Here is a 144,179-nt window from a genome sequence, read left to right on the forward strand (position 1 = left end):
AGCATCATAACTTAGTGCCATTTTCCTGCCTTCCCCACCAGCTCCCCTACACTGCACACTTTCTGTCCAAATGATAATCTAATGCCCTCTTGAATGCCTCAACTGAACTTGCCTCCACCTCACTTCCTGGCAGCGCATTCCAAATCCCAACCACTCACTGTATGGAAAATCTTTTTTCACATTTGGTTCTTTAGCAAGTCACTTTTTATATCTGTGCCCTCTCATTCTCAGTCCTCTTACAAACTGTTTCTCCCTGTCTACCCTGTCCAGTCCCCTTCTGGATGTGAACATCTCTATCAATCTCCTTTTAGCTTTCTCTCTGAGAAAACATGTCCCAACCTCTCCAATCTATCATTCACAGGCTTACAACTGTATTGAATACAGGAGTTGGGATGTCTTGTTGAAGTTGTACAAGACATTGGTAAGATCACACTTGAAAGACTGTGTGTAATTCTGGTCACCCTATTATTATAGAAATGATATTATTAAACTAGAAAAAGTGCAGAAAAGATTTACTAGGATGCTACCAGGACTTGATGGATTGCGTTATAAGGAAAGACTGAATAGACTGGGACTTTTTTCTCTGGAGTGTAGGAGGCTGAGGAGTGACCTTATTAGAGGTCTATAAAATAATGAGGGCATAGACAAGGTAGATAGTCAATATCTTTTCCCAAAGGTAGGGTGTCTAAAACTAGAGGGCATAGGTTTAAGGTGAGAGGGGAAAGGTACAAAAGTGTCCAGAGGGGCAACTTTTTCACACAAAGGGTGGTGAGTGTCTGGAACAAGCTGCTGGAGGTAGTAGTAGAGCCAGGTACAATTTTATGTTTTAAAAAGCATTTAGGTAGTTACATGGGTACAATGGATATAGAAGGATATGGGCCAAATGTGGGCAATTGGGATTAGTTTAGGGGTTTAAAAAAAAGGGTGGCATGGACAAGTTGGGCCGAAGGGCCTGCTTCCATGCTGTAAACCTCCATGACTCGATTCCTATCTCATGGTGGGCAATGCCACCGCAAGGAAAGAGGGTGCGGAGGGAGATGTAAGAAAACTCCAGATTGTCTTTGATCCTTTAAAGATCTTTCAAAGTTCTTTACACAAGAATAAATACCTGTCGAAATCCAGCAATTCCTGTCGTGTCCAAGCTTCAAAAGATTTCCATTTCTTTTTCTATTGTATCATCTTCCACATAGCTGATTGTAATTGTGCCAGCATTGGTGAATGTGCCTTTAGCTGCCTGGGCCCTAGGCTCTGCGATTCTCATCCTAAACCCCTCTGCGCCCCTCCATCTCTCCCTCTCCTCCTCCTTTTAAACATTTCTTATAATCTATTTCTCTTGGGTAAGGTATTTCTGATCTGTCTTGATATTTCCAACAACTTCAGAGCACAAACTCTCTCCTCCACCTTCAGCGCATTTCCATTTATTATGTGGTTTATCTAATAGGCAATATCTAGAAAGTCAAAATGGGGGCGGCACGTTGGCACAGTGATTAGCACTGCTGCCTCACAGCGCCAGGGACCCAGGTTCAATTCCCAGCTAGGGTCACTGTGCGGAGTCTGCACGTTCTCCCTGTGTCTGCGTCGGTTTCCTCTGGGGGTTGTGGGGGGGGGGTGGTCTTTCGGGTTGAGTTTCCTCCAGGTGCTGCAGTTTCCTCCCACGGTCCAAAGATGTACAAGTTAACTGGATTGGCCATGTTAAATTGCCCCTAAATTGTCAGGGGGGCTAGCAGGGTAAATATGTGTGGTTATAAGAACAAAATCAGCCCAGGAAACAGGCCCTTCGGCCCAACGAGCCCGCGCCGCCATCTCAACACCACCAGTCCACCTCTCTACCCATGACCCCTATCTAATGTTTTATGGCCATCCAGATTGAGGGAAACTGATTTAGGGACAATTTATTCCTGCCAATCAGCCTAACAGCACACCTTTGGGGTGTGGGAGGAAACCGGAGCACCCCGAGCAAACCCACGCAAGCATGGGGAGAATGCGCAAACTCCCACAGACACCGGCCCAAATCCATGTGTCTGCACAGCAATCAGTGATAGTCACTGAGCTGTCGTCTTGCCCAGTATCTGGTCCAGTTTAGACACACACTAACGACATGAAGCACTAGGCCAATCTCGAACAACCAAGAGCAGCCCCGGTACGACCCATCGCGTGTATGCCCCTCGTTGGACACGAGGTGGACCGACTTAAAACCTGTGAATGAAAAGAGAAAAAACATTATGATCATACTATACCCATTTACATTACCAGGGACGCCCCAATGCTAATGACCCTTATTTAAAAGGTTCTCCTATATCCACCCATCTCCAACTCAGTCATGGGGATGGGGCCAGGGTGGGATTGCTGTCGGTGCAGACTCGATGGGCCGAATGGCCTTCTGCGCTGTAGGGATTCTGTGATCTCATTTCTTCTTATTTATCCATTTCTATTGCTTCACATTTTTATTTTTCCACTTCTGAAATCTTACTTTCCATCTTGTCTTCTCCCCGCCACGTACACATACACACACCCCACACACATACACCTCCCCCCCCCACACACACACACACACACACACACACACATCCCACACACACACATCCCACATACACCCCCCTCCCACACACACACACACACATCCCACACACACACACATCCCACATACACCCCCCTCCCACACACACACACACATCCCACATACACCCCCCTCCCACACACACACACACATCCCACACACACACCCCACACACATCCCTCCCACACACACACACACACACACAGGGGCAACTGCTACATTCCTCAGGTTGTTCTCTGACAATCTACACGTTTGCTTTGCTATTCACACATTCCAATCCCTGAATGGATGCTCTTAGCACCTTTCTCAGCCTTTATCATCACTGTACACATTCCCTTTGTCCAATTGCAGCTTCCCCTTCCCTTCCCTCAGAATAAATCTCTCCTGATTTTCTTTGCCCTTAGCACTGACAAAGGGTCATCTAGACTCTCAATATTGGCTCGCTCCACAGATCTGCTTAGATTTTCCAGCATTTTCTTTTTTTGTTTCAGACTCCAGCATCGACAGTATTTTGCCTTTATCTTAATAGTTTCATATATAGTTCAGCAGCAGGTTTTGCTTAATAACATTTCAGCACCTTGGGGCATTCTGCTAGATTAAAGATGCTGTGCAAATACAACTTGTTCCTGGAGATGAATAGGACCTAAACCCCCTCTGCTGGTTGGCAGCTGCAAATTCAATTTTTTTAGTCACATAAAGAGGCTGGGGTTCTCTGACCTTGTCCGTGGTCTGGATTCTCCAGTCCGGATGCTGTGAATGGAGATTTGGCCGAACGTCAAATCCTCTGTTCTCGCTGCTGGTGGGGTGTACAAGATTGGTGAATTCTGGCCATATTGTCTTTCACTCAAGTACGTCACACCCAATGGAGTCCTTTTTGAAGCTTGGTCGCGATTGTAATGTAGGATTTGTGACTGCCAACATGTGTACAGCAAGATCCCAGAGCCAGCAACGTGATTATGACCACTGTTCAAATAATTGTTATGGGCGGCACAGTGCTCAGCACTGCTGCCACACAGCGCCAGGGACCTGGGTTTGATTCCCGGCTTTGTGCCACTGTCTGTGTGAAGTCGGCATGTTCACCCCATGTCTGTGTGGGTTTCCTCTGGGTGCTCTGGTTTCCTCCCACAGTCCAAAGATGTGTGGGTTAGGTGGATTGGCCATGTTAAATTGCCCCTTAGTCCTGGGTTAGAGGGATTAGCAGGGTAAATATGTGGGGTTTCAGGGATAGGGCCTGGGTGGGATTGTGGATGCAGACTCAATGGGCCAAATGGCCTCCTTACTGTAGGATTTCTAAAATTAATATTGCCTATGATACTGAGGTCAACATTAGATCACAAGATGTGAACCCATTGAGTCCACTCCACCGTTCAATAAGATCACGGCTGATCTTTTTATCCATTTGTGGGACACGGGCATCGCTGGCTCGGCCAGTATTTATTGCCCATCTCTAATGGCCCTTGGAGGGCAGTTGAGAGTCAACCACATTGCTGTGGCTCTGGAGTCACATGTAGGCCAGACCAGGGTAAGGACAGCAGATTTCTTTCCCTAAAGGGACATTAGTGAACCAGATGGGATTTTCCAACAATGGTTTCATGGTCATCAGTAGATTCGTAATTCCAGATACTTTTTATTGAATTAAAATTCAAAGAACAAAAACAGCCAGGGAAACAGGCCCTTCGGCCCAACGAGTCCGCGCCACCATTTTAACATTATGAGTCCCCCCTCCACCCATGACCCTTACCTATGCTTATGGCATTCCATATTGAGGGAAAACTAATTTAGGGACAATTTATTACCTCCAATCAGCCTAATAGCACATCTTTGGGGCGTGGGAGGAAACCGGAGCACCCAGAGAAAACCCACGCAAGAACAGGGAGAATGCGCAAACTCCCACAGACACTGGCCCAAATCCATGTGTCTGCACAGCAAACAGTGATAGTCACTGAGCTGTCGTGTTGCCCAGCATCTGGTCCAGTTTAAGCGTACACCAACAACATGAAGTACTACTTCCTACGTCTTTCTCTCCTATGTTTAATTACATCAGCCTGGGTCCCTTCGCCCTTCAAAATTCCCTTCACCCTCCCCGACACATCCTGTACCCCTGCTCCAGGGAGGCAGACTACCATCCTGGAGTCCCACTTTTGCCCACAGAACCGCCTATCAATTCCTTTGACCCTCCCCTCCCCCACCACTATCTCACATCCAGCCCCCTTCCTTCTCTCTGAGGCTTTCTGCTCTTCCTCTCTTGCCCTTTCTACCCCAGTTGTTGCCTTACCCCTGATATTTTGGGACACTACCTCTGGGGTGGTCTTATTACCATGACTCCTCTTCTTTTTCCCCTTCCTAACAGTAACCCACCCATCCCCCCCCTAGGCTCTGGGATCTCCACATGACCGTGGTTCCTATTCATTATTGTCTCGTTCTCCCTGACTAAAAATAAATCTTCCAGACGCAGCTCTAATTGCCTAACCCAGGCCCTCAAACGCTGCAACTCCAGACACTTGGTGCAGATGTGGACTTTCAGGACACGCGTTGTCTCCAGGAATTCCCACATATTGCACCTGACGCAGCTGACGCGTCTCTCCAAGGAGACTGCCATTTACCTGAACACCCTTAGAGTTATGGACACATCTGCCATGGCGGGATTCGAACCCGGGTCCCCAGAGTATTAGCTGAGTTTCTGGATTAATAGTCTAGCGATAATACTACTAGACCATCACCTCCCTCTGATTGTGACTGTAACAGCACCTTCATAGGTCACAGAATCCCTATAGTGCAGAAAGAGGCCTTTTGGCCCATCAAGTCTGCACTGACCACAATCCCACCCAGGCCCTACCCCCATATCCCTACATATTTTACCCACTAATCCATGCATCTCAGGACACTAAGGAGCAACTTTAGCATGGCCAATCAACCTAACCCGCACATCTTTGGACTGTGGGAGGAAACCAGAGCACCCGGAGAAAACCCACGGAGACATTAGGAGAATGTGTGAACTCCACTCAGACAGTGACCCAAGCCGGGAATTGAACCCAGGTCCCTGGAGCTGTGAAGCAGCAGTGCTACCGTGCTGGCCCATTCTTGTCTGACCCTTATCAATCAAAAGTCTTTCGAACTCAGCCCTGAATGTAATCAATGGTCCAGCCTCCACTGTTCTGTGGAAGTGAATTCCAAAGACTAACCATGCTTTTGAGGGTAGAAATTCCTCTCCATCTTAGAATTAAATTGGAGACCCTTTATCCTTAAACTGCAATGCTCCCGTTCCAGCTAGCAAGGCCATCCTTCCTCAGATAAGGACACCAAAACTGCACACAATACTCCAGATCCTATACTGCAATATTCTACAGTTTATTTAAATAGTACATTGCTGCTTTTCTTCACTTTTTCCTGCATTATGCTCTATCTGCTGACTTCTTGCCCACTCACTTAACCTATAGAACATAGAACCATAGAACATTACAGCACAGAAACAGGCCTTTTGGCCTTCTTGGTATTTTTCTCCCCTAGCCTCAGTGGAAAAAGCCCGCTTGCATTCACTCTATCTATACCCATCATAATTTTATACACCTCTATCAAATGTCTCCTCATTCTTCTACGCTCCAGGGAATAAAGTTCTGACCTATTCAACCTTTCTCTGTAACTCAGTTTCTCAAGTCCCAGCAACATCCTTGTAAATTTTCTCTGCACTCTTTCAAAGTTATTAATATTCTTCCCGTAATTAGGTGATCAAAACTGCACACAATACTCTAAATTCGGCTTCACCAATGTCTGATACAACCTCACCATAATATTCCAACTCTTATACTCAATACTTTGATTTATAAAGGCCAATGTACCAAAAGCACTCTTTATGACCCTATCTGCCTGTGACGCTGCCTGAGGTGCTGCCTCATCCACAAAGGCTGTCAAGCTCACGAAGCAAGGTGTATTGCTGAAGCACAACTTAAGCACGAGCTGTGCAAGTCCAGAGCCACCAGCGCAACAACTACAGTGTCTACACAAGTCTGTCCAATATGTGCCAGGACATTCCGTGCCCGAATTGGCCTGATCAGTCATCTTTGGACACACTGCAGCCAGCTTTAAAATGACTAATGGTGTCGAGGTCCTCATCGATGACGATGGACGAACAACAACTACCTGTGACGCCACTTTTAGGGAATTATGTATCTGTATTCCCAGATCCCTCTGTCCTACTACATTCTTCAGTGCCCTACCACTTACCTTGTATGTTCTACCTTGGTTTGTCCTTCCAAAATGCGATACCTCACACTCGTCTGCATTAAACTCTATCTTTCTCCCTTTACAGACTTTGTATCGTCCTTGCAACTTCCTCTCCTACCTATCTTTGAATCATCTGCAAATTTAGCTACAATACAGGCAGCCCCTTCATCCAAGTTATTGGTATAGAGCGTAACTAGTTGAGCCCTCAGTACTGATTCTTGTGGTACTTCACTATCACTGTCTGCAAACCTAACCACCCCCCTCTACCCGTTCCTCAAACTAATGCCTTCACATCCACCTGCGTAATCACTTAGGACCTTGTTTTAATGCTACCTCTGTCAGCACAGCGTTCTGTCAGCACTGCATTCTCTCAGCACTGCGCTGGGAGCGTCAGCCTAGCTCATATGCTCCAACCTTTAGAATGGAACTTGAACCTACAACCTTCTTGCTCAAGAGGTGAGGGTGCCATCCACCAAACCACAAAGGAAGACTTAAGGAAACTGAAAATGCTGGAAAAGCTTGGCAGGTCAGGCAGCATCTGTGGGGAGAGAAACAGATTGCGAGTCTGGATGACTAGACTTGAAATGTTAGCCCCGTTTCTCTCACCACAGACGCTGCCTGACCCGCTGAGATTTTCCACCATTTTCTGTTTTTATTTCTGATTTCCAGCATCCACAGTATTTTGCTTTTATACAAAGGAAGACTTGTATTTTTATAGAACCTTTCAGGACCCACAAGGCACTTTACAACCAAGCAAGTGCTTTTTGAGGTGTCGTCACAAAGGTTAGGTGGATTGGCCATGCCAAATTGCTCCTTAGTGTCCAAAGATGTGTAGGTTAGGTGGATTGGCCATGCTAAATTGCCCCTTAGTGTCCAAAGATGTGCGGGTTAGGTGAATTGGCCAAGCTAAATTATCCCTCAGTGTCCAAAGAAGCGTGGCTTAGTTGGATTAGCCACAGTAAGTGTGTGGGGTTACAGGGGAGTGCCCGGGTGGGATGCTCTTTGGAGACTGGTGCAGGCTTCCTTCTGCACTGTAGGGATTGTATGGTCACTGTTCTGCAATGCTGGAATATGTTAAGAAAAAGCCCCCCGTCCTATCCTGTCGAATGGATTGTTCCCTTGAAGAGGTCATGAGCTTACTGTCATCCATAATGCCAGGGTGGCCCAGTTCAATCTGTGAGCTCATCCAGATGGAACAGCTTATCTGAGGAAGGAAAGGGGGGACCATTCTCTTTAGTTTTGGGGTCTGCAACCTGGGATTCTGAGAGAGAAGCTGCTAGCGGGGTGGGGATTGGCAAATGATGGAGCAAAATCAACTTTAAAATCTGTTTGCATCACAGATGTTTGTGCCTGTCCCAGTTCATATCCATACATCTGATGCAAAAGGGACTGGAACTAATGGGACAGTTCTTTGAAAGGGTCAGCACAGACAGGAAGGGCCGAAGACCCTCTTAAATTGCTATCATTTATTCTTTGTTTCTGTGTCTGTGTGTTTCTCCCTTCCATTTCGCTGTGGGAGTCATAGCTGATCCTGAAATAGGTTCAGTGTGAAGCTCCCTAGTGAGATATATTTATATCTTTAATATTTGTGTGTCAGTTTATTAGCCTTCCGATCATTCCTGCTTGTTGAGCAGCGGGCAGATCAGCTTGCAGCAAAACACATTGCTCCTGGCTGGAACAGCAGTGCAAAATTAGTCACTGTTTTCATCCAAAGGCCCTCTTCTGGGCAGCCCATTGCTGAGGCCTTTTAAAAATAAACATTTCACAATGAACTTCTTTCAGTCTGCACCCTGTGTGCTGGCCTGCAATTCATTACTGCAATTTAACAAACATTGGAACTTCCCTCTCCCCCACACCAGAATTATTCTCTTTGCCAATGATGCTTACGCCCAGTGCCCTCTCCTGAAGGTGCTGACTCTTGCTGGGGTACACATTCCATGGGCGCTCACCCTCTTGGATATGGGTCCTATAAACATTTGTTATTGCCAGGGTACAGCTTCCACAAATGCCTCAGCAAGTGACCTTTCTTCACAGAATTCTTATAGTACAGAAGGAGGCCATTCAGCCCATCGCGTCTGCACTGACTCTCCAGCAGAACATCTTACCCAGGCCACCCCTGCCCTATCTCCATAAACCCACTTATTTACACTACTAACCCCCCCTAATCTACACAACTTGGGACATGAAGGGGCAACTTAGCATAGCCAATCCACCTAACCATTGGATACTAAGGGGCAATTTCGTATGGCCAATCCATCTAGCTTTTGGATACTAAGGGGCAATTTGGCCTAGCCAATCCACCTAACCTTTGGACACCAAGGGGTAATTTAGCATGGCAAATTCATCTAAACTACACATCTTTGGACTGTGAGAGTAAACTGGAGCATGTGGAAGAAACCCACTCAGACACAGGAAGTTACAGTTCATTTATTAGTCACAAGTAAGGCTTACATTAACGCTGCCATGAAGTTACTGTGAAATTCCCTTAGTCGCCACACTTCAGCATCTGTTCTGGTTAATGCACCTAACCAGTACGTCTTTCAGATTGTAGGAGGAAACTGGAGAACCCGGAGGAAACCCACGCAGACGCGGGGAGAATGTGCAAACTCCAGTGACTCAAGCCAGGAATTGAACCCGGGTTCCTGGCGCTGTGAGGCAGCAGTGCTAACCACTGTGCTGTCCTATTCAGACATGTTGGGGGAAGGGGCTTCACAGCTGCACCCAATCCCTGCCCCACCCAATGCCCAAATATCACGTGATTTTGAGGAATGGGTACCCTAATCAATTCCACCCCCCCTCACCACCAGCCCGCAGTGCTGAGGCCAGTTGTTGCACTCCCAATTGCTGCACTGACTAGGAACAGTTAACTCAGCATGGTTAAGAGATTGAACTATAGCCTGGACTGTATTGGCATCGAGGCAGTAGAATTACCAACTGACCCATGAGAGGTGCTGGGTTATTTTGTAAAGTGTAATCTCCTCCACCGATCTGTCTTGAGGTTCCACCCCATCACCCTCCTCGCTGCCGTGATAGGGCTGGTTTAATTTGGTTTGCAAACAAGCGTCACTGAGTTGGCAAGTTGTGACTAGTAAAGTTCCACAAGGATCAGGGGCTGGTGCCTCAGCTATTTACATTCTATATTAATTACTTTGATGGAAAGGCAGGGTAACAAATCTAAGTTTGCCGACAACACAAAGCTAGAGGGGAATGCAAGCTGTGAGGAAGACACAAAGGCCGCAAAGAGATATGGAGAGATTAAAGGAATGGGCAACAAGATGGCAAATGGAATATGATGTGGGAAAATGTGAAGTCATTATCTTTGGCTGTAAGAGTAGAAAAATAGAATTTCTTTGAAAGGTGTAAAGCTTGTAAGTGCTGGTGTCCAAAAAATGTGCTCGTACAAGGAATGCAGAAAGTCAGCATGCGGGTATAGCAAGCAATTCAGAAGGCAATGACCTAGTGGTATTATCACTGGACTATTAATCCAGAAACTCAGCTAATGTTTTGGGGGACTCGGGTTCGAATCTCACCAAGGCAGATGGTGGAATTTGAATTCAATAAAAAAAATCTGGAATTAAGAACCTACTGATGGCCATGAAATCATGTTAGAAAAACCCATCTGGTTCACTAATGTCCTTTAGGGATGGAAATCTGCCGTCCTTACCCGGTCTGGCCGAAATGTGACTCCAGAGCCACAGCGATGTGGTTGACTCTCAACAATTAGGGATGGATAATAAATGCTGGCCAGCCAGCAACGCCCATGTCCTACAAAATGAGTTTTAAAAAAAGTGACATATTGACCTTTATTCCAAGAGAATTGGTGTAGAGGAATAAAGTCTTACTCCAGTTGGACAGGTGGCAATTGGAGTATTGTATGCAATTCTGGTCTCCATGTTTAAGGAAGGATTTAGTCACCTTGGAGGCAGCACAGCTTCGGTTCACAAGATTGGCCCCTGAGATGATGTGCGAGTTAGGTTGATTGGCCATGTTATTTTGCCCTTAATGTTGGGAGGACGAGCTGGGTAAATACATGGAGTTATGGAGATATAGGGCCTGGGTGGGATTGTTGTCAGTGCAGGCTCAAAGGGCAGAATGGCCTCCTTCTACTCTATAGGAATCCTCCGAGGGGCTGAGTAAATTGGGCCTATATTTTCTGGAGTTTAGAAGATTAAGAGGCGATCTGATTGAAATCTACTAGTTTCTGAAGGGGTTCGACAGGACAGATTGTTTCCGCTGGTTGGGGACTGTTGTCACAGTCTCAGGATGATGGGACCAAACATTTAGGACTGAGATTGGGAGCAATTTCTTCACTGAAAGGGTTCTGATTCTCTGAAATTCTCTAGCCTAGAGGGGTGTGAGTTTACTCCATCTGCTTTTCCCAGGCACGAGGCCCTAGATTGAGTGAACCTCCTGAAAGGGAAGTCGCAATTTCAACTTATTTCCTTCCTCACCATCTTCTTCCCTCCTCTTCTGCAGATTCCGCCTCTTGCTGGGGCTACAAGTCCACAGGGGTTTGCATCTTACCCATTACCTGTGAGTTTTAGAATCACTGAATCCCTACAGTACAGAATGTGGCCATTCAGCCCATCAAGTCTGCACCGACCACATTCCCACTCAGGCCCTATCCCTATGACACTGTGTATTTACCCTAGCTAGTTCCCTTGACAGTAAAGGGCAATTTAGCACGGCCAATCCACCTAACCCGTACACCTTTGGACTGCAGGAGGAAACCAGAGCAGAGGGGAGGGGGGAAACCCACGCAGGCACAGGGAGAATGTACAGACTCCGTAAAGACAGTGACCCAAGCCAGGAATCGAACCTGGGTCCCTGACGCTGTGAGGCAGCAGCGCTAACATCATTGCACCGTTAAGGTAAGCCTACTTGTGACAGTAATAAATAAACTTCAACCACTGCGCCACCAAGCAGAAAAAATATCTTTGTCAATCTCTCCTGGGGATTCCACACAGGTTAAGTCAAGACCAAATGCAGGTTTCAGGTGAACACAGGTTTGAGGGTCTGGGATATTGGGACCAGGAAGCACAGAGGTAAATTCAGAATCCATTTTTAAGTTTTATCTTCCCAATGTCCCATTCTAAATCCCAATGTCTATTCTTGGATTGGAAACTGCTTGTGGAACTTGGCTTCGGTTGTAAATACCTCCAGGGACGGCATGTCCACTGGCAGACTAACACAAGATGGGAGTGAAAGCTTCCTCAGTCACATTTATAGTAGGTTGGGAGATAGGAATAGACACATGCAGGTTTAAGATTTTTAATATATTAATGGCGATAGAGATAATATAAAATTACAAAATATAAAGCGCTTTTCATTATCACTGGTTTCCTCAAAGCACAATACAGCCAGTTAGGTGGGTTCTGGACATGAAGTGTAACTTTAAATTGTGAAGTGTGCGTGTAAAATATTTCTCCGTTCAGTGGAGTGAGTTCGCTGGGAGTTAAGCACCTTGTGTGTTTTTGGTTTTATAATTTGCTTTGTTAAACTTTTGCTGTGAGACAATGTAACATTAAACATGTATTCATTCAGTCAAGTGAAAAGGCCATGCACAAGCAGTAAAAAATTAATTAAAATACAATTTATCTGAGAGTTAAGCTTGCATGTGTTTTTAATGGAGGATAACTTGTTAAGAACATTCCTTTGTTATAGTTCAGTGGGTAGGACTCTCGTCACTGAGTCAGCAGATGTGAGTTCAAGTCCTGCTCTGGAAACTTTAACACATTATCCACGCTGACTCTGCCAGTGCTGGGTCTGTGGGAGTGCTGCACGGGTGGAGGTGCCCTCGATAAACCTAGACCCCCTCAGATGGATGTAAAGATTATTTATTAGTCACAAGTCAGCTTAAATTAACACTGTAATGAAGTTACTGTGAAAATCCCCTAGTTGCCACACTCCGGCGCCTGTTCGGGTATACTGAGGAAGAATTTAGCATGGCCAATGCACCAAACCAGCACATCTTTTGGACTGTGGGAGGAAAGTGGAGACCCCAGAGGAATCCAACGCAGACACAGGGGAAAACCTGCAAACTGCACACAGATAAGCCGGGAATCGAACCCAGGTCTCTGGCGCTGTGAGGCAACAGTGCTAACCACTGTGTCACTGTGCCACCCATAGCATAAAAGATTCCATAGCAGTCCTTGGATGAAAAGCAAGAGCATTCGGTCCTGCATTCCTGGCTAATAATTATCCCTCAACATAGTTGTCTATTCATTTATTTTGATGCATTTTCTGGGAACTGGCTTTGAACAAATTCATAGACCATGGGATCAGTGCAGAAAGAGGCCCTTTGGCCCATCAAGTCTGCATCAAACACAATCCCATCCAAGCCCTACCCCCATATCCCTACATATTATACCCACTAATCCCTCTAACCTATACATCCGTGGACACTAAGGGGCAATTTCTTCGCATGGCCAATTAACCTAACCCGCACATCTTTGGACTGTGGGAGGAAACCGGAGTACCCGGAGGAAACCCATGCAAACACAAGGAGAATGTGCAAACTCCACAAGACAGTGACCTGAGCCAGGAATCGAACCCAGGATCCTGGAGCTGTGAAGCAGCAGTGCTAACCGCTGCGCTACCGTGCCTCCCAGCCAAATTGGCTGCTGGGTCTCTTTCCCCTCAATTTCCCTGACCCAAGATAATATTTTTGTCCTCTTTTACCTGAAGAAGAGGGCAGCATGGTGGCACAGTAGATAGCGCTGCTGCTTCACAGCGCCAGGGACCCAGGTTCAATTCCTGGCCTTGGGTGACTGTGTGGAGTCTGCATGTTCTCCCCATGTCTGCGCTGGTTTCCTCCCACATTCCAAGATGTGCAGGTTAGGGTGACTAGCCATGCTAAATTGCCCCTTAGTGTCAGGAGGACCACCAGGGTAAATATGTGGGGTTACGGGATAGGGTCTGGGTGGGATTGGTGTAAGTGCAGGCATGATGGATTGAATTGTAGGGATTCTATGAAGATGTTGATTTCCTGGGGTAGGGTCATTAGACGCCTTGACAAAACGGGTATCACTTTATATACATCATCAGATTGTCTCACTGAGTCTCATCCAGTCCACACTTCTCTTTATTCTTTCATGGGATGTGAGCGACGCTGGCAGTGCCAGCATTTATTGCCCATCTCTAATTGTCCTTGAGAAAGTGGTGGTGAGCCTTCTTTGTGAACCCCTCCAACCCATGTGGAGTATTACATATAACAGTGTTAGGAAGGGAGTTCCAGGCTTATGACCCATAAGATGTAGGAGCAGAAGTAGGCCATTAACCCATCGAGTCTACTCCGCCATTCAATGAGATCGTGATTGATCTGATATGATAATATTCAATTCCACTTTCCTGCCTTAATTTTCAATTCCCTTGCTGATTAAAAATATGTCTATCTCAACCTTGAATATACTTAACGACGCAGCCCCTACAGCCCTTTGTGGGATAGAATTCCACAGAGGTAATACCCTCTGAGAGAAGAAATTCCTCCTCATCTCTATCTTACTGTAAGATTATGTCCTCTGTTCCTAGACTCTCCCACAACAAAGAGAGCAAAGAAAAGTACAGCATGGAAACAGGCCCTTTGGTCCTCCAAGTCTGTGCCAATCATGATGCCTGAACTAAACTAAAAAAAACCTTCTGCCCTTACGTGATCCGTATCCCTCTATTCACTCCCTATTCATGTACCTATCCAGATGCCTCTTAAGTGTTGCTAATGTGCCTGCTTCCATCACCACCTCTGGTAGCGCTTTCTAGGCACCCACCACTCTCTGTGTGAAAAACTTCCCCCGCACTTCTCCCTTAAACTTTCCCCTTCTCGCCTTGAACCTGTGCCCCCTTGTAATTGACACTTCCTTCCTTGGAAAAAGCCTCTGATTATCCACCCTGTCTGTAACCATCATAATTTTGTAGACCCCTATCAGGTATCCCCTCAGCCTCTGTCTTTCCAGTGAAAACAATCCGAGTTTATTCAACCTCTTCTCATAGCCAACACCCTCGAGGCCAGGCAACATCCTGGTAAACCTTCCTTGCACTCTTTCCAAAGCTTTCCCCAACTTCTCAGCATCTACCCTGTCAAGCCCCTGAAAGTCCTATATTTCTCAATAAAGTCATCATTGAATCCCTACAGTGCAGAAGGAGGCCATTTGGCCTATCGAGTCTGCACTGACTCTCTAAGAAAACATTCCATCCAGGCCCTATCCCTATGACCCCATGTATTTTCTCCTCTAATCCACCTAACTTACAGATCTTGTGAAAGAACAAAGAACAACCCAGCACGGGAAACAGGCCCTTCGGCCCAACGAGCCCTAAGGGGCAATTTAGCACGGACAAGCCACCCAACCTGCACATCTTCGGACATTAAGGGGCAATTTAGCATGGCCAATCCACCTAACCTGCACATCTTTGGATTGTGTGGGGAAACCAGAGCACCTGGAAGAAACCCATGCAGACATGGGGAGAAGGTACAAAACTTCACAGAGTCAGCTGGAATTGAACCTGAGTTCCTGGAGCTGTGAGGCAGCAGTGCTTGCCACTGTGCCACTTCTCATTCTTCTAAACTCCAATAAGTACAGCCCCAACTACTCAACATTTCCTCATAAGAAAACCCCTCCGTACACAGGATCAACCTCGTGAACTTTCTCTGGACTGCCTCCAATGCCATTTTGGCTTTCCTTAGATAAATGGACCAAAACTACCCACAGTATTCCAGGTGTGGTCTAACTAGTAACAAAAACAGAAAATGTTGGATAAACTCAGTAGGTCTGGCAGCCACGGTGGAGAGAAGCAGACTTAATGTTCTGAGTCTAAATAACCCTTCTACAGAACTGAAGAAAAGTGGAGATGAAAATAATTATATACTTGGAAAGGGTGCGGAGGAGCTGGGACCAGAATAAAACAGTTGAACAGATGTTCCCCCTTGTGGGACTGTCTAGAAAAAGAGCTTAGTGAGAGGAGGTAGATTAAAACTAAGAAGAGGAGAAACTACTTCTCTCAGAGGGTTGTGAATCTGCCCCAGAGTGCAGTGGAGTCAGAATCAATCAAAAGATTCAAGAAGGAGATAGATAGATATATTCCTGACGAAAAGTGGGATAAAGGGCTATGGGAGCAGACAGAAAAGTGGAGTTGAGACCAGGATAAGATCAGCCATGATCATGTGGAGCAGACTTGATGGCCTGAATTGCCCACTCCCGCTCCTAATTCCCATGTTCCTAATAGGGAATGATCAGGACAAAGGGGAAATTGACAAATGCGTCACAGACATAAGCCAAAGACGGGCGTGTTAATGGTGTCATTGAGGGATGTAGAGAGCCAAGAGAGGAAAAAGTTAAGATGGCAGGGGTAGCACAGTGGTTAGCCCTGCTGCCTTACAGTCCAGGGATCCGGGTTCAATTCTGGCCTCGGGTGACTGTCCTTGTGGAGTTTGCACATTCTCCTGGTGTCTGTGTGGGTTTCCACCGGGTGCTCCAGTTTCCTCCCACAGTCCAAAGATGTGCGGGTTAGGTTAATTGACTAAATTGACCCTAGTGTCAGGGGATTAGCAAGGTTAATATGTGGGTTTACGGAGATAGAGCCTGCGTGGGAATGGGGTCGGTGCAGATTCAATGGGCCGAAGGCCTCCTTCTGCACTGCAAGGATTCTATGATTCTAGAACATGTAAATGGGAGCTACTGAACAGCCAGGGAAAGGTGGCCATATGCCATATACCCGCCAAAAGCCAACTCCACAGGGTGAATAACATCAAAGGGAAAGAAATAGTATAAATGTGAAACAGTATGCAAGGAGATACAGCTAACAGCAGAATTGCAGCAGTTGCAGATATAGTCTCTGGAAAAAAGTCACCATTTTCCGCCTTTGCTGAACCAGACGACTGTTTCCCAGATGTAGCCACATTAACCCTGTATGTGGTAATTGTTTTTGCTGGATTTAACTCATAGAATTACTTAATATAGATGTTGTTTAGGAAAAGGGGAGTCTCAGAGTGTTAGGTAACGGAGAGTGTTGGGGACCAAGGAATAGTTTCATGTGAAATGATGTGTGTATAGTCATCAGTGTACTTAGGTCCTCACATTGTATTATGGTGCTTCTTATCGTGTGTGTTTTAAGTTTGTTTCTTTTAAGTTAATAAATATTCTTCATTAATTGTTCACACAATGACTGTACTGTTTCCTCACTGGATTGTACATCGTTCCTCACATTATGCCAAAATCATATATACCACTAAGAACTGGTGTTCCAAGTTACCCTTCTGGGTTTTGGGACACCCTCACATGAAAGTGGGATTCGTAACAGATAACTTATCAAATGTTTATCAAGTACATTACATCTACTGGTTCCCTTTTATCTATTCTGCTCCAATACCAGCTCAAAGAATTCTAATAAATTTATCTGGCATGATTTCCCCTTCATGAAGCCATGCTGACTCTGTTTGATTATATTATGTATTTCTAAACACTCTGCTATTAAATCCTTTAATATGGGTGGCACAGTGGTTAGCACTGCTGTCTCACAGCGCCAGGGATCCTAGTTCGAATCCCGGCTTGGGTCACTGTCTGTGTGTAGTCTGTACCTTCTCCCTGTGTCTGCGTGCGTTTCTTGCCAGTGCTCCAGTTTCCTCCCATAGTCTGAAACGTATGCTGGTTAGGTGCATTGGTTGTGCTAAATTCTCGCTCAGTGGGGAGGCGATAGCCTAGTGGTATTATCACTAGACTATTAATCTAGAAACTCAGCTAATGTTCTGAGGACCTGGGTTTGAGTCCTGCCACGGCAGATGGAGGAATTTGAATTCAATTTAAAAAAATCTGGAATTAAGAATCTATTGGTGACCATGAAACCATTGTCGGAAAAACCCATCTGGTTCACTAATGTCCTTTTAGGGAAGGAAATCTGCCGTCTTTACCCCGTCTGGCCTACATGGGACTCCAGAGCCACAGCAATGTAGTTGACTCTCAACTGCCCTCCAAGGGTAACTAGGGATGGTAATAAATGCTGGCCCAGCCAGAGACACCATGTCCCACAAATGAATTTTAAAAAACCCCGAACAGGCGCAGGAGTGTGGGGATTTTCACAGTAACTTCATTGCAGTGTTAATGTAAGCCTACTTGTGACATTAATAAATGAACTTAAAACTTAAGCTTTATCGTGGATTTCCCCTATGACCCAAGGTCAGTGAAGGAACGGTGATATAGTTCCAAGACAGATTGGGGCCTACCTTGAAGGGGAAGATGCAGGTGCTGGTGTTCCCATGCGTCAGCGCAGTAAATTATTTGATTGGTCTCTGACTAATATTGGTAATGAGACGTCTAATCAAGAGCATTGACAAGGTCGAATGTGGTAACGGGGTTTATGGACATTAACTGTGGTTAAATTATAACCTATCATTCAACCAGCTTGTTTTTTGTTATAATGTGGATTCGAATAAACTTCACATCAATTCCTGGAATTCCGTTCTTCTTGATGAAGCTGCTCTGTTCAGTTAACAGATTAACCATAATGTGTTATGAGCTGACTATTACATTCCATCCTTGCAAAATCTCTTTGTCAGCCTTTACCTTGGCATACACTTCAAATCATTCCGTGGTCTTGTTGTGACTTGACCATGGCGCCTCTACTGGTTGGATGTCCACTGACGTCTCTGGAAACCACAACAACCAACACCACCCCCTGCCCACCACCCCAGCTACTTTGTATATTCTCCCAAATCAAAATACCATGAAAGAAAACTCCTCCCTTTCCTTTAACAAACAAACCTTTGAATGCACTATACAAAGCATTCTTTCTGGTTGTGTCACAGCTTGATGTGGTTCCTGCTCTGCCCAAGACTGCAAGGAACTACAAAAGGTCGTGAATGGTAGCCTAATCCATCATGCAAACCAGCCTCCCATCCATTGACTGTCTTTGCCTCGGCAAAGCAGCCAGTATAATTAAGGACCCCACGCAATCCGGATGTTTCCATTGGGAAAAAGGTACAAAAGTCTGACATCACGTACCAACTGACTCAAGAACAGCTTCTTCCCTGCTGCTGCCAGACTTTTGAATGGACCTACCTCGCATTAAGTTGATCTTTCTCCACACCCTAGCCATGACTGTAACTCTACATTCTGCACTCTCTCCTTTCCTTCTCTATGAACAGTGTGTTTTGTCTGTATGGCATGCAAGGAACAAGGCTTTTCACTGTATGTTAATACATGTGGCAATAATAAATCAAATCAAAATCAATCCATCCATAGAGGTGCCAGTCCCGTCCAACACAATTGCCAACAATGCTCCCCCCCTTGGCCTGAGGCCTTACTGATGTAGAAGAGCCTGGGGCCCAGCAAGCACCTCACTTCCCCTCACCCATCAACTCGTACTGCTATCACAGTGGAAGTACTAATGACATTCCACTCAGTCATTAAAAGGTAGTGTTATTGATGACTAAAAATATGTGGATTTTCCCTTACTGAAACAGCGGTCCTTTTGTGAAGTGCCTAGAAATACCAATTACATAGGGTTATGTAGAATTTACAGCGCATAAACAGGCCATTCATGGGGTGGCACAGTGGTTAGCACTGCTGCCTCACAGCGCCAGGGACCTGGGTTCAATTCCAGCCTTGTGTGATTGTCTGTGTGGAGTTTGCATGTTCTGCCCGTGTCTACATCTGTTTCCTCTGGGTGCCCCGGTTTCCTCCTACACTCCATACATGTGCAAGTTAGGTGGATTGACCATGCTAAATTGCCCCTTGGTGTCTCAAGATGTGAAAGTTAGGGGGAGTGTTGAGGTAAATATGTGGGCTTATGGGGATAGGGCCTGTCAGAGAGTAGGTGGAGATGCAATCGGCCGAATGGCCTCCTGTTGCACTGTAAGGATTGGATGAAATAATTTATGTTTCACATGACCGCCTCCCCCCGCCAACCACTTTATTTCTTTCTTGGACACTATTTTCTATTCATCCTCATTTACTTACCAAGCTTCTCCTTAAATGCATCTATGCAATTTGCCTCAACTACTCACTGTGGTAGCAAGGGTCTCATCAGGCAGTTCTCACGTTGTCACCAGTCTCTGGACAAAGTAGAATCTCTTGAGGTACCTATTGGATACGTTTTTAAAAAAATATTCAATCGTTGAAAGTCAGAGGCTCAGCCAGTATTCATTGCCTGTCCTTAATTGCCCGTGAGAAGGTGAACAGTCATCTTGAACCTGCTGCAGTCTCTGTAGTGTAGGTACATCCACAGTACTATTAGAGAGGGAGTTCCAGGATTTTGACCCAGTGACAGTGAAAGAACAGCAATATATTTCCAAGTCAGGATGGTGAGTGGCCTGGAGAGAGACTTGCAGATGGTAGCTTTCCAATATGCCTGCTGCCCTTGTTCTAGTAGATGGTAGCAGTTGTAGGTTTGGAAGGTGCTATTGAAACAGTGAGTTGCTGCAGTGCATTTTGTAGATGGTGCACACTGCTGCCACTGTGTGACAGTGGTGGAGGGAATGAATGTTTGTGGATGGATGATGGTGACTACCCTAAATATATAGCTCACAGTAGCAAAATAGTGACCGATGCTAAACAGAAGGCTCACAAAAGGTTGCTTCAGAAGGTTAGGGTGGACGGAGTTGGGGGTAAGGAATTAGCGTGGATAGAGGATTGGTTGCCTAATAGGAGGCAGAGAGTTGGTATCAATGGGTGCTATTCTGATTGGCGGTTGGTGACTAGTGGAGTGCCGCAGGGATCGGTGCTGGGGCCTCAGCTATTTACCATTTATATAGATGATCTGGAGGAGGGGGCTGAGTGTAGGGTAACGAAATTTGCTGATGACACGAAGGTGAGTGGAAAAGCAAATTGTGCAGAGGGTGTGGAAAGTCTACAGAGGGATCTGGATAGGCTGAGCGAGTGGGCGAGGACCTGGCAGATGGAGTACAATGTTAGCAAGTGTGAGGTTATCCACTTTGGCAGAAATAATAGTAGGAGGGATTACTATTTAAAGGGCGAAAAGCTGCAGCATGCTACGGTGCAGAGGGACCTGGGGGTCCTTGCGCATGAGTCGCAAAAACTCAGTCTGCGGGTGCAGCAGGTGATCAAGAAGGCAAATGGAATGCTGGCCTTTATAGCGAGGGGGATAGAATATAAAAGCAGGGAGGTCTTGCTGCAACTGTACAGGGCACTGGTGAGGCCACAGCTGGAGTACTGTGTGCAGTTTTGGTGGCCGCACTTGCGCAAGGATATTTTGGCCTTGGAGGGAGTGCAGAGGAGGTTCACTAGGCTGATACCGGAGATGAGGGGGTTGGACTATGAAGAGAGACTAAATAGACTGGATCTGTACTCGTTGGAGTTTAGAAGGATGAGGGGGGGATCTTATAGAGACGTATAAGATAATGAAACGGATGGACAGGGTAGAGGTAGAGAGATTCTTCCCGCTCAGAAAGGATAGCAGGACTAGAGGGCACAGCCTCAAGATAAGGGGGGGGGGGGCAGTTTAGAATGGAGTTGAGGAGGTACTTCTTCACTCAAAGGGTGGTGAATCTCTGGAATTCTCTGCCTGTTGAAGTGGTGGAGGATACCTCGCTGAATATATTTAAGTCACGGGTAGATAGGTTTCTGACAGACAAGGGAATTAAGGGTTATGGGGAGAAAGCAGGAAAGTGGAACAGATCCACTTCAGATCAGCCATGATCTTATTGAACGGCAGGGCAGGCTAGATGGCCTACTCCTGCTCCTATTCCTTATGTTCTAGAACACACTGGGTGATGCTCAGGCTAGATGAATAATCACAGAGAAGAAAATCATATGATAAACCTTGGGTGGGATTTCCCAGTCACATTCGCCCCAAGACCCGCCTGAGGTCAACTGACCTTTGCATGACACATATCCTGCCCGCTACAATTCCAGTGGTGGGAGGGATGGGAAAATACTGCCCCTTGCGTAAAAAGGCTTAATACACTCCAACATTTCCCTGTGTGCTATGCTTTCACAAATCAATAGATTCATAGAATCAGAGAAATTTACTGCACAGAAGGCAGCAATTCAGCCTGTGCTGAAAGAGCAGGAATGCCTAGTCCCACATCTCTGGGCTTGATCTTACGGGCTCACTGCACTGCTTGATCAGTGTGGGCAGCTGGGAAGATGGCGGGTGAGGATAAAAAAGTGATTTGCACCCATCTCCCGGCCCTGTTTTGTGGGCTGGGTGCGAAGCCTATTTACATAAAAGTTAATCTATGTTAAAACCACTCACTTACTCCCACATGGCATCTTCTGTACCCCCCCCACCGACTTATTGCTCTTGCCAGCAAGACGTCATTCTGGTGAGAATCACTACTGTTCTGCAGTAGCATAGGACAAGGTGCCATGGCCATGCCGGGGTGAATCGGAGGCCACTGAAGTCACTGGGTGGTTGTGGGAGTGACCATGCCCCTGTTGGGCACTGCTAGGATGGCACCCTGACAGTGCCAGGTTGAGCACCATAAAAGTGTTAGGGGCAGTTTCCAGGGGATGGGACCTGAGTTTTTTTTTCTGTATACATTCATGGGACATGGACATTGCTGGCTGGCCAGTATTTATTGCCTGTCCTTAAGTTGCCTAAGGGCAGTTCAGAGTCAATCACATTGCTGTGAATTTGAAGTCATGTGTAGGCCAGGCTGGGTAAGGATGGCAGATTTCCTTCCCTGAAGGACGTTAGTGAACCAGATGGTTTTTTCCAACAATCAATAATTGTTTCATGGTCATCAGTAGATTTAATTCCAGGTATTTTTTATTGCAGGACTCTATCCTGCTGACCACCCACCTTGGAGAGCTCCCATCTGCATAAGCCTCTGCCCCCCGCCCGTCACTGTGCATACACCCATGTCATAGCCCCACACCCCCACTGGGGGAGCTATCATTGCTAGTCTATTAATCCAGAAACTCAGCTAACGTTCTGAGGACCTAGGTTCGAATCCTATCATGACAGATGATGGAATTTGAATTCAAAAAAATCTGGAACTAAGAATCTATGGATGACCATGAAACCATTGTCGATTGTTGGAAAACCCATCTGGTTCACGAATGACTTTTAAGGAAGGGAATCTGCTGTCTTTCCCGGTCTGGTTTACATGTAACTCCAGAGCGTGGTTGATTCTTAAACTCATTCAGTTCAAAGGCAATTAGGGATAGGCACAAATCTCTGATCTTACCAGTGTCGCCCACATCCCATGAAAGAATAAAACAAAATTCCAGGTCCTGACAACTCTTTGAATGAAAAGAATTCTTATTGTCCCAGTAGACGGTTCGTCTACGATTCTGAATCTGCGCTTTCCGGTTATTAACTAAGAGTGACTACATTTTTCCTGCTGACTCAATCAAAACATCGCAACATCTGGAAAACCTTTATTAGGTCACCTCTTAACCTTCTGTGTTCCAAGAATAGTTATAATCTTTCCAATCTCTCCTAATAACCAAACTCCATCATCTCTGGTAATGCTCTGATAACCATCTCTGTACCCTTTCCAGTCCATTTTATTCCTGAAATGTGGGACAGAATTTTCCGCAAAACACACACATACGCCCCCGCCCCATTCCCACCACCTCCCCGATGTATTTTTCACAGTGGAGGTAGCTTGCCTATGGTCATTGGCAGGATTTTCCGGTTGCGCCACTGTCAAAGGCATTTTGCGTGGCTCACGTGTCTTCGGGAACCTGACGTAGGGGGCCGCCTTCGGTTGGACTGGATGATCCTGCTGGCAAGAAGGACTGGAAAATCCCACCCATCGTGTCCAGAATTGTCCACTGCACTCTAGCTGAAGTCTAACCAGTTCAAGCCTGATCTCTTTGCCTTTATATTCTATATTGCGGTAAAAAAAGTCATGTTGTCAAAGTTTTTCATCTGGCACTCATCAAGACAAATACAAGAAAGCCAAATTTCAGAAGATCACAATAATTCATACTACAGAAGAATAAAGGGAATTGCATATATTCAAAAAGCATAAAGGAGAACAATGTTTCTGTCTACATCAATGGGGACAAAGTAGAAAAGGACGAGAGCTTCAAGCTTTTAGGTGCCCAGATCACCAACAACCTGTCTTGGTCCCCCCATGCCGACACTATAGTTAAGAAAGCCCACCAATACCTCAACTTTCTCAGAAGACTAAGGAAATTTGGCATGTCAGCTACGACTCTCACCAACTTTACAGGTGCATCAAACAAAGCATTCTTTCTGGTTGTATCACACCTTGGTACGACTCCTGTTCTGCCCAAGACCACAACGAACCACAAAAGGTTGTGAATGTAGCCCATCACACAAACCTGCCTCCCATCCATTGACTCTGTTTACACTTGCTACTGCCTTGGCAAAGCAGCCAGCATAATTAAGGACCTCATGCATCCTATACATTCTCCCTTCCACCTTCTTCCATTGGGAAAAGGATACAAAAGTCTGAGGTCATGTACCAACAGCTTTTTCCCTGCTGCTGCCAGATTTTTGGTGAACTTACCTTGTATTAAGTTAATCTTTCACTACACCCTAGCTATGACTATAACACTACATCCCGCACTCTCTCCTTTCCTCCCTATGGAAGGTATGCTTTGTCTGTATAGCATGCAAGAAACAATACTTTTCATTATAATAAATCAAATTTAATATTCCCAATAAGCCTCCTTGTGGCTTTTTGTCAAATATCTCCCAAAAGTTCATCTACTACACTGTATTAAGTTTATTTATTAGTCACAAGTCAGCTTACATTAACACTGCAATGAAGTTATTGTGAAAATCCCCTAGTCGCCACACTCTGGCGCCTGTTCGCGTACACTGAGGGAGAATTTAGAACAGCAAGTGCACCTAATCTGTGCATTTTTGGACTGTGGGAGGAAACTGGAGCACCCGGAGGAAACCCACGCAGACACAGAGTCAACATGCAAACTCCACACAAACAGTGACCCAAGCCAGGAATCGGACCCGGGTCCCTGACACTGTGACACAGTTGTGCTAACCACCGTGCTACCTTGTGAGGAATTGAGTCCACTCACTGGCTAAATATATCTAACCTGGTCACATATTTTCCATTTACAATGTCATTACTGTCACAGCACTGCGTTTACTGATTAGGATAGCTGTTCAGGTCATTGGTGATAAACCGGTGGCTCAGAGAAAATCCAATGTCTAACTGAAATGGAAGCAAGTTTCAGAACCAGTCAGTACATCCGATATGATCAAACAGATTCAGGCTAAACATTTGTGAGTTGTTCCGATGCTCAGCGCAGTAGGTACGTGCTGCTACCGGAGCAAGGGAAAGGAAGACTCGCATTTGTACAGCACTGTTCACTGGTTCATTGGCCTTGCAGCCAATGAAGTATTTTAAAAATGCAGCAAATTAAGCAAGGCTCTCACAAACAGCAACGTAATAACGACCAAGTAATGATTTAGCAATGTTGTTGGAGGGATAAATATTAGCCAGGGCACTGGAGATAATACCTCTGGTCTACAAAGTGTGCTTTATCTGTATAGCACGCAAGGAACTTGTCATATACCAATGCATGTGACAATAAATCAAATCATAATCAAAATCAAATCAAATAATACCCTGGTATCTTTCACACACAGCTAAGAAGGCAGATAGGGCCTTGATATAATGTCTCACCCGGAAGAGGGCAACTCTGACAGTGCAGCACTCTCTCTGTCCTATGCTGACAGCATCAGCTTGGAGACTCTGGAGTAGGTCTTGGACCCACAGCCTTCTAACTCAGAGGCAAGACTGCTACCCAGAGAACTATGGCTGACATGAAGCAGCTTGACAGAATGTGCTGTCACTGCTGCGACATTGTTTTAACCAAGGACAGAGGCGGAGGAGCGCAATGCCTGCTCCTTGGTAGGAGCAAGGTGGGCTGACTGGAAGAGTTGAGTGGAATAGCTAAAGTGAACGATAGCAACTTACTTTTTTGCAGCCTCTTTAACTTAGTGAAGTGTCCCTATCTGCTTTGCTGGAGTGTAATCAACCCTGAAAAACATGAGGTGATGCACTTTGGAAGGAATAATTTGACAAGGAAATATACTATGAAAGGTCTGATACTGGGGAGTTCCAAAGAACAAATGACCTTGGCGTGCTTATCTGTAGATCTCTGAGGGAGGGAAGGCAAGTTAATAGGGTGGTGAAAAAGGCATATGGCGCACTCACCTTTATCAATCGGGGTATAGATTACAAAAGCAGAGAGGTCGTGATGGAGTTGTGTAGAACTTTGGTGAGGCCACAGCTGGAGTACTGTGTGCAGTTCTGGTCATCGCATTATAGGAATGATGTGATTGCACTGGAGGGCGTGCAGAGGAGATTCACCAGGATGCTGCCTGGGATGGAACATGTAAATTGGATAGGCTTGGATTGATTTCATATGAGCAGAGAAGACTGAGGGGCGACCTGATTGAGGTGTACAAGATTATGAGGAGCATGGACAGGGTGGATAGGGAGCAACTGTTCCCCTTAGTTGAAGGGTCAGTTACGAGGGGACATAAGTCAAAAGTGAGGGGCGGGAGGTTTAGGGGAGATTTGAGAAAAACCTTTCTTACTCAGAGCGTAGTGACGGTCTGGAATGCACTGCCTGGGAGGGTGGTGGAGGCGGGATGCATCACATCCTTTAAAAAGTACCTGGATGAGCACTTGACACACCATAACATTCAAGGCCAAGTGCTGGCAAGTGGGATTAGGTGGCAGTCAGGGCCTTTCATGTGTTGGTGCAGACTCAGTGAGCCAACGGGCTTCTTCTGTGATTCTGAAATTTGGCAACAAGGCACATCTGGTGATATTAGGGCAGATGATCAAAAAGCTAGGCTTCAAGGAGGAGAGATGGAGGAGGAAATTCCAGAACATTCCAGGGTCTATGAGGAAGCGCTGGAAATCCATTAAGGTTCGAGGCCAAATCTGTGCTAAACCTGATGGGAGGTGATTGGGACATCATTGTTAGCCTCAATGCTTGCGTTGGATAGAGGTCTACAATTGATTTAGGGTGGATAGTCAGAGGTCTATAATAGAGATAGGGTGGATAGTCAGAGGCTCTTTCTCAATGCAGTAAGGTCAACTATGAGAGGGCACAGGTTCAGGGTGAGAGGGGCTAAGTTTGGGAGAGACATGCAGGGAAAGTTTTTCACACAGAGGGTGATGGGTGCCTGGAATGCACTGCCAGGGAAGCAGGCATGTTAGCAACATTCAAGGCATTTCTTGATAGACACATGAATAGGAGGTGAATAGAGGGATAGAAACTGCGTATGGGCAATAAGTAAGGATTAGGAATCGGCGCAGGCTTGGTGGGCCGAAGGGCCTGTTCCTGGTCTGTATTGTTCATTGAAAAGTCAAGACAGCATTGCCCTCACTCCCTAAGTTGGAAAGTGTGCCTGTCAATGGGAGAGGAGCAGGTTAGGCTAAAATGTCAATGCCCTCTGGAAACATATAGGTTGTTGATGCTCATCTGACAACCGTGACTGCACTTCAAAAGTACTTCATTGGCTGTAAAGTACTATTCAATGTCCTGAGATCATGTAAGGCGTGATATAAATGCAAGTCTTCCTTTGTCTAGCAGTGCTTTAAGAACAGAATCACAGGCTACAGTGCAGAAGAGGCACCTCGGCCCATCGAGTCTGCACCAATGCATAAAATGCCCTTACCTGCCCACCTAATCCCACTTGCTAGCACTTGGCACATAGCCTTGAATGTTATGGCGTGCCAAGTACTCATCCAGATGCTTTTTAAAGGATAATGAGGCATCCCACTTGGATGAGGTAACGATTGGCAGTTAGCATCTGTGGCCATCAGCCCAGTTGAATGAGGGGGGGAAGACTGTGGTGAGTAGGGGAGGAACAGAAAGAGAGAGAGAGAAAAGAAAATCATAGAAATCCTATGTGCAAAAGGAGGCAATTTGGCCCATCGAGTCTGCACCAACAACAATCCCACCCAGGCCTTATCCCCATAACCACACATATTTATCCTGCTAAACCCCCTGACACTAAGGGTCAATTTAGCATGGTCAATCCACCTAACCCGCACATCTTTTGGACTGTAGGGGGAAATCAGAGAATGCAGAGGAAACCCAAGCAGACATGAGGCAAACATGCAGACTCCGCACAGATAGTGACCCAAGCTGAGAATCGAACCTGGGTCCCTGGCACTGTGAGGTAGCAGTGCTAACCACTGTGCCACCCCAGAGAGAGAGAGAGAGAGAAAGAGAAACAAATTGTGAATTTTCCTGCTCGTGTCAATGAAGAGTTAACTTGTACCACTTCATCTTTACAGGGAAATGGTTGAGATAGTTCCAATTCTTTCCTGTAAGTGTGGGCCAGTTACATTGTTGGACCACAAGAGTTGTCTTTACAAACACAGAGGCATCTGCCAAGAAGTTTTCCAGCTTGGATCAGAACAAAAAGCTGCCAATCGGCAAAACTGCTGGGAATTGCTTTTCTTTTTGCAATCTGTCTAGATCGGAGCGTTTTACAGCTGCATCGGTACCATTAGATGTCTAGAACGTGCTGCTGTCTCGGCAAAGAATTTGACTGTGGTTAGTGGGTCCATTGAACAAAAGGGTTCTGTTAAATGACTGCACTGTTCTGGGTGGAAGGGCCCAGCTCCACATTCTGTGCTGAGTTAACACATCACAGCTAAAATGGCTGAGGTTCTTGGACTCAGTATGTTAGCATTCTCATTTCTGATCAGGCAGGGTGTTGTGAGACTTCTTACAGGGACATCGAATGCAGGAAGCCAAGAAAGACTTGAATTTTTTTTATTCCTCTTCACCTTAAGGTGTGCCAAAATGCTTCACTGAAGTACTTTTGAATTATAGTCATATTTATAATGTCGGAAATGTCATATCCAATTTGAGACTTGCCAGTTCCTACATAAGGCCAAGAAATAATGCCAAGATAATCCACTGAATGTAGGTTAGGACACAAAGAAACTTCTTCCATCTCTTGGGCAGTGCCATGGGGTCTTTTGCATCCACTTGAGAGGACATTCAGGCTTTGGATCTATTCACCACAAAGGCAGCACCCCTAACAGTGCGGTACTCCCTCAGATTTACACCCAAGTATCACATAGCTTATGCATTTGCGTTAACAAAAACAGAAAATGCTGGAAAAACTCAGCAGGTGTGAAGAAAGAAACCGACTCAACGTTTTGGGTCTGTTTGACTCTTCCTCAGAGCTGCTCTGGTGTATTTGAGTGTCTGCAGCGTGGTTAGTGTCGCACAACCTTCGAACTCAGAGACAAGAGTGACATGAAAGAGCCAAAGAGATTCATAGAATCCCTAAAGTGCAGGAGAGGCCATTCGGTCCATCAGGTTTGCACCAACTCTGACAGAGTATCTTATCCAGGTCCTCTCCCCTGCTCTATTCCCATAACTCCACACATTTTAACATGGTTAATAAACCTTGCCTCATCTTTGGACACTAAGGGACAATTTAGCATGCCCCATCTAACATGCACATCTTTGGACACTAAGGGGCAAATTAGCATGGCCAATCCACCTACCTACACATCTTTGGACACTAAGGGGCAATTCAGCATGGCCAATCCACTTAACGTGCACATCTTTGGACTGTGGGAGGAAACCAAAGCAGGCAGAGGAAATCCATACAGACATGGGGAGAACTTGCAGACTCCACGCAGAAAGTGACCCAAGGCCGGAATTGAACCTGGATCTCTGGCGCTGGAAGGCAGAAGTGCTAACCACTATTTGAATAGGGTGAAGCCATGGCAGCATCAGTATAAGACCTACCAGTTTGACATTAATACATCAGAGAGTTAATGAAGATGACAGCACCAATAGGATGCGGGTCAAGAGTATTGGGTGAGCTCGAAGTTGTGTCTGGGATCCTGGTCTACGAGCTAGAGAGACCAAGCTTTAAAAACATTAGACGAGTATACAAATCAAGGGAATATCTGAAGCCTGGGTTGGGAATTGTGTTTAATGGATAGTGGTATTGTGACATGGTGTTAACAGCACATTTTTCAGGAAGTCCATCAGTGAGTTAGCCATGGCTTGGGTCATTTGAGCTCAGGCCTTGAGAAGTCAGTCACATGGCAACTTTCAATGCTCTGTATATGTTTACAGTTCAAATTTTGCATGCACATAATAACCTCAGGTCATATTATTTTCACAGCTCCACCTGATTCATAACTCTGTAAGGCGGGGAGTCCTGAAATTTCCAAAACCCCCACCCGCTCAAATGTTGGTTCCCTGTGTGTAAATTTGCCTCTTTACACTCCCATATGTGTTCATCCAAGCAGCTGTTTTGTTTTGCATAATTAAAAGAGTCACCTTCCCACTGTGAATTTGGCTTTCTGGATGTATGTACTCCTCGGGTGCAGGACAGGGGATCAGGAGACCTTGCGTTTGATCTCTCTCTGTTCAGCTGGACCTGTGTGGACGTGAGATTAACCAGGGTTCCAGCTGTGACGGAGCTACAGTGCCTTCTGTTGATAAGGACATGAGTGCGGGTATCAGGCAATGTTAGGACCGCAAGTCTTCTGTCTTGCAGTAACCTGCTAAAAATCGCTGTCTGGACTGTGAATCACAAAGGGCCAGATAATGCCCCTGACCTCCCCGTATTCATGGAACTGTCCCCCAGGGAGATCCAGTGCCTTCAGAAAAAGACTGGGGAGGTAGAAACCAATCTTAAATAACAAATACCTGGAATATAATTTTGAGGCAGCATTAACAAAGTCTCACATCTGAAGCTGTTTGAGTAACCGACCCTATGACCCTGTCCAAGGTTTACTCTCCTCCAGATTTAGTCCATCTTCTCCAATTTTTTCTTGGCTGGGTTTGGGTATTCAGGGTTTTCAATGACTCCCTCTCCAAATTTCAATTCCAGGAAGCGCCTGTGATTGTTGGGTGCGAGGGCAGTTATCCCAGCAAACTGCATAGGAACCAGGGGCTTCAGAAAGTGCTCTGGGAATTCCACATCCTGCTTGTGATCCATCCAAGTGTTTTTGGTCATGATTCCGTCTCTGGCATGGAACGGCCACAGGTCAACGTGCAAGTGGTTGCTTTCGCTGTACTGAACTCGGTAGAAGTCGCCTTCCACCGCCTTTTCCCACACGTAGCCGTTCTCGTCCACAATCGAACCAGAGTCCAGGCTCCTCAGAAACTCGCAATTCTCCACATCGTCCAGATAAATTCCGAGATCCACGTCGTAGTCCCATGGAATGATGTCCTGGTGACGGACTGCTCCCAGAAGTGTTCCGCCCTCCAGCCAGTAGCGGACGCCTGAGGACTCCAAGATCTTTATGACATACTTGGTGGTCTCACGTAAAGCTTTGAGGCAGCAAGGTGGAGTCCACTTGTCCTGATACAGATACTCGGGTGTGTCATCGTGAACTGTGCCAAAACAGCGAGGAGTGTCCTTGTTGCACCCGTACCACTGCTCCTTCCCGCTGGCCTGCACTACACGCTTCAAGCCAAAGTCCTTGAAGAGTTGGGCCAACCTCGCCTTCGCGCCGAGGTCAGCTTTCCAGCGGTTGTGTGCCGACATGAACAAAGAGCGATGGTACGAGGAGAACGCTAAGCTCTCTGCCATCTTCACTTTCCAGCCGCGCAGCGCGGACTGAATGAAGAGGGATGTCATGAGTGGCCTCTCCATGGGTTGGGAGAGGTTGAACAAATCGTCTGTGCGCAGGAGGACGACGGCATCCCCGTCAATGGCATCGCATACCTGAGCTGAGGAAGGGCTGTAGACCGCGCTCCACTCCTTGAGGCTAACCCGCAAATTTAGGCACTGAACCTTTTCCTCGTCCTGAATGGGAGCTGCCACCATTTGAACCTTACCCCTGTCTGCCTCAAATTCTCGCAGCAGGCGGTCAAGCTGTTGGGTTGAGTCCAACTGCACCCCATCGGGCACCAGGAGGGTGTACTCGGTGTTGATGTAGAACTCGGGTCTCCTGACGTAGTACGGCTGATCCGGAGATGCCTTCAACAACACCACCTGCACGTTCTGTTTAACTGGCAGGCCCAACGGTGGGTATGGCAGTTTGTCTGCCACCACCACAATGGGCTGGTCAGGCCGCTCCTTCAGGAAGGACTGCACCACACCCACCACCCAGTTCTCAAAGTCTTCAAACTCTCGTATCAGCACGGTGATGCCAGCGAGCCTCGAAATTGCCAGCCTCCTGGAAGCAGCCTTCCCTGGGTCTTTGTGCCTCAGCATTTGTTGCTGAGTCCTGGAGACATAATAAAGCACGACTAGATTCACCATTATTGCACCAGTCAGCAGCATCTGGCAAAAGCTCACTCGCATTGTGCTTTTTAATAAATTCAGTAGTGTCGGTAATTAAACTAGCTCCAGTTGCAGCTTTTTTTGAACAGTCTCTTCTTGCCTCTTGACATCGCAACAATCAAGTCAGGATCCTGATTCTTGGACAACTAATAATTGCAAACAATTCACCAGAAAATGAAAGGTCTTCAATGGATCTAAAAGCAAAAAGAAATGTTTATGGAGCACCGAGAGCAAAATAGTCATCAACTGGTGAACACCTGCAGAATGGAATCTTCCCAATCTGGTATTCCTGATGTGGAGATGTCGGCGTTGGACTGGGGTAGGCACAATAAGAAGTCTCACAACACCAGGTTAAAGTCCAACAGGCTTATTTGGTAGCACAAGCTTTCGGAGCGTCACTCCTTCTTCAGGTGAGTGAAGAGTTGTGCTCACAAACAGGGCATATATAGACACAAACTCAATTTACAAGACAATGGTTATAATGCGAGTCTTTACAGGTGATCAAGTTTAACCGATGCTTAACCCTCTCTCCACTCATGTTGTCTGTACCTTTACGACTTGATTACCTGTAAAGACTCGCATTCCAACCATTATCTTGTAAATTGAGTTTGTGCGTATATATGCCCTGTTTGTGACCACAACTCCTCACTCACCTGAGTGAAGAAGCAGCGCTCCGAAAGCTTGTGCTGCCAAATAAACCTGTTGGATTTTAATCTGGTGTTGTGAAACTTCTTACTGGTATTCCTGAGGGCAGGGAATACTTTGCACTTCTAGAATACCTGACCAGAGAACATAAGAAAATAAGAAATAGGAAAAGGAGTAGGCTATACATGGCACCTTGAATGCATTGCACCATTTAATAAGATTATGAGTGAACAACAACATCTTGCATTTATATAGTGCCCTTAATGTAATAAAGTGTCCCAAAGGACTGAGCCACATTAGCAGATGACCAAAAACTTGCTCAAGAACTCTTTGAAGCAGCATCTTAAAGGAGGAAAGACAGATTGGAGTTTAGGGAGGGAATTCCAGAGCTTGGGTACCAGGCATTTGAAAGCAAAGCCATTTATAGCAGAGTGGTGAAAACTGTGGATGCTCAAGAGAGCTGAATTAGAGAAGGGTGGATATCCTGTGGGGTTGCAGATTTGGAGGAGATTACAGAGATGGAAAGCCATAGAGTGAGCTGAAAACAAGGATCTTCATATTTGAATCTCTCCAATCATATATTCACCCCAAAGTGACATGCTATGTGGAGTGTGACAAAGGTAGACTTCCCTTTCTTATCCTTCTCAATCTGCCTGCTGTCTTTGACATTACTAACTACATCATCCTCCTCTAACCATCTTCCTGTTGAGCGGGGCTGCAGTTTTTATTTATTTATTAGTGTTACAAGTAGACTTACATTAACACTGTAATGAAATTATAGGAAAAATCTCCTAGTTGCCAAACTCCGGCACCTGTTCGGGTACACTGAGAGAGAATTTAGCATGGCCAATGCACCAAACCAGCACATCTTTCGGATTTTGGGAGGAAACCGGAACACCTGGAGGGAACCCATGCAGACACAGAGGAGAACATGCAATCTCTGTACAGACAGTAACTCAAGCTGGGAATCGAACCTGGGTCCCTGGCGCTGTGAGGCAACAGTGCTAACCACTGTGCCACCCTGAGTTAAACCTGTATAGAACCTTGGTTAAACTACACTTGGAGTACAGTGCATAATTCTAATTCCCATCTTGCAAAATGAATTTAGGATCATTGGAGAACATGCAAAAAAAGATTCTACCAGACCTGAGAAGGTACAACTATCAGGAAAGACTGAGCAGGTCTGGGCCTGATAGTGAGGTAAGGTAAGGTAATTGACTATGGTTCACAAGCGCCCATTGACATTTTTCTCCATTAGAGGGAGACAACTGGTTATTTTAGAATTGAGATGTTGTTTAACTAGGAGATAAACACAGAGGTGATGGACGAACAGAACGTTCTGTGAGTTAGGACAAAGGGAGCAAAGTTGTGTATGATCTCAAAGTTATGATTAGTTAGAAGTGCATTGAAATGGTCAAGTATAGAGATATCAAATTCATGAATGATGGTTTCAGCAGTAGATGAAGGTGGCACAGTGGTTAGCACTGCTGCCTCACAGCACCAAGTGCCTGGGTTCGATTCCCGACTTGGGTCACTGTCTGTGTGGAGTTTGCACGTTCTCCCCACGTCTGCGTGGGTTTCCTCCGGCTGCTCCGGTTTCCTCCCACAGTCCAAAGATGTGCAGGTTAGGTGGTTGGGCATGCTAAATTTCCCCTTAGTGTCAGGAGGACTAGCTAGGGTAAATGCATGGGGTTATGGGGATAGGGCCTGGATGAGATTGTTGTTGGTGCAGACCTGAAGGGCCGAATGGCCTCCTTCTGCACTGTAGGGATTCTGTGAACTGAGGAAAGGGCAGTCGGATGATGTTGCAGAGATGAAAATCAATAGTCTTTGTGATGGTGCAGCTATGTGGTTGGAGGTTCGTCCTGAGATCAAACCTACACCAAGTTGGCAAAAAGTCTGGCCACGTCACACTGAAGTTTGCGCAGGGAACTGAAGACAATATCTTTGGTCTTCCCAATGTTGAGCTGGAGGAAATTTGTGCCCATCCTGTGTTAGATAAGCAGCGTGACAAATTGGAAACAGTAAAAGGGGTCATATGAAGTTTTGATTTTGATTTAATTTATTGCCACATGTATGAACGTACACTGAAAAGTATTGTTTCTTGTGCACTATACCGACAAAGCATACCGTTCATACAAAGGTAAGGAGAGACTGCAGAATGTAGTGTTACAGTTATAGCCAGGGTGTAGAACAAGATCAACTTAATGCAAGGTAGATCCATTCAAAAGTCTGACATAGCAGGGAAGAAGCTATTCTTCAGTAGGTTGGTACGTGACCTGACTTTTGCATCTTTTTCCTGACAGAAGAAGGTGGAAGAGATTATGTCCAAAGGCGTGCAGGTTAGGAGGATTGGCCATGCTAAATTACCCCTTAGTGTACAAAGATGTATAGGTTAGGTGGATTGGCCATGCTAAATTACCCCTTAGTGTCCAAAGACATGGGGGTTAGGTGGATTGGCCAGGCTAAATTGTCCCTTGGTATCAGAGGGATTGATTGTTAGCCACTTTAAGACTTGAACCGCAGGTTAGGTGTAAAGATTCGCATTCTAATCAGTAATCTGTAAACTGTCTGTGCTTTATATGCTCTGTCTGAGGCCAGAACTCTCCATTCACCTGACGAAGGGGCAAACCCCGAAAGCTAGTGAATTTACTATCAAATAAATCGGTTGGACTGAAACCTGGTGTTGTCAGACTTTTTACTGTATCAGAGGGATTAGCAGGGAAAATACATGGGGTTACAGGGATAGGGCCTGGATGGGATTGTTCTGGTTGCAATCTCGATGGGCTGAATGGCCTTGTTCTGCACTGTTGAGATTTTATGATTCTCTGATGAACATAGGCTGGTTGAGCAAAATGTAAATTACCTTTAGGATTAACTGGTCAGGTCAGGCTGACAGTGCACTGACACCTCCCACGGTCAGTCCTAATTGAAATTCAAGGAAGGAAGGTCTGTGTGGAAGCATCCATTGTGACCAGCTCAATTGAGAATCACTGGGGTGTTAAAAATTTAAAAACACGCAGGTGCTTTACATAGAAGTTTTTGGCACTGAAAGCACTTTATCCTTTAAAGAATACGTTCAGGCCAGTCAGTTCAGACTCATAGGGTGTTGGCACTTACTGTTTCCAAGACTTCAATGAATTGAATGAAGAGCCAAATTTCCTGGCAGCTGATTTAACATCGGAATCAGACACAGACTGTACCTTTCTGGCTGCAATAAAAGGAATAAAACAAGAGCTTGCAGTTGTACAGTGTCTTTCAGATCTCAGGACCGTCCAAAACGCTTTACTTTGAAGTGTAGTCACTGTTGTAATGTAGGAAAATTTGGCAGCAATGTGTGCACAGCAAGGTTCCCACAAACTTAAATCATCTGTTCCTCGATGTTGGTTGAAGGTTTAAACATTGGCCAGTACATGGGGAGAACTCCCCTGCTTTCCATTGTGCCATGGGATCTTTTACAGCCACCCGAGGAGACAGACTGGAGTAGCATAGAATCGTGGAATCCTTACAGTGCAGAAGGAGGTGATTCGACCCATCGAGTCTGAACCAACCCACCTTTTATCCTACCCAGGCCCTATCCCTGTAACCCCACACATTTACCCCACTTATCTCCCTAAACTACACATCTTTGGCCCTTTGAGTCTACACTGAGGCTCTGAAAGGGCACCTCACCCAAGTCCACCACACCCCTCCTCCCCAGCCATATCCCCGTGCATTTAGCATGGTTAATCCAACTAACCATCATATCGTTGAACACTAAGCGGCAATTTAGCACGGCCAATCCACCTAACCTGCACATCTTTGGATACTAAGGGGCAATTTAGTAAGGCTAATCCACCTAACCTGCACACCTTTGGACACTAAGGGACAATTTAATATGGCTAAATCCATCTAATCTGCACACCTTGGGACACTAAAGGGCAATTTAGCATGGCTAATCCACCTAACCTGTACATCTTTGGACACTAAGGGGCAATTTATCATGGCCAATCCATCTAACCTGCACATCTTTGGACACTAAGGGGCAATTTGGCATGGTCAATCCATCTACCCTACACATCTCTGGACTGTGGGAGGAAATAGGAGCACCAGGAGGAAACTCAGGAAGGATATGCAAACTCCACACAGTCATCTAAGGCCAGAATTGAACTTGAGTCCCTGGCGTTGTGAGGCAACACCACTGTGCCACCCAGCTGAAAGATGGCACTTCTGATGGTGCAGTGCAAGTAGCTGGACAAAATATTTTAATAAAAGCTCTCTCCACCGATGTTGCCTCGCCTGCTTAGTATTTCCCGCAGGTTCTGTTTTTATGTCAGGTTACATGCATTTTGATTTTTGTAATATTTTCTGGGTGGGATTGTTGTCGGTGTAGGCCCGAGGGCTGAGTAGCCTCCTCCTGCACTGTAGGGATTCTATGTTCAGCAGGTAATAGGGAAGGCAAATGGATAGTTGGCCTTTAGTACAAACGAAATGTAGTATAAAAACAGGGCAGTCTATAACTATATAAGGCACTAGTCAAACCACACCTGGAATACGGCGAACAGTTTTGGTCCCCTTATCTAAGGAGAGATATACTGACATTAGAGATAGTCCAGAGAAGGTTCACTAGGTCGGTCCTGGGTATGGAGGGATTTCTTTATGAGGAAAGAGTGAGTAGGTTGGGCCCTGTATTCATTGGAATTTAGAAGAGTGAGAGGCAACCTTATTGAGACATATGGGGTTTGACAGGGTAGCTGCTGAGAGGTTGTTTCTGCTTGTGGGAGAGTCTCGGACCAGAGTGCAAAATCTCAGAGTAAGGGGATCACCCAATGAAGACAGAGATGAGGAGGAATTTCTTCTCCTAGAGGGCAGTGAATCTGTGGAATTCTTTACCTCAGAGGGTTGTAGAGGCTGGGTTGTTAAGTATGTTCAAGTCTGAGGTAGACAGATTTTTAATCATAGAGTAATAGTCATAGAGTTATACAGTGCAGAAAAGGCCCTTCAGCCCATTAAGTCTGCACTAACAGTAACCACCACTAAAGTTGCACTAATCCCATTTTCCTGCACTTGTCCCATGTTCTTGAATGTTAAGATATTTCAAGTACTCACCCAAATACTTTTTAAAGATTGTAAGGTTTCCGGTCTCCACTACCTTTCCAGGCAGTGCGTTCCGGATTCCTACCACTCTCTGAGTGAAATCTTATTTTCTCCAATTCCTCAAATCAGTTATGGAATTGAGGGTTATGGGGATAAGGCGGGAAAGTGGAGTTGAGGATTATCACATCAGATCAGGCGTGGTCTTATTGAATGGCAGAGCAGACGTGATGGGCCAAAAGGCCTGCTTCTGCCACTACGTCTTGTGGTCTAATAGCCTCTTTCTATCTACAAGGACATATTGTGGTTTAGTAGGCCTCTGAGCCAGAAGCTTTGGGCTCAAATCCCATTTTAGGTCTTGTTGGTATTGGAAGGCGCATTCATGATACAATTCACCTGATGTGCGCACACATGCACTTTCTAGAATGAGTTCAGGTACAATGACCTTGGCTGATTCTCTCCCCTCTAGTTCAGGGATGCTGTAGCATCCTGATACCCTGATTGCCGTCTTGCTTATTCAGCGGAACGAGGATTAAAGCTGGGTTACCCATGCTTAAAAACAAAATGTAGACAGAGATTTATCTGAAATTAAGAAATGATTTCTTCCACCTTTAGTCTAGACGCATCCTTCACACTGTCAGTTCCAGTTTTGTTGATGACTTCTGCGCATTATAAGACATGTCCAAATGGCCAGAAATGCTGGATTGTCTGAAATTAAACCAAATTAGTTACTAAATGGAAACAGGTACAGTGTAATAAGAGAACTACTGAGGCAGATGTAGGGGAGTTCTATAAACTAGTTAGTCATCAATGAGTTAACGAAGAAAGAAAAATTAAAACCAGTCCTCACAGTAGTGGCACGGAACACAGTGGTTAGCATGGCTGCCTCACAGATTCGATTCCTGGCTTGGGTCACTGTCTGTATGGAATACATCATGTATGGAATTTGCACATACTCTCCATGTCTGCCGGAGTTTTCTCCAGTTGCTTTGGTTTCCTCCCACAGTCTGAAAGGTGTGTTGGTTAAGTGAATTGGCCATGCTAAATGCTCCCTCGATGTAGGAGAAAGAAAAAAGAAACTACACAGGAAAAGGCCATATGGCCCTCCAAGCTTGTGCTGATCATAACGTTCTAACGAAAGAAAAAAGCCTCCTGCCCTTATTCGGCCCGTATCCCTTCTTATTCATGTACCCATCGAGACGCCTCTTAAGTGTTATAAATGTTCCTACTTCCAACACCTCCTCTGGCAGCGCATTCCAGACTCCCACCGCCTTGTGCATGAAAAACTTTCCCCGAACAGATGCCGGAGTGTGGCGACTAGGGAATTTTCATTCATTGCAGTGTTAATATAAGCCTGACTTGTGGCCCTAATAAATAAACTCTAAAAAACTGTATCTGACTCTTTGCTTTATCTGTCCTGGGAATGTTTCATGGAACAGTGTAGAGTGAGTTTTACTCTGTATCTAACCCTGTGCTGTACCTGTCCTGGGAATGTTTGATGGGTGACAGTGTAGAGGGAGCTTTACTCTGTATGTAACCCTGTGCTGTACCTGTCCTGAGGGGTGTTTGATGGGGACAGTGTAGAGGGAGCTTTACTCTGTCTCTAACCCTGAGCTGTACCTGTCCTGGGAGGGTTTGATGGGGACTGTGTAGAGGGAGCTTTACTCTCTGTCTAACCCCAAGTTATACCTGTCCTGCATGGTGTTAAATCTGCTGCCTCACAGTGTCAGGGACACAGATTCAATTCCTGGCTTGGTTCACCATCTGTATGGAGTCTGCACATTCCCACTGTATCTGCATGGGTTTCCTCTGGGTGCTATGGTTTCCTCCCACAAATTGAAAGATTTCCTGATTAGGTGCTTTGACCACACTAAATTCTCCGTCAGTAGGGGATTTTCACAGAAACTTCATTGCAGTGTTAATGTAAGCCTTACCTGTGACACCAATAAACAAACTTTAAAACTGTAATTCCTTCTCCAGTCTATTATTAAGTTATCTGCTGGTTTGAGGAAAGGATGAGGCTTAGTGAAATATCTCTATCGATTCTAGAAGCTAACCACTTGATCAAGGTACCAGCACCAATAGGACTATACACCAATAACAGTCAGCAACTTCAGGAGAAGGACGTTAACATTTTTTTTTGATGAGAGGATAAGAAAACTGAAGTGGCAGATAAACAACTAAGATACTTTGGCATCATAAAAATAAAAATGAATTTGTTAGCTGTGGCTCAGTTGGTAGTGCTCTCAACTCTGAATCAGAGGATTATCCTCATCAAACACTCCCAGGACAGGTACAGCAAGGGGTTAGATACAGAGTAAAGCTCCCTCTGCGCTGTCCCCATCAAACACTCCCAGGACAGGTACAGCACAGGGTTAGATACAGAGTAAAGCTCCCTCTACACTGTCCCCATCAAACACCCCTCAGGACAGGTACAGCACAGCGTTATATACAGAGTAAAGCTCCCTCTACACTGTCCCCATCAAACACTACCATGACAGGTACAGCACAGGGTTAGAAACAGGGCAAAGCTCCACCAAACTGCCCCCATCAAACAGTCCCAGGACAGGTACATCATGGGGTGAGATACAGAGTACAGCTCCCTCTAAACTGTCCCCATCAAACACTCCCAGACAGATACAGCATTGGGTTAGATACAGAGTAAATCACCCTCTACACTGGCCCCATAATACACTCCCAGGACAGGGACAGCATGGGGTTAGATGCAGAGTAAAGTTTGCTTTACACTGTCACCATCAAACACTCCCAGGATAGGTACAGTATGGAGTTAGATACAGTTCTTTTCAGAGCTTATTTGTTAGTGGCACAAGCAGGCTCACATTAACATTGCAATGAAGTGTTGTGAAAATTCCCTTGTCGCCACATTCCGGCACCTGTTTAGGGCAAGTTTTTCATAAAGAGAGTGTGAATGCCTAGAACATGCTGCCAGAGGAGGTGGCGAAAGCAGGCACATTAGCAACACTTAAGACGCACCTGGATGGGTACATGAATAGAGAGCAAGTAGAGGGATATGGGCCAAAGGGCTTTTTCTTTAGTCCTACTGAAGCTCATAAATCTAGGCAGTCACTTCCAGTGCAGCAAGGGGTGGCATTAAACTGAGGGTCTGACTGCTCTCTTCCAGAGCAGGGGACAACTTCCTAATGCACCAGCCATATTTATCTCTCAATAACATCGCCAGAACTGATGATCTTGCTGCTTATGTGAGCATGCCGTGTGCAAATTGGCTGTTGCATTTTCTACAACAGAACTTCACTACAAATGTACTTCATTAGCTGTGAAGCTCTTTGGAATGCCCTGAGATCATGAAAGGTGTCATATAAATGTGAGACATTTTTATTTCGTACATTCAAGACCACAGGAAGTCCTAAAGCGTTTTCCATTTTCATTAAGTACTTCTGAAGTGTTGTAATATAAGAAATACAGCAGCAAATCTTCAAACTTCTGCTTATTTTCAAAAATGAGGAACACAGACAAATGCTTTTATATTTCAGCATCTGATCCGTTAAGTTGCAAAGTGGGTGAGAATCACAGGTTGGCACAGCTCACACAGGCCAACCAATAAAGCACTTGTTCATCCCTGCACACAAACAGACTGGTTTAGCTCATCACACTGAGCTCCGCGTCTGCAACAACAACCCCTCCAATAATCAAGGACCCCATGCACCCCTGACATTCTCTCTTTCACCTTCTTCTATCGGGAAGAAGATACAAAAGCCTGAGGTCACGTACCAACAAACTCAAGGGCAGCTTCTTCCCTGTTGCTATCAGACTTTTGAATGGACCTACCTTGCATTAAGCTGATCTTTCTATACACCCTAGCTATGATTGTAACACTACATTCTGCGCCCTCTCCTTTCCTTCTCCATGAACGGTATGCTTTATCTGTAAAGCACACAAGAAACAATACTTTTCATTGTATTCCAATACATGTGACAACAAATCAAATCAAAAGACAGCTTTGTAAAATAACATGCATCCACTTGGCTGTTGCCCAGCTCTCCGTGTCCTCTCTGTGACCCAGAAGAGGCAGGTTTTCGACTCTTACTTTCAGCTGGACTTGGGTGGCCAGCCTTCTCCCCACAACTCTAATCTCCATGTTGTCTGTAGGTCATCTCCCCTTGCTCATTGCATTTTAACCAGCTTGGATCAGCAGCTGCTAAGTCCTGTGTTAGTTAGCCCAGGGTAGAGACCACAAACCACTGAGTGATCAGAAAATCATAGAAACCCTACAGTGCAGAAACAGACATTTCGGCCTATCAGGTCAACACCAATTCTCCAAAAGAGCATCCTGCCCAGACCCTATCCCCGTAATCCCACATTTTTACCCCACTAATCCTCCTAATCTACATCTTGGGATGCTAAGGGACAATTTTTAGTATGGCCAATCAACCTAACCTGCAGAGGAGAAAACACTGGAAAATCTCAGCAGTTCTGGCAGCATCTGTAAGGAGAGAAAAGAGCTTACGTTCTGAGTCCAGACATCTTTTTTGTCAAAGCTTGGTTTGACAAAAATTTGTTTCAGATTACAGCATCTGCAGTAATTTGCTTTTAACCTAACCTGCACATCTTTGGACACTAAGGGACAATTTAGCATGGTCAATCAATCTAACCTGCACACCTTCGGACACTAAAGGGCAATTCAGCGCGGCCAATCCACCTAACCTGCACATCTTTGGACACTAAGGGACAATTTAGCATGGCCAATCCACCTAACCTGCACATCTTTGGACACTAAGGGACAATTTAGCATGGCCAATCCACCTAACCTGCACATCTTTGGACACTAAGGGGCAATTTAGCGCAGCCAATCCACCTAACCTACACATCTTTGGACACTAAGGGACAATTTAGCATGGCCAACCCACCTAACCTGCACATCTTTGGACACCAAAGGGCAATTCAGCACTGCAATCAATCTAACCTATGCATCTTTGGGCACTAAAGGGCAATTTAACATGGCCAATCAACCTAACCTGCACATTTGTGGAAAGAAACTGGAGCACCTGGAGGAAACCCATGCAGACACAGGGAGAATATGCAAACTCCACACAGTTACCCAAGGCCGAATTGAACCTGGGTCCCTGATTCTGTGAGGCAGCTGCATTAACAACTGTGCCACCCTTGGACACTTCAGGTCCAGCTGAAGAGCACTCTCCCCAATAGCTGAAAACCGGCACTCAAGGTAACCTGATAACCTCTAGAAATTATACAGTTAAACAGTATATTATAATCGTATTATTGGCTGTGCTCTCCGTAATGCATCCAAGACAAGGAATCTGATGTTATTTACAGTAACCATATTTACAATGGTTTCAATTTCACTTGCACACATTTGTGGTCAAAGAGATTAATATTAAATATAACTTATCTTTAGTTAATTAATAATACTTTGTTTTATTATAGTTGGCTGATAATGAATAGACTGTGTTCCTGCTGTCATACATGAGCTTCCTAGCTTGGGGGTCTGTCTGTGGATGCAAGCTGGAGTGTTCCATGCAGAGGCAGGGTTTTGAATCCTTCAGTATTGGCCTCAAGTCTCCAGGAATTGATGATTAATCTCCAGGACATTGGTGTGAGAAAACGCTGGGAAAAAAAATTATTGTTTTTTTTTAAAAATGCCTCTTTGAACACTCCGATTTATTAGTTATAAAAGTATTGGAGTTTGTAAAAGCTATTTGACTGTAAAAGATGGTACCACAGCTAACAGAAATTAAAGCAATCACGAAAGATTTCACAGGTCAGGTCCAATTTGCTCCCACAGTCTGAAAGACGCACAGGTTAGGTGGATTGGCCGTGCTATATTCCCCCTCAGTTCACCTGAACAGGCGCCGGAGTATGGCAGTTAGGGGATTTTCACAGTAACTTCATTAAAGTGTTAATGTAAGCCTACTTTTGACAATAAGTTTTATAAACGTTAGTACTTGTGGGAGAACCCAAATCTCAGCAGCAGCAGGGGAATAAATCCAAGATAGTTACTAACAAATCCAATAGGAAAAAAAGGAGAAACTTCTTCACTCGGAGTAGTTTGAATATAGAATCATAAAATTCCAACAGTGCAGAAGGAGGCCATTCAGCCCCTCGAGGCTCCACTGACAACAATTTCACCTAGTCCCTATCACCATGACCCCATGTATTTACCCCACTAATCCTCCTGACACCAAGGGGCAATTTTGCACGGTCAATCAACCTAACCAGCACATCTTTGGACTGTAGGGGGAAACCAGAGCACCTGGACGAAACCCACGCAGACACAGGAAGAACGTGCAATCTCCACAGAGACAGTGACCCGAGGCCAGGAATTGAACCTGGGCCCCTAGTGCTGTGAGGCAGCAGTGCTAACCACTGTGCCAACGTGCCACTCGCAAACTCTATATTTTAGGAGGTCGAGGCACGTAGCTTTAAAGTGATTTTAATGTAAAATTAGAAGAGTACATGAGAGAAGCTGGAATATAAAGATATCTTGACTGAGATGAGGCAGATGGAATGGGAGGAGACTTGCATGAAGAAGAACATTTAGTTGGACCGAATAAATACATTCCAACAAGAAAGAAAAATTGCAAAGGGAGGACCTACCTTCGTAATTAAATAAAAAAAATTAAAGATAATGGGTTGGATTTTCCAACCTCGCTCATACTGGGATTCCCCAGTCCCTCTATAGTGAACAGAGATTTGGCTGAGCGCCGATTGACCAGGGGAGGATAGTGGCCAGGGGAGGATAGGCTGCTGTGAGGATGTACATGTTGGCTACCGATGGAGGTGTATCAATGGATAAAGGCTCATATTATGAAACTTCCAGAATACTTTCGACTATGGTTGGCAACCCTCTTCAGAGTACTTTCGCAATCTTTGATTTACCGTTACTGATCTTTATGACTGATTTCCTGTTACAGCGCATTCCAGATCTTGGTGCTTTTGTGACTGGCAGGATTACCCACAAGGCAATTTGGAGTTAATCCATCTTTGGCCACGTTCATTCCTGTCCAAGCAAATAATGTTAAAGTACAATTTAGTCATGTCTACTCTGCGATGGGTTGTTATAGGGGACCTTCTTTTTGCACCAACTAGTTACTAGTGGGCAGCAGGTGGCACAGTGGTTAGCAATGCTGCCTCACAGTACCACGGACCCAGGTTCGATTCCTGGCTTGGGTCGCTGTCTGTGCGGAGTTTGCACATTCTCTCCAAGATGTGTGGGTTTCCTCCGGTTGCTCCCACAGTCCGAAAGATGTACTGGTTAGGTACATTGGCCAAGCTAAGTTTTCCCTCAGTGTAGCCGTACAAGTGCCGAAATGTGGCAACTTGGGGATTTTCACTAACTCCATTGCAGTGTGAATGTAAGCATGCTTGTGACAATAATAAATAAACTTTAATGATCATGGTCTTGAATGTAAAATTGTTCCCATTATATCTAATGCAAGGTGTGGTTCAGTGAATAGCACTCTTGCCTCTGGGGCAGAAGATTGTGGGCTTGAGTTCCGCTCAGACATAATCTAGGCTGACACTTGGAATGCAGCCCTGATTGAAGAGTTACAGAATTGGAGGTTCCAGTTTCCATGTGAGATGTTAAAACAAAGCCTTGGCACATTTTGAGAGGAGGGAGCGTGTCCTTCCTTGTGTCTCAGTCAATATTAAAGTAAAGTTTAATTATTAGTCCCTAGTAAGGCTTACGTTCACACTGAAATGCAGCTAATGTGAAAATTTCCTAGTTGTCACACTCTGGCACCTGTTCGGGTACACTGAGGGAAAATTTAACATGACCAATTCATCTAGCCAGCCCACCTTTGGGCACTAAGGGTCAATTTAGCATGGCCAATTCATCTAACCAGCACATCTTCTGGCACTAATGATCAATTTAGCATGACCAATCTTTGGACTGTGGGAGGAAACCAGGCCACCCGGAGGAAACACACGCAGACACAGGGAGAATGTGCAAACTTGCTATAACCCAAGGCTGGAATCGAACTAGGGTCCCTGGTGTTGTGCGGCAACAGTGCTAATCACTGTGCCATCCCCAATATTCACAAAGGAGTGTTTATACTCCTGGACTAGTAATCCAAAGGTCTGGACTAATGGTTTTAGCAGCCTGAGTTCAAATTCTACCACAGTAGTTGGGGAATTTAAATTCAGATAATTAAATAAAAATCTGGAATAAAATAGCTAATATCACTCCAAAAATGTGCGGGGGTGGGGGGAGGGCTGGGAGGGAGAGAAAGACTAGCTAGGGTACATTCGCGGAGTTACGGGGATATTGCCTTGATGCAATTGTTGTTGGTGCAGGTTTGATAGGCCAAATGGCCTCTTCCTGCCCTGTAAAGGTTCTGTGATTCATTGTGTGATTTCAGGAAGAAATTAGATATAACTCTTGGGGCTAGAGGGAGGAAGATGGGTATCAGGATATTGAATTCGATGAGCAGCCATGATCAAAATGAATGGTGGAGCAGGCTTGAAGGGTGAATGGCCTGCTCCGGGCTTCTATTTTCCATATTTCAATGTGACCACAAAGCTATCCAATTGCCAGAAAACCCAACTAGCTCATTAACAGGCATTTTAGAAAGACAACACCTCTATTCTGACTGATATGAGACAACACACCCACAGCAGGAGAGTTGACCTGAGCGGAAATGTCAAAGCTGACACTCCAAGAACTACTGAGGCAGTGTTGCACTGCTGGAGGTACCAACCCTGCGGCAAGATATTAAACTATCCGCTGGCTAAGGTGGATGTAAAAGATCCCATGGCACTATTTCAACATCAACATCATTAAAGCAGATATAAATGCAAAATACTTCAGATGCTGGAGATCTGAAATAAAAACGGAAAATGCTGGAAAAACTCAGCAGGTCTGGCAACACCTGTGGAGAGAGAAACAGTGTTAACATTTTGAGTCCAATATGGGTTCACAAGAAGAATTGTATTTGGACTCTGTTTTAAAGTTGCTGCCCCTTATCCTAAAACCTCTTATCCTAGAATGCCCAACAGGAGGAAGCAGCCACTCCACATCTACTTTATCCAGATCTTTTATCATCCTGTATAGCTCAATTTGATCTCCACTTATTCTTCTAAATTCCAGAGAGTATAATAAGTTAAAGTTTGTTTATTAGTCACAAGTAAGGCTGACATTAACCCTGCAATGAGGGTACTGTGAAATTTCCCTAGTCGCTACACTCTGGCGCCTGTTCGGATCAATGCACCCTAACCAGCATGTCTTTCAGACTGTGGGAGGAAACTGGAGCACCCGGACGAAACCCATGCAGACATGGGGAGAACATGCAGACAGTGACCGAAGCTGGGAATTGAACTGGGTCCCTGGTGTTGTCAGGCAACACTGCTAACCACTGTGCCACCGTGCTGCCCTAAACTATTCAATAAACCGTGCTTGTGAAGAATACTATATAACTGTGAGTCTTTCTTTTTTTACCGCCCTCTGATATAGCCTAGAACACCACTGAATTGTATTCAAGAAGGAGGCTCACAACATTGTTTGGGGATCGTGAATCTTTTGGAACTCTCTTCCCCAGAGAGTAAAAGTCACCATATTCCCAGATGACCATCATCTGCTCTTCCCTTTGAGGTGGCGAGCTGACTGGTGGCGACTTAACCTGAAGATCACCGCAGCTCAAGATTGGGTATTCTCAGCTGGTATGGGAATTGAACCTGTGCTGTTGGCATTGCTCTGCATCACAAAACAGCCGTTCAGCCAACGAGCTAACTGATCCATACCCCCCCACTCCCACTTTGTTTTAAGGATGAGCATAAATTTGGGCGACACGGGGCACAGTGGTTAGCAGTGCTGCCTCACAGTCCAGGGACCCGGATTCGATTCCAGCCTCGGGTGACTGTGTGGAATTTGCACCACACATGATTACGTTTGCTAGTTGTGGGAGCTTGCTGTGCATGAATTGGCTGCCATCTTTCTTACATGGTAGCCAATTAAGTTTTTTTTTGAACTGCTGTTGTAAACGATTTTGGGGTGTCCCAGAGTTGTGAAAGGCACTCCATACTTGGTTCTTTCTCTACAATCGTTATTCCTTCAATGGGGGAGAGTGAAAGTTCAGATATCAGTCCCTACCATAATTGTGGTTCCCAACTCTTAAAAGTTTTATTTATTAGTCAAAATCAGCTTACATTCACACTGCAATAAAGTTACTGTGAAAATCCCCTAGTGGCCACACTCTGGCGCCTGTTTGGGAGGGAGAATTTAGCATGGCCAGTTCATCTAACCCACACATCTTTGAACTGTGGGAGGAAACTGGAGCACCTGGGGGAAAAATGTGCAGACATGGGAAAAATGTGCAAACTCCACACAGGCAGTGACGCAAGCCGGGATTCGAACCTGGATCCCTGGTGCCTAGAGGCAGCAGTGCTAAACACTTATCCTACTTCCTGGGAATCACACTGAATTTGTATTGATTTCCTGGGCACTCTTATGAGCAGCCCGGAGTTTTGTGCCCATGTGTTTTTTTTCTGTCTCCTCTGGGAAAGGCCTTCTGGTGCTGAGCACACAACCAACAGGCACATTAATAAACTACAAGAAGCCTGACCTTTTGAACATAAATATAATGCCATTTATAACCTGTCAGCAAGTGTCTTGTGATCAGGCACTCTGCAGTCAGAGATCACACGATCAGACCTTCAGGAAGAGTTGCATAACAATATATGACCCACACGCAGCCAAGTCTGCCACAACTTATGTTTAGCATTTTGACAATGGATTTATATAGATTACCTTCAAAAGTGCAAGTCCACTCTTGTGGTCACTTAACATCTTTTCTAGTGTGTCTCTGCCATATTTTTATAATATTTCAGCACAGAAATAGACCAAAACATCTATCAAGACTATGTTGGTTCTCCACATGACCTAATCCCATTCTCCTTTCCCTGCCCAATACCCTTTAATATCTCTTTTTTAAACAACTACATACTTAATCTTGGTACTGATGTGACTTTGCTTGTAAATGTTCAGCTATAATTTCACTTGCTGTTCAGTGATAGATTAAAAAACACGAGGATTGATTTCTATTGATGTTTGTGGTGTCATGAACCTTGTAATCACTCCCAGCTGTGACCACTGCTACCAAGGCCAGCATTTCATAGAATCATAAAATCCCTACGGTGCAGAATGAGGCCAGTCGGCCCATTGAGCCTGCACTGACAACAATCCCACCCAGGTCCTATCCCCATAATTCCATGTATTTACCCTGCACAAATCTCTGTGATACTAAGGAGCAATTTAGCATGGCCAATCCACCTAAACCACACATCTTTGGACACCAAGTGGCAATTTATCATGGCCAGTCGACCTAACTTGCTCATCTTTGGACGCTGAACGGCAATTTAGCATGGCTAATTCACCTAACCTGCACATCTTCTTTGAGAGAGAATGTTCGAGGTGCATGAGATCCATAATTATGCTGGTTACTTTGCCGAGGCAGCAGGAAGTGTAGACAGAGTCAATGAATGAGAGGCTGGTTTGCGTGATGGATTGGGCTACATTCACAACCTCTTGTAGTTTCTTGCAGTCTTGGTTACATCAGGAGCCATATCAAGCTATGATATAACCAGAAAGAATATATTCTATGGTGCATCTGTAAAAGTTGGTGAGACCAGGGTCCAGAATCCCAATAAAGGTAACTATGATGGCATGATAGTTGGCTATGATGGACAGTGGACAGGTAATGGCAGGCATTCAAGAAATGAATGGGTGAACTCCAAAAATGGTTTATTCCTCTTTAGTGCAAGAGTGTAAAGGAAACTGTGGCCAAACAAGGGCTTACAAGGGAAATTAGAGATTGTATTTGATTCAAAGAAGTATACAAATTGGCAAAAAAAATCAACAGACTTGAGGATTGGGATCAGTTTAAAATTCAGCAAAGGCGGACTAAGGGGTTGACTGAAAAACGGAAAAAAGTGAACTAACAGGCAACATAAAAACTGACTGTAAAAGTTTCTATAGATATGTAAAGAGAAAAAGATTGACAAAAATGAATGTGAGCCCCTTACAGTCAGAAAGGGGAGAATTCATAGAGGAACAAAGTGGCTAAGGAACTAATTTGTACTTTGCTTCTGTCTTCATAAAGGAAGACATGAACAATGTACCGTGAGTTCTGAGAAGCATTTAGGAGCTGAAGGAACTCAGTATTAGTAGAGAAATAGTTTTGCGGTAATTAATGGGATTGAAGATAGATAAATCTCCTTTGCCTGATAATCTTCACCCCAGAGTAATTAAGGAATTGTCCCCAGAAATAGTACGTCCATTGGTGGTCATTTTCCAAAATACTTTGAACTCTGGAATGGTTCCTACAGATTGGAGGGTATCTAATGTGTGGCCTCTATTCTAAAATGGAGGTCGAGAGAAAATAGGGAACTTTATACCAGTGAGCTGAACATTGGTAGTCAGGAAGTTGCTCGAGAGCATTATCGAGGATTTCATAACACACAGCATTTGGAAGACAGTGTATAATCAGACAAAGTCAGCATGGATTTACAAAAGGAAGATCATGTTGGACAAATCTACAGGAATTCGTTGAGGATGTAACTAGTAGAGTTGATCAGGGAGAACAGGCGGATGTGGTTTATTTAGATTTTCATCGAGAAGGAAAGGAGAGAGTGCAGAATCTAGTGTTACATGCATAGCTAGGGTGTAGAAAAAGATCAAAATATCAACTTAATGTGAGATTGGTCCATTAAAAGTCTGGCAGCATGGTACAAGCTGTTTTTAAGCTTCAGAATTTTATATCTCAGAATTTTATATCTTTTATTCAACAGGCCAAGGTGAAGAGACTATGTGTGGGGTGCATGGGATCTTTAATTATGCTGGCCGCTTTTCTGAGGCAGCGAGAAGCGTAGACAGAATCAATGGATGGGAGGCTGATCTGAGTGAGGGACTAGGCTTTGTTCATAGCCCTTCGTAGTTTTTGTGGTCTTGGACAAAGCAGGAGCCGTACTATGCTGTGATATAACCAGAAAGGATTATTTTCATGGTACATCTGTAGAAGTTGGTGAGAGACGTAATTTCTGAGAAAGTAGAGGAGTTGGTGGGCTTTCTTATCTACAGTGTTGGCATGGAGGGACTAGGACAGGATGTTGGTGATCTGGACACATAGAAACTTGAAGCTTTCAACCATTTCTACTTCGTCCCCATTGATGTAAACAAGGGCATGTCCTCCCTATGCATGAGGACCTTGGTGTCCTCATATATCAACTGCTGAAAGTAAGCACGTAGGTACAGCAGGCATTAAAGGAGGAAAATAGCGTGTTGGCCTTCATAGTGAGAAGATTTGAGTATAGGAATAGAAATGTTAGAACATTGGTGAGAACTTGAGTATTATGTGCAATTTTGGTGTCCATTTTTGGTGCAGAGGGACCTCGGGGTCCTTGTGCATGAGTCGCAAAAACCCAGCTTGCAGGTGCAGCAGGTGGTCAGGAAGGCGAATGGGATGCTGGCCTTCATAGCGAGGGGGATTGAATATAAAAGTAGGGAGGTCTTGCTGCAGCTGTATAGGGCATTGGTGAGGCCGCAGCTGGAGTACTGTGTGCAGTTTTGGGCGCCGCACCTGCGCAAGGATATTTTGGCCCTGGAGGGAGTGCAGAGGAGGTTTACTAGGCTGATACCGGAGTTGAGGGGATTGAGCTATGAGGAGAGGCTGAATAAACTAGGCTTGTACTCGTTAGAGTTTAGAAGAATGAGGGGAGATCTCATTGAGACGTATAAGATGATGAATAGGATGGATAGGATAGAGGTGGAGAGACTCTTCCTGCTCAAAAAAGACAGTAGGACTAGGGGGCACAGCCTCAAGATAAAGGGGAGGCGGTTTAGAACGGAGTTGAGGAGGAACTTCTTCACTCAAAGGGTGGTGAATCTCTGGAATTCTCTGCCCGTTGAAGTGGTGGAGGCTGCCTCGCTAAATATTTTTAAGAAGCGGGTTGATGGGTTCTTGATAAGAGAGGGGATTAAGGGTTATGGGGAGAGGGCGGGAAAGTGGAACTGAGCCACAACAGATCAGCCATGATCTTATTGAATGGCGGGGCAGGCTCGAAGGGCTAGATGGCCTACTCCTGCTCCTATTTCTTATGTTCTTATATCTGAGGAAAGAAGTTCTTGCATTAGATGGAATGCAATGAATGTTTACTAGGCTGATTCGGGATGGCAGGACTGTCATATGGGGAGAGACTAAGTTGGTTAGGATTATATTTGTTGGTGTTCAGAAGAGGATATCTCTTAGAAACTTAAAATTCTAATAGGATTCAATAACATAGAGTCAGAATGTTGCTGATGGCGGGGGAGTCCAGAACTAGGGAAGAGTCATAGTTTGAGGATAAGGGGTAAAAGACAGAAGGGGAGAAATTTTTTCAACCAGAGGGTAGTGATTGTTTGGAATTCACTACCATAGGTAGTTGAGGCCAAAATGTTGTGTGATTTCAAGAATAAATTAAATATAGCACTTGGGGTGCTCAGGTTTCCTCCCACAGTCCAAAAGACATGCTGGTTTGGTGCACTGGGCATGTTAAATTCTCCCTTGGTGTACCCGAACAGGCGTGGCGACTAGGGGGGGATTTTCACAGTAACTTCATTGTTATGTTAATCAAGTTAAAGTCCCATAGGTTTATTTCGTAGCACAAGCTTTCGGAGCGCTGCTCCCTCTGAAAGCTTGTGCTACCAAATAAACCTGGCATTGTGAGAGTTCTCAAGCCAATCCAAAGCCGGCATCTCTAAACCATGCTGTCGCCTTCTGCGCCCGTTGGGCACCGCAGGGGCTGGGGTGCATTATTGACCCTAATAATCACATTTCAATTTGATGTTTTCAAGTTTCCTTTGTACTTTGACTTTGTTCAGGCTGTTCCCTCTCCTTTTGGGGAGCTGCCCCTTTTACTTTGTCCTGATTTCACTTGAGTTTGTTTATTTGAGTTTGACCTTAAAAGAGGCCAAATCATACTGTGTTCATATAAGCCTACTTCTAACACTAATAAATAAATTTTAAAACATTCGCTCCCCACAGATGCTGTCATACCTGCTGAGATTTTCCAGCATTTTCTGCTTTAGTTTTAGACTTTTGAATGGACCTACCATTCCAAAGATGGTATTCCATTCCAAAGTTCAAAGATGTGCGGGTTAGGTTGATTGGCCATGCTAAAAATTGCCCCTTAGTGTCCTGAGATGCATAGGTTAGAGGAATTGGTGGTAAAATATGTAGAGATATGGGGGTAGGGCCTGGGTGGGATTGTGGTCAGTGCAGACTCAATGGGCCGAATGGCCTCTTTCTGTTCAGAAAGTTTCTATGATTATATGATTTCTATATTGATCACTTAATGGGCATTCTTAGCATTTTCTCAGCCTTCTGTATCCTCATTTACATTTCCTTTGTCCAATTCCACAGTTCCTTCTCCACCCCAATAGTACAAATCTCTGCTGATTCTCTTTGCTCTGATAATGGGTCATTTAGACTCAAAACATTGGCTCTAATCTCTCTCAGTAAGAAGTCTGGCAACGCCAGGTTAAAGTCCAACAGGTTTATTTCGTAGCTGACACCACTAGCTTTCGGGGCTCTGCCCCTTTGTCAGGTGAGTGGGAGTTCTGTTCACAAATAGGGCATATAAAGACACAAACTCAATTTACAGAATACTGATTAGAATGTGAGTCTTTACAGCTAATCTCACTTACTGTCCTGTCTGGAGACAATACACATCTCTTTAACCTATGCTTAATGCTATCTCCACTCACACTGTCTGCACCTTTAAGACTTGATTAGCTGTGAAGACTCACATTCTAATCAGTATTCTGTAAACTGAGTGTGTACCTTTATATGTCCAGTTTGTGATCAGAACTCCCCACTCACCTGACAAAGGGACAGAGCCCCAAAAGCTAGTGGCGCTGCTACCAAATAAACCTGTTAGCCTTTAACCTGGTGTTGTGAGACTCCTTACAGTGGTGACCACAGTCCAACGCCAGCATCTCCACATCATGCTTGTTGGTGATCGGTGAGCCCTTTGAACCTGTCACACTTTTGTATAAAGGCACACGCTCTGTTTACAGAATACTGATTACAATGCGAGTCTTCACAGCTAATCAAGTCTTAAAGGTGCAGATAGTGTGAGTGGAGATAGCATTAAGCATAGGTTAAAGAGATGTGTATTGTCTCCAGATAGGACAGTAAGTGAGATTAGCTGTAAAGACTCACATTCTAATCAGTATTCTGTAAATTGAGTTTGTGTCTTTATATGTCCTATTTGTGAACAGAACTCCCACTCACCTGATGAAGGGGCAGAGCCCCGAAAGCTAGTGGCGTCTGCTATGAAATAAACCTGTTGGACTTTAACCTGGTGTTGTGAGAGACTTCTTACTGTGTTTACCCAAGTCCAACGCCATCATCTCCACATCTACTCTCTCCCCATAGACCTGCTGAGATTTTCCAGCATTTTCTGCTTTAGTTTCACATTCCAGCATCCTCAGCATTTTTGCTTTCAGTTGATTTGATGTGCACAATAAAGAGAAGCTTCCCTCATATGCATGCACACACACATACCACCACCACTCAGATCCTTTCTTTCTCAATGAATAACTCTTGACTAAGGGGGAAGGTGTAGGATGTTGTGATGAGCACTATTTGGCAGGAAGTCGGCCCTCCGCCGCGGCTAGAGCGCATGCGCCGCCCATTCAGGCGGACGGGGAGCTCACTATCTGGCAGGGGGGCCGAGACAAGGACGAGGGCGGCCGAGAGATGGAAGGGCAGCAGCAGCAGCAGCAACAGCAGCAGCCAGCCGCCATGGCTTCGACACTCGGCGGTCCTAACCCGGCGGCGGCCTCCTCCTCCTCACCCAGCCCGGAGAAAATCACCTCAGACAACCCTCACGAGCCGGATTCTTACACGGTGCCGGGCATTTTGCACTTCATCCAGCACGAATGGAGCCGCTTCGAGATGGAAAAGGCGCGATGGGAAGCGGAAAAAGCCGAGCTGCAAGTGAGTGAGTGAGAGAGAGAGATGGGGGGGGAGTTGTGGTATGGGTGTGTAAAAAAAATCAGAACCGAATTCCGTTTTCTCCACCTTTGTCGATCCCCGACGTCGAAAGCCGTCGATATCTGAGGAAAAGCCAGGTCGAAAACGCGCTCTGTAAAGATTTTTTTTAAAAAAATTACCTTCTATTGTTGCGGAGGGGTCGGTGGTGCGCCGCCATCTTGCATTTAAAGATGGCGGATTGTGGTCATGTCATTAGTCCCCCCCAAAAAAGAAACCCCTATTGGAAATATTGACACTTTTGTTTTGAAAAAAAGATTATTTGCAATCAGTGCTGCCCATGTATGGACTCTGACGTTGCTTGTAAAATTTACGTGTCGTGCATGGTTGGAATTGTCTTTCCAAAATGTCAAAGATTCCTCCCACCCGTGCTCTGTCTTCTGAGAATTTGGGCTCTGTCCTGCTCTGGTTTTTAACGGGAGTAGTAGTGATTTTGCAAAAAAAAGATTGCAGAACTCACTGGTGGTCTTCTGTCACTCCCTCGAGAGAGAGAGATACATGCCTGGGCCAACATGGAAGCAGCAAGCTGAGATGATTTTTGAGAAAAGCAAAAGTGCTGCGGGTGCTGGAATCTGAAACAAAAACAGAAAAATGCTGAAAAATCTCAGCAGGGCTGACAGCATGTGCGGAGAGAAAGAATAGAGCCAACGTTTCAAGTCCAGGTGACCTTTTGTCAGTGCCGGACCCTTCTGACGAAGGGTCATCTCGACTTAAAACATTGGCTCTATTCTCTCTCCACAGATGCTGTCAGACCTGGTGAGACTTCCCAGCATTTTATGAGGTGATTTTTGAGTTGCAGCACTGTCATGAGCTGTTGGTTTGCATTGATCTGTGCAAGTTGGAGGGCTGCCAGAATCCTCCCAGCTACATTTCATTCAGCTCACCAGCAAACATAGATTGAGTTTCAACACTTTCACTGTACAAAAACAGGAGGGAAAAAAAAGATGTCAACTGCTAAAATCACTTGGCATTTTGCATTTGTTAAATTGTGTTCGGCTTCAAACCATTTTAGCATTTCCTAAGGGTAATGCATCTTTTAGGTTACTATTACCTGGTTTTAAAAAAGTGGCCTCGAACATGCAGATGAAAGGTCAGGCCAGAACATGCGTAAATATAAGGCTATGACAGTATTTTTCTTGATGGATTTCTTTTTTCCCCCAGCATAAATCTGACTTGATATTTATGCTTGAGGTTGTCCTTTGTTCCCTGCTGCATTGTAGCTGTTGAAATGTGATCTGCAGCCATTCTTTAATCGTCCTCTAGTCTGTACGGTGACGCTTGTTCCTATAGACCCCAGAGCCAGTTATAAACTAGGACAGATTCCTGAATTTGGAGCAATCAATTACATTTTTTTTAAACAATTGGCGTCACCTTCATGTAAATCAGATTTATAAACTGTTAGGAATTTTAGATCAGTTCAGTTTAGAACTAAAAATTATGTATGCAAAAATATTGTATCAAATTGAGGTCGGTGTGGGAAAATTAGCGGATGCTTCATACAGTAAAGCATACCAGTGTAGAAAGATTCCATTTGGCCCATTGAGTCTGCATGGATTTTCCAAAAGAGTATTCCACCTATGCCCTCTCTTCAGCTCTATCCCCATGATCTCACACAAATACCATGGCTAATCTACCCACATCGTTGGACTGTGCAAGGAAACCCATGCAGACACAGGGAAAACATTGCAAACTCCACACAGACTAGTCACACAAGACCAGAATCGAACCCAGGTCCCTAGCGCTGTGAGGCAGCAGTGCTAACACTCTGCCACCATGCTGCACATTTGACAGTAGCTCTGTGTGGCTGATGGAACTCCCAAATAAAGATCTGCATCCTCTTAACCATGGATCATTGGGAAAGCGTGCAATTTCTCTGAACGCTTAGCACAAAGTAAAAACAATAAATTTATTAAATAATCATACATCGACTGAAGAAATAAGAATTGGTTATGTGTGCCACCATGGTGGCACAATAGTTAGCACTGCTGCCTCAGCATGCCAGGGACTTGGATTCAATTCTGGCCTTGCATGACTTTGATTTGATTTATTATTGTTGCATGCATTCCCATACAGTGAAAAGTATTGTTTCTTGCGCGCTGTAGAGACAAAACATACCGTTCATAGAGAAGGAAATGAGAGAGTGCAGAATGTACTGTTACAGTCATAGCTAGGGTGTAGAGAAAGATCAACTTAATGTAAAGTAGGTCCATTCAAAAGTCTGACAGCTGTAGGGAAGAAGCTGTTCTTGAGTCGGTTGGTACGTGGCCTCAGACTTTTGTATCTTTTTCCTGACGGAAGAAAGTGGAAGAGAGAATGTCTGGGATGCGTGGGGTCCTTAATTATGCTGGCTGCTTTGCCAAGGCAGTGGGAAGTGTAGACAGAGTCAATGGATGGGAGGATGGTTTGCATGATTGATTGGCCTTTTGTAGTTCCTTGCGGTCTTGGGTAGAGCAAGAGCCATACCAAGCTGTGATACAATCTGAAAGAATGCTTTCTATGGTGCATTTGTGAAAGTTAATGAGAGTCTTAGCTGACATGCCAAGTTTCCTTAGTCTTCTGAGAAAGTAGAGGCTTTCTTAACTGTAGTGTCGGCATGGAGGGACCAGGACAGGTTGTTGGTGACCTAAAAGCTTGAAGCTCTTGTCCGTTTTGATGTAAATAGGGGCATGTTCTCCTTTATGCTTCCTGGTGGGATTGTTGTTGGTGCAGGTTTGATGGGCCAAATGGCTTCTTTCTGCACTGTAGGGATTCTATAAATCTATGATCTTCACGCAAACCATGGATAGAAAATAAATGCAAGCTTTGCCAAGTATATTAATATAAAAAATAATACACTGGGGTAGATGTGGATGCTGTGCCCCAAGTCCAACTTTTGCCAGAGTTCCTAAATATGGGGACTCAGAAAATTTGCATCTCTTTCTGTCTATCCATTCGTGGATCTTTATTTGGGCTCCTTATAGAGTTCCAATAACTACATGGAATTATTTTCAGATGTGGCAAACTGGAGGCATTGAGGTGGAAAGGGATGAGGGTGAGGGAGAAATGAAGAGGGGAAATAATTTGAGACAGACACCCTGGGATAATACCAAATGCTTTCAACTCAATTGTTAAGCAGCAATGTACACAAAGGCTTGACCGGTAGGTCAGTGACCTATCATTCCTTCTTCTCCCCCATGGTAGCTTGGGTTGGCACGGTAGCACAGTTGTTAGCACTGCTGCTTCACAGCTCCAGGGACCTGGGTTCGATTCCTGGCTCGGGTCACTGTCTGTGTGGAGTTTGCACATTCTCCTTGTGTCTGCATGGGTTTCCTCCCACAGTCCAAAGATGTGCAGATTAAGTTGATTGGCCATGCTAAGAAATTGCCCCTTAGTGTCCTGGGACGCACAGGTTAGAGGGATTAGTGGGTATAGTATGTAGGGATATGGAGGGTAGGTCCTGGGTGGGATTGTGTTTGGTGGAGACTCAATGGGCCGAAGGGCCTCTTTATGCACTGTGGGGTTTCTATGAACTTTTATTCTATGAAAATCCAAACATCGAATCCCTGGTGCATCAAGCCTGCTTCGACAATCTCACTCGGGCCTTGTCACTGTAACTCCACAGATTTACCCTAGCTAGTCCCCTGACGCTAAGGGGCAATTTTGCATGGCCGTTCAACCTAACCTGCACATCTTCAGACTGTGCGAGGAGCACCCAGAGGAAACCGACGCAGACATGGGGAGAACGTGCAAACTCCACACAGACAGTGACCTAAGGCCAGAATTGAAAGATGATCCTGGCGCTGTGAGGCAGCAGTGCTAACCCACTGTGCCACCGTGCTGTCCCGATGGCGGTAATCGTTCTTATACTGTTGCATCTGTATGGTAAATGTGTTGTCACAATGTTGTTACGTAAGGAGTTCCTGGACTTTGACCCAGTGACAATGAAGGAATGATGATTATATGCCCAAGTCATGATGGTGTGTGATTTAGGAGGTGAGGGTATTTTGTGCATCTGCCATCTGTGCCCTTGCAGGTGGAAGAAGTCTCTGGTTTGGGAGGCACTCCTGAGAATCTTTGGCATATTGCTTTGGCAATAAACCACGTGGACAGTCTATACCTCAAACTACACCAGCAATAGGAGTGAGTATTTAAGTTAGAGGATGAAGTGCAGATCAAGTGGGTGCTCTGTCCTAGAGTTTCTTCAGTGCTTTTAGAGATGCACATACGTAAGCAAGTGGAGAGCATTTTACCTCAGTCTTGACTTGTAATTGGTAGGGATGCTGTTGGAAGTCTGAATGTGAGCCACTTGTCTCAGAATAACCAGCTTATGCCCTCTGGTAGTCAAATCATTATCTGGCTGGCGCAATTTAGTTTCTGACCAATGGACTGTTGATGGTCAGGGACTTGGTGGCAGTAATTCCTTGATATTTGAATATTGAAACATAGAAACAGTGTTTAGCCTAGTAGTTTAAGCTTTTGACAGCTTGTTTTCCAGTTACTAGCTCAAGAAGTTCAGATTCCAGGATTATGTGTCACTCGGGTTATCTGTTGCGCTTGAGTTGCTTTTTAAGAAAATATTCCCAAAAATACAACTTTTCCAATACCAAGAATCCCAGAAGTTTTTCACAGTAGGGATTCTATGGTTTAGATAGATTCCCTTTTGTGTCTTTCGCCAACTATTCTCTCCTCTTCACACGGATGTACTAAGACCTGTTGGGAAATGCCTGCATGAACTTTGGTCACTCCCCACTCGGTATAGTGATCAATGGCCTTTCTTTATCTTAGAGTGGAGGCCATTTTTGCTGGGCGATAATTCAAAGAAGAACTTGTATTTCTATATGATCTATCTTAATCTGAGGATAACCCAAAGCAGTTGAAACCAACAAAATACTTTGGGAAGTGCAGTCACTGTTGTAAAGTGGGAACAGGGAAGAGGACAGAAGCGCATAAGTCACTTTTAACTCGGCACAGATCAGCAATTGGGAGTCTTCCAGTTTATATAGCTCAAGTAAATGCAACGAGATCCAACTGAATTATCCAAGCAGCTTTCAAATTTGTAGTTTTTCTTTTTAGTTCAATCTGTAAAGCTACTGCCACGGGTCAGTTGTTTCTTTGATTACAACTGCGCCGTCTGGTGAGGCTGGCAAGGAATGTCACTTTGTCGAAGGCTGTGGTGCCTAACATGGCACAGACTATGGTTTGAATCCAGCCACATCCTGGCCTTTATGATTCAACTTTGGTTGGAGCATGGGGCTGGTGTAGGCAGATTCAAAATAGCTTTTGCAGGCACTTGGTCTTTGCCAGCTGTAATGATAACTGACTCAAGGACGGAGAGGAAGATACTAAATATTCTTTTAACAATACCTTCCTTTGTCAATTCTACCTATCTGTCTCGTGAAATTAATTAAATTGATATTGTGGAATTCCCTATGTACCATTAATTCACGAAGTTAATAGGGTGGATGGATGGTCAAGGATTTAAATTTTAATTCAGTGTGATTTGGGTTAAACCAAAAGGTAAGCTAAACAGACCGAACACTCAGACAACCAGAGGCAGAAACATGATGTAAATTGTGCTTTCTCTACTAAGTAGAAGTTCCTGTTAGCTAATGAAGAATACTTGCACTTGTGGGGAAAGAGGTGGGTGAGTTGCGTTCCAGTGTTCAGACATGCCAATCAGGAAGTTGCCAGGTTCTGCCTTTGGCCTGCAGTCAGATGATCTCAGCCAAGGTAGTTACAATTCGATTCAATATTTCTGGTTCACAGAAGATTGGTGAGATTCCCTGTTCCTGATGACTATCCTGTCTCCTCCTTAGTACCTTTGTGAGTATATTTGGTGAAAGCATGTTTAGGCACAAATTTCATCAGTGCATATCCTACCAACATTCTATCTAAGCTGACAGATCAAAAAAAGGACGAATGGGAAAAGGAAGGTTGGTGGGAATCAAATGTGAATGATGCCTGTATGAAACATATTTGATTGCTTAATTTTCTACTTGACCTTCCAGTTTAAGAGTTGACTATTTTAATGAAGTGGAATCCCAAGTACTATCTCTGTTTCTTCTCTCCCAATTTCCTTAGTAACTCAAATAGGTGTCCGCATCATCTTAGGAGAAATTGATCCCGAGTCTGTGCATGCCCAAAATTCACAGTTTCTAGTCGGAAACATTGGATGGAGATAGCAGTGGAATCCTCGGATGACATCTTCACCTCTAAGTGCAACTGAACACTTTCAGGGCAAACGGCTGACTTGGGCTGATACAAATCAGTGTGTATTGCAGTTAGTGGCACCATTGTATACAGCCACACAGCCCATCTACGAGTGTAGTAGAACAAACCCAGCAATCAAATAGTAATATTGCTCCACAGCGCTCAAGACAGCTAGTTATTGGCTTTGCTGTGATTTCTCCTTTTGCTTTCCTGCTACAGTGCTCTGCAAAAGACTTCAGTGAGGTGGGAAGAGCTGACAAGAAAAAGCATCCCTCACTCCACTAAGAAAAATCTCAAAATAATAGGCTCCCGTAAATGGCTCATTTTTTGTTTAGTGCAAGCAGAAATGTATGCCTCTCTTATGCATTAATGGGGTCTGAGCATTGGTGGATGGGCCAGCATTTATCCCTAACTGCCCTCCATTTCAGAGGACAGCTGAGAATCAACCACATTATTGTGGGTTTGGAATCACATGTCGGCCCAACTGGGTAAGGATGACAGATTTTCTTCCCTAAAGGATATCAGTGAAACAGATAGGTTTTTACCACAATCGGTGATGGTTTCATGGTCATTGTTAGACTTTTAATTCCGGATTTTTAAATTGAATTTAGGGCGGCACAGTGATTAGGACAGCTGCCTCACGTGCCAGGGACCTGGGTTCGATTGGGTCACTGTCTGTGTGGAGTTTGCACGTTCTCCCCATGTCTGCGTGGGTTTCCTCTGGGTGCTCTGGTTTCCTCCCACAGTCCAAAGATGTACAGGTTAGATGGATTGGCCATTCTAAATTGCCCCTTAGTGTCAGGGGGACTAGCTAGAGTAAATGTATGGGGATGGGGCCTGGGTGGGATTATGCTTGGTGCAGTGTAGGATTCTATGATTCTCTATGAATTCAAATTTCACCATCTGCTGTAATTGGATTTAAACCCAGGTCCTCCAATCTTGCCCTGGGTCTCTAGATTACTAGTCCAGCAACAATACCAATACACCACTGCCTCCCCATCTGGAGGGAACTCTGAACAGCAATGTGTTTCTGATTTTTAAAAAGTATTGCATTCAACAATGAGCTGTGTACCTATAAATTCAAAATTATTTGTTGCCACGTGCATGACTACAAAATTTCTTTCTTGTTTGTTTTACTCTCCTCAAGGCAAGAGGTATTCGTAAGGGGGAATAGAGCACTAGAAGACTTCTAATAGCATTTCAACCAGTTAACTGTTAGGCACTCATTACTGGGAAGAGGTGCTGCTGTTACATGCACAATTTCAACATAAACCATCCTGTGAGTTAAGTTTGTCTTGAGGATATTTTTGGCTGTGGAATGCACCTTCACTAGGGACTGGATTGGAATGTCCTGTATATAATGATCAGTGGCTACTTAGAAGCAGAAGATGATTTTCATCTCATCAATCCGGGCAGGATCTAAACTTGGGTCCTAAAGGAGGGCAGCCAATACCTGATCTACTGTACTGTCCATGTTGCGTCCCAGACACCCAGCAATTTGTGTTTTAATTTTTATTCTGGAAGTTGCATTTCATTTTCAGGTATCATCATTTCCACAGCAGCTATAGAGTCATAGAGGTTTACAGCATGGAAGCGGGCCCTTCGGCTCCACTTGTCCATGCCAACCATTTTTGTAAACACTAAGTTAACCTTAATTGCCTGCATTTGGCCTATGTCCCTTTCAACCCATCTTAGCCACGTAACTGCCTAAATGCTTTGTAAGAGACAAAATTGTACCCGCTTCTACTACTATATCTGGCACCTTGTTCCAAACGCTCACCACTCTCTGTGTGAAAAAGTGCCCTTTTGGATCCTTTTGTATTTCTCCCCTGTCACCTTTAACCTATGCCCTCTAGTTTTAGACTCCCCTACCTTTGGGAAAAGATGTTGACTATCTAGCTGATCTATGCCCCTCATTATTTTATAGACCTCTTCTACGCTCCAGGGAGAAAAGTCCCAGGTTATCCAGCCTCTCTTTATAACTCAAACAATCAAGTCCATAAAAGGATTTACTGTGGAGGCAGAGTAGGAAGGAGAAGGGAAAAATAGAGCCATGGTAGGGATAATGAAAATGACCTGATTTGAGGAAAAGGGTGTATGACGATTTTTATAAGCAGCTAGGGAGATGAATCGGCAGAAGGAGTTCCAGTGAACAGGATGAAGGGTCTGACAGCTGCTACCAGTGCTGGAGCAAAAGCAGTTCATTTCTCCAATAAGTTATCAGGGGAGTTAGCATTTTTAAAAATTCATACTTTATATAACTTTTTCCTTAGACCTTCCTATTCCTGGGCTGGGGGAGCAGCCAAGTAACATCATCTAAAGCTTTGGCAAAATTAATCTCTCTGATGTATATGCAAGCTTTGGCTTTACTGGACACTCACAAAGCACCATACGAAATAACATTATTCTGAAATAAACAAGCCTTGTTGGTGATTTGCACGTTTTACAGCCACTGTCTGCCATTGTTCCTGTTCAAAGGTCTGGGCTGGTTTAAGCTAATGATCCCAGACATTGTGGATTGTAGCCAGCAATAAAGAATGCCAGTAGTCCATCTTGTAAATTAGAAGGGACCTGGCATATGCTACAGAGTTTTGTACCTTTTACATGACAGATGGTTGTTAATAGCACCATTGTATTAGAGAAACAGTCACTGGGGGAATTTTGTGAAGGTACTGTTTTGTGAGCATGCTTCTCTCATGCCATTTTTGTGCCAAGGGACAGTAAGTGTAAAATAAACCCTTTTAGAAGCTGTCCCATTGGCTCACTTGATAGAGACAACATGCAGCTAAGCCACATAGCCAAGAAGGTTTCCAAGTGTTATTCTCAGTGTGTGCTGGGATGGCTGATTTTATCTATATTGGCCACTGGGATGGCTGATTTTATCTGTATTGTCCTAAGGGAAGACAGTGGCTAGTGGTATTATCACTAGACTATTAATCCAGGAACCCAGCTAATGTTCTGGGGACTGCCACAGCAGTTGGTGGAATTTGAATTCAGCAAAAAAAAATCTGGAATTAAGAATCTACTGATGACCATGAAACCATTGTCAATTGTTGGAAAAACCCAGGTCATTCACCAATTAATGTCTTTCAGGGAAGGAAATCTGCCATGCTTTTCTTCTGGTCTATGTGTGACTCCACAGCCACAGCAACTGCCCTCTGAGGGCAACTAGGAATTGGCAATAAATGCTAGCCAGCCAGCAATGCTCATGTCCCACAAATGAATACAAAAAAAATTCTGTCTATTGGAAATCCTGAGAGTTTATTGGACTCTGTCATGGTGCTCTGTATGATCAAGTAGCCTGTTGCATAAACTGTTTAAAGAAGTTGCATTTAGCTATCTCCTTTCATGACTTCAGGTTGCACTTCATTCAATGCAAGGTACCACAAACAACAGTGTTGGTAGCCTATTTCTGATTGGGGGAGTAGTTGGGGAATAAATGTTGGTCAAGGGGTGGCGCAGCGGTTAGCACGGCTGCCTCACAGCGCCAGGGACCTGGGTTCGATTCCCAGCTTGGGTCACTGTGTGAAATTTGCATGTTCTCACCGTATCTGCATGGGTTTCCTCCGGTTTCCTCCCACAGTCTGAAAAATGTGCTGGTTAGGTACATTGACCTGAACAGATACCGGAGTGTGGCGAGTTGGGGAATTTCGCAGTAACTTCGTTGTAGTGTTAATGTAAGCCTTACTTGTGACAAATAAACAATTACTTTAATACCAGGGGAAAACTCCCCTTTTGTTCTTCTGCATTGCTATTGGATCTTCAATAGCCACCTGAGAGGGCAGCCAAGACTTCAGTTCAACAATAAAATAAATAGGTGGTACTTCTTGCATTGCTATAATGGGGTGTTGTTGGCCTAGCTTATGTGCTTAAAATCTTTAGATTGGGAGGTTGGAACTCCCTTGGGTGAGAGTGCAGCCATTGAGTCAAAGCTTAGCTTTCTCAGTGAAATGTAGGACTCTGTAGTGTTGGCTATCTGCTGCTATATTAAATCATGTCCTTGAAAATGTTAATGTTTTCAGGAAACAAGGGAGAGAAAAAAATAATTTCAAACTGAGCAATGATTTGAGTTTGTGGGAATTCGGTCACTATAAATTGCACCAGTGGTATGGCACCATTATAACAAACTCTGTAGTGCTTTAGATTGCCTAGAGTGCATCTTACTTGAATAATACAATTTTAACTACTGTTGTACCATGTTATCATTGGTTTATTTAATGCATTTTAGACAAAAATGCTCTTAAGCCAATGTACATTAATGTAAGTGAAAACCTACTCTGTACAATATCCCAGCACTTGACTCTATAGTGTTGTTATGAAACTCAAAATGCTTGTTCTGTGCAGCAGCCAAATTTGGGAGGTCAAGATCTTTGCAGTTAATTATATTGTCAGTACTTTCCACAGCTCAAGTGGAAATAATTTAGCATATCCCTTGTTGCAGTTAACTGAGATTGATCCAAGGCCAATCTTAAGATGCAGTCAGTGACTGACAGCAGGAGTTGCCCAGGGCATTATCTGAGGGTCTAAATAACAGGAGACATCCATCAATAAAAATAACATCAAGTAAAATGTCGTGTTATTGAAGAAAACTCTGGTATGAATGAAGGGATAATGCACCTTTTATTTGTTGAAAAATGCTTTCAAATTATTGCCAGACTGTTATTTGGTCATAATTTTATACAATCCTAGAAACTAGAAGCAGGAGTATGCCATTTGCCCCTTCAAACCTGCTGCACCACTCATTTTGATCATGGCTGATCATTGAATTCAATATCCTGATTTCCCCCTCCTCCCCCAGCCCTGGTTATTCGGTTAAGTATTCGGTTCCAGTTATTTTTATGTTCCTCAAATAGTACACGTTCGTACCTGATTATTATTGGACCCTTACTCCAAGACTCAAGTTCATAATCTCTATTGTAATGAGGATATGCTGCATGATTTGACAAGCTCATCCTTCAGATGAACTGTTAGAGCTGCCTGTTTTTAAAGTTAGTTTATTAGTCACAAGTAATGCTTACATTCGCACTACAATGAAGTTAATGTGAAAACCCCCTAGTCGTCACACTCCGGCTTCAGTTCGGGTATACTGAGGGCGAATTTAGCATGGCCAGTCTTGGACTGTGGGAGTATTTTTTTTTACTCCTGCAGTAACTTGGGACGCCAAGTTCTTTGTGATGTGTTAACTTTCTTCACAGGTTTAATTTTACAAAAGCGGTCTGTAACGACGTAGGTCTCAGTTTGTGTAGTGTCTTCTTTTACATTGCAGGAAAGATTTTATGGCCCTGGCGCTAAACCATTGTTCAAAGGCTGTGATTCTTGCTGCCAGAATTTTCCCAGTTGCAAGCAGTGCCTTGCGTTACGGCCTCACGAATCAGCACTCTTGGATGATACTGAGAGAATATTGCAATGTTAGAGGTGTTAAACAGAGGCAATGTCCACTTTCAGGTGGACATAAAAATCCTTCGGTACTATTTTGAAGAACAGCAGGGGAGTTCTCCTTGTTATCCTGGCTGATATTTATCCAACCAACATCAGTAAATCGGATTATTTAGCCATTGTGACATTCCTGTGTGTGGGAACTTGCTGTGCGCGCCTTGGCTGCCATGTTTACTACAACAGGGATTTTACTTCATAAGCACCTCATTGTCTGCGCATTGCTTTGGAACCGGAGGTCATGAAAGATTAGATAAATGTGGCATGGTGGCACTGTGTTTAGCAGTGCTGCCTCACAGTGCCAAGCACCTGGGTTCAAGTCTGGCCTTGGGTCACTGTCTGTGTGGAGTTTGTACGACCTCCCTGTGTCTGCATGGGTTTCCTCCAGGTGCTCCAATTCCCCCTCATCGGACCAAAGATGTGTATGTTAGTTGAATCAGCCATGGTAAATGCATGGGGATAGGGCAGAGGGGTGGTGGGCCTGGGTAAGATACTGTTTTGGAGAGTCAGTGCAGACTCATAGAAACTAGAAGCAGGAGTAGGCCATTTGGCCTTTCAAGCCTGCTCATGCTATTCATTTTGATTATGGCTGATCGTTGAATTCAATATCCTGATTTCCACCCCCCCATATCCCTTAATCCCTTTAGCCCCAAGAGCTATATCCCCCCTGCCTTCCCTCCCATATCCCTTGATCCCTTTAGTCCCAAGGGCTATATCTTTTTTTTCATGAAATCACATAACGTTTTGGCCTCAACTACATTCTGTGGTGGTGAATTCCACACATTCACCACCCTCTGGGTGAAGAAATTTCTCCTCACTTCCATTCTAAAAGGTTTACCCTTTATCCTTAAACTATGACCCCTGGTTCTGGACTCCCCCCACCACTGGGAGCATTCTTTCTGAATCTTCCCCTTCTAATCCTGTTAGAATTTTGTAAGTTTCTATGAGATCCCCTCTCACTCTTCTAATCTCCAGTGAATATAATTCTAACTGGCTTAGTCTCTCGTCATATGACAGACTTGCCATCCCAGGAATCAGCCTAGTAAACCTTTGCTGTATTCCCTCTAGAGCAAAGACATCCTTCCTCCGATAAGGAGACAAAACTGCATACAATACTCCAGGTGTGGCCTCACCAACGCCCTGCACAATTGCAGCAAAACATCCCTGTTCCTGTACTCAAATCCCCTCATTGTAAAGGCCAACATACCATTTGCTGTCTTTACTGCCTGCTGTACCTCCACGTTTACTTTCAGCAACCAATGCACGAGGACTCTAAGGTCGTATTGAGTATCCACTCCCCTCAATTTACACCCATTCAAGTAATAATCTGTTCTCTATTATTGCTACCATAGTGGATAACCTCATATTTATCTACATTGTAAAGCCTCTGCCATGCAGTTGCCAACATACGTAGTCTGTCCAAAGCATGCTGAGATATATCTGTATCCTCCTCACAGCCCACCCTCCCACCCAACTTTGTTTCAAGACATCACCTGCAATCCCATGCACTTTAACTTTACATAGTAGTCTGTTACGTGAGATTTTGTCGAAAGCCTTCTGAAAGTCTCCATACTGACTTTGTCTTATTATACCACTGCTTTCTAAATGCTGAGTTATGAAATCTTTAATAATGAACTGTAGTAATTTCCCCAGCACTGATGTTAGGCCTATTGTTCTCTGTTTTCACTCTCCCTCCCCTTTTTGAATAGCATATTATGGTCACTCGTCCCCAAGGATTTTCTCTCTCAACTATATTGCCAACTAATCCTTTCTCATTGTACAACACCCAGTTCAATATGGCCTGCTCCCTTGGTTCCTCAATGTATTGCTCCGGAAAATCATTCGCATGCACTCCAGAAATTCCTCCTCTATTGTTTGTGTCTAAATTGACTTGCCCAATCTGTATGCAGATTAAAGTCAAACAATCACAATGTTCCTTTAACACATGCATCTCTGATTTCCCATCTATTGCTTTTCCTACAGTTTGGTCGTCCATATACCACTCCAATCAATCTTTTTTGCCCCTTGTTTATTTACTCAAACCATACAGATTCCACATCATCTTTGCTAATATTTTTCCTCAATATCATATCAGTATCATCTTTAATCAATAATGCAATTCCGTTGTTTCCTTTCTGTCCTTCCTAAACACTGAATTGTCCTCAATGTTTAGTTCCCATTCAATGTTTAGTTCCCATTCTTGCTCACCTTAGAGCCACTATATCATACCTCTTTACATCTATCTTTGCAACTAGTTCATCCATTTTGCTTTGAATACTCTGAGCATTCAGGTACAGAAGCTTAAGGTGGGTATTTCTAACACTTCTGTTTTTTTTTTATTTGGCCCTTATCTGACTCTGGCTGTTGATTTTTCTGCCTGTCACTTTCCTTATTTTCCTTACTGTCTTTTCCTTTTGTTCTTAATTCCCCTTGCTCTGAATCCTCACAATGATTCCCATCTCTCTGCATATTAGTATTAAACCACTCCCAAGGATATCAGTCCCGGTCCTGCCCAGGTGTAACCTGTCCAGTTTGTACAGATCCCACCTCCCCCAAAACCGGTCCCATTGCCCTAGGGATCTTTCCTCTGCCTCACGTCATCTTTTCAGCCATGTATTCATCCTATGTATCCTGCTATTTCTACTCTGACTAGCATGTGGCACAGGTAGTAATTCTGAGATCTCTATCTTTTGAGGTCCTATTATTCTGCTTTTAGGACCTCATCCTTTTTTTACCTTTGTCGTTTGTACCAATGTGTACTATAACCACTGGCTGTTTGTCCTCCCTCTTCAGAATGTCCTGCAGCCTCCAGGGAGGCAACATACCATCCAGAAGTCTTGCTTGCAGCCACTCCTACCTATTCCCCTTATAATTGAATCCCCTGTAACTATTGCATTCCCACACCTTTTACTCCTCCCCCCTGCAGCAGAACCAACTGTGGTGCAATGGTTTGGTGTTACTATTTTCCTCTGAGAGGCCATTCCCCTCAACAGTATCCAGAATGGTATATCTGTTTTGTAGGAGAATGGTCACAGGAGATTTCTGCAGTGCTTGCCTCGCTCTCTCACTCTGCCTGGTGGTTACCCATTCCCTTCCTGCCTCTGGAGTCTGAGCTTGCAGTGTGACCACCCCTCTGTGCTAACCCTGATACTCCCACCTCGCGGATGCTCTTCAGTGTCCCCAGCTGCCATTCCACTCAAGATTCCAGATTCAGTGGGGTGAAAGGACTCCTGCACTGTAGGAATTCTCTGATTCTAAGTTCACTCTTCCTTTTACTAGGAAGAGGTATAACCAAAGTGAAAAACTCCATGTGTTCAGAGCGATGGCCCTCTCACCAACCACTAGTTGGCCTTGTGCAGATCTCCCATGCACATTTTCTCCCTTTACTTACCATTTAGGATACTTAGCCATATCACTACCTTTGATTTCAACAAAATTGCATTTCTCTCCTTCCTGCCACCCTGACATTTCCTTTTAGTCTTCTCCGCTTCACTTATTCAAAAGCTACTATGTTGTTCACTTTTTCCAGTTCTGATTTAAGGTCACAAACCTGAAACATTAACTCTGTTTCTCCACAGATACTGTCAGACCTGCTGCATATGTCCAGTGTTTTCTGGTTTTATTTCAGATTTCCAGCATCTACAGGATTTTATTTTTATATACTTTGCTGTCCTTCACTGGAACTTGTCTTGGCATGTACTGTTTAGACCATAAGACATAGCAGCAGAATTAGGCCACTTGGTCGATTTTTTTTTTCTCTCTCTCATCCACATTCTTCTGTGTTTTCCCCATAACCCCTGATCCCCTTATTAATCACAAATCTATCTTTCTCTGTCTTAAAGACACTCGATCTAACCTTCACAGCCTTCTGTGGCAAAGAGTTCCACAGATTCACCACTCTCTGCCTGAAGAAATTCCTCCTCGTCCCTGTTTTAAAGGATCGTTCCTTTAGCCTGAGGTTGTGCTTTCTGGTTCTAGTTTTTCCTACTACTGGAAACATTCTCTTCATGTCCACTCTATCCACACCTCCAGGGTCCTTAACTGTTCCTCATAATGACAAGCTCTTCATTCCATGGATCATTCTTGTGAGCCTCCTCTGGGTCCTTTCCAAAGCCAGCATTTCCTTCCTTAGATATGCGGCCCAAAACTGCTCAATTCTCCAAGTGGGGCCTGACCAGAGTCTTATACAGCCTCAGAAGTACATCCCTGCTCTTGCTTTGTAGCCCTCGCGACATGAATGCTAACATTGCATTTGCCTTCCTAACTGCTGACTGAACATGCACGTTAACCTTAACAAAATGTTCAACAATGATCCCAAGTCCCTTTGTTTTTAGAATTCCTGAGTATTTTCCCATTTAGATAATAGTCTATGTCTCCATTCCTTCTAAAGTGCATAACCTTACACTTTTCCACATTGTATTCCATCTGCCACTTCTTTGCCCACTCTCCTAACCCGTCCAAGTCCTTCTGCAGCCCCCCCCTTGCTTCCTCAGTACTGTCTGTCCCTCTCTTAAAAGTGGGCAGGCATCCTAACACAAGTCGAACGCTGGCACCATTTTTCAGTTGTTTGTAAGGAAGTGCCTTCTCTGTCTTTCCGTATTACATATTTTGACAAATTTGCTGTGTATTTTCAGCACTTTCTGTTTTTAATTTCAAATTTCCAACATCTTTGCTGTTTTTCAATCAGCCATCCACTGCTTTTCCTTTAGTGTGTTCCCAATCAGGGTGGACAACGCATTGAATTAAAGAAAAGATTTGAATTTATGTTGCAACTTTCAGAATCTTAGTGTTTCTTCAAAAGGAACTCTTCAAATGCAGACAATGGAAATAAAACAAAACTTACTGCAACTAACAAATCAAAGAAAGGGTTTGATAAAGAAACCTCATTACTCCAAACTTGGGCCTTGCCATGGGCCATTCCAAGCTCTCCACAATTCCCAGCATATTATTTATAGTGAGTCAGCTGGCCAGCTAACCATCACATCATTCTGTAATTAGTTGCATGGTTTACCGGGTCAGCTTGTTACCATTGGTCACATTGCATCCAATACAAAGTTGTCACTGGTTACATTCTAACACCTTGGGACATCACAAAACTTCTTCACTTTGAATTCTGCGAAGTGCTTACGAAGCCACTGTTGTAAAAGAGGGAGCCAATTTGTTCACAGCAAGCTCCCACAAACAGCAATATGACAGTGACCAAAGGATAGTTTTATTTGAGGGATAAATGTTGGCCAGGACTCCAGGGATAACTCCTGCCCCTCTTCCAAATAATGCAATACATCCGCCTGTTCCAAGGAAGAAATTTAAATGCAGCAAGCTCTTGAACTGTTTTACTGATTGGTGTCTGTTTTGAACATTTAAAGGCACGTGTCGCCTTTCTCCAAGGAGAAAGGAAAGGTCAAGAGAATCTCAAGAAGGATCTGGTCCGGAGAATTAAGATGCTGGAATATGCCTTAAAGCAAGAAAGGTAAGCCTTGCAAACTCTGGACTCTTAAGTTCTCCCCAAGAATACTGTGTAGCTATCTGAGATGAGAAATCATGGTTTGTCTTGCTTTAAAATTTGCATCGAAAGCTACTTTGGGATAATGAGAATTACCCCCAAAAAATTTGGCTTTGAAATGACATTTCAAAAGCTCAGTCCTAATGGGTTCTGATCAATAAAAATAATCAGTGGAGACAGAGAGGGTACCAGAGGACTGGAAAGTAGCTTATTTGGTGCCGCTGTTTAGGAAGGAAGGGAGGGAGGCAGCAGATGGGAAATTATAGGCTGGTTAGCCTGACTTCAGTCATTGGCAAGATTTTAGAGTCCATTGTTAAAGGTAAGATTTCAGAGTGATTGGAAGTGCATGATAAAGTAGGACTGAATCAGCACGGCTTTGTCAAGGGGTGGGTCATGTCTGACAAATCTGTTAGAGTTCTTTGAGGGTGTAACGAGGAAGTTAGATAAAGGAGAACCACTGGACGTGATTTACTTAGATTTTCAGAAGGCCTTTGACAAGGTGCCGCATAGGAGACTGTTAAATAAGTTAAGTGCCCATGGCGTTACGGGTAAGATCCTGACATGGATAGAGGATTGGTTGATTGGCAGAAGGCAGAGAGTGGGGATAAAGGGGTCTTTTTCAGGATGGCAGCTGGTGACTAGTGGTGTGCCTCAGGGGTTGGTGCTGGGATCACAACTTTTCACAGTATACTTTAGCGATTTGGAAGAAAGAACTGAAGGCGCTGTTGCTAAGTTTGCAGATGACACAAAGATATGTAGAGGGACAGGTAGTATTGAGGAAGCAGGGGGCTGGAGAAGGACTTGGACAGGTTAGAAGAGTGGGCAAAGAAGTGGCAGTTGGAATACAATGTGGAAAAGTGTGAGGTTATGCACTTTGGAAGGAGGAATGGAGGCATAGGCTATTTTCTAAATGGGAAAATGCTTAGGAAATCAGAAATACAAAGGAATTCGGATCACTATTCAAGATTCTCTTAAGGTTAACGTGCAGGTTCATTTGGCAGTTAGGAAGGCAAATGCAATGTTAGCATTCATGTTGAGAGGGCTAGAATACAAAAGCAGGGATGTACTTCTAAGGCTGTATAAGGCTCTGGTCAGACCCCATTTGGCGTATTGTGAGCAGTTTTGGCCCTGTATCTAAGGAAGGATGCGTTGGCCTTGGAAAGGATCCAGAGGAGGTTCACAAAAATGATCCTTGGAATGAAGAGATTGTCGCATGAGGAACGGTTGAGGGCTCTGGGTCTGAACTCGTTGGAGTTTAGAAGGATGATGGGGGAATTTTATTGAAACTTATAGGATGCTGCGAGGCCTGGATAGAGTGGACGTGAAGAGGATGTTTCCATAGTAGGAAAAACTAGAACCAGAGGGCACAATCTCAGGCTAAAGGGACAATCCTTTAAAACAGATGAGGAGGAATTTCTTCAGGCAGAGGGTGGTAGATCTGTGGAATTCTTTGCTGCAGAAGGCTGTGGAGGCCAGGTCATTGAGTGTCTTTAAGACAAGAGATAGTTAGGTTCTTGATTAATAAGGGGATCAGGGGTTATGGGAAAAGACAGGAGAATGGGGATGAGAAAAAAAATCAGCCATGATCGAATGGCGGAGCAGACTTGATGGGCCGAGTGGCCTAATTCTGCTCCTATGTCTTATGATCTAATAAGATAATATCTGTACCTAATAAATGTGTGTCATTTACAATGAATCATGCATGCAGTGACCAGGTTGGGAGGGGGTGTGTGTGAAGGATGAAGATCAGCAAATTGTGAAGTAACAAATCGGGAGGGGGGCAGAAGTTGCAACCTGCTGCACAGCTCCCAATGTGTAAATAGTAGCTGTAACTGATTTCACAAATTGCAATCTCTAGCAGCATATTTTGGTCGTAGTAGAGGTACAATTTTGTCTTTTAAAAAGCTTTTAGACAGCTACGTGGGTAAGATGGGTACAGAGGGATATGGGCCAAACACGGGCAATTGGGACTAGCTTAGTGATTTAAAAACTGGGTGGTGTGGACAAATTGGGCCAAAGGGCCTGTATCCATGCTGTAAACCTCTATGATTCTATGAATGTGTATAACTAAGTTGATGGAGAGAGCGAAGGGAACCTCTTTTGAACAACCAATGGCAAACTTTTTTTTGCTGGTAAGGGTCTTGGTCTTTCACCAAGATTTCTTGGTTTTCTTGTAAGATATGCCAACCAGAGTTCCTATGTCTGATTAATTGGAACCCCCTTCCCTTTCAGGAGCGCGTGAGATGATCTTTACTGGCCACAAGATTGGTCTCTGCTGTGCTGCTTTCCATAATAATAACCCTGCCACCATTTATGTAAAGAAGAAGAGGTACTTAAGGGTTGCTGATGGGGGTGAAAGTCCCTCTTTAATCTTGTAAAACCACTTGCTGAAGATGCTTTGCTGAAGATGTGTTAAAAGCAACTTACTGTAAAAGGAAGGAAAATTAAAAATGCCCTTTAAATTTAGCATGTGCTTAATTGCTGGAAGCATTGGGATTTGTGGGAATCAGTCCCCAAGCTATGTCAGGAAGATGAACATGTCCAAATTTCAATTATACATATTTTGCATTTTCCTTTTCCCAAGTTAGGTGCTCTATTCATATAACTATCACTTGTTAATTTTACATTAGCACATTTTTTTCATTTCACTATTTTTTCTAGGACAAAATACCACAAACTGAAGTATGGAACAGAACCAGTTCAAGGTGACTCAAAGACAGAAGCGCCTGATTCAGGTATGTTGAGAAATAAGACGCACATTTGCCTGAGACTAATTCATACCTTCAATTGAAAGTAACTTGCAGGTCTACAAGATAGGTAAGTGAGATGGTCGTGGTACTTTCCCATTTCTGCATTTATCTTTCCCTTCCTGCCACACGCTCCACATCAATCTGTTCCCACCACACCTGTCTGCTCAACTGGTTCCAATTGTGACGGTTTATATAGCAGCTTTAACATAGAAAAATGTCCGCAGACACTCAAGCCTGGTGCTGCACTTACTCTTCCTTCTTACTGTGCTGATTGCATTGCCACTTGCGTTCTTGAGGTGAGTCCCTCCCCTGACTCTTTTAAAATGCATTTCGTTAAGTTAGTGTTCAGAATGGACCCTGAGGGAACAGCGACCACTTGGCAAAATCTAACAACTTTACCCCCTCTGACAGAGTACTCCTTTGACATTTTCTGTAAACTTGTGTCAGCTGTTGTAAAGGTAGAAATTGGTGGGATTTGCAAGCCACTAAAGGTGAGGAAGACCATTTGGCTCAACTTAGTTTAGCTATCCAACTGGGCGGCATGGTGGCACAGTGGTTAACGCGACTGCCTCACAGCACCAGGGACCTGGGTTGGATTCCAGCCTTGGGTGACTGTGCAGAGTTTGCACATTCTCCCCATTACTGCATGGTTTTTTTTGTGTGTGCTCTGGTTAACTCTCACAGTCCAAAGGTGTGTGGGTTAGGTGGATTGGACATGCTAACTTGCCCCTTAGAGTCCCAAGATGTGTGGGTTAGGGGAAATTAGCGGGGCAAATGCATGGATAAATAGAGTCTGGGTGGGATGCACCATTGGAAAGTTGGTGCAGACTGAATGGCCTCCCTCTATTTGGTAAAGATTGTATGATTCTATTCCAGAGAAACTCAATCAACTCTTTATTGCCATACCTAGTTGTTCTAAAATGATCCTGGATTCATCACTTTATCCAGGACTATTGTATATATTGATCGCTATTTGCCATGAATTGTCAACCTATGATAAATCATTGTCCAAATTAAAACCACATTTGTACAGTGCCTTCACTAGGTTCATTTAGTATCGTATTACTACTAGGAATTCCACCATACATAAATCTCTCTAATGCTCTTAATTCTTAAACCGAAATAGATTCCGTGACCACCAGCAACAGACCCATAACTTATACTGTTTAACTGTGATGGTATGCAACTCGAAGTGCCCTTGTCAGGCACAATCCAAGTCAAGAAGGATGTCCATAGTTTATTACTTTAATCAATTCCGATGACCTATACTATAAGAGTTCATGCCCTTGACTTTATGTATCTACTATGTCAAAGTTTCATATTAAAATCTGAATGATCCAGTTTGTAATGGGGAAGGAATGGATAGCAGATCTAAGTTTGTACTCTAAGAACATAAGAAATAGGAGCAGGAGTAGGCCATTTAGCCCTTCGAGCCTGCCCCGCCATTCAATAAGATCATGGCTGATCTGAAGTGGATCAGTTCCACTTTCCTGCTTTCTCCCCATAACCCTTAATTCCCCTGTCTGTCAAAAACCTATCTACCCATGAATTAAATATATTTAGCGAGATAGCCTCCACCACTTCAATGGGCAGAGAATTCCAGAGATTCATCACCTTTGAGTGAAGAATTTCCTCCTCAACTCTGATCTAAACTGTGCCTCCCCCTTATCTTGAGGCTGTGTCCTCTAGTCCTGCTATCCTTTCTAAGCGGGAAGAATCTCTCTACCGCTACCCTACCCATCCCCTTCATTATCTTATACATCTCTATAAGATTTCCCCTTCATCCTTCTAAACTCCAACGAGTGCAGACCCAGTCTATTTAGTCTCTCTTCATAGTCCAACCCCCTCATCTCTGCTACAAGCCTAGTGAACCACCTCTTCACTCCCTCCAAGACCAATATATCCTTCCACAAGTGCAGCAACCAAAACTGCACACAGTACTCCAACTGCGGCTTCACCAGTACCCTGTACAGTTGCAGCAAGGCCTCCCTACTTTTATATTCTATTCCCCTCACTATAAACACCAACATTCCATTCGCCTTCTTGATCACCTGCTGCACCTGCAGACTGGGTTTTTGCGACTCGTGCTCAAGGACCCCCAGGTCCCTCTGCACTGTAGCATGCTGCAGCTTTTTGCCTTTTAAATAATAATCCCTCCTACTATTATTTCTGCCAAATTGGATAACCTCACACTTGCTAGCATTATACTCCATCTGCCAGGTCCTCGCCCACTTGCTCAGCCTATCCAGATCTCTCTGCAGACTTTCCACACCCTCCACGCAATTTGCTTTTCCACTCATCTTCGTGTTATCAGCAAATTTTGTCACCTTACACTCAGCCCCCTCCTCCAGATCATCTATATAAATGGTAAACAGTTGAGGCTCCAGCACCGATCCCTGCAGCACTCCACTAGTCACCAACCGCCAATCAGAATAGCACCCATTGATACCAACTCTCTGCTTCCTATTAGACAGCCAATCCTCTATCCACGCTAACACGTTACCCCCAACCCCGTGCACCATAACCTTCTGCAGCAACCTTTTATGAGGCACCTTATCAAACGCCTTTTGGAAATCTAAAAACACCACATCCACAGGTTCCTCTCTGTCTACCGCGCTAGTCATGTCCTCATAGAAATCTGATAAATCCGTCAAACACGACTTCCCCTTAACGAATCCGTGCTGCGTCTGCTCGATCAAACCATTGTTTTCTAGGTGCCTCGCTATTTCTTCTTTGATGACGGATTCTAGCATTTTTCCAACTACAGGCGTTAAACTAACCGGCCTATAATTCCCTGCCTTTTGTCTGCTACCTTTTTTAAACAGCGGTGTAACATTAGCCGTTTTCCAATCTTCCGGCACTTCCCCGGAGTCCAGCGAATTTTGATAAATAATTACTAAGGCATCCACTGTCACCTCTGCCATTTCTTTCAGAACCCTGGGATACATTCCATCCAGTCCTGGGGACTTGTCCACCTTCAGTCCCATTAGTCTATCAAGCACTACCTCTCTAGTGACAGTAATCGCATTTAGGCCCTCAACTCCTACCATCCTTCTATCTTTAATATCTGGCAAACTATTCGTATCCTCCTCCGTGAAGGCCGTATTAAACACATGCAGGAAAGCAGGAACTGCAGTGATTATTCTCATTTTTCGACATTTTCCATCAGTAACTGTTGGTAGGTTATTTGGCTATGGAGGGTACAGTAGCTGCCTTCAAGCCCATTGTCACATATGGTGCACACATGTCACTTTCCAGTTTGGCTGGCTGATCTTTATCTAGCCTTTTTTTTCAGTCCTCCATAACTTGGGCCCATTGCAGCCACCTCACCAACCTTCCTGGGTGGGGATCGGTTAACCTTGATCAGACTAGGAATTCAATGTGAGGCATCTGCACTATTGGGCACGTCATAGTAAGAGTTGTTGTTGCACTTGACGAAGCAGCTGCAAGAATAGAGATAAGTCTGGACCTGTATACGTTGAATTCTCTTGTAAGCACAATTGATGTGAAATTCCAACATGATTTGGTGTGAAGTAGAAGTGGGTGGAGTAACTACTTGGATTTCCAGACCATAAAGTAAACGCATTGGAATTTGAAACTGCTCCTTGCATAGTTCTAGGTTTGCTTGCTGGAGGCACTGCAGATTTTCAAAGCAATGTGTCCAGTTGCTATTTAACACTGTGATAGAACATATGAAGGGTTCAGTATAGATATAATACTGGAAAATTGCAAGTATGTCCTGTCCACAAAAAGTAGCAAAGATATAAGCCCCCCAACTCTTGGTACCACAGCATTGACCTCCTCCTAATCGTTAGTAAAGTGATTCCAGTATTCAAGTGACAACTACTCACCACGAACACAGTCAGTTTGGATTCAACCAGAATCACTCAACTCCAGAGCCTTAACTTGGATGTGGGTGGAAGATTAAAATGGCAGATCAGTTACTCTCTACATCAAGGCAGTGTTTAGTTAAATATGGTACCCAGGTGCCCAGGCAAGACTGAGCTTATTCGGTGATGGGAACCAAAAGGAATGTGTTTCAGTAGCTAGAGTAATATCTGGTACAAAGGTGATGATAGCCATTCAACACAATCGCAGGACATTGCTGCAGGAGATTCTTAGAGAAGCGTCTTCGGTCAATGACCTTCACTGAACCCTGCCCTCAATATGCTCAGTGTTAATTCTAGTCACAATTCCTCTGATAGTGAATCTGCCCGTGCCACTCTACAGTATGACCAGTACTGATGCACTAGAATATTGGGTGCATCAATGGCATGCAATGACCATCTTGAACAATAGAAATCTCAGTCACTGGCCTCTTAACCTTTCATAACCCCACTATTAATATCTTGAGGGCCACCATTGTCCAAATGCTCAGCAGGAGTTGCCATATCAACAGAGCATCTGGCCAATTAGTTGCCTGCCTTCCTGCTCCTTCAAAGCCTTCTCACCATTTCCAAGACAGAAATGATAGACTACCTGCTATTCACTTGCAGTCACAACACTTGAGAAGCTCAACACCATCAACAAACGAAGATCACCTTCTTCACCTTGTTTTCTACCACTGACAAGGACGAGAGTAGTGTTGTGAAATTGCTATCATCTCTGAGCTCTCAAACATGCCAGAGAGTTAGCGCAGACTCATTGGGTTGAATGGACTCCTTCTACACTGTTAGGATTCTATGATTCTAACTTGAATATGTATCAGCGTTGCTTTGTGTTCATTATGTCAGTATCCTGGAATTCCCTACTTAACACCAGTGTGGGAGCACTGTGGTTCACAAAGGTGGACCTCCAAGAAAAGCACTGAGTGGACAGTAAATGGCAAGTTATAGCCACATCTCAGGATCAAATAAAGATAGTTGCTTTCACAACGTGAGAAATATTAGTTGTTGTCACAGAATAAGTATCACTTGGGCCCTTTATAAATCCTTCGAATGTATATTAACACCTAGAATAAACTTGTTGGCTGCAGTGTGGTGTAATAGTCACATCCAAGGATAGTGGAGTAACATGATCCTTTTATTTCCATTTGAATATCGTAAGCTTATGTAGCTGCACTCTTGATTCAAAGAGGTTTACAGCATGGTAACAGGGCCTTCAGCCCAATTTGTCCATGCTGCGCTTTTTTTTTAAACCCCTTAGTCCCAATTGCCCACATTTGGCCCATATCCCTCTATACCCAATTTACCCATGTAACTGTCTAAATGCTTTTTGAAAGACAAAATTTTACATGCCTCTTCTACTACCTCTGGCAGCTTTGCGTGAAAAATTGCCCCGCGGACCCTCACCGTAAACCTCTAGGTTTAGACTCCCCTACCTTTGGGGAAAGATATTGACTATCTAGCTGATCTATGCCCTTCATCATTTGGTAGACCTCTATAAGATCACCCCTCAGCCTTCTACGCTCCAGAGGAAAAAAATTCCCAGTCTATCCAGCCTCTCCTTATAACTCAAACCATCAAGTCCCAGTAGCATCCTAGTAAATCTCTTCCGCACTCTTTCTAGTTTAATTATATTCTTCCTATAATAGGGTGACCAGAACTGTACACAGTATTCCAAGTGTGGCGTTCCCAATGTCTTGTATGCCTTCAACAATTTCTGTATTCAATTTTCTGACAGATGAACCAAGCATACTGAATGCCTCACCACTCTTCCACCTGTGACTCCACTTTCAAGGAGTTATGAACCTGTACCCCAAGATCTTTTGGTTCTGTAACTCTCCCCAACGCCCTATCATTAACCTGGTTCAGTCTACCAAAATGCATCACCTCGCATTTATTTAAACTCCATCTGCAATTCGTCAGCCCGTTGGCCCAATTGATCAAGATCCCGTTGCAATCTGAGATAACCTTCTTCACTGTCCACTATGCCAATGATCTTGGTGTCATCTGCAAAATTACTAACCATGCCTCCTATATTCTCATCCAAAGCATGAGTATAAATGACAAATGACAGTGGACCCAGCCTTGATGCCAAGGCACACCGCTGGTCACAGGTCTCCAGTTTGAGAAACAACCCTCTACAACCACCCTTTGGCTTCCGTCATCAAACTAATTTTGTATCTAATTAGCTACCTCACCTGGATCCCGTGAGATTTAACCTTATGCAACAACCTACCATGTGGTACCTTGTCAAAAGCCTTGCTAAAGTCCATGTAGAGAACATCAACTGTACTGCCCTCATCTACCTTCTTTGTTACCCCTTCAAAAGACTCAATCAAATTTGTGAGATATGATTTTCTACTCTCAAAGCCATGCTGACTGTCCCTAATCAGCCCTTGTGTTTCTAAGTGCTTGTAAATCCTGTCTCTCATAGTACCTCTCAACAATTTACCCACTACAGATGTGACACTCACCGGCCTGTAGTTCCCATGCTTTTCCCTGCAGCCCTTTTTAAACAAAGACACAACATTTGCCACCTCCAATCTTCAGGCACCTCACTTGTGACTAACTATGATTCAAATATCTCAACTAGGAGACCCACAATTTCCTCCCTAGCCTCCCACGATGTTCTGGGATACACTTCTTCAGGTCCCGGGGATTTATCTACTTTGATGCTCTTTAAGACTTCCAGCACCACCTCCTCTGTAATGTGTATATTCCTCAAGTTTGGTTTAAATATTACCCCACAACTTTGAAGTTTATTTATTAGTCACAAGTAGGCTTACATTAACATTGAAATGAAGTTATTGTGAAAATCCCCTAGTCGCCACAGTCTGGTGCCTGTTCGGCTACACTGAGGAAGAATTTAGCATGACCAGTGCACCTAACCAGCATGTCTTTTGGACTGTGGGAGGAAACCGCAACACCCGGAGGGCAGACGTGGGCAGAAGGTACTCCACGTGAACAATGTCCCAAGCCAGGAATCGAACCCGGGTCCCTGGTGCTGTGAGGTAGCAGTGCTAGCCACTGTGCCGCCCCACGAGCAATAGACTTGCAGGCAGTTACTGAACGAGTATCTGAAATTTTTTGTCTAGCTCTCTCTCTTTGCCACTCCTATCTCCTTTCAAAAGCCTACTCTTTAATTATACCTTTGCTTTGTCGTGATATAATCCCAAGCAAAATGGAATGTTATTGTTAGCAATCTAAGTTGCCAAGAATGTATTTAACAGCTTTAAACAAGAGTTTAATCCGATATTTCATAATTTGTAATCTGAGACTATTTTGGGATGTATGATAGTGCAGCTATAAATCAACACTATATTTTCTCTTTCCAGTTATAAATAATGGTCCTGATACATCAACCATAGAACAGAATAGTCCATTATCCTGGAAAGAAGGGCGGCAGCTGCTGAGACAGTAAGTACCCCTCACTATTATCTGCAGTCCCAAATTGAGGCCTGTGGGGCTGAAAGCGGCCTGCCCAGCTCTCAAAGCCTAAATGATTCTGTTTTCTTTACACTTGTTGGCTGGTTAGACCTGAACGAATTCCATGCCCTCGACATTTGGAAAGGGCTGTTCTTCGCATTGTTGCCTCAGTGATGGACATATCCCAGACTGAAACATCAAGATCTGTTTTGTACCAGTGCTTTGAGATATGTACATTTTAATGGGAACCTGAACTTAAACTGTATTGGACCTCCAAGTCTCTGTGCTATGTGACCCACATTGATAAAAGACTTGCAAGCTCTGATATTGAGTATTTGCTGCAGAGTGTCTCTACCTGTCCCTACATGTTGGAATCATTCATGTATCTGCAATGGAGCCTGTTTACTTTGCGCCACACTGCACTACCTAAAGGCAACAATATTAAACTTGTCTGCAATCATCTGCCGTTTTACCTTGGACAAATGTATCTTTACATTTAAAATGATGTTCTTATGAATCATTGGCTTTTCAGCACACAAACTACATACATGACTATGATCATCTTGTACTTTTATATGCTAAGTATCAACAATCATTTTCAACTCGACAAACTATATGTAATATACTATGTATATATGCATACATATATATGAATACATAAACTGATCCGTGGCATGTAGTATAACACCCCCATGCAAACAAGTTGTTAACAGGCTTAGCAATGCATTGGATGTTGTCTCTGAGCACTTTGCGCCACCATTGCTAAGTGTCTTGCCACATTTATCTCTAGTTTTTTTATTACTCATCCATGAGACATGGACATCGCTAGCTGGGCCAGCATTTATTACCCATCCCTAGTTGCCCAAGGGCAGTTGAGAGTCAACCACATTGCTGTGGCTCTGGAGTCAACAGTAGGTCAGACCAGGGTAAGAATGGCAGATTTCCTTCCCTGAAGGGACATTGGTGAACCAGATGAGTTTTTTCTGACAATTGATAATAGTTTCATGGTCGTCAGTAGATTCTTAATTCCAGATATTGTTTATTGAACTCAAATTCTTGCTGTGGCGGGATTTGAACCCGGGTTTCCAGAACATTAGCTGAGTTGCTGGATTAATAGTCTAGCAATAATACTACTAGACCAATCGCCTCCCCTATTGACATTGTTTAAATATGGCGGTGGTGGAAGTAGGTAGTTTAGGTGATGGTACACACACCCCTCAACCCTGCAGCACCAAACCCTGCTGGCCAATACGAATTGCTGGCCCCCCCCTTACTCCCTCATTGATCCCTACTGCCAAGTAGCAGCAGGACCCGATCCCCCCCACCCCTACCAATTGCCTGTCCTCATTCAGCTGATGGACAGTGCCAAGATGCCCTCTGGGCATTGGCTCTTTGGCTAGCAGGATGGAGGTTTCAGCCCCAGGCCTGCTAATTACATTTTGAAATGGTGATTTAAATAATCTGTGCAACTCCGCGCCAATTTCTGGCATGGAGCTAACGGTGCCGGAATTCCAGCTGCCCGTGGTGCCCAGCGGGCAGCCCCACGAAACAGCTTCGCTTGAGTCTCTCAAACAGCTGCGTAAGACAACCAGTGCCGCAGTCAGCTGGGAGAATTACCCCCAGAGTCCTGGAAACATGGACACTATAGTCAAAGGTGACATAGATTGCTTTGGCAAGAAAAGGAAAATGGTATGAGTGGTATGTTTCAAGAGCAATGAAATGTGACACATCAAATCCAAGCATATCGCAGATCACTATTAACCAGAGTTAATGATTACTGCAAAAAACTCATCAGCTATGTGCATATTCTGAGCTAAGCATTCATTCCCAGGACAACATTCATTTCAGACTTGAGAGCTGATTTTTCTGGTGAAATTTGATACATCATTTATTATGACATGCAGAATAAAGATGTTTTAGGACTGTTTTGGATACAAAATACTGTTGTGACCTTTACTCAGTGCTCCAAATACTAACTTTTCTAATTTTGGCAATCACTGCCAAAGCATTGATAGCTTCAATAACTCAACACGTTCCAGTTGTTTGATTCTGGCCTTGCAGAAGTAACTCCATCGATCCTCCTCTGGACCTCCCATCCTTAAGTCGTTTTTCATAGAAATAGAATTCCTACAGTGCAGAAGGAGGCCATTCGGCCCATTGTGTCTTTACCAACCACAATCTCACCCAGGCCCTATCCCCATAACCCCTTGCGTTTATGCTAGCTAGTCCCCCTGACGCTAAGGGATAATTTAGCATGGCCAATCCACCTAACTCACACATCTTTGAATATGGGAGGAAACCTGAGCAAACCCACACAGATACGGGGAGAATGTGCAAACTCCATAAATCAGTGACCCAAGCTGGGAATCGAACCTGGGTCCCCAGCGCCTAGAGGCAGCAGTGTTAACCACTGTGCTCCCCTTTGACATCTCCATCAAAACCATCCTAAATCCTTCTGGCTTGGTGCCCCTCTCGTTACTTTCAGGATTTGTATAATTGGACTCTTCAATCATGCTTTCCATCAGCTCCTCCTGGCTCCTCTAATACTTGGTTTCCATTTTTCACCAGTGAAGCATCTTATAATGTTTACTTGTTAACTTTATTACAGAGGTGCAAGAATGTTATTATTCTCTAAAAGATGGATTAAGATACGTGAAAGCCGCTACAAAGTTGCTGCACTCTTTTCTGTAATTATATGCATCTAATTGTGCTGTGTGCTATGCGTTTAGATATTTGCAGGAGGTGGGCTATACAGACACTATCTTGGATGTACGAACAAAGCGGGTCCGGTCCATGTTGGGCCATTCCAGCCCAGAGCACAATGGAGCGGCAGAGTCCAACAGCTTGGGACAGATCCTAAACGGAGGAGACTCTCCTTTAGTCAAACAGATAGAGGAACAGATTAAGAGGCAAGTACCTGAATCAGACTCACTTTTGTACAAATACTGCCAGTTCCTAGCTACAGACCTTCTCCTATCTATTAGGATTCACCATTGAAGACAAAAAGCTGGATATGCCTATGACAGTACACGAGCTGAGTAATGCAGTTCCCACCTTTGATCATGATGGTTAATGCAGTTGCATAGAGGAGAAAGCAAAAATCTTTGCAATCACCTCAGTCTTTTCTGCACCTCCTGGCAGAAATTCGAGAGCAAATAAGCTTCTTGGAATGTGTTTTGCACAGAGAGGAAATGGGAAGAGGTAGTTTAAAAACAGGGAAGAAAAATGCATTTGAATTAGGCTGGAGGAACATCTTTACTAGCACTTGGACCGTTTATGGTTAGTGGCCCTTCATCTATTAACCTTCGGCGCTACTCTACATTTGGTTGATTAACCTTCTGGTTTCTGATGTTATAATTAATTACTGGGCCACGACATCCATTTAGCAGTCTTTTTGAGGAAGGTTCAGTTCAGTACACATTACCAGAAGTCGTGCTGCGAGATGTGACTTAACAGGATAATATGCAGTACAGAAGGAAGGATTCTTGTGGTTTGAAACAGATGGTTAATACGTCTGTTCTGTAAGGTGGTAGCCACAGTGCCAAAAGCGGATTTTTCTTTTTTTAACAGCTACTGTAATTTTCAACACTGCAAAGAAAAGTCAATACAATCAAGCATAAAAATTTGTTCCAGTGGCCAAAGCATAGTCTGGTCTGCTAAACAAATCAGACAATTCCGGTTACAATCGGTTATGCAAGCAAGAAGGGGTGCTGGAATTCACCTCAGAGCTCATGGGCTCGAGGGGAGAAAAATCAGCTATGCTTTTTGTTCCTGGGCAGCACAGTGATTAGCACTGCTGCCTCATAGTGCCAGGGACCCAGTTTCAATTCCGGCCTCAGATCACTGTCTGCGCAGAATCTGCATGTCCTCCCTATGTCAGTGTGGGTTTCCTCCCACAGTCCAAAGACATGCAGGTTAGGTGGATTGGTCATGCTAAATTGCCCCTCAGTGTCTAAAGATGTGTGGGTTAGGTAGATTATCCATGGTAAATTGCCTCTTAGATGTGCAAATTAGGTGGGTTAACCATGCTGAATTGCCGATTAGTGTCCCAAAGATGTGCAGGTTAGATTAATTGGCCATGGGAAATTGCCCCTTGTGTCGGGGGAATTAGGTAAATACGTGGGGTCACAGGATTAGGACCTGGGTGTGATTGTTGTCAGTGCGGACTCGATGGGCTGAATGCCTCCTTCTGCACTATAGGAATTCTGATTCTATTCTGTGATCATTACGTGGTGACCACTGATGAAAGCGTGTGTGTAGGCAGCTGGTCTAGTCAGGATCAGATTGCCTGAAAACACTTGCCTGCACAAAGAGTGGTCATTTAACTGAGACACCAGAGGATGGAGCTGTTAATGAACCTGGCTGAAAATTGGAAAGCAGAAAGGAAAGCAGCTCTTGAAGCTGTTTGTATTGCAGTGGTTGCTGAGTTTCAGAGATGAGCGATGCCCTACATTAAATTTCCCTTTCAGTTCAATGTTTATGAAATTATTTTAAGTTTGGTGATGTCAGATAAACTTGCTTCAGTTGTAGAGCAGTTTCAGAATGGTGGCAACATGAAGATGCAGTGAAATGCAGTGGAAAGTGCACTGTAGTTAACACTGCTGCTTCACAGCGCTAGGGACCCGGGTTCAATTCCGGCCTCAGGTCACTGTCTGTGTGGAGTTTGCACATTCTCCCCGCATCTGCGTGGGTTTCCTCCAGGTGCTCTGGTTCCCTCCCACAGTCCAAAAGACGCACTGGTTTGGTGATTTACCCAAAAAGGTGCCGGAGTGTGGCAGCTAGAGGATTTACACAGTAACTTCATTGCAATGTTAATGTAAGCCTTACTTGTGACTAATAAATAAGCTTTTTTTAAAGCTGCAAATTTGACTCCCATCAATCCTACCTCCTGTATTTTACTGGAATGTGATGATCCCAAACATTCTCTACATTTGGAATAAAATCTTGGTCATTCCCCGATACCCCTGAGATTCATTCAACAAGAATGAAGAAAACTCTTTAACTTGGACTGTTTGATGAGAGGAAAACAGACCATAAAAAGGGTCTTAAGTTGAGGAAAGGCAATTAAACCACATCAGTGAATCCTTACAGTGCAGAAGCAGACCATTCAGCCAGTTGAGTGTACACCAACTTTCCAAAGGAGCATCCCAAACCCTATTTCCGTAACCTCACGCATTTGTCCTGCTACTGCCCCATCACCTACGCACCTTCGACACTAAGGGGCAATTTACCATGGCCAATCCACCTAAGCCGCACATCTTTGGGCTGCAACAGGAAACTTAGTGTCGGGGGATTAGCAGGGTAAATGCGTGGGGTTGCGGGGATAGCGCCTGGGTGGAATTGTGGTTGGTGCAGACTTGATGGGCCGAATGGCCTCCTTCTGCACTGTAGGAAATCCTATAATTCCATGGTCTGAGTTAAATGGGAGACCCCTTATTTTTAAACTGCTGCCTAATTCTAGATCTCCCAATAAGAGGATACATCCTCTTAGCATCCAGCCTGTCAAGCCCCCTTGGAATCTTACATGTTTCAATACAATCGTTGCTTATTCCTCTAAACTCAAATGAATATAAGCCAGTCTGTTCAACCTTTCCACTTAAGACAACTGCTCCAGCCAAAGAATCAGCCTAGTCAACTTTCTGTGATTTGTCTCCACTGCAAGTATATTTCTTCCTGGGTAAGGAAACTAAAACTTCACACGCCTAGGTGTTGTCTCACCACTGCCCTGTACACTTGTAGCAAGACATCCCCATCCAAAAGTAAGAATGTCAGACTGGAGGGGACAGGGGCTCAAGAGAGTAATGCTGAACCCCCTTTCCTATCTACAAGTAGAAAAGGTCGAGAGCTTCAAGTTTTTAGGTATCCAGATCAGCAACAACCTGTCCAGGTCCCCCCATGCCAACACTATAGTGGCCTTTTGGCTAAGATCAAGTGTAGTATCGTCATGCTGTGCTTGATTGAAGTCATTTGGTTACATTTTAGTTTCATTTGAAGCAATTTTTAAAAGAGCCATCTCGGCCTTTTGGCTAAGATGCAAATAAGATCAAGTATTGGAGGAGGAGTTATGCCTACTCCAATCAGCTTGGATCATGTAGATCAAGCTCGAAACAGGAGGTGAGAGCCCTGTCTTGTCAGCTTGGATCGGGAATGTCTCAACTTGTTGAAACTTGAATTGGACTTGATTTGATTGAATTGGAACAAAAACAAAACAAAAAAAACACTATAGTTAAAAAGTCCACCAACGCCTGCACATTCTCAGAAGACTAAGGAAATTTGGCATGTCGGCTACAACTTTCTCCAACTTTTACAGCTGCATCATAGAAAGCATTTTTTCTGGTTTTATCATGGCTTGGTATGGCTCCTACTCCGTCCAAGACTGCAAGAAACTACAAAAAGTGGTTAAAGTAGCTCAATCCATCATGTGAACCAGCCTCCCATCCATTGAATCTGTCTACATTTCCCACTGCCTCGGCAAAGCAGCCAGCATAATGAAGGACCCCGGACATTCTCTCTTTCACCTTCTTCTGTCGGGAAGAAGATACAAAAGTCTGAGGTCACTTACCAACTGACTCAAGAACAGCTTCTTCCCTGCTGCTGTCAGACTTTTGAATGGACTTAACTCGCATTAACTTGATCTTTCTCTACACCCTAGCTAAGACTGTGACACTACGTTCTGCACTCATTAGTCTTTGCACTTCCCTTCCACTCCAGGTAGTATGGGCTAGGTTATTTGAATATATTCAAGACTGTGTTAGTCAGATTTTTTTATTGACAAGGGAATCGCAGGTCATGGAGGCAGGCGGGAATGTGGGGTCAAGGCCACAATCAGATTAGCCATGATCTTACTGAATGATGGAGCAGGCTCAAGTGGCCTAATGACTTACTCCACTTATTTCTTATATACATTCTTATGCCACAATTAGCCTCTATTTCTGGGCTAGGAAGTGGAAGATAAGTCATGATTCCCTTTCTAATTAATTTTTGTGTCAACCTGGCTTGGTGTTGCTTTTCCTTTACAGAAATGCGGGCAGCGAGACACGAGATGGGCTACGAAAATCGGTACTGGAGAAGATGCCTTTCCTTCAGAATGTGGACGATGATAGTGATGAGGATGATGACGAATTGGATAGCGTTCCTTCGGAACTCTCTGTCACACAGAGACTAAGCAAGAAACAAAGGGTAACCATTGGAGCTTTTAGCCTTCTCACCTCTAGGGTTCTCGTGGCTGCCCGTCTATAGAAATCCTGGGGCTCTGCCCATGCTCAGTTTCTGAATTAAATTCTCAAGTTGGATCCTACGAGGCTCCTCCTGAGCAAGGCAAAGATCCCCTGGATGTGAGGTGTGCAAAAATTGTCATTGTGCTATTTGATTGTTCAGACTACTACATGCTGAATGTGGGGGAGTTTTCCTGACAGGTACCCATGGGTTATGTGCTTTCTTTCAAGCTGCGAGCAGGTTTAAAGATAGTGGCGTTTATTTTCTCGATGGGCCGAATGGCCTAATTCTGCTCCTCTGTCTTATGGTCTTATTGCCTCACAGTGCCAGGGATCTGGGTTGGATTCCAAGGGAGCACTGCACTGTCAGAATTGCTGTCTTTTGGATGAAATGTTAATCGTGGTGGTACAGCAGTTAGCACTGCTGCCTCTCAGCGCCAGAGACCCAGATTCGATTCCCAGCTTGGGTCACTGTCTGCGTGGAGTCTGCACATTCTCCCCATGTCTGTGTGGGTTTCCTCCGGATGCTCCAGCTTCCCCCCACAGTCCAAAAGACATGCTGGTTAGGTGCTAAATTCTCCCTCAGTGTACCCGAGCAGACATAGGAGTGTGGTGGCTAGGGGATTTTCACAGTAGCTTCATTGCAGTGTTAATGTAAGCCTTACTTGTGACACTAACAAATAAACTTTAAAGATTCCAGGGTTTTATTCGGCTTCTTCCTGTTTCCCAGCCTACATGTACTAAACTCTGCTCGCTGGCCATGTTTAATGTTAGCTCAGGGCTCACAGGAACAGAGGCTGAGATTGATCCTTTTCATTCCTGGAAAGGAAAATCAGAAACCAAGATCTATTTTGACTCAAATGCTATAGCGATTGGTAATGAGCTAGATTGGAAAAACAATGATACATGGTGGCACAGTGGCTAGCACTGCTGCCTCACTTTACCAGAGACCTGGGTTTGATTCCTGGCTCATGTCGCTGTCCATGTGGAATCTGAATGTTCTCCCCGTGTCTGTGTAGGTTTCCTCTGGGTGCCCTGGTTTCCTCTCTCAGTCTGAAAGATGTGCTGATTAGGGTGCATTAGCCATGCTAAATTCTCCCTCAGTGTACCCGAACAGACATTTGATGTGGCAACTAGAGGATTTTCACAGTAACTTCATTGCAGTGTTAATGTAAGCCTACTTCTGACTAATAAATAAACTTTAAATGAGGGTGCGGGGAAACGGTGCAGGTAGGGAAAAAGTCAAGTACGAGTTGGAGGGTATGAGCAATGGTGTGTTTATTTTTCAAACTGGGTGGATGGACTGAAAAGTGTTTTACATAAGAACATAAGAAATAGGAACAGGATAGGCCAACTAGCCTTTCGAGCCTGCCCCGCCATTCAATAAGATCATGGCTGATCTGTCGTGGCTCAGTTCCAAATTCCCGCCCTCTCCCCATAACCCTTAATCCCCTCTCTTATCAAAAACCCATCAACCCACGTCTTAAAAATATTTAGCGAGGTAGCCTCCACCACTTCAACGGGCAGAGAATTCCAGAGATTCACCACCCCTTGAGTGAAGAAGTTCCTCCTCAACTCCGTTCTAAACCGCCCCCCCTTTATCTTCCATGCCACTGACCTGTATCTCCTATGCTCCTTCCTAACTGGCAACCAAAATTTTGATTTTGGTAGTCAACATTACAGACCATGGTCTACTAAAAATCTGTTTGGTTGGCACACTGACCACAGTGGTCATTTTGGCAATTAGTTGGTGCTCTGACAATTCAACACATTAGTTTGATTTCCAGTGGGACTTACAAACTGACCTTATTTATGAAAGGTATGTCATTACAGATAGGCACAGAGATGACACCTGCTGATCCGGCCATGGACTGTGAGACAGTGGATGCTTTGAGTGAATTTCACTTCCTGGAGACAGGGGAGGAAGAGGAAAGGGCTGAAGACTCCAGAAGCATGGGGGACGGCAAAGAATTAGGTAAAAAAAAAATGCCAACAATGGGACGTATTGAAATTTGCTGTGTGAGTGTTCTGCCATTAAAACAAAAGCAAAATGCTGGAAACCTGAAATAAAAATAGAAAATGTTGGATATATTCAGCAGGTCTGGCAGCATCTGTGGAGAGAGAAACTGAGTTAACAGGCAAGATTTTCCACACCCCCCCCGAGGTGTGTTTCGTGGCAGCGGAGGCAGCCCGCCATTGTTTGATGGCACGATCTGTTGTCCTTGGTGAGGTTTGCTGTCGAAGGGACCAAGAGAACTTGCCAATGGGAACTGCCAGAAAATTTCACTATGTTTCAGGTTCAGGACTGTTCTGTAGAACTGAAGGAAGGTAGAAATGTAACAAGCTTTGAGCAAGTGGAAGGGGGAAGGATGAGCTAAAGACAATGAGAGCAAACAGAATAAAGAAGCCATTTGACTCCTGGATTTCCATTTGTCCCAATGCAGTTAAAAGCCTCCTTAGGCTACCTGCCAAACCCACAACCAGGATCATCTAGAAGGACAAAGGTAGCAGATGTATGGGGACAATGTCACTGGAAGTGCACCTCCAAGTCACCCATACCAACCTGGAAATATATCACTGTTCCTTCACTGTTGCTGGGTCCAAATCCTGGAATTCCAAACAGCACTGTGGGTGTACCTACACCACGTGGACTGCAGCAGTTCTAAAAAGTGGCTCACCATCATCTTCTCGAGGGCAATAAAAGCTGGCCTAGCCAGCAAGACACACTTCCCAAGAATGAATTGTTTTTTAAAAGAAGTAGCTTGGTCACTGAATTCACTCATTGACGTGGAACTGAACCGCACAAGCTCAGAAGGTTTCCGGTGGTTAGCACTGCTGTTCACAGCACCAGGGACCCGGGTTCAATTCCTGGCTTGGGTCACTGTCGGTGTGGAGTTAACACGTTCTCCCTGTGTCTGTGTGGGTTTCCTCCAGGTGCTCTGGTTTCCTCCCACAGTCCAAAGATGTTCTGGCTAGGTGCTAAATTCTCCCTCAGTGTACCTGCACCAGTGCCCGAGTGTGGTGACTAAGGGATTTTTCACAGTAACTTCTTTGCAGTGTGAATGTAAGCCTGCTTGTGACACTATTAAATAAATAAACTTTTAAACTGCTCTGCATTCGCTGATCTCAAACCACCCATGACCAAAAGGTCAAGTTGACTTGCTGTGATCACAGAGGTTGTCTAGCTGTCTACAATAATGTGAATGATACTTCCTGCTGATTGTGTAATGTCTTATCCATGATTGCATTTCTAGGAAATCATCGCTCTAAGCTTCAAGACGTGCTGACTAATTTTACAGACATCGATGGTTTGCCTTCCATTCCATCTGGGATGATCGGTCAGCCTGAGACAAGCGAAGGTACCAGCTTCCCTTCATCTGCAAAGAAATGCCCCATCCAATCCCCAGAAGTAACTGAAAATGGGCAGCGTGGTGGCACAGTGGTTAGCACTGCTGCCTTGCAGCGCCAGGGATCCGGGTTCGATCCCAGCTTGGGTGACTGTGCAGAGTTTGCACATTCTCCCTGTGCCTGCACGGGTTTGCTCCGGTTTCCTCCCACAGTGCAAAGATATGTGGGTTGGGTGTATTAGCCATGCTCAATTGCCCTTTAGTGTCAGGGGATTAGCAGGGTAAATATGTGGGGTTACGGGGATAGGGCCTGGGTGGGATTGTTGTCAGTGCAAACTTGATGGGCTGAATGGCCTCCTTATGTAGGAATTCTATGAACATCAGATGGCGTCACAGCGGGTTCATAACAGTTAGCTGATTCCTGAGATACAATCTTGCGATTGCACCCATGTTTCTTGTGAAGTTTTCTTTATAATGTTGTTAACTTTGTGGTTTAATCTTTATTTTGTTGGGATGGAATCCTTCATGTTTGTCTCATCCTCCACAGCCATAGCCAGGACCTTGCATGTGGTTGATGCATGCTGACACTCTTAGGGAGTATCTGTTATCCTGCTTAATCAATTTGTATTTAAAGAGCACACGTGCAGTTCCTAATTCAATATGTACACTGCGCTGAGTTAGCATATCTCAGATTGCTGGTTGAAAATGTGATAACGTGCAGCTGATTACTGAGGATAAGATTGGTCAATATTGGTATATATTGTTGCATGCTCCACGGGCATTCTAAAACAATCTCAGGGAATTCAGGACCAGTCCTACCGTCCCCACCTGTGGAGCCAAATTGCTCAGAAGAGCTGCAATGTTGTCATATAACTGAATTCTGATATTTGTTATCACTTTGAAGTGGCACAGTGGTTAGCACTGCTGACTCACAGCTCCAGGGAACCAGGTTCGATTCCGGCCTCAAGTGACTCTCTGTGTGGAGTTTGCGCATTCTTTCCGTGTCTCTGTGGGTTTCCTCCAGTTTCCTCCCACATTCCAAAGATGGTGGGTTAGGCCACGCTAAATTGCTCCTTAGAATCAGGGGGATTAGCAGGGTAAATATGTGGGGATATAGTTATAGGGCCTGGGTGGTGGTGTTGGTGCAGACTTGATGGGCCTTCTCCACTGTAGAGAGTCTGTGAACACTAGTGTTGACGGCTGTGTTCAGTAATGCTGTTTCAAACTACCTCACACATTCAGACTTGTTGCTCTGTGAGGAATTTTGTGCCCCTGACAAGATGTAATGGTGTGGAGTGGCAGGGTGGGATAGTGGTTAGCACTGCTACCTCACAGCACCAGCTTCAATTCCAGCCTCGGGTGACTGTGTGGAGTGCACATTCTCCCCGTGTCTGCATGGGTTTTCTCCCACGTGCTCTGGTTTTCTCTCTCAGCCCAAAGATGTGCAGATTAGGTGGATTGGCCATGCTAAATTGCCCCTTAATATTCAGATGTGTGGGTCAGAGTAAATATACGGGGTATAGGGATAGCGCGGGGGAGTGGGATTGACTAAGATGCTCTTTTTGAGGGTCACTGCAGACTTGATGGACCGAATAGCCTCCTTCTGCATTTTAGGGATTCTCTGGTTCTAAGAGCAGCAATAACTCTGTGTACCTGGTATACAGATGGCTGAATTTTTTTTTTAATATCCTGCTAATGCTGTGTTTCCATTGCAGTGTTTTCCCCACACGTCAATAAGCCGTTTATATTAGGGGTGGAGAATGCTGGTGAGGGAGAAATGAGCCTGGGTGAGCTGGCAGACCTGACTGTCACTAACGACAATGATGTGAGTACTTTTCAGAGACTAAAATCATTAACCCAATTTAGTAAGAGCTGAGCTCTTCATGGAAACGAATCGCATGCTTAAGTTTGTAACTTGTAGGACTCTTAAATTTTGAAGGATTAATTGCATTAAAACCAGAGGCACCTTTTTGTGCTATATTTTAAAAAGATGTGTTTTTATTCCCTCCCCTCCTGAAGGCACTGGCTCTTGCTGGTGCACGGTTCCATTGGTGCCACCAGCCCTCCATAGCTAAGTGATTATTCTTCAAGGGTCAGCTCACAGAGAGTTTGCAGACTGTTTAACTCTGGAGAGCATCACAATTGAACCATAAACGTCTCACACACCTTTCAGCTTGGTGGGCAGGAATTCAAAGTGTGAATCATGGCTTTTTCACTCCAGCTCCAAGTCCAGGGCCGAGAGGGTCAATTTCAATGCCCCAAATAAAACCATAGAATGTGACTCATATTTTCGAATGTTTTGGGTGGCACGATGGCACAGTAATTAGCATTGCTGCCTCACAGCAGCAGGGACCCAGGTTCAATTCTGGCCTTAAGTGACTGTGTGGAGTCTGCACATTCTCCCTGTGTCCTCTTGGGTTTCCTCCCGGTGCTCCGGTTTCCCTTTGCAGTGCAAAGATATGTAAGTTAGGTGGATTGGCCATGCTAAATTGCTGCTTAGTGTCCCAAGATGTGTAGGTTAGCAGAGTAAATGTATGGAGTTACAGGGATAGGAGGGGGTGGGCCTGGGTAAGATGCCCTCTTGGAGAGCTGGTGCAGACTCAATGGCCTGAATGGCCTCTTCTGCATGTAGGTATTCTGTGGTATCTGGTCCTGTTTGCAACCTCAGGAATCTAATGGTGTGTTGCAATGGAAGCTAAATGTTACCTTCTTTTCAAAGTTCTCCTTATCCACTGAGAGTGTTGTTCAGGAGTCAGAAATGCTGCAGCTACTAGTGAGAGAGATTTGGATACAAATCTAGCTAGATGTTTGTCTTAAATGAAAGCTGAAAATACTGGATCATTCGGCGGGTCAGGCAACATCCAGGAGAGAGAAGCAGAGTTAATGCTTCAGTTTGATGATCCTTCATCAGAATGTACCTTCCTTATTGCAGCTTTCTGATGGTAAGGATGCCTTCAGGAAGACGTGGAATCCCAAGTATACGTTGCGGAGTCATTTTGATGGGATCCGTGCATTGGCATTTCACCCAGTGGAGCCCGTGCTCATGACTGCCTCAGAAGATCGTACTCTGAAGCTGTGGAACCTACAGAAAACGGTTCCTGCCAAAAAGTAAATTTTTATTTTACACAGTGAAGTATTTTGTTTGGAAGTGATATTTGTTTCTGACTAGGACAGAGATCGATCTTGTGGGTGAAGTATTTTGTGATGTTGTTGGTCTGTATACAATCCTGTTGGGCTGGCACTTTCAGTGGATTACACAGCGGCCTTGCACCTTTTGGGGCCAGGTTTCAAACACACCCAGATGGGACGCAAATACTGTTCACTGCAGTGGTCTTGTTTGAAATAAGTGTGGCCAGTTTCAAAACCAAATCTTGGTCCATTGCACAAAATTTGTGTTCATTGTAAGTTGCTAATTTGCATTAAATGAATGATCTCATCCTGAAACAGCGGCTGGTAAAATAGTTCTGAAGTATTGCCGTGGGGGTGTTTTTTTTATGAGGGTGTAGCTCATCAGGGGCAGAGTTTTTCCTCTGCGTCTCGTCTGAGAGTGCACATCACTGGTGTTGGGTGGACCTGTTGGAAAGTTCTGCAATTCCCAGTGGTAACATTCCTCACCAATAAAATTCCAGAATCATTCAGGGGCAGTTAACATAAAAGGTAGGAGCAGGAGAAGGCCATTCGGCCCTTCTAGCCTGCTCCACCATTCATCACAATCATGGCTGATCATCCAACTCAACAGCCTAATCCTACTTTTCTCCCCATAACCTTTGATCCCATTCGTCCCAAGTGCTATATCCAGCTACCTCTTGAATATATTCAACACTAGTGGGAGATCGTAGGCTAGACCTTTCCGGCTGTTTGCGCTCCGTCGCTGCGAGTGAGGACGGGGAATTTGGCGATCAGCCAAATCTCCGTTCACTGCAGCGGGACCAGAAAATCCGACCAGCAAGAATGGTTGGAAAATTCCATCCTGTGCGTTTCCATGTTGGAATGGGACAAGTGAGCTGAGCACTAGTTTCATTTTGTTTGGTCATATTTTATAGTCTTTTTTTTTTGAAGTTACTGTTTTAACATGTGAGGTTGGTACTTACATTACCAGTTACTGACATGTGAATCTGAAACAACTCGTTCAGCAACCAGTCAGTAAACCTTCTGGGATTCAGACAGAAAATAGTTCTGCTCTGGCCCCCTCTCTTCAGTGGGCTATTGGAGAATGGAAACTGGAGCATTCTTATTGCATAAAAAGTCACTAGAAATGTTAAACTGACGAAAGTATTTGATTATTAAAAAAAAAGTCCAGGTGGGGTGTTACTGGATGGAAAAATGTCCGCTCAAGTGTTCAATTTTATTTTGTTCCAGGAGCACGGCGTTGGATGTGGAACCAATATATACGTTCAGGGGACATGTGTGAGTATGCGGTAGTCAATTATCCCATCAATCTTAGAGAAAAGGCAAATTATTTGTTCATTCTAAATTCCCTAATGTAGGTGCTGTTACTTGAATTAATTCACATTCTTGGATAATTCAGTAATTCTGATGGACATCATCAGGAGTGGTGTTTAGATATCACAGAGTTACTCTATCTCAGAGTAGGACACAGATTTCATTTGGATTTTGTGTTATGGTCAGCTGAAATGGTGCAAAAGTCAGTCTCTCTGCTCCTCTGTTGAAGTAGAGTCCCTGTGTTAGAGAACTGCTTAGGGCAGCGCTGTGGTGCAGTGGTTAGCACTTCTACCTCAGAGCGCCAGGGACTTGGGTTTCGTTCCCAGCTTGGGTCACTGTGTGGAGTCTGCACGTTCTCCCCCTGTCTGCGTGGGTTTCCTCCCACAGTCCAAAGATGTTCAGGTTAGATGAATTGGCCGTGCTAAATTCTCCCTCAGTGTACCCAAACAGGTGCCAGAGTTTGGCGAATGGGGGATTTTCACAGTGACTTCATTGCAGTGTTACGTAAGCCTATTTGTGACTAATAAATAAACTGCTTGTGACTGTGACTGTACTCCAGAATGGGTCAGCACTTTTACAACAGAGGGCGATTACTGTCCTTCACTGAATTGCTAATGTTACAGCGATTCTGTTAATACCTGATTGTCCAATCATTTTCACTGCATGGCTTTTTTTAAAAAATCTGTCTCTCCTGATGTTACAGAGACCCAGTGTTATCGTTAGCAGTTAGTTCTAAAGGGGATCAGTGCTTCAGTGGAGGACTTGATGGCACAATTTGCTGCTGGAATATTCCAAGTTTGAACATTGACCCATATGACACTTATGGTATGTACTAAGTAGAATTTAATATAGTGTACGTATAAGATCACCGAGGGTTCCTGATTTTGTATAATAATGGTAGGCAGAGTTAATTTTAACAGTAATAGAGTGATGTTTGAATAATTTGTGAACAGGAATATTATTATAGTTTTTGTTATTTGTTTTAGTTAGTTCTTCTGTTTTTTTTACCTATCTCTCCTAAATGTGCTAACTTTCATTCTTCAGATCTCAGTTTTTTTTATTCATCAACATCGCTGGCTGGACAGCATTTGTTGTCCTTCTCTAGTTGCCCTTGTTCAGAGGGCAGTTGAGTGTCAACCACATTGCTGAGAGTCACATGTAGGCCACACCAAGTAAGGAAGGCAGATTTCCTTCCCACAAGGGCATTAGTGAACCAGCTGTATGAAGTTCTTGCACGCTGATATTGTGCTTCCATGGGTTTTAGTTTTCCTTAACGTTTAACATATTTGAATTCTCTGCTCAAAGCCAGGTCTGACCCATAGTGCCATGATCTCCACATTGAGTAGAATAAGGAGATGGGTCATTAGTCCACCCCAGTTGGAACAGGAATGATACATCATGTTGTTGGCACCAATTTCATCCACACTGGTTATCTAGCCAATTGAGCCAACTGGCCCCCAAGGGATTCAAGTTGTTGTGGCAACATATACTTTTACATGCATGTTCTAAGCTGGAACTGGGGCGGCACAGTGGTTAGCACTGCTGCCTCAGAGCATCAGGGACTCAGGTTCAAGGCTTGGCTTGGGTCACTGTGTGTGTGGAGTTTGCACGTTCTCCCCGTGACTATGTAGGTTTCCTCCCATAGTCCAAAGATATCTGGATAGGTGCATTGGCCATGCTGAATTTGCCCTCAGTGTACTCGAACAGGCAAGCAGGGGATTTTCACAGTAACTTCATTGTAGTATTAATGTCAGTCTACTTGTGACACTAATAAATAAACTTTTTATCTTTAACTGTAGATAGTGATGGTAAAGGTGCTGATTTCTTTCCATCACGTGGTTGACCAGAAATCTCTCCTACTCTTGGTGCCTGCCATTAACGTACGATGGAAAGATTTGCAGGTTGACATTCAAGCTGTGTGGTCATGTTATCAGCTCACCTTCCTTGGCCATCAAGTCCTGGAGTGGGACTTGAACCCGTAGCTTCTGGCTCAGAAGCAGAGATGCTATTTCTGTGTCACAAGACCTCCTTTCGCTTTTGTATTACAGGTAAATCTGCATCTGTCGTCCTGAAAGGATTATATCACGATTAACAATCAACCATTCATTCTGCTTTTTACAGATGAGAGTATTCTGTCCAGAACACTAAACGGTCACACTGACACGGTTTGGGGGCTTGCGTTTAGTATCCCGAAGAACCGCCTCATTTCATGTTCAGCAGATGGAACTGTTAGGTTGTGGGATGCGACTGCAAATCCAGCCTGTATTGGGACATACAACAAAGATAAGGGTGAGTAAAGGCATTGCAAGAAAACCGTTTGGTGCTGTGTGGATGATTAGGAGGGATGGTGGGGGAAGAGGGTGGGATAGAATTGTGAGACTGTCCTTTTGGGCATATGGAAGGTTGAAATAAGGAACCATCTTTTTTGGGGGTAGGGGAGTGCAGGGGGAGATGTGGATCAACTACTGGAAAGGAAGAGGCAGGACTGTCATCTTTTGATTTGATTTATTATTATCACGTATTAGTATACAGTGAAAAGTATTGTTTCTTGCGTGCTATGCAGACAAAGCATATTGTTCATAGAAAAAGAAATGAGACTGTGCCGAATATAGTGTTACAGTTGTAGCTAGGATGTAGAGAAAGATCAACTTAGTGCAAGGTAAATCCATTCAAAAGTCTGAAGGCAGCAGGGAAGAAGCTGTTCTTGAGTGATTTGGTACGTGATCTCAAACTTTCGCATCTTTGTCCCAATGGAAGAAGGTGGAAGAAAGAATGTTCGGGGTGTGTGGGGTCCTTAATTATGCTGGCTGCTTTCCCGAGGCAGTGGGAAGTGTAGACAAAGTCAGTGGATGGGAGGCTGGTTTGCATGGTGGATTGGGCTTCATTCACAACCCTTTGTAGTTTCTTGCGGTCTTGGTCAGAGCCGGAGCCGCACCAAGCTGTGATACAACCAGAAAGAATGCTTTCTATGGTGCATCTGTAAAAGTTGGTGAGTGTCGTAGCTGGCATACCAAAATTCATTAGGCTCCTAAGAAAGTAGGGCACTGGTGAGTTTTCTTAACTATAGTGTCAGCATGGTAGAACCAGGACAGGTTGTTGGTGATCTGGACACCTAAAAACGTGAAACTTTTGACCATTTCTACTTCGTCACCATTGATGAAGACAGGAGCATGTTCTCCACTACACTTCCTGAAGTCAATAACTGTTTCCTTCGTTTTGTTGACATTGAGATTATTGTTGTTGCACCAGTTCACCAGATTCTCTCTCTCTCCTGTATTCTGTCTTGACATTGTTTGAGATCCAATCCACTACTGTGATGTCGTCAGTAAACTTGAAAATCGATTTGATGGGGAATTTGCCACGGTCAAAGGAGTATAGCAGGGGGCTGAGAACACAGCTCTCTGGGACACCGGTGTTGATGCTTGTGAAGGAGATGATTACTGATTGCAGTCTGTGCATTAAGAATTTTGCAGCAGGAGGAGCTGACTACAGGCCACAGAATTTAGCCCCAGCCCCAACAGCTCAACTACTTTCTGTGGTGGTGAATTCCACACTTTCACCACCCTCTGGATGAAGAAATCTCTCCTCACCTCAGTTCTAAAAGGTTTATCCCCTATCCTCAAACTGTGACCCCTAGTTCTGGACTCCCCAACCATCAAGCACATTCTTTCTGAATCTACCCTGTCTAACCCTGTTAGAATTTTATAAGTTTTTATGAGATCCCTTCTGGCTCGTCTAAACTCCAGTGAATATACTCCTAACAGACTTAGGAGTATATTCACTGGACAGACTTATCTCTCCTCACATGACAGACCTGCCATCCCGGAATCAGCCTGGTAAACCTTGGCTGTACCCCCTCAATAGCAAGGACATATTTTCTCAGATACCAAAACCTCACACAATACTCCACGTGCGGCCTCACCACCTAACTATACAATTTAGTAAAACATCCCAATCCTATGCTCAAATCCTCTTGCTATGAAGGCCAAAATATCATTTGCCTTCTTTACTGCCTTCTGTACCTGCACAGTTACTTGCAGCAACTGATGCACAAGGATCTCATTGAGAATTCAGCTCTCTCAATTTACACCCATTCAAACAATAATCTGTCTTCTTACTATTGCTATCAATGTGGATAGCCTCACATTTATCCATATTATACTGCATCTGCCATGCATATGCCCACACACTCAGCTTGTCCAAATCACACTGAAGCATTTCTGCATCCTCCTCACAGCTCACCCACCCACCCAACTTTGTATCATCTGCAAATTTGGAGATAATGCATTTTGTTCCCTCTTCAAAATCATTAATATATAATGTGAACAGTTAGAGGTCCCACAAGTCAACCTCATGTACTTCAACTTTACGTAATAGTCTGTTATGTGAGACCTTGTTGAAAGCATTTTGAAAGTAGATAAACAAACCATTTCCATTAGTTCTGCTTGGGCAACTCTACTAGTTACATCCTCAAAGAATTCGAGTAAATTTATCAAGCATGATTTTCCTTTCTTAAATCCATGTTGACTTTGTCTTATTATACCACTCCTTTCCAAGTGCTACACTGTGAAATCCTTGATAATGGACAACTTCTCTAATACCGACATTTGGCTCACTGGTCTATAGTTCCCCATGTTCCTCTCCACTTCTCGTTTTGAAAAGTGGGTTTATGTTAGCTACCTTCAAATCTTTAGGAACCAGTTCAGAGTCCAAAGAATTTTGGAAAATGACCACCAATGGAACTACTGTTTCCATGGCCTCTTCCTGAAATACTCTGGGATGAAGATTAACGGGATCTGGAGATCCATCTTCAATTCCCCTAATACCATTTCTCTACTGAAGCTGATTTCTTTCAGCTCCTCAGTAAAACTTGTTTCTTACAGCTAGGGGAAGATGTAGCATATCAGAACGTCTAAAGCAAGCAGGGAGGAAATAAGATGTTAATATGGGCATTAAGCATTCACCCCTTCCATGATAGCGTGGCAGCAACTCACCAAGGCACCTTCAACATCACCTCCCAAGCCTATGACCTCTACCACCTAGAAGGACAAGGGCAGCAGATGTGTGGGAGCATCACCACCTGCAAGTCCTCCTCCAGGCCACACACCATCCTGACTTTCACTGTCACAAGGTCAAAATCCTTGAACGCGCTCCCTAACAGCATTCTGGATGTACCTACACTTCATGCTTGGAGTGGTGTAAGAGGGTGACTCACCATCACTTTCTCAAGGCAGTTGGGAATGGACAACAAATGCTGGCCTAGCCTGCGATGCCCTCATCCCACAGCGTAGTTTTACCCTCTCTAGTCCTTTATCCTACACTCATTACTAGGACCTTGTGCCTTCGGACAGGCCATTTTTGGGACCCTGATGCTTTACCAAAGTCACCATTTTGTTGACCTGTGAGCATTAAACGAAGAATGGCAGGCTGTTTAACACCAGAGGATATTGAAGTCAAAGAACAAAAAAAATTGCAGCACAAGAACAGGCTCTTCGGCCCTCTAAGCCTGCACCGACCATGCTGCCCGACTTAACTAAAACTCCTACCCTTCCTGGGACCGTATCCCTCTATTCCCATCCTATTCAGGTACTTGTCAAGATGTCCCTTAAAAGTCGCAATCATGTCCACTTCCACTACCTTCCCCAGCAATGAGTTCCAGGCACCCACTACCCTCTGTAAAAAAATCTGTCGTACATCTCCTTTAAACTTTGCCCTTCGCACCTTAAACCTATGCACCCTAGTAATTGACTTTTCCACCCTGGGAAAAGCTTCTGACTATCCACTCTGTCCATGCCTCTCATAATCTTGTAGGCTGTAACAAGGACATATTCACTTGCACACAGTATGTACTTTCCAGGCACTGGAGAGTATTCAAGAGCAGTCACATTTCTGTTTCCTTAATCCATGGGCCATTTGTGGCTATTCTGCGGTCGGCTCAGATTAGGTAATTGACTAATGTGGGACTTAGCTGGTCTGCATTCTTAGCTACACATAGTTCAGTTGGCTGATGCAATCAGTGAAGCTTCTATTTAGATTATATTAAACAATATAGGCCAAACTTGTATTTAACAAAGGGATTAAGGAGACAGAAAAGGAACTGCATGGCCTCCTCACTCATGCCCCCACGGTTTGGTCATGCTGTCAGTCAAGCATTGACCAGCTGGCTGGTGGGTATGCCGGCTACTTAGCTTGATGAAGGGAGCTGTATGTCAAATTGAGCACTTAGGATGGGATGTTTGGCAGAAAATGGAGCTTTAAGCTGTGGACTGGAAGTCACTTCTAGCATCCAGAGATACACTGCCCCCCCCCCCCCTCTCTTTTTTTCTCTTTTCTCTTTTTCTCTTTTTTCTTTCTCTCTCTTTATTTCACTCGCACTCTCTTTCACGCTCTCTTTCTTTCTTTCGCCCCTTCCCCCCGGCCCTTAGTTCTACTGTCAGCTGGTCACACTGAACAAGTCAAGTTTATTAATAGCCAAATACTGCCCTCTTCAGCTACAGCCTTTGTTGCTGCACGCAGCCATGGGAGCCTGTTTGGAGGCCTTTTCATACACTGTTGTATTGCCCCTGCATACCTGGCGTAACTAAGCTCAGATTGAGTCCTGTGTACCTCCCCGTGAGGGGCAGGCGGTCTTTGACTTTCATGGAAGTGGGCAGAGTTCTGATTTTGGGGGCTGTTGGGATGAGGTTGGATTGTCATCGCGCCATGAGCGCAAGGGTTGGGGTGCCTTCCGATTTGTTTCAGTAAAATTCTGCCCAATACACTGCTGTTTATCAACATGGATATTAATAGCCCGTTGTAATGCTTCAAGTCTGCAAGGTGGAAGAACAATGCAGTAACAGATATAACTCTTCGTTAGCAGCTTTATTTGGTTTCTAAATTTTGATTTTTATTCTCTTCTCCAGAAAATGGAATTCCTACCTCTGTTGCCTTTGTGAGTGATCCTGCTCATGCCGTAGCCTCGTTCACTAGTGGGGATGTTATCATATACGATCTGCAGACTTTGCAGCCAGTGACGACTCTAGATTCTAAAACGTCTGACGCTGGTAAGCTGACAGGCTGGACTAATGTAGAGGGGTTGCAAATCTGTATGGGATTCCGGTTTGCCCTTAGGCCACCTCCCCCCCGCAACTCTTACTTGCGGATGTTTGCTCATTTGTTCATTTTCCAAATTTATTGCACTCTGTTTCCATTTTAATGAATCAGATGCATTTGTGTCACGTCAGCAGAGGGGTGAATAAGGCTGTGCATAGAAGGGGTGGTCTTCTTTTGACTGGCTATTGAATATGATTTCATCGTCCACAGCCTGGGTACATGCAAGTTTTGTAAATTAACCGTGCACTAAAAATAAATCACTTTCCAGAAATTGTGTCCTTTGGAGTCGCATGTTGATTAATTGATTCAACTACAGAGGAAATGGGGTGGCGCAGTGGCGCAATGGTTAGCACTGCTGCCTCACTTTGCCTGGGACCCAGGTTGGGGGTCACTGCTGGTGCGGAGTTTGCACATTATCCCCATATCTGTGTGAGTTTCCTCCGGGTGCTCCAGTTTCCTCCCACAGTCCAAAAGATGTGCAGGTTAGGTAGATTGGCCGTGCTATATTAACCCTAGTGTCAGGAGGACTAGCTAGGGTAAATGCAATGAGGCTATGGGGAAAGAGCCTAGATGGGATTGTGGTTGGCACAGGCTCAATGGTCTGAATGGCCTCCTTCTGCACTCTATGATTCTAAGATCAATATGGACCAGTCGGGCTGAATGGCATCCGATTCATAAACATTCCAGTCTATGAGCTATGATGAAAGAAAGTAGACATTTCCCAGAATTGTGGGTGCAGACAGACACCAATCTGCCACTTTATATCCCTACTGTGCCATTCTTCCAATCGACAAAAGTCTGAAACTATTTTCAACTTTGAATTAGAAATTCTGGTTTTGCCACTGTCTCTGCTTGATACCAGTTAATTTAATGAAAAAGTAACTTCGAAAATCTAGTTAGATGACTTGAATTTTTTCTCTCTTGCTCTCTTTTAGCTGCTAATCAGATTAATCGGGTTGTCAGCCACCCCACATTGCCAGTCACCATCACCGCACATGACGACAGGTGTATTCGGTTCTTTGACAACAAGACAGGTAAAAAGAAAACTTATTTGTTGCTTTCTTAGGAAGCTAAAGATATGGCAGTTGACACCAGAACTTATTAAATTGTTCTGAACAATGCAGTTTGTAGCCTGTGATCAGACAAGATGACTGAGATGGGAAGGAGTTCAGAATGGGGTGACTTGGCAACATCTACCTGCAGGAAATGGTGTAATGAACAGTGCTTAAATCATGTGCTAGAGCATGGGCTGTGACATTTCTATTGACTCTGAATGGTCTGGTAAAGCACCAGATTTAGCAGGGTAATCGGAATGATATCCACCTTTGGATAGGTGGCATGGTGGTACATAATTTAGCACTTCTCCCTCACAACGGTAGGGACCTAGGTTCAATTCCCAGCTTGGGTCACTGTGTGGAGTTTGCATGTTCTTCCCATGCCTGAATATGTTTCCTTTGGGTGCTCTGGTTTCCTCCCACAGTCTGAAAGACACACTGGTTAGGTGTGGTGGCTGTGCTAAATTCTCCGTCAGTGTACCCGAACAGACGCCGGAGTGTGGCAACTAGGGGATTTTCACAATAACTTCATTGCAGTGTTAATGTAAGCCTTACTTGTGACATTAATAAACTTTAACATACAAAGAAAAGTGACCAATTGGAGCTTTTAATTCATCCTCAAGTACAAATCTACACTTCCTCTCCTTCTCAGCATCAGACTGTCTCTTGAATCACTCAAGAGTTTTAAGTATCTGGATGGAAGGATTTACTCTCCTTGGATGCCCATACTTGCCCTAGCATGATTTTGATGCAAATTGTGTTACTCGTGATTTGCCAGGCTCACTTCCTGATCTTCAAGTATATTTTGGCCAAATTTTTAAACGTTTGGGAGAGGTATCAGGTGATGTCTGCGAAACCAGATGTCTTTCAATCCATACATGGGTCAATGCCCTTGAGAGTTGGGGAAGGAAATTGAAAAACCAAATGAACAAAGTGAACACAATAGATGGGGTGGACAGAGGGTGACAGTCGTGCTATTCCTTGCATGGTGGCAGAGTAACTGCTGCCTCACAGTGCCAGGAATTCGAGTTCGATTCTCAGCTGGGGTGACTGTGCAGACTCCGCACATTGTCCCTGTGTCTGCATGGATTTCCTTGGGTGCTCCGGTTTCCTCCCACGTTCCAAAAGACATGGTGATTAGATGCATTGGCTGTGCTAAATTGTCCCTGAGTGTACCTGAGCAGGAACCAGAACGTGATGACTAGAGGATTTTCACAGTAACTTCATTGCAGTGTTAATGTAAGCCTACTTGTGACACTAATAAACTTCAAATTTCCCCTTAGTGTTCCAAGTTGTGTGGGTTAGGTGGATTAACCATGGTAAATGCCTGGGGTTAGAAGCTCTTTTGGAGAGTTAGTGCAGTCTTGATGGGTCGAATGGCCTATTTCTACACTGTAGCATTCTGTGGGTCTAACACTAATCAGCTGGATGGACTGAGTGATATTTTCCTGTGATGTTCTTTGATCCATTTCTTTTAGGCAAAATGATCCATTCAATGGTCGCTCATTTGGATGCAGTCACCTCTCTTGCTGTAGATCCAAACGGTGTTTTTCTAATGTCAGGAAGTAAGTACTACTCAAAGCAGTTCCTGTTTGTAACAAAAATATATAACCTACTGTTATTGCCTGGAGATTGTTCATTGTGTTGTATTCCACAGCCTTAAGAAAAACAAAAGAAACATGAATTTATAAACCATGTTGTGGCAGCACAGTGGTTAGCACTGTTGCCTCTCAGCACCAGGGACCGGGGCTCGATTCCTGGTTTGGGTCTGTGAGTGTGTGTGTGTGTGTATACGTGTGTGTGTGTATACGTGTGTGTGTGTATACGTGTGTGTGTGTATACGTGTGTGTGTGTATACGTGTGTGTGTGTGTGTGTGTGTGTGTGGAATTTGCACGTTCTCCCAGTGCCTGCGTGGGTTTCCTCCCACGCTCCAAAGATATGCTGGTTAGGCTGTACTAAATTTTCCCTCAGTGTACCCGAACAGGCGCCGGAGTGTGGCAGCTAGGGGATTTTCATAATGATTTATTTGCAGTGTTAATATAAGTCCAGTTGTGACTAATAAATAAATTTTAACTTTACTTTATGTTTGACCTTTTTCAGGACGTCTCAACATATTTAGTAGACAATGAATTGTCTTTCTTTTGAAGACTGTTCCTGCTGTTAGGAAACATCTATGTTGAGTATACAAACAACAAGATCAAACAAACAAAAATGAGATCGATGACCAAATAGCTTGGTGCACAGGAAAAGTCAAGACTGATGTTGGTTTGAGTTATTGTCACACTTGTCACGTTAAGAATGGAGATGCTAAATTGGAGACGTTGGTTATAGTCGTAGTTAAATTTGCTTTGTATGCTCACACTATTACTTTAGGTGGCAATTTTGATAGGTTATAAGGTTATCTGTGAGACAGCAGTTGGTGCTTCATTAGTGATGTATTTTTTTTTTTAACCAATACTCACTACTACTGCTTACATTACAAATCAATCGAAGAAAGCACTGGTGATGCGGCATACAGCTGCAGAGAGGTGACACTTTCCTGAATCTTATTGGTGAACTGGGAGGAAGCACTAAATAGGGAACAGCAGTTGTCAGAGGGAGAGCACCTGCAGCTCACAGCTCCCCCAGTGGTTAGTGGTGAACCCAGAGAGATCATAGGCTCTATCCACAATCTGCACTGAATTGACTAACTTTAGCCACTGCTACAGCACTACAGTGGGACTTATCTCTTTAGGTTAGAGAGGAGAAGCCAGTGTTCCCTCCCCTTATCCTTATCTAACAGGTGTTTTAGAAAATACAGCTGTTGCCCAAGGACAGGAGCGGGTTTCTCTGTCATCTCCACTGCCTTGCAAGAATAGTAAAGTTAAAGTTTATTTATTAGTCACAAGTAAAGCTTACATTAACACTGCAATGAAGTTACTGTGAAATTTCCCTAGTTGCCACAGTCCTGCGCCTGTTTGGTTCAATGCATCTAACCAGCACGCCTTTCAGACTGTGGGAGCTCCTGGAGGAAACCCACGCAGATACAGGGAGAACATGCAAACTCCACACAGACAGTGACCCAAGCAGGAATTAAACCTGGGTCCCTGGCTCTGTGAAGCAGCAGTGCTAGGCACTGTGCTACCATGCCATCCCTGTGGGCATTCATTGTTCAGACTCCAAGCCATGAAGAATGACTGCCTGGAATTGTTGGGCTGGTACTTCAGCAAGAGTGAGCCTTTAAGAGTGGACCAGGAAAAATAAAGCCGTATAGAATTGAAACAACTCTGTGTGTTGGCATTTCTAAATTACTTGGCACAGACTGATAACATATTAATTTAGACAAATGCGAGGTGATGGTAGATTGAACCAGCGCAGGGCTTACTCAGTTAATGGTACGGTACTGGGGAGAGTTACAGAACAAAAAGATCTAGGGATAAATTTTCATAGCTGCTTGAAAATGGAGTCACAGGTGGACAGAGTGGTGAAGAAGGCATTTGGCGTGCTTGGTTTTGCTGGTCGGAACATTGAATACAGGAGTTGGAACGTCTTGTTTGAAGTTGTACAAGACATTGGTTAAGGCCACACTTGGAATACTGTTTGCAATTCTGGTCACCCTATTATGGAATAGATATTATTGAACTAGGATGCTACCAGGACTTTGATGGTTTGATTTATAAGGAGAGGCTGGATAGATAGGGACTTTTTTCTCTGGAGTGTAGGAAGCTGAGAGGTGATCTTATAGAGGTCTATAAAGTAATGAGGGGCATAGATCAGATAGTCAATATCTTTTCCCAAAGATAGGGGAGTCTAAAAGAAGAGGGCATAGGTTTAAGGTGAGAGGGGAGAGATACAAAAGTGTCCAGAGGGCCAATTTTTTCACACACAGGGTGATGAGTGCCTGGAACAAGCTGCCAGAGACCGTAGTAGAGGCGGGTACAGTTTTATATTTTAAAACCTTTTAGGATAGTTACATGGGTACAATGGGTGTAGAGGGATGTGGGCCAGATGCGGGCAATTGGGAGTAGCTTAGGGGTTTTAAAAAAAAGGGTGGCATAGACAAGTTGGGCCGAAGGGCTTGTTACCATGCTGTAAACCTCTATGACTCTGTATTGATTTTTGCCGCTTAATTTCACCAATTCCAGTGGAAGTGAAAGAAGAGCCTCGGAGAAGTACAAAGTCAAGGCATCCCAGCTCCTGCTAAAAACATAGGAAAATATGGGGCAAGGAGTTTCGAACCTCCAGCCTGTTTTGGATATCTAATAGTCAAGCTACCTGCCTGTCTTTTCTGCTGCATGATCTGTACTAAAGGACGGAAAAGCTTAAAAATGGTCTTCTGAGTCTAGAACGAAGGGGTACAGCTTCAGAACAAGGGACTGAGAGAAGGAGAAATTTCTTCACTCAGGATTGTGTATCTTTGGATTTCTGCACTGCAGCAAGTTGCGGACGATTGGTTGAGTAGATTTAAGAGATTGACACATAAAAAAAAATCAGGGGTTATGGGGATAGGGTAGGAAAATGAAATGGGGAGCAAGCCTGCCATGAATTTACCCAATTGATCACTTATTTTTCTATTTCTTTTTGTAACTGACACCATCAAAAAACAGCTTGATTGAACATTTATCTCATTACTGTTTGCAATGCTGTGTAAAAATTGACTTTTGTAATTGCTTACGTAGCAACAGCGACTGCACTCCATTGGCTATGAAGCAGTTTGGGATGTCCTGAGGGAATGTTGGTCCTATAAAAAATGCATGATTTTTCTTTTAGCTTCTTTGCCAATTGTACAGATTTTAAATTTCTTGGGTGTCCCTAATTGAACAGGTCATGACTGCTCGATCCGACTCTGGAACCTGGACAACAAGACCTGCGTTCAAGAAATCACAGCGCACCGGAAGAAGTACGATGAGGCGATCCATGACGTCACCTTTCACCCGAGCAAAGCCTACATTGCCAGTGCAGGAGCAGATGCCCTCGCCAAGGTGTTTGTATGACACCACATCACCTCTCCCCCCTGGCCTCATTCCTCTGAGCAGGTGAGCTTCAACACTGCAAAGCCATCTATTATTTCCTGTTTACAGTGATGGAGGAGGGAGGTTGGGAGTGATGATCCCTCTAAGCTACACGCTGACACAGATGCTCACGAATGTACCATGAAGGCCACTCGCAAACTCTCCCTTATTGGTACCATGCAAAAAAAAATGTGCTGCGCATTTAAGTAAATAGGCTGTGCACAACCAAGATGATGTTGAGGGATTATTGGTTGGGTCCAGTGGTGTAGAGGATTTGTGTAGCAGTGACAAGAGCTTGGCCAGACTGTGCTGTTAGGTAATTGTACCAGCTAGTGTTTAAATAATCTCTTACACTATGAAGGGCATTTTTGAGGTCTGCATTTTGGCTGAGAGTCCAGATCTTAGTTAAAGTTCCTGCTCTTTGTCAGTATGTAGGTGACTACATAATGGCTGTTGAGATTGGGGTTGAGCATAGCGCTGTCCGGTCGAATAGCCCGGACGCTAACTGCATGAAATAGGGCCTTTTGAGCAAGGCATTGGGGGAGGGATGGCAGGGGCACTAACACCTCTCATTTGCAAGAATCAAACCAGATGTGGGGGTGGTGGTGTAGTTATGAGATGCACTGAATTACAAAATAGTGGAAGCCTTTGATTTGATTTATTATTGTCACATGTTTTAGTATACAGTGAAAAGTATTGTTTCATGTGCACTATAAAGACAAAGCATACTGTTCAGAGAGAAGGAAAGGAGAGAGTGCAGAATGTGGTGTTACAGTCATAGCTAGGGTGTAGAGAAAGATCAACTTAATGCAAGGTAGGGCCATTCAAAAGTCTGATGGCAGCAGGGGAGAAGCTGTTCTTGAGTCAGTTGGTACATTATCTCAGACTTCGGTGTCTTTTTCCCGATGGAAGGAGGTGAGAGAGAGAGAATGTCCAGGGTGTGTGGGGTCCTTAATTATGCTTGCTACTTCACCAAGGCAGCAGGAAATGTAGACCGGGTCAGTGGATGGGAGGCTGATTTGCGTGATGGACTGTGCTACATTCACAATCTTTTGTAGTTTTTTGCGGTCTTGAGCAGAGCAGGAGCCATACCAAGCTGTGATACAACCAGAAAGAATGCTTTCTATGGCACATCTGTAAAAGTGGGTGAGAGTCGTAGCTGACGTACCAATTTCCTTAGTCTTCTGAGAAATAGAGGCTGTGGTTCTGTGGGTTAGGAAGTTCAGGATCAAGTTGCAGAGGGAGGAGCCACGGAGTTTGGCAATGAGTTTCGTAGGAATAATGATGTTGAAGGCTGATCTGTAGTCAATAAATAGGAGTCTGGCAAAGTTGTCTTGTTCCAGGGTTGAGTGCAGGGTCAGGGAGATGGTGTCTGCTCTGGACTTGTTGCGGTGATAGGTAAACTGTAGGTGGATCCAGACAGTCTGGGAGGCTGGAATTGATTCATGCCATGACTAGCCTTTCGAAGACCTTGTGAAACCTTTTGGCTTTCTAGATGGCAAGCTTCAAAATTCAGCAACCTTCCAGGAATTACGTTTTAATGCTTCTGGCCTACACAGGCTCTGATACATCCACTAGGGCACAGATCTCTGTCCATCCAACTCTCAAAATCCAGGCTTCCCGGCCTTAGTTTCCTTTGTATTTTCGGTTATTCCTCTTTGGATTTTGTGCGCCAGGAGATTTGGAAGATCTGATTTTAACTTAGTTGCTTTGCATAAATAAGAACAAGGGAAATAGGAGTAGAAGTAAGCCATGTGGTTCCCAAAGCCTGTTCTGCCATGGAGCATAGGGCTTCCATCTAAACTCCACTTTCTCACCCTATCCCCTTTACTGGTGGGAAAATACTAGCCCTCAAATCCTGCTATATCTCCATATTTTACTGATGGGAAAGTCCAATTTTATGTTATCGATAGCTTCAATTCTGTGGGAATTAATGGGAAGATAAATTTCACAATAAGGCTTCGTTATGTCGCTTTCATTAGATGCAACAAGCTTCAGCATGTCTGCACTTGATAGTTGCATTGTCAGTATTAATACTTTAAAAATCATGATTGAGAAACAAGTTAATTCGAATGTGTTAACTTTCCCTTTTCATTAGGGCGGCATAGTGGTTAGCACCGCTGCCTCACAGCACCAGGGACCCCAGGCTCGATTCCCAGCTTGGGTCACTGTCTATGTGGAGTCTGTATGTTCTCCCAGTGTCTGAACGGGTTTCCTCCAGGAAGAGCGACGGTTTCCTCCCACAGTCCAAAGATGTGCAGGTTAGGTGCGTTGGCTGTGCTAAATTGCCCCTTAGTGTCCAAAGATATGCAGGTTAGGTGGATTGACCATGCTGAATTCTCCCTCAATGTACCCGAACAGGCGCCGGAGTGTGGCGACCAGGGGATTTTCACGGTAACTTCATTGCAGTGTTAATGTAAGCCTACTTGTGACCCTAATAAATAAACTTTAAAAAAAAGTATTACACTGTATATTTTAACCTCCACTATTTGTGTACAAGGAGCCTGCTTTCTTTATCAGGGAAGTAGTACAGAGACTTATTTTAGGTTGTTAAAAGTGGGATGTGTGTGACTCATATTTAATTAAATGGCTTGTGTAGAAGGTCCAGAGATGATGCCTGTTGTCATCTGGGGCAAGAACTGGTATGGTTGACACAGCAGAGACTGAGAGAACGCATCTAAGCTTCCTGCTATGGAGGTCTCTTCACTTGCCCTTCATTGCAAAAGTGCTTGGAGGAGGTGGGCAACATTAGGACTGACTGATAATCACCTTTTGATACTCATCTACATTGTTGGCATGTGTAGAACAGCCATTTAGGTAAGGTAATGGAGAGTTACAGCACATAGGAACTATAATGTCATAAAGTTTACTTATTAGTCACAAGTAAGGCTTAGATTAACAGTGCAATGAAGTTTCTATGAAATTCCCCTAGTCGCCACAGTTCGGCGCCTGTTTGGGTCAATGCACCTAACCAGCATGTCTTTCGGACAGGGAGGAAACCCATGCAGACGTGGGGAGAACGTGTAAACTCCACACAGACAGTGACCCAAGCCAGGAATTGAACCCAGGCCCCTAGTGCTGTGAGACAGCAGTGCTAATCACTGTGCCGTCTGTGCCGTGACACACACGAGCACTGCCATGAAGCAGGGAAATTGTTGTTTTAATAAAAACCTATAACCAGAATTGTTTGAAAAGCTCACTTCTGCCGCCCGGTGGTCAAGTATTTTCTTTGTGTGGCTATGTAAAAATACTATTTGCATTTAAAGGGGAAAAGTATCTGTCTGATTTAATCTTTCCCCTTAATTTGTGTTTCACAGACTGGTATCTGCTCGTCTATAAGGGTTGATCCCACATTCCTCTCAGAACGGTTGCCTTTGAATCAGTGAATGAAGATGACTTGCCCTCCAACCATCAAGTTCAGAATCTGGAGTTCGCAGCCCTGGGTTGTGCCCCCCCCCCCCCCCCCACACACTTTTCGTAGCAAAGCTCAGGATCTGCGTTTAAACCTTTTCAGGGGCATGAGTTCACTGAACTTTCTACACCATGTGTACATGTTTTAAACTTTCCAGAAAAAAAAAGGTTTGGTAAATTTTGTATAGTTACCCGATCGTGGGCTGTGTGAAATAAGTAAAATAACTAGCAAAGGTGTAGGTCAAACGGTATAAAGGTGCAAGAGCGTGTTTGTGCTGGTATAAATTATTTTTAATGGTTGGACTACTTTTTTAATACAGCCTGCCACTGGCGAGGTTATGCTTTCTTTCCCTGGCTGGTCATCTATCTTGTCCCAGTTTAGTATCGATATGGAATACTGCAGCAGGCACACATAACAGGGCTAAACGTTCTTTTTAGCCCTCTCTCCTCCTCTTCCTCCTCCTCTCTCCCTCTCTCTATCTTTCTATCTCTCTCTCTCTCTCTCTCTCTCTCTCTCCCCCCCCTCCCCTTAATAATACAGCACTGGGTAGTATCACTAGGGGACACTCACACACGTAGAAGTGGACCAAGGTCCCCCAACTTGGGCTCAAAAGAATATGAATGTAGTAACGTTTAGTTAAGGGTGGCTTACAGCTACCTATCCCCTCATAATCTGAGGATCACTTCACCCGACGGTGTTGAATGTAGTCTATAAAACCTACCCAGTTGGATTAATAAACAAACGCTCCTTCTCTGGACAAGTTAATTTAAAGTAGTTTTCCTGAATGAACCATTTCCCACACCATTCGTTATCTTCTGGAGGCTATCTATCTGATGCTTCCTTTCGAGACTGTAAAGCCCACGCTTCTCCAAATGTCTTCTCAATACTCAAATCATTGATATGAGGGAACAGGCTTGCTTCGCTCCCTGCCCAAATGTTTGACTTGATCTGACAGGAAAACTATACAATTTGACCGTGACTTCTCCCAACTTTTGTACAGTTCATGGCTCCATTAGCTTGTCGATTACTGCTTTGCAGTAGTTACCACATCACAAAATGTCTAACTCAGCACAGAGGGGAATCAAACCTGGGACCTTCCAGGTCCATAAGGCCCATGGTATGCCTTTAAGATAACCACTGCTGGGAACAGGAATGGAAGTGTCACGTGTTTGCCTTTAATGAAACTATGCCGGTACCACAACAGTGGTGACCAATTTGGACGTTTTGTTTGTACAAAATATTCCTTCGGGGATTATCTGCTCCTTATCCAGGGAGAAGGGGCATCTTGGAAAGGGCAAAATTGAATTATTTTAGTCACTTGAAAAGATGAGGTAAAAGGGTGCCTTTTTTCAATTTGTGATTGTTTTTGCAATCTATTTTGGGACTTGCTGCAGAGATCACTGCAGGCAAGTCTGTCCTTAAGTCAATCCTGTAATATTAAAGTTATCATCGTGTTCAAATTCCTAAGTTGTCATCTACGTAGGTAAAGTTTGGCATGGTGGGTGAAAAAAAATCATGAAGAAGGCTAAACTACAGCTCATGTTGTATATCTGCAAGTGACTTGTCATTGGTTTGAGATGATGTCTCCAGTTGAGCCATATGTGGCGCAAGAAGGTCCCAGGTTCAATCACTCAATCTGCGCTGAGTTAGCTGTCACTGTTAGCCCCAGGATTGGAGAGTGGGACTAAGCTTCTCTTGTTCACCGACTTCCGCTCCTTTGAAAGATGTAGATGCTGGTTGAGGTCAGGATTGGCTCAGTGGTGAGCTGGACCCACAGCCATCCTCAAGGAAAGAGGATCGAAGGTGGGACAGGTGAAGAAGTGGTACTCTTGAAGCCTCGGAGCATGGGCAAAACATTTCTGGAAAGACAAAGAGGCCTTTCCTGTCCCATCACATCATTTGAAATGCTGTACATCTATAAAGTCAATTTGGAGCAGGATTCCAGAACATTCTGCCGCAGTGTCTAGAGAAAAGCTTTATCAAAACACGGATCGCCTGAAATTTTCAGTGGGATTTTTCCAGACCTCTTACCTTAAACCACGATGATCAATGGAATCTCGAGAGTCCAGTTATAAACGTCACTTCCCTGGAGGTCGAGCCAAGTTTATGGTGGATAGTCAGGAGCATCCTGTAGAAATTCTCTCCCCTCGTGTTTTTCGTTCTGTGGTATAAGTACTGCCAGAACTAAAATAGTTATTGAAGGGAGAAGACATTTGGTGAGAAATCTGCAGCGTGGAGCAATGGCGGAGCTCATCCTGTGCCATTCCCTCACTATTCCAGTGTTCCCGTCCAGATATTCAGGAGTACATTAAATAACATGGTTAGGGAGGTGGGTTATGGTAGTAGTCTCACAAGTGTCAACATGGGAGAAATCTAAACCTATTTCTGACCATTCTCCCAGAATGCAGGTGAAATGCAGTGAGTGATTATCAGTGTCAGTATATCTTTGCTGTTTCCTTGGGGTTAATCAGTTTGCAATGTTGGTTAAATATACTGGTTTAAAGTGAGGTATAACGACAAGTGCCTTCCTGGCTAACTTAAGTAAAGTTAAATTTATTTATTAGTCACAGGTAGGTTTGCATTAACACTGCAATGAAGTTACAGAGAAAAGTCCCCTAGGTGCCTGTTCGGGTACACCGAGGGAGAGTTTAGCACGGTCAATTCAGTTTTCAGACTGTGGGAGGAAACCGGAGCACCCGGAGGAAGCCCACGCAGACACAGAGAGAACATGCAGACTCTGCACAGTCATCCAAGCCGGGAATCGAACCTGGGTTCCTGGAGCTGTGAGGCAGGTGTGCTAACCACTCTGCCACTGTGCCCCCCAACCTCCCCCACCCTACTTGGTTGGTAAATTGAATGATGCTGAGCCACACAAAAGGACTTCGAGGACGAGTAAACAATAAAATGTTTGGGCTATCAAGCTCTCTCTATCTAGGAATTTGATATCTATCACCTGCTAGTTCCATAATGAAGGAACACTAAGTTCACTTCCGTTAGATGGCTGGGAGGAAATTAAGCCATGTGTAATTTCTCCATAACACTCACCTGCTCCTGCCCAACTGAGAATTAGTCTCTGCTCCCCTTAACGATGTGGATTGAGCACCTTCTCTGGGAATCTGTTTCTTGAGTCCACTCGGTGGTGGCACTAGAAGGGTTTCCCATTTAGGCTGTGTCCTGTGCTGAGTTGGTTGTTCTCAGCCAAGGCGATGTATCTGGCCCCCATGCCCTGAGCTAAGGTTATATACCAGCGTGATATGCTGCTCCTGATCACTATCAGGTAATCCTTGCTGGAACTTGGGCTTGAGGGTGCTTGGGCGAAGTCAGGATTGGTGTTCATTCTAATGCTTTTCCACAGTGAAGCAACCTGCTAACACTCACTATCCAGACTAACCCCTGGGTGAAGTGCTGGAGAGCTGCTAGTGGAACTCGTACCTCAACACGAGAGTGTCGCCTTCAGAAGAGGAAGAAAAAGGGAAGTTACTATATATTTTTACTTTGAACTGTAAACTAGATTCACCACTAGGTGAACAAACAATGGCAACCTCCCATCTTCATATCTTATTAATCACATATAGATTATTTACCAGGAGACCAGTGCTACAGTAAACTGTTAATTCTGCACCATACGTTCAAATTACAGAATAGTAATCCATTTAATTAGTCAGTACAAAGTCAGTGTTTTCTAAATAAAACTATAGACAATAATGTTTAAAAGTAAATACAGTATGAAATGTAAATACACAGTGGACAGTAGCACCAAGAGGCATCCTATCATAGATATTTTAAATACTGCTTGCTTTCTACAGTATTGCTTCTAGGTAGGCTCACATCCAGCAGGGTTTATTTAATAATTCTTTGGGCTCCTTCAACATTTGAGTAGCTGTGCTGGACAGACCAGGCATGTCGTCCATTCAATCCCCTGTAAGCAGAGAGTTTGGCAGTTCTCAGTTGGGGCAGGAGTTGGCATGCTGTAGGTGGTCTCAATGCTAAGGCAGAATAATTGGACAAAAATCCTGCTGTTACTGGTCGCTATCGAGTTGCGGAGAGTAGAGGATCACAGGAAAGTGATGGTAATTTAATGAGTGCAGGCCTGAGAGGGATAGGGGTATGTGTGCAGCAGATGACAACTCCAAAGCCCTCCATGTTTGTTTAGCTCACCAGTACTTAATCCTCTTCACGCTAAATTGGCAACCAAAATCTTTCTTTTCTCAGTCAAAATATGTTTTGTCTCCTAACGTTTTTTTTCTGCTTGCTTGTAAAATTGACGGATACTTTCATCCTCGTGTTTCAGTGGGAGAATGCACTTGCTTAATGTGGTGAGCCATACAGATCAGGAATGCCTTTGACTTCAGTCCTCTCCAGATCTCTGAATGTGAAAGAGATGGGGAAATTCAGATAGCTTTTCAGTTTCCTTGCCTTTGACTTGCGCTGGAAAGCACGCACGTGTAGTCTCCATATGACCTTGGTATTAGTGTTACTGTGATGTGGCACCTCTCCCCTGGCCCACATGTCACAGACAAATATCCTGACTACATTTAATGTCAGAGATACGGAATTGGCCTACTCAGCCAAGTATAGCCTTCAAGAGGAAAGGGATTGGTGAGCTGTGAAGAATTAAAGTATTGTTATGATATTGTGAGCTAAGCAAAATGTTTAAGTTCTTACATAAATGTGAACAAAATGCCTCAAGGTGACATTGACCTTTGTTTATTTCAGGACTAACATTTTCTTCATGTGGAATTTAACAAATATTACCGAGCTGTGTAGCAAACTAGGAAGCAAAACCTACATAACAAATACAGTTCGCACAACGACTTTGACAATGATTTTATATATATATATATTTTCAGTTTGTTTATATTGTAAAAGGTATAATAACTGTTCTGTGGAATTCAGAACTACATTCTGTTCAGTGGACTGTCCAAAGCTTTTGCCTCCATGAGCTGACTAGGTGCATCTGTCTTGGGGGCTGTATAGAAAGTTTAAATCCTTTTTTCCCCATCTGTCCAAAACTACTGCTACTGGCGGCTTGATATTCTGGTTTTTGGATTCATCCTTCAGTGAGGCAACAGCTCCAAGAACCAACCTTTTCCCAAAACTCTAGACCCACAAAGTTCAAACAGGGCAAGCTAGCAAAGGAGAAATACGGGCGCAGGTAAAGACTGAATTGTCTAAGAATTGTGGGCTGTGCTTTGGACATCCATATAGGTGCATCTCCCAGTCAGAGGTTTTCTGGCTGAAGTCCCTTTTGCTGTGCAAATTGTGTACCTGTTATTAAATTCCTGTTGACAAGATTCTTGAATATACCATCCCTGGAAGTTTTTTTTTGCAAGTGAGGTTGTTTAATAATAGAACGCAGGCTGGCAGGCCAGCTCAGTGTATGCAGAGAATGAAACGCTACCTGGAACAATCTGAGTGGGGTCTTTATACAAATGTGTATTTGTAATCCACTGCAGAGGGTTATTTTTAATGTTAGAAAGAGTTGGATTTTACAGGATTAGTTTAATTTTGTAAGCAGCCAGGGTCATTTGACTCCAGAATCTTTGGTGACAGGAGTTCCTGCCACAAGCAGGAAATTCAAGGCAGCATTGGGATTTTGTAGAGGGAATAAAATGTTGGTTACTTAACTCCAGATTTGATGTTTCAGTTTATGTTTTTAACCCTGATCTGTTTGTGTTTTCTTCTTCGATGTCACCGGTTTCTGTCTTGACGTTAGTTCAGGTGGACCCCAGTGTGATAACGAAACAGAGTGTGGTCAACGAAAACCATAACTAATTTAATCAATTGGTAACTATCAACTAGCCTTTCCTTTTCAGAATGTGTGTGTGTCTCTCTCTCTCTCCTCTTCCCCCCACCTCCCTCCCCCACCAACATAAAAGCAGAAATCAGGATCAGGGATGAGTTCTCAAATTTCAGACTCGTTATATTTTGGAAAAATGAGACCCTGGACGTAACACTGGCATGTGTGAATCTAAATGTTCATATTCTGGAGTGCCCCTGTTTTCAAAAGGCTGTTTTTACCTTCTGCATTTTTTTTGTCACTGCTGCATGTGCCATCCTCCTCCACCTCTCCGTTCCCCCGCCCATTCCCCTTTTTTTAAAAAACATTTAATATCCAGTCTCAGCCTGAAGGCACAGAAAACTCCAGGAGGAGCCCTGACTCTGTTCCTTACTCTGAATTCCTCTTTGTGAAACCAGCAGCTCCAACCAGCCAGCTGATCGCTGACTGCATTTTTGTGGGTCATTATCGTACGGTCGATTTACTGCATGTCCTGTTTTCTTACAGTCAGATGTGCAATCAACAGTGGAGCACTTGTTTGCAGTCAGCTGTTTGTAATGCAAAGAAACCTCAAAACAGCTTCCCTGCTACACTTGTTACTCAGGATCCTGGTCCATCTAATGAGCCCCTCTGTCCTCCTGAATGTGTCCTGATTAAAAATAAATTAATACCTTATGGCAAATGTTCTGGGTTTTTTTTAAGTAGATGGTAGCCAACATGAATGTGCTGGAAGGAACTTTGTCCAACGATAGCTGTTGGTTGTGGAGCCTTCAAGTTTACTGCTGTCAAAATCTTATTGATGCCCTTGGAGTTGTTTTTATTGTGACTCCCATTGAAAGAGGCAGGTGGAAGATTGGTCCAATTCTTTGCCAATGTTAAACTGTCCAGTAGGAAATCATACAAGGAGACAGCTGTTATGTTACTCCACATCTTATTTTCTTGCCTAGTTCAACATCCTATGACATAGGATGTCATAGATTAAGCTATTAAACCTTTCCTCCCACTTCTCAAACAATTGTGAGGTTCCCACTACCAGATTTTTATTAAAACTGGGAGAGAAGTTTAATTTCTAGAGAGGTCCTTTTCTTTAATGGTTACAAGTTGGTTGTCCCACAGATTTGCAGGAATTGTTGTTTTCCTGGGTCTCGTTTTGGCAGCCAGTAGGCTTCTTAACCCCCTTTCCCACCAAATGATTCCATACCCCTCCTCCCCACTTCTTCCCAGAAAACACACAATAGCGCCTGAGCTCTATAGCACTGCCAACAATAAGCAAACTAATTCTGAAAAATGTCTGGTTTGAAAAAAAATGTTATTTTTGCAGTTCTTAAAAAATAAATCAATGCAGAACTTTAGAAAGTGCGTGACTGGGGTCTTGTTTGCAGGTTTTCAATGGGACACGATTAAACTCTCAATCCCTTTTTAAAAATAACTTTTTCTTCCTCTATGAACTTATTGCAAACAAACTGTATATTGTGTAAAATTTTAAATATGTGATATTTTGTACATCTCACTGTATCTCAAATAGTTGTGTATTTATCAAAGACTACTGTAACTCTTTTTTATGGCACTTGTTTCCATGTCTATTTATTTTACTTTTGTCTTAATTAATCAGTGATGTTCCGTCAGTGAAAATGTCTGAAAATAAAGTGTTTGTTTTCTACAGAGTCTGTCCTAGTAACACAACTGCATTCCTACTTAATCAGAACACTCGCTTTCGCTTTGCCCTCTGTCGGTTGATGAATATAACTTTCCTTTTATAAACAAGATTGTGACACTGGGGCTCTTTACTGGTCAGACCCTGCAATTGGACGGTTACAGGTAACTGTTTACATACAGGTTTTTCATTCTAAATATTTATGTAGCCTCATTGTTAAATGTTACCATTAAAAGGGTGACCAAAACCCATAACAGGAAGGGCTTGCTTACACGAGATTGTAATAAATATTTAGATATGTCTGTATTTGCAACAAAGGATGATTAGAGGATTGACAAGTGTATCCTGATTAGCAATGGTATGATGTGACACTGCATATCTTAGATTGTGAGTGCTTAGTCTATCCTGATAGTCGAGTGCAGTCACAAGGGAAGGCAGCTTTGCTGTTCTTCAGACCAAATATGAAACCAGGACACAGCTGCCTGATCAACTTCTTCAGATGGTTGTAAACGATCCCATGATGTTACTTGAAGAAAAGCAGAGAGGGCTTGTCCTGTTACCTTGGTCAACATTACTCCTGCAGATACCAGCAGAACAACGATTAACTGATTTTTATCTCACTGCTATTTGGAGGACCTTGCCGTGGAGGACTGCCACATTTGCCTACATTGTGAAAATGGTTGAACTTCGAAGTAATTTATTGGCTGAGAAATGTTTTTAAAGCTCATCTACCACTGAAATCTTCATCCAAGCCTTTGTTACATGTGGTCTGAATCAGTGCAATAATTTCCTGCCAGTCATCCACATTGTACCCCCTGAAAACAGTGGCACAGTGGTTCGCACTGCTGCCTCACAGCACCAAGAACCCAGGTTCAATTCTGGCCTTGGGTGGACTGTCTGTGTGGAATCTGCATTTCTCCCGGAGCCTGCATGGGTTTCCTCCGGGTACTCCAGTTTCCTCCCACAGTCCAAAGATATGCAGGTTAGATGGATTGATCGTGCTAAATTGCCCCTTAATGTTCAAACATGTGAGGGTTAGGTGGATTGGCCTTGCTAAATTGTCCCTTAATGTCCAAAGATTTGTAGATTAGGTGGATTGGTCATACTAAATTGCCCCTTAGCGTCAGGGGGATTAGAGATAAATATACGGGAATAAGGCCTGGACGGGATTGTTTTTGGTGCAGACTGAATGGGTCAAATGGCCTCCTGCACTGTAGGGATTCTAAAACATAACACAAGTTTATTCGCAGTTCTGTTGCTTGTTTCCTGGCTTGAACCATGTCTGCTTCAACCCACCTCTTGTTCTCATTGAATTACATTGGCCCCCGATCTGGCAATGCCACAACTTTAAAATAACCATTGTTGCTTTCAAGTTCCTCCATGGCATCACTGACCTTTCTCTGGCTCACCTCCAACTCTACAATCCTTCCCAATCTCTGTGCTGCTTTAATTCTGACTTCTAACGCACTTTCGGAGTTCCATTGCTCGCCCATTATCAGCTGTGATTTCAGTCATCTTGGCCCTAAACTCTGGAACTCACCCGTAAACCTTTCTGCTTCGCCTTTTAAAGTTTATTTATTAGTCACAAGAAGTCTTAAATTAACACGGCAATGAAGTTACTGTGAAAATCCCCTGGTCGTCACACTCCAGCTCCTGTTCAGGTACACTGAGGGAGAATTTAGCATCTAACCAGCACATCTTTCGTGCTTTCAGAGGAAACCAGAGCTACACACAGACACCGGAGAACTTGCAGACTGCATATAAAGTGACTCAAGCTGGGAATCAAACCCAGGTCTCTAACGCTGTGAGGCAGCAGTGCTAACCACTGTGCCACCGTGCTGCCCTCAAAATTTTAAAATGTTAGCTCTATTCTCTTTTCCACAGATGCTGTCAAACCTGCCGTGTTTTTCTGGCATTTTCTGTTTCCTTCCTTTATCACCTGCTCTAGTGTCTTTAAAATAAAGTTTATTTATTAGTCACAAGTAAGGCTTACATTAACACTGCAATGAAGTTACTGTGAAATTCCTTGAGTGCCACACTTCGGCACCTGCTCGGATCAATGCACTTTCAGACTGTGGGAGGAAACCAGAGCACCCGGAGGAAACCCACGCAGACAATGGGGAGAACATGCAGACTCCATAACGACAGTGACCCAAGCTGGGAATCGAACATGGATCCCTGGCACCGTGAGGCAGTAAAGCTAATCACTGTGGCACCATGATGTGCAGGTTAGATGGATTGGCATTGCCTACACATCTTTGGAGTGTGGGAGGAAACCAGAGCATCTTGGAGGAAACTCGCGCAGAAACGGGGAGAATGTGCAGACTCCACAAAGACATTGACCCAAGCCAGGAATCAAACCTGGGTCCCTGGCGCTGTGAGGCAATGGTGCTAACCACTGTGCCACCGTGCTGCCCACTCTTCTTTTGCCACTTGGTCAAATTTTGGTTGATAATCCTTCATTGCCTGGGGGTTGGTGGGGCAGAGGGAGATTGAACCATATTGAAGGTGCAACTTGTTATGGTGTATTTGTGCAGTACCCTGCAAGTTTTGAGTGTTTTTCTTAAGTGAGTAAATGTGTTCAGAGTACTAGCTGCTATTTAAGATTAATGAGACAAGAAACTGTCAGATTTCAGTGCTCATGATCAAAACTGCCCGAGTAAAAAAAAACAGCTGTATACCGCTGGAAATGATCTTAACACCATTTCGTGTATGCATGTTTGTAGACATATCATTCAAGACTTAACTTGGTGAACTAAATGAGACTTTCCTTCTTCCCCACCAAATTACTGGGGGTGTACATATTGAGTGCTGTAAGACTTCTGACCTTTGGGTTGGGGAGGAAAATAAGCAGAGTTCCTGCTTCTGGGCACCAGCCCTAAAACTCCTGCGCCTGCAATGAAGATGATCTCTCTGCACAGCTCACTGACATCTCCATTTGCGCCTGAGGAGCTAGTTAAGTGACTCCAAAGATGTGCGGGTTAGCTAGATTGGCCATGATAAATTGCCTCTTAGCATCAGGGGGATGACCAAATGTATAGAAGGTACTGCTAAGAGGGGGTCTGATTCCATCAGCAATGTAGGGATTCTATGGTCTGAGCTGGGTTACTGGTTTGGATGATGAAGGAAAGGGAAAAGGAATTCCTGCTCACAACCACTAAAGAGTGAACACTGCTGGAATTTGCTCATGTGTTGCTATGCCAGTGACGGTGAGATTGGGCTCAATCTGTCTCCATACCATTTAATAGCTTGAGGCTGCATTAGAGTCACAGAATCCCTACGGTACAGAAGGAGACAATTCAGCCCATCAAGCCTGCACTGAAGACAATCCCACCCAGGCCCTATCCGCGTAACTTCATGTATTTACGCTGCTAATCCCCCTGACAAAATGGAGCAATTTAGTCTGATCAATCAGACTAACCCATGCATTTTTGACCTGTGGGAGGAAACCAACGCATGGGGATAACATGCAGACTTCATACAGTCACCCAAGCCAGGAATCGAACCTGGGTCCCTGGTACTAGAGGCAGCAATGTTAACCACTGTGATTTGATTTAATTTGATTTGATTTATTATTGTCACGTGTATTAGCATCCAGTAAAAAGCGTTGTTTCTTGCATGCTATACAAACAAAGCATACCGTTCATAGAGAATGAAATGAGTGTGTGCAGAATGTAGTGTTATAGTCATAAGAGCCACCCAGGGATTCATGAACAATAGTAATTTAAATTAGGTACCTCAGGCAGCCCGGTAGATCTCTGTCAATTTCTTTCTCGAATTATTAATTCAACTGTTGAATCTTTTGATAAACTCAGACCCCAGTACCCCTCTTCGCAGCCTCTTCTCTACATTCACCTCTGTTTATTTACTTTATTTTCTCACCACCATCCTCTTACCCTTGCAGCTTCCACACCTTTTAAGTTGAATGCTAATATCGGCAACCTCATAGAATCGCTGCTGTGCAGGAGGAGGCCATTCGGCCCATCAAGTCTACTCCAACAACAATCCCACCCAGGCCCTATTCCTGTAACCCTGCATGTTTACCCTGCTAATCCCCCTGACACTAGGGTCAACTTAGCACGGCCAATCAAACTAACTGCAAATCTTTGGACTGTGGGAAGAAACCAGAACATGCAAGGGAAACCCACGCAGGCATGGGGAGAATGTACAAACTCACGCAGATGCTGACCTAAGGCTGGAATTGAATCCAGGTCCCTGGCACTGTGAGGCAGCCGTGCTAATCACCGTGCTCCTATGCTGCCCCAGTAGATGCTTAATTCTAGGTATTTTTTATTGAATTTGAATTCAGGTTCCACCACCTGCCATGGCAGGATTTGAACCCAGGTTTCCAGAACGATAGCTGACTTTCTGGATTAATAGTCAAGCGATAATATCACTAGGCCATTGCCTCTTCATCTGATAGTGATTAAGATTATAATTCCTTTTTGAGACTAACATGGCCTTGTTAGTCTCATCAATGACCATATTGCCCATTTGTGGGTGTGCTGAGATAGCATGAAGCCGCTACCTTTTTACTAAGAAAAAAGCAAGAGTGGGTGATACTTGGAGCCAGCCCTGCTATCATAGAAACCCTGATGTGGAGATGCTGGCATTGGACTGGGGTAAACACAATAAGAAGTCTCATTTACCAGGTTAAAAGTGCAGAAAGAGGCCATTTGGCCCATTGAGTCTGCATTGACATCAATCCCACCCAAGTCCTACCCCTGCTAATCCCTCTAACCTATCACATCCCAGGCCACTAAGAGTTAATTTAGCAATTCCAATCAACCTAACCCACACACCTTTTGGACAGTAGGAGGAAACTAGAGCACCCAGAGGAAACCCATGCAGGCACGGGGAGAGTGTGCAAACTCCACACAGACAGTGACCCAAGCTGGCAATCGAACCTGGGTCCCTGGAGCTGTGAGGCAGCAGTGCTAACCACTGTGCTACCCAAGTCATCCTGCAAGCCCATGGCTGATCAGTCTCAACTCCACCTTCCCGCAAGACCTCATATCCTTGAAGTTCTTTACTATTCAAAATCTTTATTATCATCATCTGTCCCTGCATTAAGTGTACTTGAAAACTGAGCATCCACAGCCTTTTGGATGGAGAATTCCAAAGATTCACAATTCTTTAAAGAAATTTCTCCTCATATAATGACAGCTAACCTTTTATTCTTAGTTAATAACCAAGGTTATTCCCTAGTTCTGGGCAGCATGGTGACACCAAGTAAAGTAAAATTTATTTGTTAGTGACAAGTAGGCTTACAGTCACACGCCAATGAAGTCACTGTGAAAATCTCCTAGTTGCCATGTTCCGGCACCTGTTCTGGTACACTGAGGGAGAATTTTGCATAGCCAATTCACCTAACCTGCACATCTTTGGACTGTGGGAAGAAACCCACGCGGACACAGAGAATATGCAGACTCCACATAGACGGTGACCCAAGCCGGGAATCAAACCTAGGTCCCTGACATTGTGAGGCAGTAGTGCTGACCACTGTGGCACCATGCTGCCTCCTAGTAAACTTCAAAACTGTTTAAACTTTTAAAAACCCTAGTTCTATACTCACCAGCCAGGGAAAGCAGCCTTCCCGCATGTACCTTGTCAACCCCTTAAGAATTTTATGCTTCTGTTTAAATTACCTCTCATTCTTCTGCATTTTAGGATTTACTGAATAAAAATGCATTTTGTAAGTGAGTCATGTGAAACTGGAGTCACATTAATCAGGTTGCAAATGGGAGCCAAGTTTTCTGACATAATGGATTTCAGTAAATCAGTTGGATTTAATGAAGTTATTACTGATGTCAGCCCAAGAAACCAGGTTTACAATCACATGACAATGCAGTTACTGTGAAAATCCCCTAGTCGCCACACTGTTTGGTAATGCTGAGGGAGAATTTGGCATGGCCAATTCACCTAACCACATCTTTCAGACTGTGGGAGGAAACCAGAGCACCCGGAGGAAACCCATGCGGACACAGGGAGAGGGTGCAGACTTCACAGACAGTGATGCAAGCCAGGAATCGAACCCCAATCCCTGGCACTGAGAGGCAAAATATGGTCCCACCAAGGACTTGGGTAAGCTACTCTGTCAGAGAGTCAGTACAGACTTGATGGGCCAAATAACCTCCTTCTGTACTTTAGGGGATCTATGATTCTATGAACTTCCCCTAACAAGATTTGAGCATACAATCTGAGTTGCTAGTGAGTATCAGGACCAATTATATTATTATGCATTCTCTCTTTGCAGTCCATGAGATTCCTTAGTAATTAGAAACATAAAAGATAGGAGTAGGAGGAGGCTATTAGGCCCTTTGAGCCTGTTCCCCTATTCATTACAATCATGGCTGATTGTCCAATTCAATAACCTAATCTTGTTTTCTCCCCATAACCTTTGATTCCATTCACGCCAAGTGCTATATCCAGCCACCTCTTGAATGCATTCAATGTTTTGGCATCAGCTACTTCCTGTGGTAATGAATTCCACAGGCTCACCACTCTTTGGGGGTGGCACAGTAACACAGTGGTTAGCAGTGCTGCCTCACAGCGCCAAGGCACTGGGTTCGACTCCCAGCTTGGGTCACCATCTGTGTGGAGTTCGCATGTTCTCCCTGTGTCTGCGTGAGTTTCCCCCGGGTGCTCCAGTTTCCTCCCGCATTCTGAAAGACGTGCTGGTTAGGGTGTATTGACCCAAACAGCTGCCGGACTCAGGTGGCTAGGGGAATTTCACACTAACTTCATTGCAGTGTTAATGTTAGCCTTACTTGGTGACTAATGAATAAACTTTAAAAAAAAACTCACCTCCGTCCTAAATGATCTATCCTGAATCGTCAGGTTGTGACCCTTGGTTCTGGATTCCCCCCGCTATCAGGAACATCCTCCCTGCATCTACTAATTCTAAAGCCCATGAACCCACAAAAGAGCCTAGACACACTGCATTGAACCTTATGGCTGTTCTCGTGGTAAAACTGATAGCATTTCTCTGCTCCACAGGATTACAGGTGCATATCAATAACATTTCGCAGCTGAGACTTCATGTCACACATTTGCCGCTTGGTCAACCATATGTTACCAAAAAAAAACAAGCCGAGATTAACTTCTGCTTATTACAACTTACTCTGCTTGGACACGTGGAGCTAGCTGCTTGGACAGTCCAGGACTGGGGTCATAGCCTGAAAATCAGAGCCAGATCAGGAGGAAACATTCCAACGCACAAAGGGGTAATGTTCTGGGGTACCTGGGTTCGAATCCTGCTCGGCAGATGGTACAACTTGAATTCAATAATAAGAAAAAAATCTGGAATTAAGAATCTACTGATGACTGTGAAACCATTGGCGGAAAAACCCATCTCGTTCACTAATGTCCTGTAGGGAAGGAAATCTGCCATACCTACCTGCTCTGGCTGACATGTCTTCAGAGCCATAGCAGTGTGGTTGACTCTTAACTGCCCTCCAAAGGCAACTAGGGATGAGCAATTAATGCTGGCCCAGCCAGCGACACCCAGGTCCTACGATTGAATAAAAAAAAGTTAATTATTCTCGTCCACAAATGGCAATTGCTGCTGACACAATTGTTCGATTTTTAAAATCTGAGACTGATAAGATTTTTGGGTTTTTTTAACCAAAGATATTAAAGGATATGAGTAGAAGCAGGAATGTGGAGTTACGTTGTAGATCAGCTATCATTACGTGGCAAAGCAAGCTTGTTGGCCCATTCCTTGACCCACTTTTTTCACGCAGAGGATGGTGAGTGTCTGGAACAAGCTGCCAGAGGTTGTAGTGGAGGCGGGTACAATTTTATCTTTTGAAAAGCATTTAGATAGTTACATGGCTACGATGGGTATAGAGGGATATGGGCCAAACGTGGGCGATTGGAATTAGTTTAGGGGCTTTTAAAAACAAAAATGGGCAGCATGGACAAATTGGGCCGAACGGCCTGTTTCCATGCTGTAAACCTCTATGACTCCTGTTCTCATATTCTTAGTACAGTGTGTTCAGGCATTTTTGTATTGGAGGGCTACTTAACTTTATACTGTTAGCACCTCACAGAATGAATGTAAAGTTTAATTGAATGTTCCCATGAAGTTATGTATTTCTCGAGTTGCACATTGTAACAGATGTCCAGGCATTTGTACTGGGTCCATTTGTGTCCTTTATCTTTATTCACATGATTTGAATATAGAATTTATGTTAAATTGGCTAGCACAGAAGGAGATCATTCCCCTAAGCTTAACTATTCTATGTGGTATCAAGTTCCACATTTGCTCCTCTCACTGAGCTGACATGGACAAGATGGGCTGAGTGGCCTCCTGTGCTGTAACTTTTCTATGGCTCTAATATTTTGGAAGAGGGTACTAAATATTATTCCCAAATTTGCAGATGACACAATGTTGGATGGGAGGGTGAGCTGTTTTGGAAGAAGGAACTCAATGAATTATTTTTAGATTTGCGGATGATACAAAGTTGGGTGAGGAGGATGCAGAGATGCTTCAGTGTGATTTGGATAGGCTGAGTATCTGGGCATATGCATGGCAGATGCCATATAATGCGGATAAAAGTGAGGTTATCCATTTTGGTAGCAATAATAGGAAGACAGATTATTATTTGAGTAGGTGTAAATTGAGAGAGATGGATACTCAGCAAGACCTTGGTGTCCTCGTGCATCAGTCGCTGAAAGTCAGCGCACAAGTACAGCAGGCAGTAGAGAAGGTAAATGGTATGTTGGCCTTCGTAGCAAGAGGTTTTGAGTATAGGAATTGAGATGTTTTACGGCAATTGTATAGGTGTTGGTATGTTTCTATGTTCAAAGAAATTTCTTCTGAATTCCCTCTGATTTAATTGGTGACCCTGATACTTCTAGTCCTTAATTTTGGACTTGGGGTTTATACGGCAATGAGACCCATTGCTAAGAATCGCTCTTTCCAAACCTGCGGCTAATGAAATTCAAACAGGACAAGCTCACCAGTAAGACTGCAGACAAAGGCAGCAGATGCATCCAAACACCATCCCTCCAAGTTTCCCTCCAAGCCAGTCCCTCCTGACTTGGAACTATCTCGCTGTCCTGGGATTAAAATCTTGGAATTCCCTTCCCAGCAACACTGTGGGTGTACTTTGGTGGTTGAAGATGGCGGCTCGTCACCGCCTTCTCAAAGGCAATTAGTGATGGGCAATAAATGTTGGCCTCACGTGGGGGAATTTGAAAAATTGCATAAATATAACTGGCACCAGCAGTATTAGTGCAGTGGTTAGCACTGCTGCTTCACAGCTCCAAGGACCCAGGTTTGATTCCTGGCTTGGGTCACTCTCTGTATGGAGTTTGCATGTTCTCCCTGTATCTGCATAAGTTTCCTCCAGGTGCTCTGGTTTCCTTGTCTGAAAGACGTGCTGGTCAGGTGCATTGACCTGAACAGACACCAGAATGTGATGAATTGGGGAATTACACCACTGCTTTAAAGTGCCAGAATCAATTCCAGCATTGGGTAACTCCTACCCTTCTGGGGAGTTTGCATGTTCTCACTGTTTCTGTGAGGGTTTTCTCCCAGCGATCCGGTTTGCTCCCACATTCCAAAGATGCAAGTTAGGAGGAGTGGCCATGCTAAATTGCTCTTGGTGTCCCAAGACATGTTTAGGTCGGGGGATTAGCTGGGTAAAATACGCATGGTTACAGGGATAGGATCTGGATAAGAGTCAATGTAGATTCGATGGGCCGAATGACCTCCTTCTGCACTGTGGGGATTCTCTGATCATTTACTTTGCTAGAAAAGTGAACAACCTGTGCCCAGAAGAGGGTGCTGTGTTCTATTGTAGAGTAGAAAGGACTCTCGCTCGACAGACTTCCCTTTATTGCTCCGTTTTCTTCTATCCTGCAGGTGCTGGCTCACAACCATATAGTCTGGGTCACTGAACCAGTAATGTTACCACTGTGCTACCATCCCTGATAATCACTATGGCAACATAAAAAAGAGGACAGCCAACTTAGACACAGCAAACAGAAGTGTGGTTGTGACCAGATAATCTGTTTTAGTGGTGTCTGTTTGATGCTGACAAAAGTGCTGAGAATAATTCTCCAGCTTGCCTTTGAAATAGTGCTGTGGGAACTTTCACAACTGTGTGAGAGGGCAAATGGAGTCCTGGTTTAATGTTTCACCCACAAGAAAGCATCTCCCAACGGTGCAGCACTCCCTCAGGACCACACTGGGAGAGTCATTATAGATTTTTATATTCAAACTTCCAGAGTGAGCCTTCAACCACAGTCTTTTGATTCAGAGGCAAGAATGAGCCACATATGTGTAGTTCCTTGGAACCAAATAATGATCCTGTGTGTAAAATATCCGTGCTCGTGTGCGACATTATTCATTGAGATATGAACTTGAAATTGTAAAGGATATAGCTGTGTGCTCTTGATATTTCTGAACCAGGCATAAAAATACATGCCAGTAGAGTGTCATTCAGGCTAAATCAAATTTATTTCAAGTTAAATTTGCAAAGACAGAAAGATTAATTGAATTTTTTTTTACAAAATGAAGATGGTACTTACATGAGGGGATCTGTGGCGTAGTGGTGTTGTTGCTGGACTAGTAATCCATCGACCCAGAGTGGCACGGTAGCACGGTAGTTAGCATTGCTGCCTCACAGCGCCAGGGACTCGGGTTTGATTCCCGGCTTGGGTCACTGTCTGTGTGGGGTTTGCACGTTCTTCTCGTGTTTGTGTGGATTTCCTCCAGGTTCTCCGGTTTCCTCCCACATTCTAAAGACATGCTGGTTAGGTGCATTGACCCAAACAGGTACTGGGCTGTGGCGACTAGGGGAATTTCACAATAACTTCATTGCAGTGTTAATGTAAGCTTTACTTGTGATTAATAAATAAACGTTTTACTTTTTCTAATGTTATGGGGACTCGGGTTAGAATCCCACCGCGGCAGATGGTGAAATTTGAATGCAGTAAAAATCTGGAATTGGAAGTCCAACAATGATCATGAAACCATTGTCGATTGTTGTCGAAATCCATCTGGTTCACTGATGTCCTTTTAGGGAAGGAAATCTTACCTGTGCTGGCCTATATGTGACTCCAGATCCAGAGCAATGTGGTTGACTCTTAAATGTTCTTAGGAGTGGGCACTAAATGCTGACCCAGCCAGAGACACCCACATCCCGTGAACGAATGAAAAAACAACACAATAGATTTTGGAACTGAAGCACGTGTGATATTAGGAAGGGTGACCAAAAGCTTTGTTAAAGAGTAGAGTTTTAAACCAGTAAGAATTTAGCAATTAAAGACATTTAATGTTTGTCATTAGCAATCAATCCTTCCATCAGGTAGGGCATGAATTGCTTGTTTTAGATACCAAAAGTACCTGCTGAAAATCTACAATTTATTAACTCACGAGATAGGAGCAGAAGTACGTCCGTTGGCCCAACCAAGCTTTTTTCACCATTTGATAAAATCATGGCAGCTGTGTTTGTGTTTTAAGTTCAACATCCCCATCTATCCTGACAATCTTCCATCTGCGTTAAAAACATTCAATGATCCTGCCCCCACCCCCTTCCAAAGTTGCACAACCCTCTGAGAGAAACAATTCTCCTTGTCTCTGTTCTAAAAGGGTGATTTTTAATTTAAAAACAGTGCCTCCTAATGTTAGAACAAAAACAAAAAAATGCTGGAAGAACTTAGCAGATCTGGCAGCATTTATGGAGAGAGAAAAACAGAGTTAATGGCGATTGTCCCAAAAAAGTTCTAAGTGCTGAATTCATGGGAAAACTGGTGTAAATCATGCTGGTTTTATCAGTGGGCATTCCCACACTCTGTGACCTCTGCATTGCACAATCGGGAATATCATTTAAAGCTCGGGGGGGGGCAGGGCCTATTCACGCCAGAGTCTGACAGCTCGGGAACTCTGCACATGCGCAGTGGCCCCCAAACTGTCAACTTGCAGTTTATTGGCCAGCTCAATCGCTGGCCAGCCCGTGACCTTCACAGAGTGCTCCCCCCCCCACCCCAGTCAATTCATGGGCTAGTCCCGGACCCCCTGTCCCATCTTGAAGTGCCCCAGTCTCAAAAATCATCCCCCCACCACGGGAGGCAGACAGACATCCCCACACCCTGGCAGAACTCAGCCCCCAACCCCACAACCAGGGGAGGTGGACCACACCACCCCACCCCAATCGTTGTCCTCCCTCCAGCCCAGACCAATCTATTAGCAGTGTGGCAGTGGGACCCTTCCCCCACCCCCGTGGATCGCCCCCTAGGCCACTATACCTGAGGGGCAGTATCAAAGTGCCTCCTGAGCATGGGCACTTTGCACTTTCGGACATGCCAAGGGGCACAGCTCGCACTGCCAGGGGCCCTGACTGCTCCCCCCTTAACTCCATCCAGATGCGATTCTCCCGGCTAAAAAATTAGCACAGTGAAATGGGAGAATGGCCCCCAGTGTTTTGAGTCTGTATGACTCTTCTTCAGAACCCTCTAGTTCTGAACCCACCCACAGGAGAAAACACCCTTTCCACGTCCTCCTTGATGACCTCCTTGATTTACCTTTCAAGTTTCAGAAACAATGAGCCAGATTCTCCGACCTTGCCTATGGCTGGAAGTCTTCAGTTTTGCTGCAATGAAAGGAGACTTGGCTGAGCGCCAGATTCTCTGTTCTGGCTGGCAGAAGTGGAGGGGTGTGTAACGGCTGGAGAATTCTTTCCGTGGAAAAATACTGGCTGATCCCAGGGTGAGAGGCCAGGCACAATGATATATGAACATTAGAAATACAGAATTTCTCATCAGAGGTTTGAGTTTAAGAACTGTGGGGTTATGCTGCAACTGTACCAGACATTGGTGAGACCACATTTGGAATATTGTGTTCAGTTCTGGTCACCTCATTATAAGAAGGACGTGGAAGCATTGGAGAGAGTGCAGAGAAGATTTACCAGGATTCTGCCTGGTTTGGAGGGTAGTCTTATGGGGAAAGGTTGAGGGAGCCGAGGCTTTTCTCTTTAGAGTGGAGGAGGATGAGGGGTGAATTAATAGAGGTTTATAAGATGATGAGAGGGATTGATAGAATGGACATGCAGAGACCATTTCCTTGGGTGGATGTAGCTGTTCTTAGGGAGCATAACTATAAGGTTCATTGTGGAAGATATAGGAGGGACATCTGAGGTAAATTCTTTACTCAGAGAGTGGTTGGGGTGTGGAATAGACTGCCTGCTGTGATAGTGGAGTCAGACACTTTAGGAACTTTTAAGCGGTTATTGGATAGGCACATGGAGCACTCCAGAATTATAGGAAGGGGATAGCTTGATTTTGGGATTGGACATAGCTCAGCAGAACATTGAGGGCCGAAGGGCATGTACTGTGCTGTAATCTTCTATGTTTCTATGTAATGTGATATTGCATGGGTCCATGGATTTGTCCCGTAATGGGACAGTGATGGCGTAGTGGCATTGTCACTGCATTAGTCTTCCAGAGAGCCAAAGCGATGCTCTAGGGACCCAGGTACGATGGGGAAGTTTGAATTCAATAAAAATCTTTAAAATGCTAAAGATGGCCATGATGCCATTGCCGATTTGTAATAAGAACCCACGTAGTTCACTAATATCCTTTGAGGGCAGCAAGGTGGAACAGAGGGATGGCATAGTGGTTATTCCTGCTGCCTCACAGCAAAAAGTCTGACAACACCAGGTTTTAGTCCAACCTATTTATTTGATAATATACTCGCAAGCTTTCGAGGGGTTACCCTCTTCGTCAGGTGAATGGAGAGTTCTGGCCTCAGACAGAGCATATAAAGCACAGACAGTTTAGAGATTACTGATTAAAATGCGAATCCTTACACCTAACCTGCTGTTCAAGACCTGAAGTGGCTGATAATGTGAGTGGTAGGAGCACTGATCACAGTTTAAAGAGATGTGTATTGTCTCCAGACAGTACAGTAAGTGAGGTTTTGCAAACCCAGGCAAGTCACGGGGGTTACAGATAGTGCGACATGAACCCAAGATCCCTGTTGAGACCGTCCTCATGTGTGCGGAACTTGGCTATCAGTCTCTGCTCAGCGACTCTGCGCTGTCGTGTGTTGTGAAGGCCGCCTTGGAGAATGCTTACCCGAAGGTCAGAGGCTGAATGCCCGTGACCACTGAAGTGTTCGCCAACAGGAAGGGAACAGTCTTGCCTGGTGACTGTCGAGCGATGTTCATTCATCCGTTGTCGTAGCGTCTGCATGGTCTCCCCAATGTACCATGCTTCGGGACATCCTTTCTTGCAACGTATCAGGTAGACAATGTTGGCCGAGTTGCAAGAGTATTTACCATGTACCTGGTGGATGGTATTCTCACGTGTGATGATGGTATCCATGTCGATGATCCGGCATGTCTTGCAGAGGTTGCTGTGACAGGGTTGTGTGGTATTGTGGTCACTGTTCTCCTGAAGGCTGGGTAGTTTGCTGCGAACAATGGTCTGTTTGAGGTTGTGTGGTTGTCTGAAAGCAAGAAGTGGGGGTGTGGGGATGGCCCTGGCGAGATGTTCGTCTTCATCAATGATATGTTGAAGACTCCGGAGAAGATGTCGTAGCTTCTCCGCTCCGGGGAAGTACTGGACGACGAAGGGAACTCTGTCCACTGTGTCCCGTGTTTGTCTTCTGAGGAGATCGGTGCACCGATCTCCTCAGAAGACAAACACGGGACACAGTGGACAGAGTTCCCTTCGTCGTCCAGTACTTCCCCGGAGCGGAGAAGCTACGACATCTTCTCCGGAGTCTTCAACATATCATTGATGAAGACGAACATCTCGCCAGGGCCATCCCCACACCCCCACTTCTTGCTTTCAGACAACCACACAACCTCAAACAGACCATTGTTCGCAGCAAACTACCCAGCCTTCAGGAGAACAGTGACCACAATACCACACAACCCTGTCACAGCAACCTCTGCAAGACATGCCGGATCATCGACATGGATACCATCATCACACGTGAGAATACCATCCACCAGGTACATGGTAAATACTCTTGCAACTCGGCCAACATTGTCTACCTGATACGTTGCAAGAAAGGATGTCCCGAAGCATGGTACATTGGGGAGACCATGCAGACGCTACGACAACGGATGAATGAACATCGCTCGACAGTCACCAGGCAAGACTGTTCCCTTCCTGTTGGCGAACACTTCAGTGGTCACGGGCATTCAGCCTCTGACCTTCGGGTAAGCATTCTCCAAGGCGGCCTTCACAACACACGACAGCGCAGAGTCGCTGAGCAGAGACTGATAGCCAAGTTCCGCACACATGAGGACGGTCTCAACAGGGATCTTGGGTTCATGTCGCACTATCTGTAACCCCCGTGACTTGCCTGGGTTTGCAAAACCTCACTTACTGTACTGTCTGGAGACAATACACATCTCTTTAAACTGTGATCAGTGCTCCTACCACTCACATTATCAGCCACTTCAGGTCTTGAACAGCAGGTTAGGTGTAAGGATTCGCATTTTAATCAGTAATCTCTAAACTGTCTGTGCTTTATATGCTCTGTCTGAGGCCAGAACTCTCCATTCACCTGACGAAGAGGGTAACCCCTCGAAAGCTTGCGAGTATATTATCAAATAAATAGGTTGGACTAAAACCTGGTGTTGTCAGACTTTTTACTGTGTTTACGCCAGTCCAACGCCGGCATACCCACATCATGACTACTATCGGCCTCACAGCACCAGGGACCTAGTTTCAATTCCAGCCTTGGGTGACTGTGGAGTTGCACATTCTTCCCATTTGGGTGGATTTCTTCCGAGTGCTCCGGTTGTCTCCCGCACTCCAAAGATGTGCAGGTTGGGTGGATTGGCTAGGCTAAATTGCCCCTTTGTGTCCAAAAGATGTGTAGGTTAGGTGGATTGGCCATGCTAAATTGCCCTTTAGTGTCAAAAAGATGTGAAGATTAGGGGGATTAGCGGGATAAATATGGGGGTGGGGGTGGGTGCCTGGATGGGATCTTCTGATGGTGAGTTGCTGCAGACTCGATGGGCCGAACAGCTCCTTCTGCACTGTAGGGATTCTATGATCCTTTTCTATTTGTTGAGCTTTAATCTATGATTCTTGCATTAAATCAACAAAGCAGCTAACTCAGAATGGATGCTGACAGACCTGTTGTTCTGTTTTTAATGTAAAAATTGTGACTAGTTTGCATCTGAAAGTGACCATACCGGTCTTTTGGGAATGGCTGCTGCACCTTTGTGAACTTCCTTAGCAAAGCACTGTTGAAACACGCAAGCTGTTTATTAAATTTAATAATAGATCTTGGTTTGAGTTACAATTCATTGTGAGAGATCAGGCGGTGCCTTGAGTTGGAACATTGACATTTATCTCTGGGAACTGGTTCTGCACCAGATTAGGATGAAAGTCACTTGTCTCCAGTGGAGGAGTGGGCAGTATTCATGGAAGAAAGCAGTCAACATCATTTTTTAAAAATAAACCCCGATATGAAATTGCTATCTCCAATGCTTTTATTAAAAATATTCATTTGTGGGCACCCCTGGCTGAACCCAGTGTTTATTGCACACTCCAAATTGCCTTTGAACTGAGTGACTTGCTAGACCATTTTAAGGTTCCGCATGTCAGCCAGATTGCCTAAAGATGGCAGACTTCCTTCCCTAAAGAGCATTAGTGAGCCAGATGGTTAGGATTAACTGAATTCAAATTTATTGAATTCAGATTCCACCATCTGCCCTGTGATGGGATTCAAGCCTGGGTCCATAGGCCTCTGGATTACCAGTCCAGTGACTAATCTACTACACTATGCTACTGTCACCCCATTCCAGGTCATCTTGTTATCTTTCAAATATCATATTATCTAAAACTCTGCTGATATTTTATCACATACCAATCATTACCTGATCATCGTTACCATCCTTGTTAAGTTAAATAGCTTTTCTCTTCACCACCTGCACACTTCACACTCTACAACCCCTTACATCAGAACGTAGGAGCCAGGAGCCATTCAGTCTCTCATATCATAAAATCAGTAAGAAGTAGAACATAGAAAAACTACAGCACAAACAGGCCCTTTGGCCCACAAGTTGCACTGATCATATCCCTACCTATTAGGCCTACCTATAACCCTCAATCCTATTAAATCCCATGTACTCATCCAGAAGTCTCTTAAAAGACCCTAACGAATTTGCCTCCACCACCACCAACGGCAGCCGATTCCACTCACACACTACCTTCTGAGTGAAAAACCTACCCCTGACATCTCCTCTGTACCTACACCCCAGCACCTTAAACCTGAGTCCTCTCGTAGCGACCATTTCAGCCCTGGGAAATAGCCTCTGAGAATCCACCCGATCCATACATCTCAACATCTTATAAAACTCTATCAGGTCACCTCTCATCCTTCATCTCTCCAGGGAGAAAAGACCAAGTTCCCTCAACCTAATGAAGGGGCAAAGCCCCGAAAGCTAGTGGCGTTTGCTACCAAATAAACCTGTTGGACTTTAACCTGGTATTGTGAGACTTCTTACTGGTTTTACCCCAATCCAACGCCAGCATCTCCACATCATCATACAATCATACAGTGCGACCCATCGAGTCCGCACCGATACATTAGAAACACATGAACTCCTACCTAATCCCATCTGCCAACACTTTGCCCATAGCCTTGAATGTTATGATGTACTGATGCTCATCCAGATACTTTTTAAAGGTTGTGAGACATCCTGCCTCCACCACCCTCTCAAGCAGCGCATTCCAGACCCTCACCACCCTCTGGGTAAAAAGTTTTTCCTCACATCCCCTCCTAAACCTCCTGCCCCTCACCTTGAATCTATGTTCCCTTGTGACTGTTCCTTCAATTAGGTCCAGCACAGCAACTTCCGTTGTTGGACCCTCCACATATTGATTTAAAACGTTTTCCTATATCCATTTCAAGAGATTTACTCCACCAAAGCCCATAACACTATATCCCAGTAAATGCCGGGAAACTTGAAATCATCTAATGTTATAACCCTGTTGTTATTTTTGCACCTCCATAAACTGAGCACATATATGCTCCTCAATACTCCCCCTCACTATCTGGGGGTCTGTAATAAACACCTAACAATGTGGCTGCCAAGTTCTACCCACAAAGCTTCATCGAGTCTGCACCGACCACAATCCCACCCAGGCCCTATCCCCGTAACCCCACGTATTTAACCTCTAAGTTCCCCCAACGTTCGCATCAATTTAGGGCCAATCATCTCACCTTGCTGCAGTAACTGACTCCTAAACTAATAATGCAGCATCAGCTCCTCTTTTACCTCCTCACTGAAGATTCTATATCTTGGAATGTTGATTTGCCAATTGTGTCCTTCCTTCAACTGTGTCTTTGTGATGGCTACTATATCACTTCCATGTGTCAACCATTGCCCTCAACCCATCCCTTTTATGAACCTGCTCTGCCATTCAATATGATCGTGGCTGATCTCAACTTGGCCTCATCTCCACCTTCCTGCCCATTTCCCCAGAACTCCTCGTCCCACTACTAATTAAAAACCCATCTACCTCCTCTTCAAACTTGTTCAGCATCACCCATCCCCAAACACCTTAAATCTTAAGTTTTGTGTAAAGTGTAGGAGGCCATTCAACCCATCAAGCCTGTTTCATCATCCAGTTAGATCATGGCTGCTCTGTGCACCAAATTCTTTTATCTAACTTTCATTCTATATACCTATACCCGGTTTTCAAGACTCGAAAATGTCAATTTAATATCCCTTTGGGCAGGTGGGGATTATTTGCTCTAGCTCTTCCAAACTCCTCAGATTGTAGGGAAGACAACCTGTTGGTCCTACTGAGTAAGCTCGTTGCTCTTAATAGACGCTCTTTGCACCATTCTCAGCCTTTACTACTCTACTAAAACCACCCCCACCCAATAAAAACCAGAAGAGTAGCTCCCTTGAGCATTTGGTTCCTTCTCTCCATCTCGTACTGTCTTCATCACTCTGCTAACTTCTTCTCTTAAAAGCACTGATTATTGACAAGTATTGATCTCCTCAGCGCACGTTTCCTCATGTCTGAGCTTAGACTGAGTGTCGGCAAAGGTTTCTCAAATGGCTGAGGGTGTTGCTAGTTCCCACCCAACATTCATTCACATGTGCGGGGTCTCTAGGTGGTGATCAGACAAGCATTGGCTAGTTTCTTCCCTACCCAGCCAGCCCCCTTCCTTCTGAACATTGATGCTACACCCTAACTGTTGCCGCAGCTGTGATCCGCAACGTCGGCACAGACGAAAGATTGAACCCGAAACAAGTGCCAGCTCATTTAGTATAGCTGAGGGAAGCGCTGCAGTGTAGGCTGCATTTCCTGCCTTGCCTGAAACTCTCCTCCTCCTCATCAGTGAAATGAATTTGCATCTCATATCTCTTAGCACGTGATACCTCAGCACTTAAGTGCTTTCAGTTATGCTGCTGAGGAAGATGTGTCCTTTCACAGTCTTCATTGTAATTGTGGGTGTTGAGTTATGTAAAACAAATCTGCAGGAATTACCACAGTGTGCTAAAATGAAAGAGCCAGCACCAACGGGAGAAAATTTAAAGCATACACGGCCAGGTCAAAACAGTGGGACATGAGAAATTAAACATCCCAATCTTTTACAATTCAAAGATGTGCAGGTTAGGTGGATTGGCCATGCTAAATTGCCCCTTAGTGTCCAAAGGTGTGTAGGTTAAGTGGATTAGCCATTCTAAATTGTCTCTTAATGTCCAAAGATGCGTGAGTTAGATAGATTGGCCATGCTAAATTGCCCCTTAGTGTCCAAAGATGTGCAGGTTAGGTGGATTGGCCATGCTAAATTGCCCCTTAGTGTCCAAAGATGTGTAGGTTAGGTGGGTTGGCCATCCTAAATTGCCCCTTAGTTTTTTTATTTGTTCATTAGACATGGGCATCACTGGCTGGGCTAGCATTTATTGCCTATCCCTAATTGCCCTTGAGGGCGCAGTTAATAGTCAGCCACATTGCTGTGGGTCTGGAGTTACATGTAAGCCAGACCAGGTAAGAACGACAGATTTCGTTCCCTAAAGGACATTAGTGAACCAGTTGGGTTTTTTACATGATAATCGACAATGGTTTCACAGTCATCAGATTTTTATTGAATTCACCGCCCCCCCCCCCCCCCCACCACTCCACCAGTGTCCAAAGTTATGCAGGTTAGGAGGATTGACCATGCTAAATTGTCCCTTATGGTCCCATGACGTGTAGATTAGATGGAATGGTCATGGTCAATGTGTGGGGTTATAGGGATAAGGTGGGGAAGAGAGTTTGGGTGAGATACACTGCCAGAGAGTGAGTGCGTATTTGATGCGCAGGGTGGCCTTGTTCTGCACTGTATGGACCCAGAGGAGACCCACGCAGACACAGGGAGAACGTGCAAACTCCACACGGACAATGACCCAAGGCTGGAATTGAACCTGGATCCCTGGCGCTGTGAGGCAGCAGTGCTAACTACTATGCCACCATATTGCCCAAGTTGTTGGTTTTCTTTCCTCACTCTCTTGGGGAACAGTGTGAAGCAATGAAAGAATCTTCATTCTGATGGGCCACAGTGTGAAAATTCCTTTGTGAATATGTCCATAGCTGTGTTCATAGCAGCGAATATTGAGGTTAGTCCTACGTGGCAAGTGGGTTTTAAGGGTTCCCTGAACCTGCCTGCCATTCACATCCACTGGACACAAGTAGCCTGCATGATGTCAGTGAGAACCAGCACTTTGGCCACCACTCACTGGGACTAGCTGGAGTAGGGTTCATGTCCATCACTTTCTTACTGAGGTGGGAATGGGTCTCCAAGTATAGGCAGGATATTGCTCAAATGGTGAGAAGTTGGGAAGTGCTGATGTCCAAAGGTTGTCCTTCTTTATAGAATCATAGAACCCCATAGTGCAGAAAGAGGCTATTCAGCCAGTCAAGTCTGCACTGACTCTCCGATAGAGCATTCCCATATCTCCATGCATTTACTCTGCTAATTTCCATAACCTACATATATTTTGGACACCAACAGGCAATTTAGCATGGCTAACCCTGCCCCCACCAACCCGCACTTCTTTGGAATGTGGGAGGAAAAAGAGCACCCAGAAGAAACCCAGACAGACATGGGGAGAGTGTGTAAAATTCTCGCCAAAATTGGAATCAAACCTGCGCAAGTGGTGCTAACCACTTGTGTCAGTGATCAGAACTAGGGGAGATGGTTTAAAAATAAGGCGCCTCTCATTTAAGACTTGTGAGACAATTTGAGCGGTGGAGTCAGGGTCCGTGCATATCTTTAAGGCAGAGGTAGATAGTTTCTTGACTAACGAGAGTGAAAGGTTATCTGGAGTAGGTGGAATGTGGTATGAAGGCCACAATCAGATCAGCCATGATGGCAGAGGGCGCAGGCTCGAGGGGTTGAATGCCCTGCTCCTAATTTGTATGTTTCCATCAAATGTAGAAAATTCTTAGTGTAACAAGAGCGATGTAGAATGGACAAATATGGGTAGTATTTCTGCACACTAATGACATTGAGGGATATGGGGATGTTGCAGGAAAGTGGGATTGAGATAGGTGGTCAACGATGATCTAACTGAATGGCTTCCTCCCGTTCCTCTGTTCAGTATAAGTATAATGATGTGGAGATGCCAGCATTGGACTGGGGATTTTGCTACCAAATAAACCTTTTGGACTTTAACCTGGTGTTGTGAGACTTCTTACAACATAAGCATATTGGTTCCCTCCCTCATTGTCAAAGATGTGTTTTGATCTGAACAGGCACCAGATTGTGGTGACTGGGGGAATTTCATAGTATCTTCATTGCAGTGTAAGCCTTACTTGTGACGAATAAATAAATTTAACATAATAACACTCCGGTGCACCCACACAGACACGGGGGAGAATGTACAAACTCCACACAGATAGTGATCCAAGCCGGGAATGAAACCCAGGTCCCTGGCTGTGTAGCAACAGTGCTATTGTGCCGTCACTTGAAACTAATAAATAAACTTTAAAGAGACATTTATTGACATTGGGTTGCAGAGTGAAGAGCTTTATTATTATGATGTCTTAATTGCGAATAAATCTAAATTGAAGTACAGATTGACTTCTGGTCTTCTCCTTTACCAACTGACCATCAGAAGTTTAACATTAGCTGTACTGCCTTCCTCCAATGTTATACTTATATTGTAAGGAGTCTCACAGCACCAGGTTAAAGTCCAACAGGTTTATTTGGCAGCAAAATCCCAACACCGGCATCTCCACATCATTACACTTATATTGAACAGAGGAGCAGGAGGATGCCATTCAGTTAGATCATCGTTGACCACCTACATCAACAGTGTTTGCGTACACTGAGGGAGAATTTAGCATGGCCAGTGCACCTAACCAGTGTCTTTCAGACTGTGGGAGCATACCGGAGGATTCAATCCCACTCTATGTGCTGCTCTTCCTGTCACCTCTTGAGTTCACTAGTCAACATTTGCACTTGCAACTATACAAGGCATCGGTGAGGCCACACCAGGAGCATTGTGCACAGTTTTGGTCCCCGTATTTGAGGAAAGATGTAGTGGCATTGGAGGCAGTTCAGAGGACGTTCACTGGATTGATTCCACAGATGAGGGGTTTGTTGTATGAAGAGAGATTGAACAGTTTCAATTTATTTACTAGTGTCACAAGTAGGCTTGTGACTAATTGGACCCGGGTTCGATTCCCGGTTCGGGTCACTGTCTGTGTGGAGTTTGCACTTTCTCCTGTGTCTGCGTGGGTTTCCTCTGGTTGCTCTGGTTTCCTCCCACTGTTCAAACGTGTTAGGTGTATTGGCCATGCTAAATTGCCCCTTAGTGTCATGGGCTATGTAGGGTAGAGGGATTAGCGGGGTAAATATGTGGGGTTATGGGGATAGGGCCTGGGTGGGATTATGGTTGGTGCAGACCCAATGGGCTGAATGGCCTCCATCTGCACTGTAGGGTTTCTATGCTTCTATAATTTCTATGAATTTAGAAGAATGAGTGGAGATTGAATTGAGGCATATAAGATGATAAAGTAGACGTGGAGGGCTGCTTCCTCTTGTGGGGCATTCTAGGACGAAAGGTTGTAGTCTTAGGTTAAGGGGTAGTAAATTTAAAATATCTGTGGAGAATCTACTTCTCCCAAACGGTTGTGAATCTGTGGAATTCACTACCCCAAAGTGCAGTGGATGCTGGGACAGTGAGTAAATTTAAGGAGGAGTTAGACAGATTTTTAATTGGTAACGGGTTGAAGGGTTATGGGGGAAAGGCACTAAAATGGGGATGAGGAGCATCTTAGCCATAATCCAGTGGTAGAGTGGACTCA

At 44.4% G+C, this 144,179-nt stretch overlaps 2 protein-coding genes across 9 annotated transcripts; one reads left to right on the top strand and one right to left on the bottom strand.

Moving 5' to 3' along the window:
• Positions 1–29,622: 29,622 nt before the first annotated feature.
• fkrp (fukutin related protein) lies at positions 29,623–54,873 on the bottom strand. 8 transcript variants are annotated; one of them, XM_080218348.1, is made up of 5 exons: positions 54,837–54,870; positions 43,151–43,291; positions 38,297–38,395; positions 35,735–35,825; positions 29,623–32,163 (listed from the first exon to the last, which is right to left on the bottom strand). In XM_080218348.1, the coding sequence occupies exon 5, from the start codon at positions 31,988–31,990 to the stop codon at positions 30,485–30,487; it is 1,506 nt and encodes a 501-aa protein (XP_080074474.1). In that variant the 5' UTR covers positions 31,991–32,163; positions 35,735–35,825; positions 38,297–38,395; positions 43,151–43,291; positions 54,837–54,870; the 3' UTR covers positions 29,623–30,484. The 8 variants fall into 8 exon arrangements, with proteins under 8 accessions (XP_080074474.1, XP_080074475.1, XP_080074479.1 ...); XM_080218349.1 differs by lacking the exon at positions 43,151–43,291 and having other exon boundaries at positions 54,837–54,873; XM_080218353.1 differs by lacking the exon at positions 35,735–35,825.
• Positions 54,319–113,502, top strand: LOC145362265 (striatin-3-like). Its single transcript, XM_080218347.1, has 18 exons — positions 54,319–54,660; positions 71,703–71,806; positions 74,501–74,574; positions 81,809–81,890; positions 84,629–84,808; positions 88,919–89,078; positions 90,947–91,088; positions 92,368–92,472; positions 94,176–94,285; positions 95,393–95,568; positions 96,820–96,867; positions 97,607–97,728; positions 99,025–99,192; positions 103,806–103,946; positions 104,931–105,029; positions 106,529–106,615; positions 109,855–110,066; positions 113,360–113,502. Exons 1-17 carry the CDS (start codon positions 54,421–54,423, stop codon positions 110,022–110,024), a joined length of 2,208 nt encoding a protein of 735 aa, XP_080074473.1. The 5' UTR covers positions 54,319–54,420; the 3' UTR covers positions 110,025–110,066; positions 113,360–113,502.
• The last annotated feature ends 30,677 nt before the right edge of the window (positions 113,503–144,179 follow it).

The sequence above is a fragment of the Carcharhinus amblyrhynchos genome, unplaced genomic scaffold, assembly GCF_965287045.1.
Source record: "Carcharhinus amblyrhynchos unplaced genomic scaffold, sCarAmb.v2.hapA scaffold_37, whole genome shotgun sequence".
Taxonomy (NCBI): Eukaryota; Metazoa; Chordata; class Chondrichthyes; order Carcharhiniformes; family Carcharhinidae; genus Carcharhinus; species Carcharhinus amblyrhynchos.

Bases quoted from the DNA above. Each gene is read 5' to 3' on its own strand.
- fkrp (XM_080218355.1), bottom strand. From the start codon at position 31,990: ATGCGAGTGAGCTTTTGCCAGATGCTGCTGACTGGTGCAATAATGGTG.
- LOC145362265 (XM_080218347.1), top strand. From the start codon at position 54,421: ATGGAAGGGCAGCAGCAGCAGCAGCAACAGCAGCAGCCAGCCGCCATG. The intron at 74,575-81,808 runs GTATGTTGAGAA...TTCTCTTTCCAG, and splicing joins GACAGAAGCGCCTGATTCAG to TTATAAATAATGGTCCTGAT. The intron at 99,193-103,805 runs GTGAGTAAAGGC...TCTCTTCTCCAG, and splicing joins GACATACAACAAAGATAAGG to AAAATGGAATTCCTACCTCT.